We start from the raw sequence: 144,179 nt of genomic DNA on the forward strand, positions 1-144,179 counted from the left end.
TGGGACTAGGGAAAGCAGAGAGAATGGACAAAATGAAATTGGGGGAAACAGGGCAGTGTTTCACCACCCTCCAAGGGAAGATGGCCGAGCATGGGACTTAGAAAGATGGGAACAAGGGAGGACTCTCCTTAACACCCCTGAGCCTAGGCGTAGGACTCGGAGCTGGGATGGGAGAGATATCAATGAACACCCTAAGAAAGACATACTGCGAGCCGAGATAAAAGCAAAGAGACTTGATGTCGCCAGTTTAAGATCAGATCTGGATGACATGGTAGATGGTACCTTGCCTTTGGAGAGAATGGACATGTATGAGCAGGATGAAATACTGTTCATGGCAAAGGACATCACTAGGAAAGCGAGAGCAGCACATGAGAAATTAGTCGAACTGGCAGGAAAATACATGGTAGACTTGTCAAGGACCAAAGCATTACAGGGTAACCACAGGCTACATTATTCAGATCAGGACCTAGATGAGAGGAGAACAATAGGATTAAAAACACACATAAGGGAACTGATCACTGGAATAAGGACATGGAGAGCGCTGGATAAATGGGAAGAAAGATGGTCCAAGAAAGGGACCATCAGGAGAAGCACACTTGGGATGTCCCCAGAGGGAGGGCTGCAGAAGATAGAGGCATACCCTTTGCGTGAGGTTGCAAACGGGAGCTATGTGCATGTGCCCTGGAGTAGGGGGGACTTAGCTGCCTTTACCAATTCCTCTCCTAAATTGAGGGAGAATCCATTGGAATGGTACAAGCAGGTAGAGAGGTTCGTAAAAATCTCCAAAGTACTCTGGATTGACCTGAACACCCTGTTTGACATTGTGGTACCAGGAGACTTGTGGTCAGCATGTAAGGTCAGTGCTGAATGGCCCACATCAGAACCAGAGAGAGATGCACGGACTAATGGACCGTCTGAGACAGTAATGGCAAAATATGAGAGGGTGATGACTTGGCTGAAGGATAAGGTGCCAATGCAGGACATAGATTGGGTCAAAATAGATCGAACTAGGCAGGAACCCAAGGAGACAGTCCACGAATATTATGAGAGGTTGCTGAAGGCGTTTAAACAATATAGCGGGTTGGACGTAATGGATCCTAAAGACATAGGGCAGTTTGTGTCTAAATTCGTTTTGGGCTTAAGACCAGATATTTGTTTAATGATTCAGCAACACTTGATTTGTTGGCAAAACAAACCCTTGGACGAAATTCTGAGATATGCTAGGTACTGCAGCGATGAGATAGATTCAAAAGCCAAGAAGCTAAAGGAAAAACTGATGGTGGTACAGATGCAGTCAGCTGGTAAGGGTGGACAACAGCAACAGGGAACAGGGACTGGGGGCAGGAGACCGAATAACCAGAACAAAGGTAATGAGGAGAACTCCAACTTCAGACCTAGGGTAGATATTGCGACATTGAAAAAGACGACCCGGTGCCACCAATGTAACGAGGTGGGACATTGGAAACGCGAGTGTCCCTATAACGTTGAAATTGGAGAACTAGAGATAGAGGAGGAAGGGGTTCAAAACACTCCAGGGAACGGGGCAACAGCCTACCAAGGAAAGGTGGTCAAAGGGGGGACCCCAGCACCACGAGCCCAGTTCCCTCAAGCACCCCGAATAGCGACAGGGGGAAAGACCTATAGACAGATGCCTCATTTTGTAGGAGGGGAAGAGTGTTACTACGTTGATCCTCTAACAGGACAGAAAGTGGAGAGAGAAGACTGTACCCTCGGGCCGTCTTAGAAGTGGATCAAAGGGGACCATACGTTGAGGCTGAAGTGGCAGGGCGCCCCACGACTTTCTTAGTAGACACAGGGGCCACTCGATCCACGATAAGATCAGCCGTAGTTCCAGGCCTGCCCATGTCCGGAGAAACGATTCAAGTGGTGGGGGTCGCAAACAGGAGAATGACAAGCCCATTGACAGAACCAGTGCTAGTGAAAATAGGGAAATACAGCGATGAACATCAGTTTGTGGTTTGTGATTCTAGTCCTGTATGTCTATTGGGAAGGGATTTATTGTGCAAGTTAAATTGTACAATATACTGCACACCGCAGGGAGTGGAGGTACTGACTAATGATGATGACGCTGACTTTAAGGTCGCGAACTCAAGAACGTGCGTGGAGCTGTATCCCACTTTGACAGTGGATGAGCTCCCTTGGGACCTAAGGGAGACCGTGACACCAGAAGTGTGGGATTTTACTGGGGAAGAGATTGGACTAGTCAAGGGGGTAGACCCAGTGAAAATTATAGTAAAACCGAATGCCGAGTTTCCAAGAACGCCCCAATACAAATTGACCCCAGAGACGATTGCAGGTATAAAACCCGTGATTGAGTCCATGATTAAGCAGGGAATACTGAAAGAAATCGTGGGTAGTCCATGTAACTCCCCGATTATGGGTTTGCAGAAAACAAATGGGAAATTCAGAATAGTGCAGGACCTTCGAAAAATTTATAACATTGTTGTCTCATGTTGTCCAGTGGTACCGAATCCATCAGTGATATTGTTTCAGATACCGTTCCAAGCCGAATGGTTCACAGTGATAGACCTTTGCCAGGCTTTCTTTTCGATCCCTTTGGACGAGGATAGCCACTTTCTTTTCGCTTTTAAGCTGGAAGGTCGCGTATTAACATGGTGTCGTATCCCACAGGGGTATAAAGAGAGCCCATCGATCTTTAACCAGCTTTTGAAGAAAAATCTTGAAAGTCTAGTACTGCCCCAGAATTCGGTTCTGGTCCAGTACATAGACGACCTACTTGTAGCGTCAGAAACAGAGGACGCCTGTAGGGTGGACTCCATTGCTTTGCTAAACCACCTAGCTGCAAATGGGCACAAGGTGTCTCCAAGCAAATTACAGTACTGCCTGACGGAAGTGCAGTATTTGGGGCACAGGATTGAAAAAGGAAAACGGAAGGTGTCACCAGACAGAATAGAGGCGATCATGAAAATGAACGCGCCTAAAACACAGAGAGAGGTCAGGATGTTCCTAGGGATGGTGGGTTGTTGCCGACAGTGGATAGCGAACTTTTCACTGAAATCAAAACCCTTGCAAAAACTGACGCACAAGGAGGTGAGTGATCCGGTACCATGGGACAAAGATTGTTTGATGGCGTTCCTGCAGCTGAGAGAGGACCTGTGTCGTGCTCCTGCTCTGGGAATGCCAGATTATGATAAAACGTTCTTGCTTTACTGTTGTGAAAGAGAGGGTTGTGCTTTGGCAGTCCTAGTCCAAATCCATGGGAATGCCCGTAGACCAGTCGCCTATTTCTCGGCTACCTTAGACCCAGTAGCCGCAGCGTTGCCCGGATGTCTCAAATCCGTTGCTGCAACGGGTGTCAGCATTGAAAAGTGTGAGGGTATCGTAATGGGACACCAGTTAGAGGTGTATGTGCCACATTCTGTTGAACTGTTGATGACCAGGACCAAAACACAGCATCTGACCAATAGCAGGCTCACGCGCTATGAGCAAGTCATTCTTGCTGCAGAGAACGTGACCCTCAGGAGATGCTCTGTTTTGAACCCTGCTACATTGATGCCACTCCCAAGTGACATTGATGATGATGTATGTACAGACCATGATTGCCTCGATGTGACTGAACTATGCACCAAACCGAGACCCGACATCGTGGATGAGCCACTGACGGACCCTGATGAAGTTTTCTTTGTCGATGGCTCATGTGTAAGAGACGATGTCGGTCAGTTGAGAGCAGCTTATGCTGTTTGTACAATTACTGGAGTTGTGGAAGCCGCATGCCTGGAAGGAGTACACTCCACTCAGGTAGCTGAAATTATTGCATTGACGCGTGCCTGTCTGGCAAGCAACCAAATTCGAGTCACCATCTACACTGATAGCCAATATGGTTTCGGGGTAGTTCATGATTACGGGCAACTGTGGTCTCAAAGGGGTTACATGACCTCTTCAGGATCACCCATTCGAAATGGGGAGTTTGTACGTTTACTGTTGGAAGCCTTGCAATGTCCGGCAGCTATTGCCGTTGTGAAATGTGCAGCACATACCAAAAACACAGACTTCGTGTCACAGGGCAATAGATATGCTGACGAAGTGGCACGATACTGTGCCGAGCAAGGATACTCTTTCACGGAGGTGGAAGTGGGTGGTGTGAGAAGGTGGCCTGATATGCAGTGTTCACTATTCTAGTGACCACTATGTATCAGCCCAGCAACCCTTATGGTGATTGGTTGTAAGTCAACCTTATAGACCAGCTATCCTAGTAGCGTGGATACGAGCACTCTAAGGCTAAAGACTCGAGAGGGCGTGTTAAGCCAGCTGTTTACCACACATATACCCCATGAACACCAAGTGAAAGGACACCACACAAGTGTTATGAAAATAAACAAGATATTTATTAAGAATCACAACAGCCCTGTACTCTTTATGAGGACAGGGTACTAAGCACAAAACAAAACTCTTACGAAAATACTTAAGTTAGCACAGTATATACAAATGCCCGAGGGGCACGGAAAACCATATACTCTGAAAGTGGAATGCGAAATTACTAGCAGGTAAGTACAGTACTAATAGGCTTAGGAATCGCTAGGACTTGACTATAGAATCTTCAGATTACTTCTAGGAGGCCTAGGGGACTCGGGTGCAGAGTGTGCACTCTCACGCGTGATGCGGGACAAAGTCTATGGTAGCTAGTAATGACAAAGTTAGTGTTCTCGGGCGAACCCGACCTGGTAGGGAGAAAACGAAGGTGGATCCGGACCCTTGGATAGTGAGGCTATGCTGGGGCACCGAAATGCCGAAGTTACCTAGCCCAGGGGCTGCAGCTGCATAGGTCTCAAAAGACGTCGGGAATCCTCGTTGCCGGACCAGGAGCCTGGAAGAAAGAAGTTGCTGGAAGGCGACCAGTGAAGAAAGTTCGATGGATCCAAGCCTGGATCGAAGGAAGATGACACCTGAAAGCAGAGGGGACCAAGTTCGAGACTACTAGCCAGTAGTCAGTGGGCACCAGGAGGGCACCGGATGGTAGCCACCTCGACTAGGTGAGTGGGTGACGCTGTGTTCGCAGATCTCACGGACCAGGAGGCGTTGTCGGCGACCAGGATGGAGGAGCGAGCTGTCCCACGATGGATGAAGCTGTCGGCGTCGCTGGACCCAGGATTGGGCAACAAAGCTTTGGCAAATTCAAGCCCACGCGGTGGACTCAAAATGGCGTCTGGAGTGGACCAGGAGGGTCCGGGGTGCCTCTCTTGAAGAAGGAAGCAAGGGCCAGTCTGGAGCAACCAGACCAGCAGCAGTGATGTCGTCGGGCGTCGTGAAGAAGGCCACAAGCCAGCCGGCTAGTAGCCACACAGCGCAGTGAGCACGCAAAAGCAGAAGGGCCCCACGCAGATCGTGGAGATGCTGGAGGGCTGATCTTTGGTGCTGGAGCTGCTCAGGGTTGGGGCTTCTCGGTCCCCAAAGCACTCACCAGTGGAGCACACGGTGGGCTTGTTGCAAAGATGTCGTGCAGTCTTGGCGATCGTCGGTCCCTCGAGGTCGCGTCGCACTCACGGTTCTCAGCTTTGCTGTAGAGGTGAGTAGAGGTCAGAGGTGCCAGGGAAGCCGGGTCTCGTCGAGCTGGGTCGTCGGATTCATGAAGAAGGACTTGCAGCAGACCGCAGTGTTCTTAGGATGGTGCCTGCGGATGCAGGGTGACTACTCCTTAGCCACAAGGGAGAATCTTGAAGAAGGAAATCTTGAAGTCCTTTCGCAGAAAGTCGTGTCTTGATTCCAAAGATGATCTAATTTGAACAGGGGGCCCGCTCCCATCTTTATACTAAAAAAGGGGGCTGACCCGGTGACTAGGTCCTGCCTATGGGTGGGACTAGGAGGGGGGTGGTTACACCCCTCTCCCATGCTGGACTTTCCCCAGGCCAGGGGCTGGGGTGCCCCTGGAACTGGTTCTAGCCGGCAGATGCGTAGTGAGCACCGGGGTGCCACTCAGCAGTCACCTTCCTGTAAAGCCCTGCCTACCCAGGATACACAAAACCCTGTCTGGGATGGTGCTAGCACCGCCCCTGACAGGAAACCCTTTGTCCAGGCTCTTCTCGCTGGAAGGACTCCCAGCAGCAGGAGGTCAGACTCGTGTCTGTGGTGGCAGCATCCATTTTGTGGAGCTGAGGCTTCGTTTAACTTTTAACCGGGGTTCACAGTCACATACATGTCGTGTCCCTCTAGAAGGGTGGAATGCTAACCCCGTCGCCAGAATTGGCGAGGGGTTAGTATTCCAATTCGTATGACACCTTACTCGACATGTTTTGATAAAGCAATACCAAAGATAGCATTTAACCGCGAGGATTATAATGCACTTAAGAGTATATGGTATGCGTTATCATGGAACAGCTATTAGGACTTGGTTCCGCAAGCTGCAAACGGGCTCAGCTCATGCCAGAGCACCATTTCACACGATTCCAAGCACTCTACCTTCAGGATTGTCAAGGCCTGCCATAGGAGTGACTGATAGGAATCTGTGTGTCCATTTTAGGGTTAGGTATAGGTATACTACACCTACAACAAAGGGTGATTACACGACTTTGCCCCAGCTGTCATGCAGTAAGTTGTGTCAAATTTAGGAGGCCAGTCAGGGGTGGCATAATACATGCTTCAGCCCCTGGTAGGCCCTGGGTACACCTATGCCCTGAGTTACAGGGTCTGATAAGGTGGCCCAGTACCAATTGGTAAGTGCACCTAGGGTACACGTTGTAATTTAGAGAGAGAACAGCCAGGCTGTGGGTCTGATTGGCAGGCCCACAGCCAGAGAAAGTCGTAAACCAGTGAAACAAAAGCAAAAAATCTGGGTGATCATAGGATTGCAGACCCTACTCTCCTACATGACCCCCCCCCCCCAAAACTTTGGGACAGTAAGCTAACCTTGACCAGGTGAGTCTTCTTGTTCTAAGTGGAAATATCTGGAGAGCCCATCGGCATTCCCATGATCAGTACCAGGTCTATGTTCCACTGTAAAGTCCATCCCCTGTAGGGAAATTGACCACCTAAGTAGTTTGGGGTTTTCACCCTTCATCTGATTTAGCCACAAGAGGGGCTTATGGTCGGTCTGAATCTTGAAGTGAGTGCCAAACAAGTATGGCCTCAGCTTCTTCACGGCCCAGACCACAGCAAAGGCCTCCCTCTCAATAGCTGACCAATTCTTCTCTCTGGGGGTCAGCCTTCTGCTTATAAAAGCAATGGGCTGGTCTTGACCATCAAAATTCAGTTGAGATAGAACAGCTCCCACACCCAACTCAGAAGCATCTGTTTGGACAATGAATGGTTTGGAGTAGTCTGGACTCTTGAGGATAGGTGCTGTGCACATGGCCTGCTTTAGGTCATCGAATGCTTTTTGACAGCTTGCTGTCCACTGAACCTTTTTTTGCATTTTCTTACTTGTCAGTTCATTTAATGGAGTCACAATTGATCCATAGTTCCTGACAAACTTTCTGTAGTAACCAGTCAGGCCCAAGAAAGCTCGAACCTGAGTCTGGGTGGTTGGAGGAGCCCAGTCCCTGATTGACTGTATTTTGCTCTCCAGTGGTTGAACTTGGCCTCTACCTACAAGGTGGCCCAGGTATACAACCTGTGTCTGCCCTATCTGGCACTTGGTAGCCTTGATAGTGAGACCTGCTGCTTGCAGAGCCTCTAACACTTTCCTCAGGTGGACCAGGTGATCCTCCCAGGAGGAGCTAAAGACAGCAATATCATCTAGATATGCTGCACAGAAGTCATCCAGCCCAGTGAGAACATGATTCACCAACCTTTGGAAGGTGGCAGGTGCATTTTTCAGACCAAAGGGCATTACCACAAATTGATAATGCCCACCAGGGGTTGAAAATGCTGTCTTGGGCTTGGCATCCTCAGCTAACCTGATTTGCCAATACCCAGCTGTCAGGTCAAATGTACTTAAGTAGTTGGCAGAAGCCAATCTATCTATAAGCTCATCTGCCCTTGGTACTGGGTGGGCATCAGTCTTAGTGACTGCATTGAGACCCCTGTAGTCTACGCAAAACCTCATCTCTTTCTTACCACCCTGGGTGTGAGGCTTTGGCACTAGAACTACTGGACTAGCCCAATGGCTATCTGAGGGTTCAATGACTCCCAACTCCAACATTTTCTGCACTTCAGTTTTTATGCAGTCTCTAACATGATCAGGCTGCCTGTAGATTTTACTCTTGACTGGCAGGCTGTCACCAGTGTCAACCTCATGGGTACACCAATTGGTCTGACTGGGTGTCAGAGAAAACATATGTCTGAAAGACTGAAGAACCTGTTTACAGTCTTTCTGTTGATGGTCAGAGAGGCTGCCACAAAAGACAACACCATCTACTGATCCATCATCAGGATTCTGAGTGAGCAGGTCTGGGAGAGGGTCATTCTCTTCCTCCTGTCCCTCATCTATGGCCATGAGCAAGCTCATGTCCTTCCTGCCAACATATGCTTTGAGCCTGTTGACATGGAGTACCCTGTGGGGGCTCCTGGGAGTTCCAAGGTCCACCAGATAGGTGACCTCTCCCTTTTGCTCAAGAATTGTGTGGGGCCCAGACCATTTGTCTTTGAGTGCTGCTGGGGCCACTGGCTCCAACACCCACACCTTCTGTCCAGGCTGGTAAACAGTCAGGACAGCCTTTTGGTCATGCCAAGCTTTTTGGAGTTCTTGACTGGCCTTAAGGTTTTCAGATGCCTTCTCCATATACTCAGCCATCCTGGAGCGGAGACCAAGTACATAGTCCACTATGTTGGTTGCAGGCTTTTTGAGAGGTCTCTCCCATCCTTCCTTCACCAAACACAGGGGGCCTCTCACAGGATGCCCATACAAAAGTTCAAAAGGGCTGTAGCCAACCCCCTTTTGTGGGACCTCTCTGTAAGCAAACAGAAGGCAGGGAATCAGGACATCCCATCTACGCCTGAGCTTTTCAGGTAGTCCATGAATGGTGAACTTGTAGTTGACACCACATTCCTTCCACATAGCAGTTAAGTAGCTTGACATGAAGTTTGCACCTCTGTCAGAGACAACCTCCTTAGGGAAGCCCACTCTGGAGAACACTCCAACTAGGGCTCTTGCCACCACAGGGGCTGTGGTGGTCCTAAGGGGAATAGCTTCAGGATACCTGGTGGCATGATCCACTACCACCAGTATAAACTTGTGCCCTGATGCTGTCTGGGGTTCCATTGGACCAACAATGTCAATCCCCACTCTTTCAAAGGGCACCCCCACCACAGGCATTGGTATAAGGGGGGCCTTTGTTGTGCCACCTGACTTACCACTGGCTTGGCAAGTGACACAGGAGCGACAAAACTCCTTGGTATCCTCATTCATATGAGGCCAGTGAAAGTGTGAGACAAGCCTGTCCCAAGTCTTTGTCTGGCCTAAGTGACCTGCTAAGGGAATCTCATGGGCCAAGGTAAGGAGGAAGCTTCTCTGAGACAAGGGTACAACCAGCCTCCTGGTCATGCCAGGCTTGGGGTCTCTTGCCTCAGTGTACAGGAGTCCATCTTCCCAGTATACCTTGTGGGTACCTGTGGCGTTCCCAGCAGCCTCAGCAGCAGCCTGCTGTCTGAGGGGTTCAAGAGAAGGGCAGTCTAACTGGTCCTTCCCCAGGTCTTCCCTTGAGGGTCCCCCTGAACCCAAGAATTCAACTTGATCAAGTTCAAACTCTCTAGGCTCAGTTTCCCTCAATTCCTGTAGGTCAGCCTCCTCAGAGACCTGATCCTCAACCTGGGGCAAGGGGGAAGGCAATGCCTTAACCCTACTGCTCTTCTTCTTGGAAGGTGTCTGGTCCATTGTTCCAGGATCCAGCACCTGTTCAGTGGGGCATCTTCTGGCCTGTGACCTAGTCACAGCAAGCACATGTGCTGGCAAGCCTAACATTTCTATGTGAGTCCTCTGCTCCACTTCTGACCATTGAGATGACTCCAAATCATTGCCCAACAAACAATCCACTGGGAGGTCTGCACTAACTACAACCTTCTTTTGGCCAGTTACCCCTCCCCAGGAGAAAGCTACAATTGCCATACTATGACTGGTAGTGACATTGCTTGCATTGGTCACCAGGAAATCTGTACCTGGCATGATTTGTCCAGGGTCCACAAAGTTAGGTGTCACCATGGTGACACTGGCACAAGTGTCCCTATAGGCCTGAGCCATTTTTCCATTTATTAAAGGTGTCTGTCTGTATTTGCCCAAAGTATTGGGACTTATATCAGGGGACATATCCACATCCCCTGTACAGACAAGGACAGCCTGAGTCAGAGTGCCAACTAAGTTGTCACTCCCCTCAGAACCCAAGGTTAACCCAACTAAACCCTTGGGAGGTGCACTACCACTGCTGACTGTACTAGGGGGCACAGGTGCCTTAGGGGCTGCAGTGGCAGGAGTCTGCCCTCCTCCTTTCTTGGTGCACTCACTAAACCAGTGAGTTTTACTTTTACAGTATTGGCACCACCTTTTAGATTGGCCTTCTTGATTCTTCTTTTTCTGGGGAGGCTGACCCCCACCCTCTTTGGGTTGTTGGGGACCTGTCGAAGACTTCTGGTCATTTTGTTCCCCCTTAGAATCTTTACCCTTCTGGTCTGCTTTCTTCTGACCACCTTGATTCTGGCCCTGGTTCTGCTTAACTCTTGTTCTGACCCATCTGTCTGCCTTCTTTCCCAATTCTTGGGGAGAGGTCAGATCCGAGTCAACAAGATGCTGATGCAACAACTGGTTCTGACAATTGTTTAAAATTTGTTCTCTCATGATCAAATTATACAATCCTGTGTAATCAGTAACCTTACTGCCCAGCAACCAGCCCTCCAAAGCCTTAGTGGCACAATCTACAAAATCAGACCAATCCTGAGACTGAGTTTTCTGGGTATCCCTGAACAGCACCCTGTACTGCTCAGTGGTTAGGCCAAACCCATCAATCAGTGTATTTTTCAGGATTTGGTAATTGTTAGCATCCTCTACTCTAGTAGTGAGGAGCTTGTCTCTAGCTTTACCTTCAAAGGAGAGCCACAAGATAGCTGCCCACTGACTTTGGGGGACACACTGTACAGTGCAGGCCCTCTCCAAAGCAGTAATCCATTTGTGGATGTCATCTCCTTGCTTAAAGGAGGGCACTATCTTACTCAGGTGTTTTGTATCAAAACTCCTTTCCCTATTGCTAGGTACAATGCTGCCACCAGTGGGTTTGGACCTACTCAATTCTTGCTCTCTAGCAAAGGCAAGTCTTTCTTTGGCCAGGGCAAGTTCTTCCCTTTCAATCCTCAGATTGACTTCCCTTTCCTTAGCTTCATAGATTCTCCTCTGAGGGGAGGTCATCCTCCTCAGAGCAGAGTGCTGAGAGCCATTGGTTTGAATGGATCTGTTAGAGCCTCTTGATAGAGATCTAACTCGTCCATTCCCAATGTTAAGCTGGCCTGAGAGGGGCCCTAGGGTAGCCCTAGTACCACTCTCATGCCTGCTTAAGTTGGACCTGGTTAGTCTGCTGACTTCTACCTGTCCCTTGTCTGCCTCATCCCCTGAGAGATCCTCATCCTCCTCCCCCTCATCAGACTCAACTGTGAGGTGGATTAGGTCAGAGTCCCCCAGGGTTCCCTCTAGGGGAGGCATGTTCCCATCTGGCTGAGAAGACTCTGTGCCAGCAGCCTTCTTGGCATCATAAGTCTCTAAGAGACCCAACAGAATGGGAATGGTGGGGTTAGACCCCTGTCTCAGTTTTCTGGAGGTACACAACTGTTTCATCTCCTGGAAACTGAGACCAGCATATCTGGAGGTGACCTGTGGAAGGTCTACTGACAGAAGGGGAGACTCAGTGTTTCCACCTTTGTCTGACATGCTGATTCTAGTGTGGTGTAAGTGATGCACCTACCTACACTATTTGTTTGCCTACTGATCCCTTGCTAAGAGTTGCAGCCAAGGTGTGCTAAGCCTTGATGAGCTACAACAGCTGGTTCAGTAGAACTCAGAGTATTCTAAGCTAAGTTATATGTACCTAACAGTACTTATGTGATCTTTCAACAAGATATTCTTAGGATACGTGTGGTAAAACAACAGCAAGCTCAAATCCCAACCGCTGCTCACCAATGTGAGAAGGTGGCCTGATATGCAGTGTTCACTATTCTAGTGACCACTATGTATCAGTCCAGCAACCCTTATGGTGATTGGTTGTAAGTCAACCTTATAGACCAGCTATCCTAGTAGCGTGGATACGAGCAGTCTAAGGCTAAAGACTCGAGAGGGCGTGTTAAGCCAGCTGTTTACCACACATATACCCCTTGAACACCAAGTGAAAGGACACCACACAAGTGTTATGAAAATAAACAAGATATTTATTAAGAATCACAACAGCCCTGTACTCATTATGAGGACAGGGTACTAAGCACAAAACAAAACTCTTACGAAAATACTTAAGTTAGCACAGTATATACAAATGCCAGAGGGGCACGGAAAACCATATACTCTGAAAGTGGAATGCGAAATTACTAGCAGGTAAGTACAGTACTAATAGGCTTAGGAATCGCTAGGACTTGACTATAGAATCTTCAGATTACTTCTAGGAGGCCTAGGGGACTCGGCTGCAGAGTGTGCACTCTCACGCGTGATGCGGGACAAAGTCTATGGTAGCTAGTAATGACAAAGTTAGTGTTCTCGGGCGAACCCGACCTGGTAGGGAGAAAACGAAGGTGGATCCGGACCCTTAGATAGTGAGGCTATGCTGTGGCACCGAAATGCCGAAGTTACCTAGCCCAGGGGCTGCAGCTGCATAGGTCTCAAAAGACGTCGGGATCCTCGTTGCCAGACCAGGAGCCTGGAAGAAAGAATTTGCTGGCAGGCGACCAGTGAAGAAAGTTCGATGGATCCAAGCCTGGATCGAAGGAAGATGACACCTGAAAGCAGAGGGGACCAAGTTCGAGACTACTAGCCAGTAGTCAGTGGGCACCAGGAGGGCACCGGATGGTAGCCACCTCGACTAGGTGAGTGGGTGACGCTGTGTTCGCAGATCTCACGGACCAGGAGGCGTTGTCGGCGACCAGGATGGAGGAGCGAGCTGTCCCACGATGGATGAAGCTGTCGGCGTCGCTGGACCCAGGATTGGGCAACAAAGCCTTGGCAAATTCAAGCCCACGCGGTGGACTCAAAATGGCGTCTGGAGTGGACCAGGAGGGTCCGGGGTGCCTCTCTTGAAGAAGGAAGCAAGGGCCAGTCTGAAGCAACCAGACCAGCAGCAGTGATGTCGTCGGGCGTCGTGAAGAAGGCCACAAGCCAGCCGGCTAGTAGCCACACAGCGCGGTGAGCACGCAACAGCAGAAGGGCCCCACGCAGATCGTGGAGATGCTGGAGGGCTGATCTTCGGTGCTGGAGCTGCTCAGGGTTGGGGCTTCTCGGTCCCCAAAGCACTCACCAGTGGAGCACACGGTGGGCTTGTTGCAAAGAAGTCGTGCAGTCTTGGCGATCGTCGGTCCCTCGAGGTCTCGTCGCACTCACGGTTCTCAGCTTTGCTGTAGAGGTGAGTAGAGGTCAGAGGTGCCAGGGAAGCCGGGTCTCGTCGAGCTGGGTCGTCGGATTCGTGAAGAAGGACTTGCAGCAGACCGCAGTGTTCTTAGGATGGTGCCTGCGGATGCAGGGTGACTACTCCTTAGCCACAAGGGAGAATCTTGAAGAAGGAAATCTTGAAGTCCTTTCGCAGAAAGTCGTGTCTTGATTCCAAAGATGATCTAATTTGAACAGGGGGCCCGCTCCCATCTTTATACTAAAAAAGGGGGCTGACCCGGTGACTAGGTCCTGCTTATGGGTGGGACTAGGAGAGGGGTGGTTACACCCCTCTCCCATGCCGGACTTTCCCCAGGCCAGGGGCTGGGGTGCCCCTGGAACTGGTTCTAGCCGGCAGATGCGTAGTGAGCACCGGGGTGCCACTCAGCAGTCACCTTCCTGTAAAGCCCTGCCTACCCAGGATACACAAAACCCTGTCTGGGATGGTGCTAGCACCGCCCCTGACAGGAAACCCTTTGTCCAGGCTCTCCTCGCTGGAAGGACTCCCAGCAGCAGGAGGTCAGACTCGTGTCTGTGGTGGCAGCATCCATTTTGTGGAGCTGAGGCTTCGTTTAACTTTTAACCGGGGTTCACAGTCACATACATTTCGTGTCCCTCTAGAAGGGTGGAATGCTAACCCCGTTGCCAGAATTGGCGAGGGTTTAGTATTCCAATTCGTATGACACCTTACTCGACATGTTTTGATAAAGCAATACCAAAGATAGCATTTAACCGCGAGGATTATAATGCACTTAAGAGTATATGGTATGCGTTATCATGGAACAGCTATTAGGACTTGGTTCCGCAAGCTGCAAACGGGCTCGGCTCATGCCAGAGCACCATTTCACACGATTCCAAGCACTCTGCCTTCAGGATTGTCAAGGCCTGCCATAGGAGTGACTGATAGGAATCTGTGTGTCCATTTTAGGGTTAGGTATAGGTATACTACACCTACAACAAAGGGTGATTACACGACTTTGCCCCAGCTGTCATGCAGCCAGTTGTGTCAAATTTAGGAGGCCAGCCAGGGGTGGCATAATACATGCTTCAGCCCCTGGTAGGCCCTGGGTACACCTATGCCCTGAGTTACAGGGTCTGATAAGGTGGCCCAGTACCAATTCGTAGGTGCACCTAGGGTACACGTTGTAATTTAGAGAGAGAACAGCCAGGCCGTGGGTCTGATTGGCAGGCCCACAGCCAGAGAAAGTCGTAAACCAGTGAAACAAAAGCAAAAAATCTGGGTGATCATAGGATTGCAGACCCTACTCTCCTACAGGTGGAATCAGTGTAAGGACTGAATTAGCTATGATATTGGAAACTGTAGATACTTGGGACGAGTTAAAAAGTATGCAAGAAAATGCACCCGATTTTGAGAAAATAACATGGGAAACTGCAGGATGTGTGATAGGCGAGACCGACTTTTGGGTCTCAGCAGATGGAAGGGCAGTGTTGCCAAACAAGTTGGTGAGCCCAATGGCAAGACAAATACATGGTCCAGTACACCTAGGGAGAGACGCTATGCTGAGAGTATTCAGACAAACCTGGTACAACCCCAAGTTCAGAGTAGCAGCAGAAGCAGTGTGCCAGCGTTGTGTGACCTGTCAGCAGCTGAATATAGGGAAAAGAACACCAGTTGCATTGAGTCACATAGGGAGGTCTGGAGGTCCATTCAATCGGATGCAAATTGATTTCATCGAAATGCCAAGGTGCAACCGCCTTCGATACGTGCTGGTGATTGTTTGCATATTTTCCAGATGGGTCGAGGCATACCCTACACGCAGGTGTGACACCCTCACAGTAGCCAAGTTATTGCTTAGGGAGCTCATTTCGCGCTTCGGGGTACCGGCCTCTTTGGAATCAGATAGGGGAACACATTTCAACAGCGAGCTTGTGAAGATGATTTGTGCAGCCCTGAACATAGACCAGAAATTGCATTGTAGCTATCGACCAGAAGCTTCGGGAATTGTGGAGCAGATAAACGGCACCATAAAGTCCCGAATTGCCAAGATGTGTTCATCAACGTCTCAGAGTTGGCTTGATGCCTTGCCACTAGTTCTTATGAGCATCCGTAGTACCCCAGACAGAAGAACAGGACTATCACCACATGAGCTCATCACCTTCAGAGCATTTCATCAACGTGGACCACTGTATCTGCGGAAAAAATTCACCAGATATCGCCCAACTCGAATTCTCCGCTCGTCCAATGCCAATCTTCTGGTAGTTCAACCATTCAGGCTTAAGACTCGTGGAGGCAAGTCCTTTGCGATATTAGGTGCAAAAGCATGGAACACCCTCCCTCCCTGTATAAGAGCGCTGGACAGAGAAACTGAATTCAGGAAGCAACTAAAAACCTGGATCTTCACTCTCCCAGACACTATTGCCAGATCTCTAGTGTAAGATTCCTATCTTATCAGCTACTCAAGTGGGCGCCAAGATGCTCTTTGGAGCGATAGTTGCGCGGTACAAATAAATCCTTACATTACATTACATTACATTACATGTTATTTTAGTTCTCGAGAGAATATGAAGAGAAATAAAACCTCTGCGAGAAGGGTTGTAGGCCTGAAGAGAGAAAAGGGTTTTCTTCTGGTTTGCACGTGCTGATACATGTCGAGATGTGTTGAGAAATAAGTTGCAAACTTCTGTTAGAAGCTTATGAGAATTGGGATCCTAGCTGTGGATGTCTGTCTGCAGGTGCGAGGGGGGTTCCAATCAAAGGTTTAATGAATAGAGCTCTGTTCGAGTAGACTGGTACAGACATGGAGGAGGATTCAGGAATGTTTAGGGGGTATCAGCGGGCCGGAGAAGAGCCTGAGAAGCAAGGTCAACGCTAAACACGAGGCCCAGAGTAAGATCATCATGGAAAAAGCCAGAATCGACACCACGTGAGGGGCGTCTCGTGAGGGGCGTTTCAATTGTAATTGTGTTTTGTATTAGGGACAGCACCCCGGGGAAGAGAGGAGAGCAGACGCCTGTGGACCCTTCAGAGAGTGGATGGGTAGGCAGAGAGGGATCATGACTGGAGATCATAGGTTTTCACCTGAGACTAAGAGTGGGTGAACTTCTTAGGAAGTCATTCACAGCTGACACCTTTTGATAGGTTGGGATTTTGTTAAGTAGGGATACCATCTAGTACAGAGTAGGGACAGCCTAACCTGATTCCTTCCTTCCTTTGTAAATGACAGATAGACTACAAATTGTGTCTATTCTTATAACCCTGATGGGCTTTGAATTAATGCTAGTGATGCTCTTCAGTCGCCTGAGATTCTTTAGAGAAAATATGTTTGTATTAGTGCCTCTATATCTTTTGAATCTCGTTTTGAGATGCCTGTATTTGCAGTTATCTATGACTCTATAATAAATCTTTGAAACTTAGAAGTAGTATGTGTTTTTTTCAGAGTCGAGCCCATTATTGGAAACTAACCTGGTATTGGATGCACTTTCTTTCCTCAATGACAGGCAATAAAGATTCAGTCGACCTGAACGGGGTTTAGATCCTAAGTGGTGAACAGGAGATCAAAAATCCCGCCCTCCCATAACCAAGAAAGGTGATCTGGACAGAGGTTTGTCAGAAAGCCTCTGATACCCTCAAGGAGGCCACAAGTACAGCACCAGTACCCTGGGCTCCTGATTTCCCTAAGGAGTTCATAGTGCAGACAGACACTTCAGAGAATGGCACAGGAGCTGTCTTAACACAGTAAAATGAGGAGGATCTAGAACAACCAGTATCCTTCATTAGCAGAATCAGAGGGAATACAGGTGGAGTGTGATTAAAAGGGAGGCCTTTGCTGTTGTCTGGGCACTGAAGAAGCTGAGACCATGCCTGTGTGGGACTCACTTCCGTGTTCAGACAGACCACAGGTCCCTCAGATTGCTCATGTAAATGAGGGGTGAAAATCCCAAAATGTTGAAGTTGACCATCTCCCTACAGGGAATGGACCTTACGGTGGGACGCCATCCTGGATCAGACCACATTATGTTTGCCTTTGACCCTGTACATAGTCTCTCTGCTTTTGGGCTAGGTTTGTGCTACATAAATACAGCATACATACCTGTAGAGTGCCTCCAGGCCTCTTCTGTCATGATGTGATGCAGTACGCACTCCAAGGCCAGGCGCGGCCAAGGAGATAAATAAATAGGATTTGGATCGCTCGAGAACAACAGGGGTCTCAGCAGTGCTTAATTTGAGCCGGTAGCTTCCTGGTGCTGGGCACCTGCACTTCATTGTTAGCACCAGCACTTAGGACAGCTGCCTCATGGTGGCGCTGTTTGTGTAATCCAGAGATGAGCACAATAACAGTTGTTTATTAATCAAACAGACATTAAAACAACTAATACCTGCCTCAAAAAGCCATTCTTATAGCTTTGGGTGAGGCTCGAACAGTCGGAATTGTCACACTTGTAGCAGTGCGGTGGCTAGTGGTTGTGTTTGTACTGTCATTGACAGTGCTGGCAGTGGCAATTGGTTGTGCAAGCTGGGGTCATCTCCTGACGAGGGCCCTGGCACCTATTGTTTTACAAGTTAAGCACTGGGCCGTGTCAAATATTGTGGCCCACTCATCCAAGTCGCGGTCTGTACCCTGGGTGCAAGTTACCTCATTTAGAATACCTAATAGTGCTCTAATCTTGAAACAGTTAACATTAGAGAAAAGATATCAGTTTTGGAACAACCTTTCTACCGAATAATATTATTATGAGGCATTTCTACTTAAGAGAGTTTTACAATATATTTACTTATTTTATTAGGGTAAATATTTATGTTTTTATAGTTTACTGATAGCTATACTAGGAAATCTGCTTCTGGCTTCAATTATGCCAGAGATTTATTAGTCAATTAATGTCACTTCCTTCCCACAGAGGGCCCTGAATAATGTATCCAGTGATCGGATTAGTAGCCACCTGTTGTAGAATGTATGTGAAAAGGGGATTTAACTAGCTTGTACTACTGCCTCACATCTACAGGAACATTACGTGAGTTTAAAAGGGAGCGAGCCAGGTGTTAGCGATTTCACAAGTAAAGATTACACTTTAAAATTGTACGATTTTACAAGTAAGGGGTTAACATGTCGCGGATTAACTCACTTGAAGAGGTGTGACAAGTAATTAACAGTCTCTTGAGATACAACCATCTCCTAATTGCCCTAGCTAGCAATTTGGTTTTTCATTACTTGGTGTGTTTACAAACATTCACAGATGCTACACACGGTAGATGGAGGTCAATGCGTGCCACTAGGTGGGCTGGACCAGTCCACGCTTCCACCTCGTTTGGTCACGCACAGCGCACGCGGAGCCCAATCTCGCTGGCCCTGCACCCTGCAGGTGTGCCAAGTCCCTGCTGGGACATACCACAGTGACTGCGGCTGAGGGGACGGCTCGCCGCTGAGGCGCTGCCAGGCGCCACAGACGGCATTTCCACATCACGCACGCCCACAGTCGATGCCAAGCTGAAGTAAACTGTGCCCTTCAGAGACTGTCTGTGAACCGAGGAAAGAGCTGGCGGAACACCGCTCCCCCTCCAACCGATTCACCCCGCCCGAGTTTGGTGCGCCCCTCCTCCCCAGAGTTGATATAAAGGCAGACGCGTCGGCTGCTAGGTCAGGGAAGAAGCTGTGCCGGTGGCAACAGAGTCGTACCCTTCTCCTTTGCATGAACAGCCCTACACCGGAGCAGCCAGGGGCTCGCCATGAAGACCCTCATCGCGGCGTACTCGGGAGCCCTGCGAGGTAAGCACTCTAGTCTGCTTGTGTTATGTCGCCATTTCTTTACACTGTTTAAAACCGCAATGTGTAATCCGATTGTAAATTAGCTGTGTCTTTTTTGGGTGTAATCCCATTTTATGGGATTAGATTCCTTTTTTTTCTTTTCCTCTTATTTTATTCAAATGTGATCCAGCCCCTCCTAGCCTTTTTTTGGTCCATCCCTGACTGGCACCCTTGCATCGCCCTGTTTATTTACTGCAAGGTCAGTGAAGCTTTCTGTACAATCACTTGCAAAATTCACAAGTTTAAAGGGTGTTTTGAAAGATATTTTTCATGAGCCTCTGTGGGTACTTTACAACCACTAAATGGAGGGAGAGTGACCAAAGTGGCGGAAGGATGCTCTTGGCTGCTCTCTGTGAATAAGTAACGGAGCTGTTGTTTTGCCGTAGACTTGAGACGGGTGGTGGTGTGCACCTTGAGAGCCCGGGGCCGTGTGGCCAGCTCGGTGTGTCGTTAATAATTTACAAGGGTTAAAAGCTTTGATGGTGGGAGGTGGGGGTCCACCAATGTTCACAACAACTAAGAAAATAGAAGTTTAAATTGCATTTATATAGCGCTTACTACCCCTGACGAGGCGTGGACGTGGAAAAGTATGTCCTCATGTACAGTAGGTGTAACTGACTTGCATTGGGGTAGTTGCCCTGCCCCGGCCTGCCCTTTGGAACTACAAGCTGTCCCTGCTACTCCTTTTTCAGGAGTTAGGGAGCCCGCAGCTGGGACAGAACGGGTTTACAGTGGGCGTGCTTCATTTGGACATGTTGTGCGAGTGATGGGTACCAGCACTCTTTTTTGAGACACTCGACTTATTTTTCATCAGACTTTGACCCTTAGTTGAGAGAGGCAAAAGGGGGAGGGATAGAAAGACCTGGCAACAGAAGAAAGAGTGAGAATGAAAAAGAACCTGCATGAGTGGAGTAAGACTCGGTAAGTGGAGATGATGAGATAAAGCAGCCTGAGGTGGGACCAAGAATTAAGAGCCTTGGCCTTAAATAGCGCCAGCAGGGGGCGCCTAAAAAAACATAGTGGCCATGGAGCTTTTGCTGTTTTTTTTTTTTATCTTATACACTAGCCACGATGGCACTTTACTATTTTGTAGTTTATACTTCTTATTCTCCGGTGGCTTTGCAGCAGCACACAGGAAGTTAGAGGTGGTATAGGGGTCCACATTAGTACTCCAGGAGGCTCAGAAGGGACTCTGGTCCAATTCCTCCACCCCAGGCATTTTGTTGGTTCTGCGCCCATGGACCGTGCTGTGCTGCGGTCTGGCTGGTTACGCCAATGGAGGTCGAGGACTAAGGCTCCCAGTGATGGAGGCCGAGGACGAAGGCTCCCAGGGATGGGGGTTCTAGGGATGTGCAGATGGTGTCTTCCAGCTATGCCAGGCCTGGAACTAGGGACTCAGGGACAGCATAAATGCGCTTCTATTATCAACGTTAAATGAGTTTCTCTTGTCTTTACACTTGCCACGGATTGAGTGGACGGGCTAATGTACCAACTTTGCATTTTTACCTTTTTAAAGATGGGACTCCGGCCCACAGGGCTTATGATATATTTGTGCGGAAGCATTTTTTTTAATTTATTTCATTCACCCGTATATTTTTTGGAGCCTTGTAATGTCCAGTGTTGCCTTCTTACAGTTACGCCTGTATCAGGGCACAAGTCGGGGGTGGGGTGGAGTAGCCCTCCCCTCCCCCACGCTAATCTTAAAAAGTTGGTGCCTTTTGCTCAAGGCTTACCGAGGCTCGCGGGGGAAGGGGGTGTCCTTTTAGTAGGAACTGAAGTCTGATTGTCTCGTCGCTTCCACCCGCCCCCCAGAGGTGCTCTTGCTGTTTGCCGTTGTACACAAACACAATGTGGCCTGAGGAGCAGGGGCGGGGGTGGGGAGGGCTCGGACAGCATCCTCCTTATACTTGAGAATGGCCCAGCAGGAGGTTATCAGGAAAGGGCTGCGACCTTTGACCCTCTCCTTCTTTAAGAATGTGGTAATCTGACCCTTTTGTGCTTTTGGAAACACGGCCAGGGATCAAATGCACGAGTCCTAGTTATTAACTCTTAACCCAAGCGTTTTTATTTATTTGGTAAAAACTTCACTTTTTCAATCCAATTTCTAAGTACCCCGTGTGAGTATATATGTTTGTGTGCGTGCATATGCATGCGTGTATGTCACTCCCAGTCAGTTCTAAACTCCATTATCCCAAAACACGTGCAAGCAGTTTACAAAAGTGAAGCTAAAATGCAACCTGTTCTTGTCACGTGTTTATATGTGAGTGTATTTGTTTTGTGAAGTTCTCCTTCTGTCAAGAGGCCATTTCACAACCCAGATAAAACAGAACTTTTCTTTTTCAGGTATCCCTAGTTAACGCCCTTGATTTCACATCATCAGCTTGAGTTAAACATGTACATAATCACATGAAACGTAGGGCTCCGTAAGCAACCTGTGCATTTCCTGACTAACGTATTCTTAATTCTATTGCAGTATGCACTTTTCTTCGCTGTTTGGTAACGAGTAAATTACTGTTTGCATACATTATTTAAATGTGGGGTTTGTTTCCAAAACATCCTCTCTTTGGAATTAAGACAAAGCGTATGTGATGTAGATGTGAATACATGCATTGTATACATGATCTTAAATTAATATACTTCAACAAGAGAGGTAGGGATAAAGGACACTCCTATTCCCCAATTAATAACACAAGAACAACAAAGTAGTGACAAGAGATATAAAAGAAACCAACCCAAGATCTTGCTCGGATATATAGTTTCAAAATATAAAGAAAAAACGAAAAGTAAGTACACAACATCAGGGTGTATATGGTTCGGGCCGCAGAAGTGCAGTCTGTAGGATGCCTGTGGGGAGCCGCCAATGACACAAACTTCCTTGCCGTGAAGAGATCCCCTTCCGCAGTGCCCATGTAGTACTATAATACAACATTTCAAAACTGTAGGCCTTGGAAATTCTGAGACTACCTACATCGGGTAAAACCGTGAGTTTACCTCTACATGCACAATGCACAGACATCCCCAAGGTTAGGTACGCCTTAGAGTGCGTATACCGCCTGGGGAGTTTTTATTTTTATTCTTAATTCTGGCCCTGATGAAAGCTTTGCTGAGCTAGCGATTAAAAGCTGAAACATGTCGATCTATATATTCCACAGGATACATTTGGCTCAAATTTATAGCCAAAAGTGTCAATCACTTGTTTTTAACAATCTTGGTCTGACTCTTCATTAAAGTTGTTTTGGAGTTCAGTCCGCCATCTTTTAATCCGCTTATTTCTCTGAGCACCTTCCTACACGTCCTCTAGATACCAGCTCTGCTGTAATTCAGGCGTGGCAGCACACCAAGGAGACATTGGTGGAACCCTATGATGAAGCATGTCATCAACTATGCTGATGAGTGAGGGTTCTACTTTTTAATAAAAGTTGCTTTTCATTTAGTCATACACCCTGATGTTGTGTACTTCCTTTTCTCCTTTTCGTTTTTTCTTTATATTTTGAAACCATGTATCCGAGCAAGATAATCTTGGGTTGGTTTCTTTTATATCTCTCGTCACTCCTTTGTTGTTCTTGACTTAAATTAATATATCCATCCTTCACCTATTGAATCTCTTCTCGGACCGGTAAATGACCATTCCTGTTAATGAGTGACTAAAGGTAATGTGACATCACTTCATGTGGTGTTACTCTGTGCAGTTATATAATGCATTGCTTATGCTTTTAACCCCGGCACTGTTTATTTGTGTCCTGGCCCTTCGGGGTGCTTTTGGTGAATGGTGATGGTGAAAATGGCTGTCCACAAACTAAGTTAGTTGCGTTCTTTTCCCGTGCATGCCAGCTCTCACTAGAACAGACCTTTCTTGTCCTGTGCCAGTTCATTAATCATCTACCTTTATTCATCATGGATTCATTTTTAATTTTTTGTTGTTGCTTTTCCTCTTCAAGGAGATGACTGTACAAGTACCAGAGTGCAATAACAGATGGCCTGCAGGCGATCTAGTGCCAGCGGGCAGAGTACACAGATGTCCTGGCGCATGCCAGGGTAGCCACATGTCCCTTGCGGCTGCTTCTGGCCTGTCCGGTGGGTCCTGGCTTCCTGGGTTGGAGCGGAGAGACTTTATCATGTCTCCCAAGTCAGGCACGATGACCTGAGCCAGTCCCTTACATACTCTGACTTTTACCGTTTGGATTTAATAATTTGAGTCCTGACCCAAATTATAAAATCCAAACGGTAAAATGTAAAAAGAGAATAAAACTCCGTGCACACACTGAACCAGCACTGGGGTTGGTAATCTCACCTGGCATGTGCCACCTTGAAAGCAATTTTTGCAATCTGCCTCCTGTGATGCATGTACTTAGCCTGTGGTTACTGGTCCGAGACAGACCATATTAATTTTTGGGATTTATTAACAGGCCATGCTTTAGTCACTTGTATGCTTCAGAGGAGTTGGGTAGGAAAACTGTGGATTTAGGGTTGGATTTGACCCATCAAGCGTTCTGTTCTTTGGACACAGATAAGCATGTATTCAATCACTAGTACTTTGGGGAGCTTAAATCCAGGGTTTCCTCTCCGCTGTGGGTTTTAGAGCATGCAAGCCTGAAGTCTGCCCTTCTCGTCTCCTCCACAATTCTGTGCTAGGAGAGGCTCTGATCTTAGGGGATGGGGCTGTTCTCTGGAAGCTCTGCCAGCCTGTTGTCATGGAAACACTGACTTTAGCTTCTGTTCAAAAATACTTTTAAAGTTACAGCCCTGATAAGTCTTGATCCCCACTATTTTCGGTAGCTGTGTTGACCCATATGCACTGACCGGCGCGGGTGCCAGATTTAATAGACAGTTTTGTTTCACGCGAATTACCTCAGATCCAGGTCAAATCGGCACTGTGGCCTCCTGCCTGGATATGGTTCAGAGCTAACCCCAATCTACAGATTACTTGGTTATTCCTAGGACCCAGAAGGTCTGTCATGACACTTGGGCCATTGTCTCTCTCTATTTATCTTCCAGGGTATGTCTAATCTTCATCCGGTCTACCCACCGTCCTCTCCACCCTTTATCAAGAGTCTTTGCATCCTTTCTCACGAGAAGTGTACCACAGACCATACCATATACTAAAATCACGGTGTAAAGCAAAATCACCCCCCCCCCCCCCCCCCCCGTCTCCCGCATTCATTGACCATAAACAGATTAGGGCTCCCTGAGGGCTTTGCCTTAAGCTCCAGTGCTAAAAGTATCCAGCTGTTTAGTGTCCTCTAACTCCAAGCTTGGATTTTAGCAGTGACTCCTTTGTTTTGCCTCTTCCCTGTGTATTTCATAGTTACTTTTGTTGCAGTGTTTTCTTTCTGCATTTGCGCGTATGCATTCTTGATGTGGTTGTTGTCATGGACTTTTAGAAACTTAACGGTTTTCATTGAAGACCTTGAGATGGTGCAGTTTAGTTCACTTTCTTGGTTCATCTGTGACGGTGCTTTGCTTTTGTTGATATTGAGCCCAACATGTGACTGGCTAAATTCGGTCACACGTTTAGTATTCTAAAGTGGAGGCAGCAATTATTCTGATATTGGAATGTGAAATTTGACTGGTCCTGGGATGCCCCTGTGCATGCTCACCTAAAGCATCTTTATCACTATCTGCTTCCTTTCACCCTCTTGAATCTGCTCTGTGGATTGGGAACCTTTTACATTCTCCACCACAAGGTGCCCTCTGCACTGTGCTGAAGGGTGAGGTTGTATTACAGCATCGAATGCGTGGAAGGGGCATGGTAATGCTCTTCAGTGAAATCAACTTGATCCACAGTGTCATTGGCTGTTTATGGTAGAGTTCCAGAACTGAGGCAAGGCCAGAAGTTGCACAGCTTTACAAAGATGGGGGGGGGGGAGAGAACAGAAGCTGCACAGCTTGGACAGAAGCTGCACAGCTTTACCAAGATGGGGAAGGGATAGAAGCTGCACAGCTTTACCAAGATGGGGGGGGGGGGGCGGAGGAGAGCAGCTGCATAGCTTGGACAGAAGCTGCACAGCTTTACCAAGATGGGGGGAGGGGAGGAGGACAGAAGTTGCACAGCTTGGACAGATGCGACACAGCTTTACCAAGATGGGGGGCGGGGGGGGGGGGAGGAGGGCAAGCTGCACAGCTTGGACAGAAGCTGCATAGATTTAACAAGATGGGGTGGGGGGAGGACAGAAGTTGGACAGAAGCGGCACAGCTTTACCAAGATGGGGGGGGGGGGGGGGGGGCGGAGGACAGAAGCTGCACAGCTTGGACAGAAGCTGCATAGCTTTACCAAGACGAGGGGAAGGGACAGAAGCTGCACAGCTTTACCAAGATGGGGGGGAGGGAACAGAAGTCGCACAGCTTGGACAGAAGCTGCACAGCTTTACCAAGATGGGGGGGGGGGGCGGAGGACAGAAGCTGCACAGCTTGGACAGAAGCTGCACAGCTTTACCAAGATGGGGGGGGGGGGGGAGGACAGAAGCTGCACAGCTTTAACAAGATGGGGGGGAGGGAACAGAAGTTGCACAGCTTGGACAGAAGCTGCACAGCTTTACCAAGATGGGGGGGGGGGGGCGGAGGACAGAAGCTGCACAGCTTGGACAGAAGCTGCACAGCTTTAACAAGAGGGGGCGGGGGGAGGACAGAAGCTGCACAGCTTTACCAGGATGGGGAGGGGGGGGGCAGAAGCGGCACAGCTTTGCCAAGAATGGGGGGGGGGACAGAAGCTGCACAGCTTTCCCAAGATGATGGAAGGTCACAAGCTGTACCAAGATGGGGGCAGTTAATAAGCTGCACAGCTTTACCAAGTTGGAAAATTCTGAGTCCTGTGATTAAGATGAGTAGCGTAAGAACTGTCGGGTGATCCACAGTGTCATTGGCGGTTTATGGTAGAGTTCCAGAACTGAGGCAAGGCCAGAAGTTGCACAGCTTTACAAAGATGGGGGGGAGAGAACAAAAGCTGCACAGCTTGGACAGAAGCTGCACAGCTTTACCAAGATGGGGAAGGGATAGAAGCTGCACAGCTGTACCAAGATGGGGGGGGGGGGGCGGAGGAGAGAAGCTGCATAGCTTGGACAGAAGCTGCACAGCTTTACCAAGATGGGGGGGAGAGAACAGAAGTTGCACAGCTTGGACAGAAGCTGCACAGCTTTACCAAGATGGGGGAGGGGGGTGGAGGACAAGCTGCACAGCTTTACCAAGATGGGGGGGAGAGAGAACAGAAGCTGCACAGCTTTACCAAGATGGGGGGCGGGCGGAGGACTGAAGCTGCACAGCTTTACCAAGACGAGGGGAAGGGACAGAAGCTGCACAGCTTTACCAAGATGGGGGGGATAGAACAGAAGTTGCACAGCTTGGACAGATGCTGCACAGCTTTACCAAGATGGGGGAGGAGGGGTGGAGGACAGAAGCAGCACAGCTTGGACAGAAGCTGCACAGCTTTAACAAGAGGGTGCGGGGGGAGGACAGAAGCTGCACAGCTTTACCAGGATGGGGAGGGGGGGGGGCAGAAGCGGCACAGCTTTGCCAAGAATGGGGGGGGGGGCAGAAGCTGCACAGCTTTACCAAGACGAGGGGAAGGGACAGAAGCTGCACAGCTTTACCAAGATGGGGGGGGATAGAACAGAAGTTGCACAGCTTGGACAGATGCTGCACAGCTTTACCAAGATGGGGGAGGAGGGGTGGAGGACAGAAGCAGCACAGCTTGGACAGGAGCTGCACAGCTTTACCAAGATGAGGAGGGGGGAGGGCAGAAGCGGCACAGCTTTACCAAGAATGGGGGGGGGGGGAGACAGAAGCGGCAAAGCTTTACTAAGAATGGGGGGGGGGGGGGAGGACAGAAGCTGCACAGCTTTACCAAGATGGGGGGCGGGGCGGAGGATAGAAACTGCACAGCTTGGACAGAAGCTGCATAGCATTACCAAGATGAGGAGGGGGGGGACAGAAGCGGCACAGCTTTACCGAGATGAGGGGGGAACAGAAGCTGCACAGTTTTTCCAAGATGGGGGGGGGGGGGGAGACAGAGGCTGCACAGCTTTACCAAGACTGGGGGGGGGGGGAGGACAGAAGCTGCACAGCTTTACCAAGATGGGGGGGGGGGGGACAGAGGCTGCACAGCTTTACCAAGACTGGGGGGGGGGGGGGCAGGACAGTAGCTGCACAACTTTACCAAGATGGGGGGGGGGGGGAGAACAGAAGCTGCACAGCTTTACCAAGAATGAGGGGGGGACAGAAGCTGCACAGCTTTACCAAGATGATGGAAGGTCAGAAGCTGTACCAAGATGGGGGCAGTTAATAAGCTGCACAGCTTTACCAAGTTGGAAAAATCTGAGTCCTGTGATAAAGATGAGTAGCGTAAGAACTGTCAGGTGAGGCTTGTAGAACATTCATTGTGATGTGCAGAGTGAACTCTACAGGGTCTTCCTCTGGATCCTCTGGGCATCTGTCAGTGCCCTATGGACCAATCATGTGTAATGTCCTCAGTATTCTGGATACAGGGGAGGCAGTGATGCTGTTCTCTGTAGACTGGTGAGGACACTAGATTGCTGAAGTAGACTTATTGTAGTCTAGCTTGGGAAGAAGAATGTCAACCACTGGAGACATCATCTCTGCATGTCAGACAGGACAATGTCTTTTACATCTTGCATAGCTAAAAAAGACTACTTGTGAGGGCTGGCTATAGGTCACTTAATGGCTAAGTAGCAGCTCGGTATACTAAATTTGGTCGCCCTTTTAACCATTAAATATTGATGTGCAATGTGAGGTGGCATCGCTCAGTTTTCTTAGGGAGACTAACACCCTTGCCAACCTGACTTGTGATTGAAGGATTTGGCAAAGAGGTTTAAGCAGAAGTACTTGCCTAAGAATTTGAGTTAAGGATTTTTTGATGGTTTCGCCAAGAGACGGAGGATGTAGGATTTATTAGGCCAATCGATGGCTGAACATCTGTACTTATGTCTTGTTTCAGCTGTGTTTTTTTCGCAAACAGTAGAGTGTTTGAGCCTACAGTCCAAAATAAGAGCTAGAGTCTATACTGGCTAAAGATCACAAATGATATGGGGTCCACTAAACTGCTTATCAATGTGAAATGCCATGGAGATCAGGCGGGATGGAGGTGCCAATGCTTTCACTGGACATTAAAAGGCCACCCACCACAGAAGTGGACCAATTGTATGATTCATCTTTAATGTGCATGTTTTCTTTATATAACTGAAGAGAATACATTTTACTTTACTCAGCTTAGGTATGCAGTTAATTGGCTTTTGACTCTTGGTACCAACTATACATTGTCACATGACCTCAGCACTGTGGGTTTAACCACTGGAGCCGGTGTACGCACATGGTACTCTTAATTAAGGTATCCTAATGTCCTGGTTCCCCCTAGTTACTAGTGATTGATGATGGCATCAGCTTTCCTTTGCCAATGCAGGTTTTGAGACTCGGAATGTAAAGGGGGTATTTAATGTAAAGGGGTTATTGAATGTAAAGGGGGTAGCATAGACAAACAGGTGGCAGTTTGTGTGCTAAGAGGTGTTTATATTTTTCCATGCCCTGCCTGTCCCCTGCCCTCAAATGCAAATAAGAACCAGAAGGGTTAAAAAAGGATGGGGGGAAAGGGGGACTTGGAGGGGGGTGGGGTCGGAATTAAGGGCATTTAAAGTGCATGATTTTTAATATACTCCAGGCGTTTTGGTGAATTGAGGTCACTTTGGGTTGGTGCAGAAGTCTTGCAGCAAACTGTAGTTTTTTTAAGCTTATTTTTTAAACTGTTGATGTTAAATGTGCCAGAAAAAGGAACACTTTACACACAGGTAAATCACATTTACCGATTTTGAAATACCGAATATTACCGAATTTTACCGATTCGGTATTTCAAAATCGGTAAATGGGATGTAGGTACCAACATCTGGATTCTTTACCGATTCGGTAAATACCGAATCGGTATTTGCTATTGAATCCTATGGGCCTTGAAGCCCATAGGATTCAATTCAAATACCGATTCGGTATTTACCGAATCGGTAAATACCGAATTTGTCAAGGGTGCAGGGGGTGTCACTTTGACACCCTCTAGCACCCCCAAAACGGGCATCTGCGCAATGTGGCACACAGACATGCCCTAAGGGCACGTCTGTCTGTCACATGGCACATGTGTACATGCACAGATGTGCATGTACACAGGAATCAGTATTTTACCATGGATTTGTATTCCATGGTAAAATACCGATTCTGAAAGCCATGTGCCAATGGAAAATTGGCTACCCACATTTCAATCTTGCATTTTCGGTAAAATTACCGATTCGGTTAAATTACCGAAAATGCAACATTTAAGGGCCCCTACATGTCAATGGCCATTTACCGGTCGGTAACGGCCGAATTCGGCCGTTACCGATCGGTAAATGGCTATTTTCGGCCACCTACATCTGGCCCCTTGTCTTACACAGCTAGCAGGATCCCTGAGCGAGTTAGCACCCTGTTGAGAAGCAGGTGTGAATCCCAGATATTCTGCCTGTCGTCAACCTTTTGAGATTGAAGTGCGCACACTCGGTTTGTGTACTGGCCTCTTAGTTAACTCAAATACTTGGAGCAAGAGTTGTATGCTTACTGTCCGGCTCCGGCCTCCCTGAATCTTTCCGACATTGGCCTGTTTTCAGTGCTATCTGCATTAGCTCCTTGGCTGTAGTTCGTACAGTTGCCAAGCTTGTTTACCAACCAGTGAACAGGGTCAAAGGGCACCATAGCTCGGAGGGGGTCAAGATGGGGTCTGAATGGATGGTACAGAGAAACAGAAGTGGGAGATGTTTGGGACAATGTCTGGCGTGAAGTGTTTTGAGAATTTTGAGAAAGTTATAAAATTGTGAAATTTCGTTGCCAGAGTTGTATTTTGTTTTCAGAAACAGTGACTGTTTCATTCGGGTACTAACACCGCAGTAATGTACTGTCACGTGCATGCTAGCATTACTGGTGAGATCGGGGCTCTCCATTTAGAAAACAAATATTTTAATTTTACATTCTTCAAAAACCAATGATAAAAACAAGGGTATATATTGTAATTAACTTTGTTTTCAATGCCCACATGTATGTTCTCAAATGTCTGCATTTGGGGAAAACACTTTTATGAGCAAACTTGGCAAGTAAAACAGCACTGAAAAAACAAGAGAATGAAACTGTTTACGAATAACAAGTCTAACATTTCTGAAAAGGCCTCACTCTGGTCACACAGTGCAGCCCCGTCTCTTGTTACTGTGTAGCACAATAAGTAGCAGATTCCCATGGTCAGGAAGGGACTGTCTCCCAGGGTCCTCTATGGATGCATCGCTGGCAGAGATTGGCCAGCCCAGCTGGATGTGCCCCACTTCATCACTCTGGGGCTGATAGGGTTGCAGCACAGGTAAAGAAGTACTGCAGTGCAAGCACACTCTGCTGGTTAGTGGCATTTTGGCAGCCATTTCCAACATGGCTGCCCGGAGCTTCAGCTTTGTGGAAACCCTGTGCACAACATCCTAACACGGCCCTCCAAGCCCCACTAAATTATTTGTAAGGGCCAAATGCCAAAATCGGACGATCTGAAGCGTCTGCCGCTGGGGCCGCCGATACTTCCAGCAGCTGCTCTGCCGTGATATCAGCAATATCCACCCTTGGGGATAACACCTCGAGATGGCACCCGAGATAAAACGGAGGTAGAAGTGAGGGGGGCTGCAGTGAAACGGACCCACGTTATGAGGTAACAATGCGGGGGCCGTGACATCAGGAGTGGGCCCCCTGCTGCCCTTTCATCTTCCCCAGCGGGTGCCCGCAGCTGGTGCAGCCTGTGATCGCCGGGTCTGCAGCCTCCATCCGCCTGTGTGGCCCGAACGCAGTGTGTGGATGGGGGCACGTGGCCAAAGCATTTTTGTAAGATTTTAATTAATCAAACAAATAACCTTGACTTTGACTTTGGATGGGGGCACGTGGCCACAGAGGACGGGCGGGACCGGTTACACGACCGGGAGAGGATTTTAATTACAGCGTTCACCCCTACATATGACGAAGCCGCTAACGCCCCCCTGGGAGAGCCAAGATAGACATCCGCTTTTTGTCGAGCATGAAAGCTGGGTGGAGACCTGGGGATTTGTTTTAACACCCCTCCAGATAATGACAAGAGTGGACCACGGTGCCCAGTACAGGAGCATGGGAGCATTTAGTCCAGGGATCTTGTGTGTGCAGCAGTGGTGAAAGGAGGTGCAAATACTGAAGATGCTCCTACTTTTGACTGTCTGGCTCCTTTTCCCCTCTTGTTCTTCCTCCTTTGGGTCGGCTCTCTGGTTTTCTTTGGACTTGGCCTTCGTAACTTTTGGACTGGAACTCGTGTGCGCCCTGCCATTTTGGGACCCTCTCCTGTTGTCGCTTTTGTCCTGGGTTCATCTTGCCATGTTGACATGGTTTACATCGATGCCCACGACCTGTGTCTGCCATTTTGTTGATTCTTGTCCTTTCCTTTGGTCCCTTGGGTTCTATCCTGCTGACCTTCAGACATTTCTCTTATGCTGGACTGCCTTATCTCTTACTCCCTCTCATGTCCCCCTTTCTGCTCTCAGCCTCCAACTCTTCTCCTCCACATACTGCTCTCTACCCCTTTTTATTTTAATGATTATAATTTTTTTTTATTTCTCTTTTCTCTCTGTAAATATGTGATATATACTTGTCCAAGCCGAATCGTTGGTAAAATGGAATCCTGAGAAAATCCACTGTTTGTATATAGAGAACTTTAACCACTAGTATATGTAGTAGACCTTTTTACTCATTACCATTCCTATGTGGTTATTAGAGTTTATCCATTTGTATCTCTTCCTTGAGTGACTTTACAACTTGTACATTTGCAATTTTGTTTCCTGTTTGTATCTTTTATGTAACTCATGTAATCCTAAATCCTTATGTATCGCAACTGGTTCTTTTGTAAAGCGCTCTGACACCTTCGGGTAATGTTCGCGCTATAGAAAATTGCATTAAATAAATAAAAAATAAAAAAAGAAGACTTCTACAGGGCCCTTTGTCCATGCTGCATGCACGCCTTAGCATACATCCGGGAGCACTTACAATTTCTAACAGAAAGAGCAATACTTTTATTAAGCAGTTGACTCCTTCTGAAATTATAGGATTTTTGTGCATTTCGGCACAAAAATGGTAGATGTATTCAAGCACTTTTTCGTGAGCATTAAGGCACAGGGAGATAAAGCGATATTCTCAGAATCCTAGAATGTAGAGTTGAGGCCAGGAATCCAACCTGGTTCCCCAGGCTCAGTCAGCTGCTTTTGCCAATTGGCAAACATAAATAAAAAGCATTGGAAACCCAATAGGTCTCCCATTTGTTGGAGTTGGAGCTATTGCCATTATAATTCCCAATGTTTTTTTTTAACCTATGCAATAGATATGCCCTCTCCACCATAATGAAATAAGTAACTCTGGTGGGTTTTTAAGTAGTAAATCTGTAGTAAAATCGACAATTCTAAACTTTTCAGGTCAGTTCAATGTTGTCCTATTGGGAAAACAATATCGCGGTAAACGTACAAATCCAGTTTTTGGGCCCAAAGGTCAGCCAGGGGCAAGTGTCGGGTGAGAACCAAAACTGCACCAGGGGCGGCTGAGTACAGAGGTTCAAATCAGAATTCAGCCCATGCTTTTCAATGGAGACTGGGGGTGCCTGGAGCCACACTGGGTTCAGGTAGGTAAATCTGTTGCAGGGGCCAAGTTTTGGGGGTTAGGACCAGCACAGGGGGTCAACTCAGCACGAAACATACACCACCGGTAGAAAAGGGGCAATCGGGTGCAGGGTGAAATGGATATTCTTCTTTTGGTAAGCAGGCTGCAGGCATTGCACCGGACGTTGCAGGAGGGAGACAATAGCAGAAGTAAGTAGAGATGGGGGGGGGGGTATCATAAGGGCACCATTGGTTCAGCTCACCAAGGCACAGGGGCTTCAGGTACAGGGGTCCCTACGACGTCCAAGTCTTCCTACCAAAGCTAGCCGCGGTCGGGGAAAGCCTCTAGCATCACACTGCAGGCACTGCCGTGGAGATCAGGAGAAGCCAACCAACTGTGGACTTGAGGTCAATCGCTGGGGAGACTTCACTGCACAGGTGACTTATGCCATGTTTCTTCTTGGACAGGTCCGCTGTCCAGAGGAGACTGGGGCCTTTTTTGAAGGCAGCAGTCCTCCCAGAGTTTTCAGAGGTCGCTGGCTGCAAGACAGGTCGTAGGTTTGCACAAGCTGGAGGCAGGCTAGTAGGGCTTTGGCAAAGGCAGTAGTCTTCTTCAGGCTTCTCTGTGGGGTTGTTTTCTTCCTCATTTGGTCGTCGTGGATTGAGTTTCTAGGTCGGGGGGGGGGAGCAACCTAGATACATGTATGTGCATAAGAGGGAAGGAGAAGGTGGGTCTGATGGGTACCTGACCACACCCTCAATTATGCCACCCTCCTGTGGGAGAGGTGCAAAGACCTTTCCCAGATTGGAGAGGTCCACTCATCTTCAAGATGGAAGGGACTGAAAAGTGTACTTTACTTCACCTCCTCCACCAGATGGGTGGAGTTGGCAAAGGTGGGCACACCCTAGTCTTTCTAAGTTTCCCTGCTGGTTTTCCCACCCAAAGTGGGAGTGTAAACCAGGGGCTGCCATCTGCTGCTAGCAGCAGAGACTGGGGTTTGCATTACAAAGGCGGCAGGCATTTGAAGTTTCCCCTTCGAGCACTGGCCCCATCCTTGGTAGGAGGTTTGACCGCTCTGTCCAGGATGTGCATTGTTTCTGGTCCCAGGGGAAACATGTCTGTGTGTGGCAGACTGCCTAAAGCCAGTCAGTGCCCACACCTGGGTCAGCAGGTTTTTAGGGGGCACCTGTGAGGTGCCCTCTGAGTACATGTTGTAATAAATCTCACACTGACATCAGTGTGGATTTATTACAAGGAGCTATTTGGTACCAAACGCTCCAGGGTTCAGTGAAGCCATAACCGTGCTGTGGAACTAGAAGTTTCAAGTTCCCAGTCGATCTACTCTCTATGGCTTCCCTGGCACTTGCATTTCTAAGGAATAGACGCGAATACTGTACGGGCATTTCTGCTCATGCAGATATACTCACACCTCAGATATAGTGCACCCTGCCTTAGGGCTGGTAAGACCTGCTAGTGGGGTGACTTACCTATATCTTAGGCAGTGCTAACTGGCATGGCACGCAGTGTGCCATGTCGACTTGGTCATTTTTTCACCTCACAAGGGCATGTCGGCTGCAGGGGAAGTGGCATGGTCTTAGTGAGGGGGTCTCAGGGGACCCTCTTCTGCCTCCAGACCCTAGATACCCAGGATACTACTTACTAGGACTTACAGGAGGTAGGGGGCAGAAGTACCAATTGTGTACATGTTTTTAGCGAAAGAACACCAGTACTGGGAACCTGGACAGCAGGAACCCAGTACTCTACAGTCAAAGATGCATCAAAAGCCAACAAAAACAAGCATTTGCAATGCAGTAGGTCTTGCATTTACGCTAGTTTAAGCCATTGACATTGTAAATGACAAAAGCTTAAACTCGCGTAATTGCGAGATCCATTGCAATGCAAACTTTTGATTAACTTTTAAACTGAGCGTGGTGCTTCTTCAAGGACTAGGCTTAGAAGTTTTTTGGTTTTTTTAATTTATTTTTTTACTTTAACAATGAGCGCGGTGTCCTTGAAGCAGGCCCGCGCTGCCTGTTAAAAGTTTAAAAAATAAAGAAACCAAGTGCGGTGTCCTTGAAGCGTTGCCGCGCTCAGTTTTAAATAAAAAAAACAACAAAAAAAGAGTGCAGTGTCCCTGAAGCGGGCACAGCGCTCACTATGAAAGTTAAAAAACTAAAAAATTAAACAGAGCACAGTGTCCCAGAAGTGGACGCAACGCTCAACATGAAAAATAATAACATTAAAATTAAAGTGGGTGACTCGATAATTATGTAAGTTCCCAAAAAGCAGCCGCCATTGTCCCCTTCAATGCCAATAACAACAAGCATTTGCAGTGCGATCGGTCTTGCATTTGCAAGAGTTTGAGCTAATGGCATTGTAAATGACAATGTATTTTGAAAACCTGCAAGCAGTGCCTAAACAGGCACTTTACACGTATACTTCTTTCTTGGGAGAAGCAAGGCTGGCAGTAAGAGGCACAGTTACTGGCAGCCTTGCTTCTCCTAAGCAACAACGCACTGCTTGCAGGTTTTCATAACACATATATAGAAGGCATTGTCATTTACAATGCCAAAATGTCAAACTCTCAGAAATGCGAGACCGATTGCATTGCAAATGCTTGTTTTAAATTATGCTGCCACCGTTTGGCAGCACAGACAGACACAGAAGCTCTACAATAAAGTTTGAAGAGAATAGCCTATGCAGGATTGTAGACTTAACACAGTGATGATGTCAAGAAAAAACATTGATATTTAGTTGGGAAACTAGAGCAAAATGAATGTTTGGGGACATTTACAAATTATTGGATCTTGTGTTAACTCTTGTTTTTCACATATTGCAAAGTAGCCGTTACCTATTTGGAAAGTGTTATTTGGAATAGCACAGCAACAGCCTTACTTACAAAGTTTTAGACAAGCACATAGACGGCAGATGCTGGCACCTTTGTGTCTGTCTAGAGCCTGGTGCACTAGGCTGTAAACAAGATGGTAGATGCAGAGCGCACCGGGTGCGGTGCAATCCCAGCCTCCGTGTAGGATCTGTTCAAAATATTGATGGGCCAGGGACATAACATGGCATTAAATGGAGATTTTCAAGGGACTTTCGAAGGTTCCTATGCTGTGAAATGAATGGCTGATAGCTTCTAAATCAACCTTTGCTCTTCTTTAACCAAGTTTTAAAGTGAATACTCATGAAGTATGGGAAATGGTATAGAGGGTATTGGACAGTTCTTTTTTAGGTCTCACTTTTACCATTCCGCAGGAATGGGAAATGGAGAGAATTTAAGTCGGCAAAATCCTCTTCAAACTAAGGGCTTTCAGCCCCGCGGTTTTCTTGCGGTTCACGTGAATCACGTGAGCAAACATGCACGCGCATTCACGGCCAGGGCTTCTCCTCCCCTAGCAGCACTCCTCCCACACCAGCAACTCCCCCCTCCCATACCAGCACCTCCCCTCTCCCCGCAAACACAGCCTTGCCGTAGCAGCACTCCTCCCACACCAGCACCTCCCCCCTCCCACACCAGCACCTCCCCTCTCTCTCCCCGCAAACACAGCCTTGCCCTAGCAGCACTTCTCCCACACCAGCACCTCCCCCCTCCCACACCAGCACCTCCCCTCTCTCTCCCCGCAAACACAGCCTTGCCCTAGCAGCACTCCTCCCACACCAGCACCTCCCCCCTCCCACACCAGCACCTCCCCTCTCTCTCCCCGCAAACACAGCCTTGTTAAATCTAACAGCCCATGTTTCTTTGCAAATATGCCACCTACAGCTCCACAGAGGGGGAAAACACGTTACTACTCACACTTGTACCATCCGGTCATCTTCTCTCACTGACTTCCAGTGTTCCACCACAAAATCTTTGCACATAATATGTGGCGAGAGGTGGGCGTGATGCTATGCGAATGGCTTTAAAAGCAATGCTCAGGTTTTTGATTCTTGTTTGTTTCTAACAAGCCTGCAATGGGTTGACGTAAAGACCATTTTATTTCCGTGCGTACTTATTTATGTATGTGTTTTATATTTACTTTCCATAATTGACCTTTGTGTAGGGTGTTCTAGAATGTTCCAAGCCTGCTGACTCAGTCTTGGCAGCAGGACAGCACACGCTCATTCACGTACAAGCAGTTCTGTGGTCGATCACTCTCGTACTGTCCAGTGAGTTGAAAATACGTGCTTTCTAAACAAACTTGCTGCGAGGCTGCAGTCGGCAGGCTGAAACACTGGGGGCTTCGCAGGCAGGCACCCACGTGCGGTATTGTCTGCTTGCGAGTTTAGGGGTCAGTTCGGAAATTTCAGGATTAGTAAATTTAATATCCTGTCAAAATTCGCATAATAATGAATGGCGGCGGGCCTCGCCGGCTGAGCTGGCAAGGACCGCCGCCATGCTGCAGCCTGAGAGAGAGCGCGGTTAATTTATGAACACGGAATTATGCTGTGCTGGCGTGAGAAGAACTGGTCACATGAGATCAGCGTCGCCGGTGTGTGAGGCTGTGTGCATTTGTGTGTGTGTGAGACTATAAACAGATATGTGGGTACTGGGAGGGGGTTGTGTGCGGGGTGTTGCTGGTGTGTGGAATTGATTCTTAGAACTGTGCTTACAGTTTTAACTTGATTTTGCTACAAAAAACATTTTTACAGATAGCAAATCAAAAACAAAATGAGGTATTGCTGCAGAACTTGGTGGTTGGTGTGATACAGGAAGCCAATGATAAAAGAAAAACTGTCATTGTAAATAATGTAACTAGTGAACACATTAAATCGACCAGTGGTACAGCCTTGCCCTAGCAGCACTCCTCCCACACCAGCACCTCCCCTCTCTCTCCCTGCAAACACAGCCTTGCCGATTATTCATGGCCGGCCGCAGGCCGGCCGAACCTCCCCAGCCAGCTTCCCCCAGGCCGTATCAGCACTCCTCCCACACCTTTGAAGTGAAGCTTAGCTTCACTTCAAAGGCCCCTGCTGTCGCATTTCTCCTCCCCCTCCCCTTCTCTGCCTTCCCTCCGTCTTCTTTCCACCGTCTTCTTTCCAGGTTGAAAGAAACATCTGCTTAGTTTATGTAGGAACACTTTTACCCCATGAAGGTAACCTTAATCAAAGAGGATAAGGAAAGACACCGCATAGCTTATGCTTATTTTGGATTTTCCCATCTATATTAAATCGGTAGATAGACCATTCGATATCCAGTAACATTTAGAGATATTCAGCTTTTCCTTCGTGGTCAGTAAGCATCCCTCGACTCACTCTCTAGATTCTCTGTAACTCTTCTGGAACTCAGGGCCCCTGCGCGGACGACAGAACTCGGACAGCATCACTGACAAAGCCAACAGGTAAAGCGTTATTGCTGCATATTGTTTTTATCAGCACAACTGCTAGCATGTGATTAGAGCAGTCAGACACAAAAGGTAAGCATTGTGCTTTTAGTATAATGTGCAGTGTGCTTGCTACATGTGTACCGTGCATCGTCATTGTGCTCTGTGTATAATGTGCAGTGTGTTATGTGAAGAACGTGCATCCTCACTGTGCTGTGTGCATGGTGTGCATTGAGATATGTGATGAACGTGCATTGAGCAGCACGTGTAACGTCACTGTGCTGGGTGTACAGTGTGAATCGTGTTATGTGAAGAATGTGCAGTGTCATGTGTATAACCTGCTTCATTGTATATGTATATTGGGCATTGTGCTACATGTATACCATGAATAGTCATTGTGCTCTGTGTGTAATGTGCATTGAGCTATGTATGTAACGTGCATCGCCACTGTGCTAAGTGTATGTGCTATATGTATAACATGGATTGTACTATGTGTATAACTGGCATGTACTATGCGTAGCGTGTGTTTTGTGCTAACACACAAAGACTGTAAACACCGCACTGCTTACATCACTTCCTGGGTGAAGGCAGCGGAATAGACAAACAGTGAGCATGCTTGCAGTGTGACCTGGGCCCTACATGTGAGTTGCCTTCATATGATCAAACTCTTAAGCAAGGCACCTTCTGGCCAGACTCAATCCTTTCACAACATAGGACTTCCGAGTTTCCAAAGTGCGAGTCCATTTAAGAGCAAGCTCAGAAACAACAAGCATTGGCAAAGCCAAAAGGTCTCACCTGTAAAAGACCCTGTCGTCGACTTTACCAATGATTGTTTCCCTTGACATTATGAAAAAGAATAATTACAAAATGGCTGTCACTGCATCACAAAGCTGTGTGTGCGCCATTTTGGCCGTTCTAAAAAAAATCATTTACCATCCAAGATGGCAGGCAGCCATTTTAGAATAGTAAATTTAAAAACAAGTATGCATGATGTTATGCAAAGCAACAGAAGCAAGCACTCCGGTAGCAGTGTGCTATCCCTGGGCCTTTGCAGCAATAATAATAAAAATTAAGCAAGTGTGGGAAGCGGACATGCGGGGATCACGACGAGTGGCGAAGCTAGTGACCCAGTAATAGTCTTTCAGACATGCAACGCCACTATCACCCGCGCAACGCCACTATCACCCGCGCAACGCCACTCACCCGCGCAACGCCACTCACCCGCGCAACGCCACTCACCCGCGCAACGCCACTCACCCGCGCAACGCCACTCACCCGCGCAACGCCACTCACCCGCGCAACGCCACTCACCCACGCAACGCCACTCACAACCACGCAGTGGCATTTTTACCCACACAGCACCACTTTCAGACACACAACGCCACTCACACCCACGCAAGCCCACTCACACACGCAACGCCACTCACCCACGCAAGCCCACTCTCACCCACGCAAGCCCACTCTCACCCACGCAAGCCCACTCTCACCCACGCAACGCCACACTCACCCACGCAACGCCACACTCACCCACGCAACGCCACACTCACCCACGCAACGCCACACTCACCCACGCAACGCCACACTCACCCACGCAACGCCACACACCCACGCAACGCCACTCACCCACGCAACGCCACTTTCACCCACACTGTGCAGTGCACAATAGGTCTTGCAGTAGGAAAGTTGGAGCTATTGGTTTTGTAAATGACAAAGCCCTTTATGTTTTTAAAATGAAAACAAAAATAAAAGGCATTGTTATTTGCAATTGTAATAGCTCCAACTTTCCTACTGCGAGACCTATTGGCAACGCCAGTGCTTGTTCCTTCTTAAGTTCTCGTTTCTTTGAGATAACTGAGCCTTTCATGTCACTGATTGTAGTTATGAACTCATTGGCATCAGTTAATAACCACCAAGTTAACACAGAAATACTGATAGAAGAATGTTCTGAGCAAGTGGGGGAAATTTGTACACAGGCATGTTATATATTTTTAAAGGATCTCCCTCCCCTTTGCGGTGTGATGGCATGGGGATGTGTGGGCTAGTTACATGCCATGGTAGGCATGGTTTCCTTTACAAGTTCTGAGGGGATGCGTGTGAAAGTACTAACTTCTGGGCATGAGCAGTGGCCACACGGGCAAAGCAGTATCTCCCAAGTCAGAAACTGTGTGCATTTCTGTGAGTTTTGTTGGGAGGGTAGTGGTTTGGAGGGGGGAGCAGGGGGCAGAGAGACTTGTATCTGTTGCGTATGCAGGGTGAGGGCATGTTGTAGGTGGCTCTGTGCTGTGGGATGTGGCGGTGTGCCAGGCCAGGGAGCAGGCTCCCAAGCTTGGGAGCTTGTACACTGCAGGGAGTTGTGTGTCAGGTTAGAGGACTGTGTGCCAATACAAAGGCTAAGTGCCATGGCAATTGTCTGAAGAACTTGAGTTCATGGGTTGTGTTCGTGTGCATAGGGTTGCAGTGGCTTAGCAAGGGAGCCATGAGCCTTAGTGCCCGCAAGAGCCACTCCCAGGACTGCAGGCTGGATAGCAACTGACACCTCTTAAATGCACTGGAACCCTCCGACCACTGTGCCCGGGTGCCTCTGCACCTGCTACACCTTAGATAGCTAAGCCCCTGAGGTTGAGCAATCAGGGCAGATGCCAACTCCAGCAGTCTTCAGAGCCACATTGCTTCATAGCTCAGCCGCATGCTTTAACGGTTACTCATTGTAGTAGTCTTTCCAGGTGGAAAACTGCTTTTAGTTTGTATTTGACATATGAGGATTTGGTGCATGGTTAACTACTTTCTAGCATAAAAAGTCTGTCGCCTTGAGCCTTAAAGCAGCTTTTACTTTTAGCAGATGGAGTTTTCATGAAAAATAAGCGTGTTTCTTTCATGGGACTGCTCTGCATTACTCTATCTATCCAGCCCTGTCCCCTAAAGACGAGTCACTTAACAGCACCCATGCACACCTACGTGAGGGAGACAAGAGCGGTTGTCGTATGGTACAGCAGTGTAGGGCAAGGGGTTCTGCTTAATTTCCATGGCAGCTGTGTGTAGATCTGTGTTCCAGGGATTAGGACATGGGTCGTATGTGTAGATGGGTGTGAGGGCGGAGTGGCATGGTAGTTGTGTGCAGGTGTCAAGGACTTGAGATATGCGCATTAAGTTGCCCGTGGGAAACACTGCTCTGGCTCCTTTGTCAGTGTGCCATGGCAGTCAGCTCAATACAGAGACACAGGCTGTTTGCCAAGTGCGTTCTTTGAGACACATTGTACCATGGCAGGCAGCTGTGTGCAGAGACACAGGCTGTTTGCCAAGTGCATTCTTTGAGACCCAGTGTACCATGGCAGGCGGCGTATGCCAGTGCATGAGCTGTGTACCAAAACACAGGTGTTGTCACACGTGTTTGCGTAACCACGCGGTGATAGGCCGGCACTTCTGTGTACGGACATGAGCTGTGTGTCGGGGGCAAGGGCTTGTGCGGGTAGAAGTGAAACAGCAGGAAATGTGTGTGAAGAGCAATATGAAAACCAGGAAGTCAGGCATCCTTGCCCATGACCTGGGCGGGGCCTATGACGCGGCCGTAAGAGGCCAGTGTGGCTCGTTGATGCAGGGCTCCCATGAGGAAGGTAGAGCCCCACGGTAGCGGTCGAAGTCCTGGGTCCCAGGAGGGGGCCCGGGTGAAGTGGAGAGGCGGGGTCTATTTCTGCAGGGCCCCCGTATGCATGGGAACACTGCGCAGGCTGCTGAGAAGAGAGGAAACTGAGTCTCTGCACAGCAGCCCTAGCGAGTGCCTGTCCTGAGCGGTCCCGCCATTGTGGGCCACTCCATCGGGGACATATTTTACTTTAAGTGTGCTGCCACATCTTGGGCATTTTGTGTATTTCACGCAGTGAGGACGGAAGGGGGACAGGAGATGTGCACATTGCGTGTGTGTTCACATTTCCAGTCCGTCCTGCGCGTGCCCATCTCCTGTCTTCCTTCGGAGGCAAGTCGGTGACAATAGATCTCGCTGGCGACAGAGCTTTCACGCTGCAGTCGCCAGGTGAGACCTAAAAAGGGGGGGTTACAGCAACAGAACCCCATTTCCCCCCCCCCCCCCCCCATTTTCTCAATCTTCTTTCAAATACTCTCAGTTTAGGTGCTTTGTTATGTAGGTTTGCCCACTCCATCTTGCGTGTGATGTACAATCGCTGATTTGAATGTTTAACCTTGTTTTTTCACTTGGCCACAATTGGGTAAGCCTCTTCGGACCCACCCCTTTCTTCCAATCCTTGAGCTGTAGTACCTCTACAGGCCACACTTCGTCCTCAGTGGTGATTTGGGTAGAGCAGGACAAGTTGGTTAAATGTTTGGACCTGCTCTATAGGTTTTTTAAAGTATCCTGGAGTTACTCTTTGTCATATAGTACACTTATAATTAAAATCGTCCAGATTTTCATAATGGAAATTGGCCCCATGAAAGTCCTTCTATTCTGCCTTCGTGCTATCATTAACATTAACCTTGCACTCACCCCAAGGCACGCTGCTCTTTAACCAGTCTTTGGATGCGTGCGAGCAGGATGACTATGACTGAGGACATGGCGACGAGGATCCTGTAACGCCCCAGCCAAAGGTTCATGGGAATGGAAAGCTGTTTGTGTAGTGCTTGGATAGATCATATGATTGGATTTTTGGAAGAGGCACTCGGCTGTGTGAAGCATTATAAATGATGAGGCAAGCCAACACCCAGACCCTTCTAAGATGTGAAACAAAGGCGCAAGTGATAAAATAAAATCACAAGAAACTAAGTGTATGCCCAGAGTAAATGCCACGTTGTTTCTAAAGAAGGCAGTCTAACCAGCTGCAACCAACATGTTGGTAGCATGTTTAACGAGTTCATATATTATTTACATATGTATTGATTAGTACAATGCTAAAACTTTTTATTTTTTTTGGAACACTGTCAGCCTTCATAGTACTGACTTATAGACATCCCCTAATTCTAAGCTTTATTTAAAGCCAGGTTTATCTAGTGAAAATATTTTACTGGTATGAATGGCTTCTATTGGGAAAGAATTTGGCATGTGTTGATGACCGCATATAAATGTGCTTTATCGGCCCTTGCACTAGGCAGTATGTAGGAGTTTAGTGTTTTATTTCACAGGTATCACATTTTAAACAGCTGTGATAACGCCTTACAGCACTCTGTACTGGTTTTCCTTTATACTGCACTTGAAGTCTTCATTTAATTTTTAACTGACCTAGTGACCCAACCTGTACCAAAATATAGATTGATTTTTCCCCAATTACTCTACAACAAAGCATTTATGTGATTTTGTCACTCACAGCAGGGTGGTCTCTCCTCTGGAGCACGCACAAAAGTAGGTTTGTTTCTACATTTGGCTGTGATCAAGAAGAACCAAAGACTGGGCCTTACCTGAAGGGTCCTCTTCACCTTGCACAAACAGCCTTTGAAATCCTGACCCCCCTGCCCTCAGTGCTTCAAGAAGTTTCATCAGCAGCCCCTTGCTATCATACCAAGCCCTGTCACCATCCTCCTCAGTGTCTTGATCCCCACCCTCCAGCTACAAGAATGCAAGCAATACTCTTCCGCTGTCTGGCGAAGTGTAAAGAGTGCCAATAAACAATATTCATGCGAAGAAGAGGCGTCTTCAGGTAAGTTCCAAATGAAGGTTTATTCTGGCACTGCGGCTAATCACGGGAGTTCGTCTGTCGGCAATGAAGCATAACTGTTGAGTAGTTGGTTCAACTGTTAAGTGCTTCAACGAAGGACAGTACCACGAGCGATGCCCCTGCAAACATGTTTGGAGGTGCGCGTGCCGGAGAACACCAAGATAAAAGATAAAGAATACAGAATGTTAACATTGGATTAAAAATGAAGTCAGACTATCATTGCAATGAAGGAAGCCCTTTACATCATCTCCTTTTTTTATAAAACGAAGATAAAACCTATGACACAGCACAACGGACCTTTGCAGCGGGAGCCTTCGCTTGAGAGATTAACCAGCATAGCGCCTGCAGCTCGCCGGACCCGCTTCGCGGGTCCCGCAGCGCGCTCACCAAGGAGGGGGTTGTCTTTTGGCCTTCGTCTATCCCAGGAAGGGGCTACCAGAGGCAGGCATATCAGGACCGGCAGGGCTGCGAGCACAGGCAGGGACTCCGTGGACCAGGAGTCCCTGCGCGCCCAATAACCATCAGCTGGGCTGCTCTCCCTGCCGGCCACGCCCGCCTGTCACCCGAGGATAAAGCCTCCCCTTGCCTTCAACTTGGTGGGATTCATTCACAGCACAACGGACCTTTGCAGCGGGAGCCTTCGCTTGAGAGATTAACCAGCATAGCGCCTGCAGCTCGCCGGACCCGCTTCGCGGGTCCCGCAGCGCGCTCACCAAGGAGGGGGTTGTCTTTTGGCCTTCGTCTATCCCAGGAAGGGGCTACCAGAGGCAGGCATATCAGGACCGGCAGGGCTGCGAGCACAGGCAGGGACTCCGTGGACCAGGAGTCCCTGCGCGCCCAATAACCATCAGCTGGGCTGCTCTCCCTGCCGGCCACGCCCGCCTGTCACCCGAGGATAAAGCCTCCCCTTGCCTTCAACTTGGTGGGATTCATTCACAGCACAACGGACCTTTGCAGCGGGAGCCTTCGCTTGAGAGATTAACCAGCATAGCGCCTGCAGCTCGCCGGACCCGCTTCGCGGGTCCCGCAGCGCGCTCACCAAGGAGGGGGTTGTCTTTTGGCCTTCGTCTATCCCAGGAAGGGGCTACCAGAGGCAGGCATATCAGGACCGGCAGGGCTGCGAGCACAGGCAGGGACTCCGTGGACCAGGAGTCCCTGCGCGCCCAATAACCATCAGCTGGGCTGCTCTCCCTGCCGGCCACGCCCGCCTGTCACCCGAGGATAAAGCCTCCCCTTGCCTTCAACTTGGTGGGATTCATTCACAGCACAACGGACCTTTGCAGCGGGAGCCTTCGCTTGAGAGATTAACCAGCATAGCGCCTGCAGCTCGCCGGACCCGCTTCGCGGGTCCCGCAGCGCGCTCACCAAGGAGGGGGTTGTCTTTTGGCCTTCGTCTATCCCAGGAAGGGGCTACCAGAGGCAGGCATATCAGGACCGGCAGGGCTGCGAGCACAGGCAGGGACTCCGTGGACCAGGAGTCCCTGCGCGCCCAATAACCATCAGCTGGGCTGCTCTCCCTGCCGGCCACGCCCACCTGTCTGTGTAGCGACCAGTGAATAAGAGCCAGCAGTAGACCCGCTGCGCGGGAGCGCGCGGGAGGGCGCCGGGAGAAGCCCGGGACAAGGGCGGGACCGTCCAAGGCCGTCACAGGCCGGAGCAGGCCGGGCTGGGCCCACCCTCCTGGCTTCTCATATTGTGCAGGTACTTACAGACTTGATAACTTTGTCACACTCGTTTAGGGTGAAATAATCTGTCTGACCCCCCTGGAGTATAACTATGCCTTCATCAACAAAGGAGAGTACCCCTCTGAAGCCGGGTGGTGTGAAAAATGGGACTCTTGAAAATTACTTTGCACGGGCCGTGGGGGAGGCGGATAAAGAGGGAAATTTGTCTAGGCTAAGGGCGGAACGGAGACGATCAGTGGACAACTTGAAAAACACCCCCTTGGGAGAGCTATCTATCACTTTAAGGGAGGAGTCAACCCGTATCGAGGATGTTCCAGTTTTGTTAAGGGAAGGGATGAACACCTCTCAAATTGATATCACGAGTATTGCTCCACCTAGTAGTATTAGAATTAGCCCTGCTAGGGGGGCTACAGTCCTAACTTCACAACCACCCATAACCCGTAAAGACAAGCATCCCAAATTGAAAGCAGTCACCACACAAGCAATTCCAGGACCCCCCCCAAAAAAACGTAGGAGAAGGGCAAAGGGAGCACAGGGTGGCAGTAAACCCAAGACTCTACACCGAGAATTTGGGAAAGCCTCACAATCCCAGGTACCCACAGCAATACCACCGGTAGAGTTACACTCTAAATCTAATGTGCAGGAAGCTATAGCTCCCGCCCTGAGCACAGATGTAGGAACCAGTAGTGAGAATGTCACCCTCTCTGTTGTGCCACTGGGAAACCTGGAATTCCTCCTAAGGTCTCTGTTACTCCCGATCAGTGAAAGCGTAAAAAAGATCGAGATTAGATTAACCATACTAGAGGCCACATTGGGAAGCCTTAAAAACCGTAGTGTTCGACAGGAAGGTGATCTTACAGCCATCCCTAGCCCCGCAGCTTCGCAAGGGTTAAAACCCAGGGTAGTTAACCCAACGCCAATCCTACCTCAGGCTACAAATGGGGCAGTCCCACAAAATCCACCAATCCCAAAGCCGGTAGTCACCAATCCTCCCCAGGCTACCACAACCAACCCACCCCTAGCATTAGCACCTCAGGCACATAGGATAGAAAATAACATCCAGGACAATCAAAAAATGCCCCCTGTAAGACCCCGTCGTCCTAACTTACCACCTGAGACCAACGACCTCACAGTAGTTATGGCAGGGGTCCCCCAACTAGACGAAGGTGAAATAGAGGATTTTTGCACACTAAAAACTAGGGTCATTAAGTGGCTAAACATAAACAGACCTCTCCCGATACATCTTAATAATGAGATTATAATGGTAAGAAGGGTCCCGTGGGTGGGGAGAAGTCGGAAATCCATTACTGGGGACTGTATATTGGTGAGTTTCAGGGACAAGGGCACGGTGGCACACATCTGTCAAGGGGAAAACATATCAAGGGAATCTACCATCCATACCCTTCGTGTGTCTTTTTTTTTCCCAAATACCCCAGGCCTACAACATCCACCCCAACGACATGATAGATGGGAGAGAGTTGGTAGAAGAGGGCGCCATCAGGCTTCTCATCCCTGGCCACTCTCTGGTAGAATGGCACCATTACTCCCAACCTATAATCGGTTTAACTGTTTAAATGATCTAGAGGGGGTGGATTGACAAATAGACAAGGCCTGTAAGGAAACCGTAGAAGAGGGCGCCCAAGCAGAAACACCAGTGGTACAAAGAAACCCGGCCCTGCAAACCCAATTATGTAGGGCGGAGGACTCTATGCCTGTAATTAGTGAACAACTAACACACACTCAGACAATGCCCGTAGCTGCAGTGGGTGGGGTGGAACGGACCCCATGTCGGTTTCTGAGTTGGAACGTGGCAGGGACTAGAGCCAAAAGGTTGGATCCCACATGGATAGATTTCATAACCAGCAACCACGTAATTGCCCTTCAAGAGACATGGGACACCGCACCAACTTTTTGTCTGGATGGGTTTACAAGTTTTATTATTCCAGCAACTCCTAGTAGTGCTGGAAGAGCTAAGGGTGGTCTAGTTCTCCTCTTCTCGCTAAAATTGGCAGGGACGTTTAAACAACTAGAGTCAGGCTCCCCAAATATTTTAATGGTAGAATGGATTATCTCACCAGGGCGGGTCTTAGTGGTTTTAAATTTTTATAATTCGTGGGCTAGACAAACAGACACAGCCCATTTGGATCAATTAGAAAAAGTTCTTATTGATTATAGTCACAAATCTTGCACTAACTTCGATTTCCTAATCTTAGGTGATTTTAACATCCAAAAATGTGTTTTAAAATGTAATTTAGGCAACCTAGACGGTCAAACAGATAATGGCAATCTGCACTTTGTTCACACCAAAGCGGGGGAGGCGTTGGAATTTCTCCTTGCCAGCCTTAACATGTCTGAACCCCTTAGTATTGGTAGTGACGAATTCTTGCCCACCTACAAAGGGTCTGAAAGTGGGTCTGTGATAGATTTCATTTTCGTTTCTCAGGGCTTAACCTCTAGGATGGGGATTTACGAGGTAATCGCCTCTCCACATAGTGATCACAACCCAGTCTCTGCACAGGTTCATTGGAGTGACTTATGGAGCAAGCACCTGGGTCTTCCCAGGGCTTGCACATCGACGGTGCCCAGTGACCAGGGCAGACAGCTCAAGTGGGGTAAGGTGGTCCAGGAAACCTTTATGGCTTCCCTGCGCCCAAAGATAGAGGAACCCATGCGTATTTGTTTAGACCAAAATGCCTCCAATGATGAGATTGTCTCAGCTTTTAATCTAATTTGCTCACATACGGCTGAAGAACTTACTGTCCCCAACTCTAATTTGCCTCCCAAGCCATTTAAATGGTTTGATAGGAATTGCTCTAAAGCCCATAAAGAACTGAAAAATGCCCTTAAAATAAAGCCAAGGGATAAAACATTAATCTCTAAATTAAGGCGAGAGTATAAATTGGTTGTTAAAAATAGGAAAAATGTAATTAAAAAGAATGCCTGGAATGATTTGCTTGACGTGGACATACTACGGAATAGTAAAAAATTCTGGGACATCATAAACAACCAATTCTTCTCTGGGGAGATCAACACAATCTCTGACTGCATTATCAGTGACGAGAAATGGGTTGATCATTTTAAAAATATATATGGCGGCAATGACCCTGTAAATGATAATGAGACAGGACCGACCAGGGGCTTAGTGGCAGTAGAATTTAATGAGGAGGAGGTATACAAAGCCATAATGGACTCCACGAAAAATAAGGCTCCGGGCCCGGACGGTGTCCCGGTAGACTTTTTTATATATGCCCCAACTACCTGGTCCAAAGTACTTACAAATGTCTTCAGGGCAACAAATGATGGATGTTTTCCAGCAACATGGAACACATCTGTCATAGTACCAATTTTTAAAAAGGGGGACAGGGAGAATCCGGGATGTTACCGCCCAATCTCCTTGATAGACTCTGCCTTTAAGATTCTGGGCAGAGTTTTATTGACAAAGTTGAGAACAAGCCTGGAGACCTGTGGGGATCTCGCAGAGATTCAATATGGCTTCAGGGAAAAACGGGGAACCTTAGAGCAATGCTCAAATTTACACCTCCTAATATCGAAGTACACGGTGGCCGGGGAGGGTTCACTATATTTGGCCTTTATGGACCTCTCCTCGGCCTTCGACTTGGTTAATAGGGCCAAGCTTTGGGCTATATTGCGCGAGCTTGGTATTGAGGAACCCTTGGTAGCCCTTATAGCAGGCTTGCACCAAAGCCTTACTGCGAAGGTCCGGGTGACCAGGGATGGGCGATGTTCTGATAGTTTTAGGTCAAATAAAGGTGTCCGCCAAGGCTGTATTTTAGCCCCACTTTTATTCACCATTTACATTAATGATTTAGGGAAGTCTTTGTTAGCAGGCAACGCTGATGTCCCGCGGGTAGATGGGAAGCAGATACCGGCTCTTTTATATGCAGACGATGCTGTTCTCATCGCCCGCACGGGAATTGGGTTACAGACCCTTTTGGAACTCTTTGGCTCCTTTATGGCCAGATTGGATCTAAAAATCAATGTAACTAAATCGCACACAATGATTGTGGGTCCACAAAAAAACAAATCACATACAAAAACCTTTTTTTGTAACGGCGAGGCTCTCTCCAGGGTCCCGGTTTTTCCTTATCTAGGGGTCCTGTTTGATGAGAAGGGCTCCTGGGTCCCGCAAATCAAGGCCAAATGTATTTCTTTAGCCAGGTCCACAGCAGCCCTGTTGGATTTTACTAAAAGACTAGGGGCTAAACCAATGGAAGCCGTGTTAAAAGTTTACAAAAGTAAATGCATCTCAATAGCCTCATATGGTGCTGCACTGTGGGGTTATACTAATCTGGATAGTATGCAGATAGTAGAGAACAAACTCATTAGACGAATTCTGTCGGTCCCAAACTCCACACCTACATACTCCATACATGAGGAAGTTGGCCTTTCCTATATTATAGATGGACTGAAAATGGCCCCTTTACTTTTTTGGGCCAATACCTGGTTAAATACCGAGTTGTCTTTAAATCACACAATCCTTAAAGACGTGACTGCAAGGGAGGGGGCAATGAAAATAGCTTGGCTGAGATATATAAAGTCATCATTCACCTGATTTATATACAACACCATCTATAATCAGGAAAGCGGACATTGCATGGATCAAGAAGGAATTCCAGGGGAGGACACGCTTAGAGAGAGAGGAATATGAGGTTAATAAACCGTTAGTAAGAGCACATCTGGTTTTGTCCTCTTCCCCCTCGATGGAACCATACCTGCAATATGTCTCTAAACCCTTGCATAGATTTTTGTTAACCAGATTCAGATTGAATTTAATCCACTATTTATTAGGTACCTTCCCTATGTGGGGTAAACCAGAACACGCACCACCCTGTGAGTGCGATCAGTTTTCTAATCAGGACACTTTTCATTTCCTGTTTTTTTGTGCATTTTACGATACTGAGAGGAGAAAATATTTAATTCCCCTCCTGAAAACACTGGGCTTTATACAAGTGAGACCTGCCTTGCTTTACCTCCAAAGATTACCGGACGCACATGTCACTTTTTGTGTAGCGAGTTTTTTAACAGCCGCGCACAGAGGTAGAAATAAAAGAATCCCTAGAACTGCTCTGCTTTAAACTAAAAATGAATACATTAACTGCTACTTTTCGTATGTAAAATGGTGACTAATTCAGTGACTTTTTTATGGACACTATGTATAAACAAAATGAACTGTGGGTATTTTTAAAATGTCTTTTTAAATACATGTATGTTTTGCCTTTTATGATTTTAACAAAAATCGAATAAAGTGTATTTTGACTGACTGACTGACTGACATTGCAATGAAGGAAGCCCTTTACATCATCTCCTTTTTTTATAAAACGAAGATAAAACCTATGAAAAAAACTTTAAATTAAGACTTATAAAAACCCTTAAACCTTATAAGAATTGAACAATTATAAAACGATCTATGGGAGCTTGAAACAGAAGGTAAAGAAGTAGTGGAGGTTGCTTGGTTCGTTGAAGTAACATCAGCAAAGTTGTTAAAACAAACATATCTATTATCACATGATACTGCAGGAGTGGAAAATGTGGAGGAAGTTTGACCCATAGTATTGTGATTAATAGTTTGTGGTATCAGAGAAAGTGCCTATAGGAAAATGTGAACTATCAGAATTGTTCACAAGGCAATGTTTAAAGGTTAGAATTTTGTCAAATGATCCCATCCTCGTCGCCAATTGTAAAGAGTGCCAATAAACAATATTCGTGGAAAGAAGAGGCGTCCCCAGGTAAGTTCCAAATTAAGGTTTATTCTGGCACTGGAGCTAATCACGGGAGTACGTCTGTCTGCAATGAAGCCTGACTTTTGAATGATTGGTTAAACTGTTAAGTGCTTCAACGAAGGACAGTACCACGAGCGATGCACCTTCAGAATGTTAACATTGGATTAAACAATGAAGACTGACTATCATTATAATGAAGTAAGTCCTTTACAGGAAGCTGCCTTCACCCTCCGCTTTGTGCCATGATACAACCGGGGCTTCGAAAGGGATCCAACTTTGCTTTTGCAAAATTAAAACAGAGGCCAACTTAAGGAGGAGACATCATAAGGCTTCACTCCAGCATTTGCCAAGTCTAATAAATGCTTATTTACTTAAATATTTTCTCACATTGCTCTGCTCTTGATGGGTCTGCTTCCTTCAAGCACAGTCTGAAACTCTTATTTCCCAGTATGTTTACTGCCCTTTACTTTATGCTTCAAACCCCTGAGCTGACCCTGCTGGACCGGAAGTCTAGTGGTAGCCTAGCAGTGGACAGACTTCACCTGATTCTAGTGCCTACGCAAAAGTACCTTGTATATCACAATTTTCAAATGCAAACTATGTTTCTCTCAACAGTCTTGAATCCTAAAATGTCTTCCTATCTGAAAAAGCATGCCATATCAAAAATCATACTGGTTTTGTTTTAAGTCCTGCTTGAAAAACTAACCTTTACCTAAAACGTCCAATTGTCTTTTTTTAAAAATGTTCCTTTCAATTGACCCTCTTTTTCCCTTCATCCCTGGTATTCCTCCTCGCTGGGCACAACCTCTCTAAGCCACATGCATCTTTGCCTTAATGTCTAATAATGTATTTCTGCAAATTGCTAACAACTCGTTACAAAGATCGCAACCTCTCCTGTCGTACCACTGCAACACCAGATCTCCTCTAGCACATCTATTAATCCCGCCAATATTCATCTTCAACTCACAACCCCCACTCCCCCCCCCCTCTAATGATCATACCAAACTATTTTATAACTTTAGTCCACCACAAAGTCACTGGCATTGATGCATGGAATGGTTTGCCTGAGTGGACTAGGATCATTTCAGTAACTAACACTGGACTAACCATAGGTTCTGGTGCAACGTTCTGTCCAGCGCAAAACACTTCACAGCTTTGTCAGGATAGCGAGGGCTTTATAAATTAATTCCAATAGTATCCAGGCGGGAGATATCTTTTAGCGATGAGTTTATGAACTTCACATGGGACAATATAAATGAAGCATAGTGGAAGGGCACCTATGAGTACACTCTGGTGAAGTATAGTGAGTTCAGCTGGAGTGATAGTACTTGCCTTTTGGTACCCCCCCCCACACTAAGTAATTAAGGCGCGGGAAACGTCGTTTACAACGTGGTTGTTACATCGCAATGTCATTGCGGTTTTTACAACGCAATTCGTTACAACGACTTGCGCTGGATGGCGCCCTAGGATAAGGAATAGTATAATTTACTATCCAACACCTTCCCTACTGTATGTAGACTGGAGTTGGAATAGTAAATTATACTACTCCTAAGTCCAGCGCCCTCCAACGCAAGTTGTTTTAACGACTTGCGTTGTAAAAACCGCGATGTAATGGCATGCGCTGTATTAGCATGCGTTGTAATGTCATACAACCTTGAGGCGCAGTTATGAAGGCAATTGGAAGAACATAGCAAATGGGACTCTTAAGACCTGTTTACCGTTTAGTTTGTATACTTTACACCTTCCAGATTCATTCAGTAGCATGTAGGAGGCTGTTGGTCTAAGGCTGGGTCGAGGTAATTAACTTGAAGTCATTGGGGTTTCTTTTGATGATTGATTCGATCACCATGGCTATACGGATTTAGGGTTTCGTTCAACACAGAAGTATTGCAATCATTCTTGACCTTATCTTCTAACCATTAGCAACCGCCTCGTATAGCTTCCAACCCATCGTTCATTTGCCCACCGTGCCACCTCTGTTTCGACCCAGCCATACACAAATCAGTCTTGCCCCTGCTGCAATAGGAACAGTCCAGACCAAACTGACAGGCCAGGTCCTCCCTGAACTGGAACACAAGCAATGCAAGGCCAGTCCCACCCTAATGTGGGCTCTTCAGCAAGGTGCAGCTGGGTTCCAGTGGCACAGTGAGCATGGGACCCATGTCTGGGCATACCCATGGCCGCTTCGGATGCTAGATCAAACACAAAAGGTGATAAGGGTGCCGGCACTAAGTTCGGCTGCTCTGTTCCTATTGGAGCAGGGAATTCTACCCCTTTGCGATCGACAGTGGCTAGTTGGACTTATTGCAAGCATTCTTCCCTCCCCTTTTCAGTTTGCTGTACCACCTAAGCGGCTGTGTTTAGATCTCAACAACTGAATGTGCCCCTGTGCTGCAGCCCCGCCCTCCCATCCACCCATAGGCGCCTCTATTACCAATAACTCACAAAGCATTCGGGTTGCCTGTTGTGTGGGGTGGTTAAGAGTCAAGGAACCAAAATGCAGGACAATAGGTGCCCAACGGGGCCTCTGGGCAGCTGGGCACGAGCCACGGTTGCAGCAAAACAATGCGGAACAGTGGCCTCCCTACTTGTCAATAGTCGCCGTGGACTTGGCAGTCTCTTCAGGGCTGTCTTCTGTAGACTGCCCTTTTAACTTGCTTCCGTGCATCCTTCGACTTTGGAGCAAGTCATAAATATTTATCAGCAGTGCGTGTCACGGTAGGATGGTAACAAGATGAAGAAGTAAACAGCAGCTCGTCCCAGCAACACCACAGTTATGTAAAGGGAGTGACTCTGCTTTACAGCAGCCCCAGAGGTCTGACCCTGCTGTGCTCCAGAAACAAACACGGAGGAAGCACATAGGTTTGGTTTGTGTGCTACGTATGAACCAAGGGGTACACACATAGGTGCACGGTCACATATCATGCATGCCAACAGAACCCTACAGAGCCTACAAAAATATAGGGGCACTAATAGTCATGCCACGTGTTCAGTCCTTGTTATTTTTCAGCAACATTTTGCATGCTAGGGTTTTATAGGGTAAAACCAACAAACACCAGAGCTCGAAATGCAAAGTTCTGCTGGCTAAAAATCTGAAACTGTGTGAAGATGCGGCACATGACATTGGGCAGCTACTCAAATGGATGGTATTTAAAAAAATAAGTTTATAGGAATAAGACTACTGCTATGAAGGGTTCTATTATTTTCAGTCCTGGATTATGAACGAAGCCTCTTAAGCAATATTGCATTTTCATTGGCCATGCTCCTCTGAAATATGATAGAAGCCGCCATTGGATATCACTACAGATCAAAAGGGCCACATGCAACAAATAGTAAGGAGGGTGTATGACGCGTCATTCACTCTCCCTGGTTGACATCAAGAATACTGGCTGAATCGAAGTGATTCTGTGTATATCCGTTTTTCCAGCGCCAGCAAATGCCACAGAAAGAACCCAGTAAGTAGGGAAAACTCCATTCCTCATAACTTATGAAATGTACGGGGTAGGAGGTGGGCCAAGCCCCATCACTGGCAACCCCCTCGACCCAGGCAATCTTTTCTTTCATATGCAAAACACCCTTTATGCATGGGTGAAAACGCGATTACTGTAGCCATCTTCTGGCGAACAGACTCGCTTGCCATCTTTGAGCCTACGGTGTTAAGACTGTTTCCCAACAAGCTCAAAATATTCGCTCCCCAGCCAAGCCCATAACCCATTATTGTGTGATCTGCTTGGTAGATGTTGGGCGTGAATGCCCCATGTCTTGTATATTTTTGGTTGAGAAACTGGGGAGTGAGGTTAGAGGTTAATCAACACTCGAGGTAAGGTCAATATGGGCAAAGTGGAGGCCAAGAATTAGTGCCCAAAGGTCAACTGACCTAAATGTAGATATTTGTTAACTGGATTTATACCCTGGGGATAGGCAGTGGCACTTGCAAAGGCCTTGGAAAACTGCCCTATTAAAAGCGGGCGGCACATATGTTAATCCATATTGAACCATGGTCTGGTTTCTTCAACTATAGAGTTGGTACCAGGCATAGCTATCTGAAGTGGCAGTTTCTGTACTAGAGAACCCAGTGAAGAGGGGATGCTGGTCCATACTTTGTCAGTAGGTCATATGAAGAACTGCCAGTTCTCTGATTTTGTGTGGTTCATCTTGGTGGCTTTTCCAAGGGGCTTCCAACTACAATCTCAGTGTAGGTGCACCTTGTGAAAATGGGCAGGCCTGAGAGAAGTTATTTTCCCCAAGTATTTTAAGCTGCATATGTTTTGATTTGTATAGCACTCTAAATACCTGAGAGGGTATCAACACGCCTGGGCAGGTGTGTAGGTCTGGCATCCCCAAGTTGCTTATTCAAAGAGCCGGGTCTTCAGCTTCTAGTGGAACTCAAGAAGTGGGGAGGAGGAGGCTCTGATGTGTTGAGGGTGGTTTATGTTTAGGTATTTGATGTAGTGTCTTTTATTGATTGGAGCAGTGATTGTGATGAGGTTGAATGAGTTTTATTTGTGTGAGGTATTGGGTTGGGCAAATGAAGAATCCATGGACTTCCAGAATATGTGGGAGGGGGATGATACATATTAAAAGAGCTCCAGTAGGAGGACTTGCAGAGGGTCTAGCAAGACCATCACTGGGGTTCTTCAGGATTGTACTTGTGATTTGCTGCTTGAGTGGGTATGCAGGATGAGTAGGGTATGCAGGGTGAGTATTAAACTCCTGCCTCACCCGAGAACAATGCATCCAAAGATGTGTGTGCTGTCAATTGTGTATATACCAACTCCTCTAGTGCTCCACCCAAGCTAAGAACAGAAGCAAGGCGGGTGGTGAAGCCCATGGAAACCACTGAGAAAGGTCTTGTTGATGATTACTGCATGAGCTTAATGTTGACTGCATGCACCGGGTATGATGCATACATAACAAACAGGTGATCTAAAGGATACACTTCTTGGTGCATAGTGTCTTCCAACCCATTGGTTGCTTCCTATTCGGCAGATGTTAGCAAAATGGCCTAGTTAAACTAGAGCCAGATTCAAAGCTTTATAAACTCCAAATAATAGATTTTATTGATGGCCCCGGACATGCAAAGAACTTTCTGCCAGTGTTTGTGGTAGCATAAAGCTTGCTTGAGTATAGCTGAAATTGTTTTCTAAGCGCGTTGGGCTTGGCCAAAGCTTGCGCTGAAGTGAATTAGCTTTGCCTCTTGGCCATAAAGCTGCACACAGAACCTCAAATGCATTTGTTCAAAGTTTTTGGTTAAAAAAAAATGCATTAGTGAACATTGATATTTTTAAAAAAATTGCTTTATTGAAATATCTGGCCGCAAAAACATTAGATGGGGAAGAGAATAAAACCTGTCTCGTCACCTGAGATGGCTTTTTGGTGAATGTTCCTATCCATTGCGTTTTCAGTGATTTGCATTTCTAAAGTTGGCACCATGGAAAAGAGGATTTGGAAATAGTATCTGGTCTCTGAAGACCCACTTCAATCATGTTGGTACGGCATGAAGAGCTCTACCGGGTATTTTGTAGGGAGTAGGGTGGGCCAAAAATGCCATGTGGGGCAGATGCGATATCTGATCCCCAAACGTGTTAGCTACTTTAAAATATTTAGGTCTGCATTTGGCCAGTTTTAAATAGCTTTTGGATTTTTTTGTGTGCATTATTACTGATGGGGACATTCAGGAGGTGTCTTGTAGCAAGATTCTGAAAAATTACTTTGTGTATTAAAACTAACCTTTCTAATTCAAGCAAAGCACATGGGGGGGGGGGGGGGTCAATGTCCACCCAGCTTCCGTGAACGGGCTAAGTGAGCAAACGTGGAGCATCAACTTGAATGTTAACTTTATTTTTAGTTAAACGTGTAGTTAAGAAAATCCTCACTTGGTCTTGAGTATTTTATTGTACTGTATGGTTGGTTCTACTACAGGTCTCAGTACTTAGAGTTAGCTTTTGGTTCTCTCTGCTCCTAGGCAGTTAATACCAACCATACAATGGGAAGAAGGTTTGGCACAGCTTGTGCGGTTAACTGGAAGTCCTATAGGTCTTGAGTTGTGGACTCTCAATGTATTACCAGTGCTAAGAAAGTGCTTTCTCAAAGCTATCCCTGCAAGAAAGAAATCTAATCGAACAGCACCCTGAGTGTGTCTGTGCAAAACAAAATAGCCTTCCATGAATTTCAAGACTTGATGTATAAATATCCAACCCATGCAGGGACCAGGGTTCACGTGGACATGAGTACCTTGCATCTTACATGAGGGAATCCTGTCTGGGTGGATTAGTTGTTCTAAGGCTCCAGACAGCCTTAATCCTAAACATGACCAGAACCATCCATAGATGAGACGTACTTCAGTCTTTGAGGCCTCACTGGGCAAAGCTGCTGACCACTCGCTGGCATCTGGACCACTCGCCGGCGCGCTGGGATTGGAGGTAAGTCAGGGTTGGTGCATTTGGAGGAAAGCCTTGCCAGCACCACCGCTGGGCATGGGGTGCCACCTTGATCAGGAAAAAAAACCTACCACTTGTTTAATTTTTGCCTTCTACTGGAATTCAACTCCAGGGAAAGCAGCCACCCAGGAGGTCTGGAAAAGTCAGCGAGGTTCAGGGCTTGTTGGGAGATTGGAGAGGGGCCACAGAAGCAGGACTCCTAGTCACGGGACCAGAAAGCAAGCCTGATTTCAGATACTAGCCTGAACTTCACACCTAGCTTCAAGTCGCTCACCTCGCGTCGCCCCCAGTTTTAACTACAACAGTGAATGAGCACTCAAGTGTTCAGAGACCTGTCTAGACTTCGCTGTAAAGTTACTTCTAAAGCACAGACAGGCCCCAAAGAGCACTTTACAGAAAACACATTTTATTGCACCAGGAGCGTCGTGTCAGACAGGCGCTGAAGATGGAACTGAAGGGCCATTTGGGACCACATTACTGAATATAGGATGTGATTGACAGCAGAATGCAGCGGGCAAATTAAAAGGCAGAGAGAGATTGATTTACGCCTTTAATCACATGGCTTGTCTGTAAAATGACGGAAGCCAGGATTCAAGGTTACAAGGTTTTTCAGTTTAGCAACTTAAGGGCCTGTTCGCATAGGTATTTTGAAATAAGTAGAACTCCTGTTGTACTCTCTTAGTCACTCCTACATACTTTTGTCGATTGGCCCCAAAGTATCTAAAATACGAATATTCAGGGGATCGGCATGTGGAGTTCTTTCAAACAAAGGTCGCTTCACTTTGTGCACATTTAATAATTGGAAGCTGGACATTTCGGGGCCTATTCAGTCATCTAAATGTCTTACAGCTGTGTCTAAAGGAGTGAAACCTTTTGTTTTTTTCTGGCTCCCCTTCATTTGTTTACTCACTGTTAGAAAACCGTGATCGTGCACCCACCTGAAACATAAAATGTGCACACATGCAAAGTACAGAGTTCAAAACACCATACTCAAAGTTCATGGCCAGGGAGAGCAAAGGGCAGACCATCCTTAACATATACATTGTTTCAAATAACGATGAAAAGAACAATAAATTGTCCCACAATCGTTATCCTTCATGACCTTACATAGGCAGTCCGATCTGTGTGTAGATTGCGTAATCTTTTAGGTGTGGGTGTGGTTGTGTGATCAATATATTTGTAATTGTGATTCTCTCTCACTTTATATCTCTCTGTCTCTCTCTGCCTCTCTGTCTGTCTCTGTCTCTGTCTCTCTCTGTCTCCCTCTACAAAAAAACACTTATGTAAAAAAATGATTGCGGATAGACCTAAAAACGCACCTATAAAACTATTTGGTTTCTTATATATAGGTTTCCAGAACCTCTATGGTAGGAAATAGTTGCAAAGCCAGTAAGCATTTGTAAACACTGACATGTGCTCAGGTATTAACGCACTAAAGCCTTAACCAAAACTAAGTATTTGGTCAAAGTAGTCACAAACTTTTCAGCCAAGACTTTGGTGGGTAAACAACCATGCTCATGTTTTGCAACGGCCATCTTGTAATGGAGATTCTAGTTTATTTTGTAGATAGAAGTTGTGTGAGATATACAAACACATACCATATGCAAACTCATGTAGCTTTCTCAGCATGACTATGTTGTGTCCCTCCTCACTGTTTACCATCGTATATTTAAACCAAGAACAGCTGATGTCCGTTGCTGCATATGACTAAGATCCTGGTGGATCGAAATGCGTAATGCTACATGATTTGAGCTGTCATGCTACATGATTTGAGCTCCCTGCTATGAACAAAACCTCATTTTACCTATTTTCTGAATGGTAGGGCTTTTCGCTGTGCTGAGAAAGCAGCATGAGTTTGCATATGGAATATAAAGGCAGTGACGTCCTCAAAAAAGCCCTGACCCGCCCGGATGGGCGTTTCGTTCATCACAGTTCGTTTGGAGATAGATGTGTATGTGTATTTGTATATGTATGTATATATGAATGTCAGCCCAAAAAAGAACATTGGCAAAGCCAGTATGTTGGCTCCCAGCAGCAAAGGTGAGCCTTTTTGGCTTTGCCAATGCTCGTTTGACATTGTATTTTTGATAAAATGTTCTCTCTCCAAAGGGAAGTTCCATAAATGTCAATGATCTTGCAAATTCCCCACTCAAATGTATTAAGTAGCCAAATTCAGTTTTGCCATACTCATGCACTATTACTTCTCCCTTTACTGCAGGCAACAGCTCCAGCTTCCGGTCTGCTGTACAGGATTTTACCAATTTTTCTTGGCTGTCCAAGTCTAAAGTGGAGAAGCAGCTGCAGACTGTCTCAGTGCTACAATGGGTTATAAGCTTCCTTATGATGGGTACGTTAACATTCTTTTCATTTTTTTGAGTTATTAAACGTGTAAGATTAGCATTGAGGCGCTTCCTGGCTGAAGACGGCTGATAGCCAGAAACTGGTCCTAGGAGGCTTGATTCCGTTCCAGGAAAGACATGTCTTGGCAGTTCGGGCTGGACTGTTCCCATGAGGCACAGGGTCAGACTGATTTGCATATGGCCATGTCTGAACTGGGGTGGCTTGGTGAGCAAAATAACGATGGATTAAACCCAGATCTGTGACTTGGGGTGAATGTTTTGCCATTGTGCAACATTCCGTCCATCATCTTGTGTGTTTAACTTGTAGTACTTTCACTAGTGTGCTTTTGTAAATCATGCATCTTAATCTTAAAAGCCCCTTGCGCTGTCAAAGGTAGTTTTTGTGTTCTGTTAGAATACATTGACACTTGTATCATCATCATCTTTAGAAGTCTCATGACCGAGTCAATCATAAGCTGTGCCATGGGTCAAGTATGGCTTATTTCATGCTTACAGTGACTTGTCATAAGTGCTGTTGCATGTTATTATCTTTTGATGTTAAGGCAGTATGCGTTTTGTGGGATGAGGACAAGTGGACATGTCCTGGAGGTAGCAGTGGAGTTCAAGAGCAGACTTTGTCCTGACAGATACCTCATTTGGTGAATGTAGTCATCACCCACCAAGTCGTGGAATTGAACTATTTGCATGATGTGCTGTCGGGTTGGGGGAGGTCAGCAGGTTGTGGGAAGGCTTTACTGCATTTCTGTCATATTAGTTTCTATTACCATTTGTGGTAGACCCCACTCAGACCTATTGTGCACCAGGAGCACGATCAAAGGGATCATAACTTTGTGACTACACATTGGCAGTCACATTTGTCACTGGTATTTTTCCAGCTACTTTTCTGAATTCATGCCACTCATTTTGGCACAATGTTGATTCAGCAGTTTTTTGATGACTTTAGATCATGGGCAGCTGGTGTATTGAAGTTGACAGAGGGGACTAATGTCAAATACCCCTTGAAGCAACACCATACGTATGCCCCACTGGGTTAGTTTGGGTTGGACATTAGCATGTATTTGTATTTCAGCTTTTGGTTATGGTCGGGTGTGTTACTAACCTAAGCATGATGAGTGCAAAAGTATCTGATATATTTGTACATCTATCTGTTGTGGTAAGGAATTGCATGTGCTAATGTAAAGATACTGTGCAATGCCCTGCCACCAAATCATTAAGGCAAGTTCTAATGGAACAATCTTTCCCTTCAGGTGTTGCATGTACAGTAATAATGATCTATATCTCCTGCACCGATTGCTGGCTGATCGCTGCCCTATATCTGGCCTGGCTGGTTTTTGACTGGAATACACCAAATAAAGGTTTGTATGCCTAGAATAGCTGTATTGGAAACTGGAGTGGGTTGGGTGAGTCTTTTATTCCATTATATACAGTAATCCGTTGTACCCTCTTTTGCAAACAGGCATGTTCCTTGTTGCAACCGTACTGTATTCTCCCACAATACCTCATGCACGTCTGCTATTCTCTCACCAACTTGATTTTAATGAGCCCGTTAGACCTGCTCAATATACTGCTTTCTCCATCAGTACCCATGTGTCTTGATGATCACATTCACACTGCCATCTGGCAATTCTGTCTCCTACTATATGGTTTCTTAATGTTGGCGGGTCCTGTACAGTTTAGGAATCCTTCGTTTTCTACAGTTGGTTCTGAAATAAAGCCGGTATTCTATTAATTAGCCGTTATCACCTGCTTGACCTGGCTAAACGTCTCGAGGTGCCTGGGAGGCGAACATCCACATGCATCAAAGGAAATTGCATTCGCAAACGGTGCGAATCGCAAAATTCGGCCGTTTGTGAATGCAATTCCCATTTTGGGGATGCATTAACATTTTTGTTATTTTCGCAATTTAAGAAATCGCGAAATTGCGATTTCTTAAATTGCAATTGCATTTAAGGAATCTCAAATTGAGATTCCTTAAATGCAATGCACCAAACTTTAAAAATTTGCGAATCTCAAATAAGGGGAGCAAATTACCATGAAGTTGACCTTCATGGTAATTTCCGAAAACTGTGAGTGTGCAAAATGTACTCCTAAGCAGATTTCAGGGGTGCAACAGGGTGTCCTTTGGACACCCCTGCACCCTTGAAATTGCATTCTTAATTTGCAAATTTTTAATGGTGAAATGCAAATTAAGAAAATTTCCATTCATTCCTATGGGCCTAGAGAGGCCCATAGGAATGGATGGGGAAGTATTCCTTAATTGCGATTCTCAATTAGAGAATCGCAATTAAGGAATTTTAAGGAATCGCTATTTTTTTTAATCGATTTTCTTGCTGCATTGCAGTTTGCAATTCCTTAATTGCGATTCCTTATTTTTCGCAATTAAGGAATCGCAAAATGCAATATTCATGCATGTGCCTGTTGGTGTCCATCGGTCTTGTCTAAATATTTTACTTCTTTTGCAGGTGGAAGAAGGTCGAAATGGGTCAGAAATTGGACTGTTTGGAAATACTTCCGGGACTACTTCCCAGTCAGAGTAAGTTTTTTTTTTCTTTGTTTCTAGAATGTATCTCCAGAGGGTTTGTGTGAGGCAAGCTTTCAGATTCTAGTCAAGCCAAGCATACAAATGAATTTGAAATTCCTGCCACCAGCACTGGAGGGAAGTGTGGTAGACTGACTGGTTTGACAGCTGTAGGCTCTCTTTGGCTCTTGTATTTGTCCCCACCTGGTTATCATATTGCTACCTGTGATGTGGTCAGTTTTGCCTCAAGCCAAACATTCTGCATTGGGCTGATGGATCATATTTTATTTCAGCTTCTCCATTCTGTCCTTGTTGCTGCCGTCATTTATTTACAATATTGTTTTTAGGTTACTGAACTACCATTTAAAAAAACTCGCAATAGAATGCTTTAATCCACGTATTCGTAAATTACCCTGGTTGAGAAGGTGTTAACCCCTTGGGTGCTCATGACGAGGTCAGCTCGTCATGAGCTACGGCACTCCGGTGCTTATGAAGATCTGAGCTCGTCATGACCTCGCCCGTTCTGTGGAACGCTCGCATGCTGGGCTGATTCCCCTGCTGTGCTGAACGTTCCATTGGAACGGGTGTGGCCATGACGAGCTCAGCTCGTCATGAGCACCGTAGCGCCGTAGCTCATGACGAGCTGACCTCGTCATGAGCACCGGGGCGCTGTACGCGCCCCCGCCCCCCCAGCACAGCGGGGGAAACAGCCCCGCACGGAAGGGGTTAAAGGGCTGACTAAGCTTGCACAACTCCGACTTTGCTGCCTGTTTTCCAAAGTAAAAATACTCGCTGATATGGCTTGTCACCGGGTGAAGTTGCCCAATCTGCAACCGCATCATGGACGGAATGCTGGCGTAACACTACAGTCAACATAGCCCTGTAGAAAAGCAAAACTGAGCTGCTGAGCACATTAAATTGAGAAGACTAAATGGTTCTGCAATTGACAAGCCAAAGTTGAACTCACCCTTGACTGTGCATTACATGGTTCTGTTTTTCAACCACTGTTGTAGCACTATCCTCTTCGTGCCTATTGGCCTGGCCTTGGATATTGACCAGGCTTGCGTTGTGAAGAGCAAGTTGAAAGTGCAAGTGGTCAAATAAGCATTTTGTATTCTGGGAAACCTGATCAGAGATGATTTATTGAATTATCTGTTAAATGGTCTCAAGTCGGGATTCCTTCAAAATGGTTTTAACTTGCCTCTGTTATACACCCATGTCATGATGTATGGAATGCCGTTTACGTGGTGCAGTTGAAGCGCCTGTAAGCACTTGGACACCTCTGCTCGCATTTCTCATAATGGCTCAATCTACATGAAATTGTGGTTGTGTAAGATTAAAGAAACCATTCCCCTTATACTTCTTATGGCCTTTACCAATAATCACCCTCAATCCTCAATAACCCCATTTCAGTATACGCTTTATGCGCAGTAGCAGTAGTCAATAGCATTGAGGTTGTACAAATTATGTTGCTTAAGGGTCCTTGAAGTGTTTTTAAATATGAAATATCACCCCTGCCTGTACATCAGAATTATTTTGACCACCTTTTCACAATGCTGAAACCATTAGATTCTGCTTTATGTTGTACCCTTATTATAATTACAGTATTCTAATCATTTATCGCTTAAATGGAAATATTCCATCTGCCATTGATGAGCAACCACCTGAAACAAAAATGTTCACGTGGTTACTTGAGGAATTAATTCTTACATTCATCTGGCGTGCAGAATAAGCCTGGGTGGAGTTCCGCTATGTGGAACTCCGCGAAGTGACAAATATTCTGCCAAGCTATGCGGAGTTTCGCCAAGCTATGCGGAGTTTCACCAGCGGCGGAGTGGGTTAACTCACGCTGGTCATTTTTAGTGACAGGTGTTTGTCCCGTGCAGTAAAATCAGCACGAATGGCATCTCTTCCTGTGCCAAATGGTGCTGCTTCTTTTTGCCACTTGTGTTGAAGTTCTACTCGAGCTCCAGCTTCCTCAACTCGAGCGATAGAGATAATCTGCAACTGCTCACATTGAGGAATCTCGCTGGGAAGTGGTCTAGCACTGGATTTTCCTTGCTTGCCAACTTACTGTTAGCGAGCGAGGAGAAAACTCAGCTCCCCGGAACTCTGAGCTGTGCAGGGGGCGAAAAAATTTGTGAGCGGAGATGAGTTCACCGCTCAGGCTTAGTGAAGAACTAACAACTAGATTGACTTGAAATGAAAAAAATCTTTGTGATGGCGCAAGTCAATTAAATCTCAAAAAGCACCTAGTGCATAAACATTGCATCTTCTCTATCTAGAATCACTGCAGAAATTACTGTGTGTGATCACACTCTTTATGTCAAGTGTGATCTAGAAAAATGGTCCTCCAGTGGCGACTTCCATCCTTCAAAATTTGCAATGGAATGAAAATGGTGGAAAGAGTGCTCCTAAATTTACATACATTGAAACATGTGCCAGTGCTGGTAGAACAAGTAAAAAGCTCACTATAATGCTCTGCTTTCATGCCTTTCTGCATCATCCAAAGGACCAGGATGAAGGCCTATTTACTCGAGCTTCAACAACACTCCTAGTACACTCCTTTCTAGTCTAGCCCCTCAACTGAACATCTTAGAAGAAGATCCTCGGTGGAACTTCCTTCTCCATACTAGCTGCATAGTTGTGGAACTCCCGCTCAGCAAAGACAAGTGTTTAAGATCACCTGAAATTTGGGATGGCTGTACAGACCTCTTTAATTTTAATGATACAGATTTACTCTAACCATTTCTGTTGCCGACAAACACTAGTCAGAGTTGTGACAAATGTCTCTTAACCAATAGATGATGGGGATCGACACACAGTTATGTGTTGGTCTGCACTGAAAGCATCAATGCAACTACCCAATTGCATCAACATGAGGTGCACGCCTTTAATCATCGTTCAGGACACCAAAGTACTGCACTCTTAGGGCACCATAACCCACCCCAAAAATACATTACACTATAATAGATGTGTTATACATCTCATGTGTTCTGTTCTCCTCTTCTGCTACCTGTCCAACTATAGCAACCTGTATCTGGAAAAGAGCATCAGTCACTCTCTACACCAATTCTTCCCACAAATCCCCACACTGTACTTCAGCTTTGGTCCAACCAAGCACTCTTCATCAAAGTATGAAGCATTAAAAGAGTGGAGTAAGGCACTTTACTACCATCGACTAGAGCGGGTGTATCTCCGTCTCTGTGCTTGGTTCATGCTTGGAAATGTATGTATAGGCATTTATATAGCGCACTACTTACCCGTAGGGTCCCAAGGCGCTTCGACCGCTGCGAAACCCTTCCTGGCTTCCCTGAGAGATGGTCCCTTAATGGGTATCTCCAGGGTGAGACCAGGCATCCCCGGCAGTCTGGTGGGGCCGTTAGTGAAGATGAGGCAAGCTAATGCCCAGAGTTGCCGAGTGTGATCGCTGATCAGAGTGGGCACCGAGGCGAGAGAATTATCGAGTCCGCTGACCCTGGTCCAGAAACCTGCCGCGCCGGGAATCGAACCCTGGTCCCGGGCCGTCCTCTGCTCTCGGGTCTGCCGCCTCTAACCAGTGAGCCACACTACTTCACTGCTTAGAAATGAGACCAGAATTTCCTTATGTTTTTCATTGTTGAATTGTTTTTAAAGTTTCATGCTCTGTCAGCTCTTCATCATTGCCCTCTTCCTCCTGTCACTCGAGCAATGTTCTGGACTGGATTCTTTAGCGTATATCAAATCCCTGAAGTGCAGTGTCACTAGTCTCTTTTTTGAGGCAGTGTCTGCCATTCGGTGTCTGACAATATTCATCTTTTGGGATTGAGTGTCAGGTTTCCTCCCTTTCGAAAATGCTTTTAGTGTCTTTTCCAAGGTAACTTTACTATTCCTTTGCTTCCTACGGCTTGTTAGTTCCATGTTAAATAAACTGTTTGTTTAGGTGTAACTCCTTAATTATTTTTTTTCGTGGGGTGTGGAGGTTGGGGTGGGGTATTGATCAAGTGTTTGGTTACTCCCTTGAGTTCCTTCTGTAATACCATATTTGGCTCGATCGTCCATGATTGTACAGCTTTTTTTTTTCTTCATTTTTCTTCAGTGAGCTCACGGTTTGTTGTGTTCTAAAGTTGTAACACTTTTGCCAATGAGTTACTTAGTCCTGGCTGTCCACTAAGCTTTCGACCTTTGTTGCACTCCTGTTCTTTTCTGCTTGTACATGAACTTTCCTCACATGCCTTCGCTTGATTTCATTGAACTGTGCCTGGGTTCGGAATCACGACCCTCTTCGATAGTGGCCGGAAGGAAGACACCGGTCTGGGGAATCCATGCGAGGCCGGACTCATCTGCTTATCTATTTGTTTTGTGAAACCCTCTGTCAACATCCAAAGTCCGAAACGGATTCGACTCTGTCCGGGCCCTGGGGGTGTGTAGGCACAGGCATGCGCAGTGCCGATCTGGTGTCTTGTCAACACTGCTGGAAAACCGGAAGTACTACCGTTCCCAATCAAGCAAACTCTGAGCCTAGGTGAACCGTGCTGTTGACGTGTCTTCCAAAATGAGGTACTTTAAATTTCAAATGCTCAGTGTAAAACCAGGAAATTTTGCAAACCCCACCCAACTGAAATGACTCTCTAAATGCAGAGGTGTGGTTGCACATTGTGACTGCACCTGACTTTATGGTGCAGCCCGGGGGAGGGAGCGGAGCAGGAGTATAGGAATATCATGCCCCCTCCGAAGGGCTAAATACTAGGGTCGGCGTACAGCCTGCCCCACTTCATCTGAGGCTCATAATTACTGTGCCTCTTGGCCTGTTTGAGCCGTCCTGTAATACAGCGCTGGTACAGGAGTAAAGGTGTTCCATCACATGCATGTAAACGAAGGGTCACTTCCCCTGGGATGGCCTAGGCACAGAGTGTGCCAATGTAATCTGTATTACAGAAGGGACTGAACCGGAGTCTGCAGCCCTTTCTGTTGTCGCGAAGTGCCCAGAGTGCAAAAGCCTGTTGCGCTTTGGGCCACTTCCTTAACTCAGCCTGATGAGACCATGTCCTGCTCAGCTTGGGATTCTAGACAGCCACTTGCGTCCAAATACCTAGCGTACTGTTTTACCACGAAAGCATCCTCCAATATTAAAATTTGAGAACTGAGGCTCTTAACCTGTGGTCCCGGGGCCCCTCTGGGTTTGAAAAACCTACTGGGGGGGGGGCGGGGGCGGGAGGGGGGGGGCTAGGGGGGGGGAAGAGATCCACAAGTGCATAGAAAAATATAATATGAACAAATGAATAAAGTGTCTTTTAAATAAGGACCACAAAAGTACCATCGAAAATTTGAAAACTTTCTTTAAATGTGATGGAATTTGAAACTGAAAGCTGAATTACGGTCGTATCCATAAACTGATATAAGGGAGCAGTGCGAGTGCATCAAGCAAAATATATTATGGACAGTGATTGGCCTCAATTGTATTTAGAGAAAGTCCCACCTTCCCATTGAAATTTAGATTTTTCATATTTGTGCGTGAAGGGAAGAAAATATTTTATCATTTGTATATTTATTTCAGTAATGCTTGTTTCAGAATTTCTATATTGTTTTGAGGTTCGAATTATTGAAAATGCTTAAGCCGGGGGTCCCTGGGTTCCAGCAATGATTCTGTGGGGGTCCCTGGGTTCCAGCAATGATTCTGTGGGGGTCCCGGGGTTCCAGGAATGTTTCTGTGGAGGTCCCGGGGGTTTCAGGAACGTTTCTGTGGGGGTCCCTGGGTTCCAGTAATGATTCTGTGGGGTCCCTGGATTCCATTAATGCTTCTGTGGCAGTCCAAGTTTCAGTAATGATTCCGCTAGTCCACAGAAGTCAAAAAGATATGAATCCCTGTTCTAGGACAACATAGAAGAGAAGCAAATGTGTCCTTGGTCAAATGCGACTACTGGATTGATGGCTGAATGCCTGACCGGGAGGTAGCTGCAGAGAAGATACTATTTTCTTGAGGCTCGCCAATTAACTTGGTCTTCCTGCACTGATACCGAGGGACAGGGTAGTTTCATCTGACGTGTGTAGTCCCCTTTTGGGCACACTCCGTACAAATTGCTGCAATTGTGGTCCTCATTCAGTCTTTTGGGTATAAACGTTGGCAAGTTTCAATTAATGAACTTGCTTGTATGCTTGTGGTGTTGTACCACCTCTTGGGACAGTGTCATATCTTCTGCACTGTTATGTGCTGACCACAATGGGAGTTGGTAAAAAAAAGATGTAGGGCCTAGTTGGAGATGGCTGGATGGAGGCTATTCCATGTAAGTACATTTTTGAACTGCATTGCTTAAAAGCGTTCCAAACAAGTTATTTTTCCATGTGGTTGGAAACTCGCTGTTATTTACCCTTTTAAATTTTCTCTTATAAGAAAGCTGTAGCATGAAGCCATATTCGCAGAATAGTTTCTTCTGGATTCGAAACCTTCAGAGTTTGGTAACCAGAGTGTGTTCATATTGCCTAGTTAACTTCACAAGACCCTATTACATAGTGTCTAAAATTTAAGATCTTCATTTAGCAAGTAGTATCCCTAGCAACTTAATAAACACAATCTGGTTAGGTCAATCTGCACTGTGAAAACAAGGAAATAAATAACTTGTATCAGGAAGTCCCTTCAAAACCCGACTGTAGTTCTGAAAGTGCTGTAACCTTTAGAGATGGTTAGATACCTGTTGTGAGTTCTAGCTGTGCCATCAATGAAACTGCTGCTTTTTGGGCTTCCTTGTCCAATAATTAATTTTCTGGACGAAAGTTCAGCGGGAAGAGCTCAGACTAGTTATCCCCCTCATTAACCAGAAGTTTGAATTCTGCTCCATGACCTGCATGTCACTTTCGATTGACACTGTTTCAGGCATTATTATCACAACTGGACTGTAGTAACACCTCGAGTATTGTGATATGTTCTCAGTGCAGGGGAATAGTGACATTGCACGACTGATATCCATTTATTACAGCATTTAGTGTAATATAACTAGATTACATTGGCGTCACAAAAATGTATCTGTACTATGATAAATTAGTTATTACAGGTGAGAAAAGCTGCACTGACCCTTCAATATTACATTAAAGATTTTTCATACATTTATTACAGCCTTAATTGTATTGTAACCATATTAGTTTACTGTCTGTACTTGCTGTTTCTTTTTGGGCTTTGTAACAGCAAATGTGATTGTCTATCAGAACTGTAATGCGGAGATTGAGGTCTGGGGAGTACGTTTTGTCAACTTCAGTGGATCAGCAGCTTTGGGGTGCAGTAATTGTTCATGTACCTTAACTTTTTCAAAACTAATACTTTATGCATTTTCTTGTTTCAGCTGGTTAAAACTCACAACTTGCTACCAAGCAGAAATTACATATTTGGCTATCATCCTCACGGGATCATGGGTTTGGGTGCATTCTGCAACTTTGGTACTGAAGCCACCGGTTTCTCTGTGAAGTTTCCTGGTATCAAATCGTACCTTGCTACTTTGGCTGGAAACTTCAGATTACCTCTGCTGAGAGAGTACTTGATGTCTGGAGGTAAGGATGAAGGACCACTCTCCTCAACCTGCAGATGTAGCAAATAGTTTCATGTGCTGGAGTCAAATTTGAGGTGGAGTTGTAAGTTTACGCAACAGGAGAAAGGTGCAAAGTTGCATTCCTCTTTGCGATCTGCTTCTCATGGCCTTTTGGGTACCTGGATACCTGCCCATTTACCTGCATGTGTCTGGGGATTTTTTTTATACTAGCCGAACAATTTAAAGGTACAAGCATCTCTTCCTGCCTTAACATCCCCCGCCCCCCCCCCCCCCCCAGGGACAGTCCCCTAAATAGGCAAATACTGTTCCAGTGCCTTTCCAGCAAGAGATTCACCCATGCGATTTAGGCTATACCCATCTTCCTTTTGCTCATCCTATGCTGACAATGCCTGTGTTCCCTCTCTGCACAGAATTCACTTCCGTTTTCTTGGCCTGTGCTTCACCCTTTAGTAACAAATAGTCTTTCATGGATCATGCATTCCGCTGCTGATTAAAACCCTTCATGTACATGACTTACTGGGATTATGCAGCAATGTTTGTAATCAACTTAAATTTTAGACACGTTCATTTCACTGCTGTTTAGCTGTAAATATGAAGTTAGCCATACAACAAAAGCCTACGATGCCCAAGGGAACTGTTTGTTTGAGCATAATGTGGTGGGAAGAGGCTCTGTAAAACAAACCCCTTTTAAACGAAAACTATGAGGCGCACTCACTGAACTTGGCCTTTCTTAATGCTGGAACAGCAGATTTTGGGGTAACTATTCCCCTGAATGAATGTTCTATAGCATCTGCTGTTTGTGTGGAAGACAAAGGCTTGTATGGAGAATTCAGATACTAGATTAAACACTGTGATACCTGTCAGCCTTAGGGTGGTCTTCTCTCAAACGTTTTGCCTGCACCCTATTTTTCAAAATTTGTTTTTGACTTAAGGACTCCAGCACTGGTTAGCAGAGATAAAGTGCACAAAGTGCTCACTGCCCAAAACCTGGTAGATTTAGCTTACTCATGATTGGCATATTTAATTTACTAATAAGTCCCTCGCTACTAGTGGTCTTGCAGCTCTTATTGGGCCACCCACTTAAGTAGCCCTTTAAAACCTATACCGGGTCTTTTATTGGAACCTGAATGCAGATGGAAACCCCTATCCAAGCCTTAAACTCCCCTCCTGTGACAAGTCACCCCCGGGTAGGCCCTTGTTAGCCCATAGGGCAGGGTGCATTTTAATTGAATGGCTTAAGTTCTACATGTACTGGTAGTGAAAAGCTCACAAATTCATTTCTCACTATGAGGCCTACCTCTCTCAAAGGATAATATTAAGTTGCCTTATTACAATTAAGTGCTAAGTTTTCATTAGAAGTAGGTAGGCATTTAATGTTTGGTGTCTGAGAAATCATAATTTTACATCCAATTCGAAGAATGCCACTTTTAGAAAGTTGACATTTTCCTGCCCTAGCTATTTTATGTCTGCAGCCTGTTTCCGGGTCACATTACTGGGTGTAGTTGGCAGTTGGACTTTGTATATTCCTCTCAGACAGCCACATAATAGAGGGATTAGGTGTGCCTGGATGGGCAATCACTGGCAAGCTGGGGGGGGGGGGGGGGGGCAGGCGGAGCTGGGCACAGCCTCACTTGCAAATCAATAGGCTGTGTCCTGCCTTCACAGAAGAACTTCACACTAGTGCATTGTGCCTGCAGCCATGCTAGAGCCAGGGGAGGAAGGATATTTCAAGCATTTCAAAGAGATTCTCTAAAAACTTCTCCTTTCTTCAAAGAATTCACCAGACCCACTTTTCAGTACACGCCTGGACCTGCAGAAGAACTGCCTGCTGTTGTGACCAGCCGTGTACTTCAGAAGACTGCTTTGCTGCACCTGGGACTGCTTTGCTGCCTGAAGCTTGAGTTGAACCCTCAGAGCCCTGCCCTGCTCCTGGAGTCCTGTTTCACTGCTTGAACATAGGACTACCAGAGTGCCGCCAAGGGCTAGTTGGCTGGGCACATGGATAGAAAAGGCTAAATCTACTTGAGCGGTAGAAAAGGAAAGTAGGGACCGCTTGTGCTGTGCATTGTGCCATTCAAGATAGTGCAACTCTGCAAACTCCGCCCAGGGTTACTTTGCACCCTATGTCCCAACTTGCTTACTCTTCCCAGTTTTAAAAGGGCCTATCTTGGTAGTCAGTCCTCCTTTATTTATTTTTTACAGCCAAACACTGGATCTCTTTTGGCTCACATCTTTCGATTTAGTAACATCTAAAGTATTGGTCTTTTCAATTTTGGGAAGCTTTACTCTAGCCTGTTTTGCCAATGTCAGGGCACCCTTATGAGTAGCATTTAGATATTTGTTAGATGTGCACAAAATAGGTTCTTTTATAGGTGTGGGGATTGTAGGAACCACCATTGTTGGTCTGAGAACAGGTATTTAGATGTTTAGTTGCAGTATGGAGTACAGGGGGCAAGAGGCTCCTAGACTGCATTCAAGAACAATTAGGCTCTGATTACCTGTTTTCCTTAAAGGAAATAAAACAGCACTTTTCATCAGGAGTGCCCTTTCATGAATAGAACTCAATATTTTAATAGAAAGGCAATTCTTGTCTAGTGTGGACTGCCCTCTACTCTTGAATTTGAGCGCCGGTCATGGTCATCTTTTGTGGTAGATGGATTATTAGATAAAGTATCATTAATGCAAATGAGCACAATACAGGGTCAGCCTTGACATTGTGCTACAGTTTATAGGTGGGGTTTTTGATGTAAATTGAGTGTGCCCCAGAAAATGTATGATTTGGCAATTTTATGGTGTGCTTGTCTGTAATGTTTGTATGTGGATGTGTAACTGGCCTTGTTGTGTGAGCCCTATTTGATTCACTGTCTGTTTTTTATTCCCATTTGACTCATTTACTGAACTGTTACCTTCCTATCCCTCAAATTGTAAAGTGCTCTGATATCCCTCGGGATCAAGGTTGATCTATATAAAACTTTATAAATAAATAAAATGTGTGCCTTCATGTATCTACAATGTTCCCGAACTATTGGCAGTGTTAATTCTGATATAGTCTAACCTTGTGGGAGGAGCTGAATAATATGCACATTCGCCTTTGCCTCTTCATAAAAGGAGCACTTCTGCTCCAACTGCTGACTACATTTTATCTGCTTGGGCTGACTAGCATCTGCTCTGCTGGGGTGTACTCTATCTGTGCGAGTAGACTAGAATCTCCTCTTGTGGGCAGCATGCTGTTGACACTGATATATTAGTGATCAGTAATGTGACTTAGGGCCTGATTATGACTTTTGGCGGTGCGGGCGGCACACCACCACCAAGTGTCGCCGTCGCCCAATTCAAGTAATTTTGTAGTCTGGCGGGCAGGCGGTCCCACAGAGGTGCTTTTTAAAGGAGCATTGCGTGCCTTAAACGGCATCACTGTGGGACTGCCAGTTCACGTTCCTGCACAGGACGGTATGCACCATGTTGTGCATTCCTCCCCAAGCAGTAACTGGGGTGTGAAACTACTGCGAGGGGCACCTGTGTCCCCCTCCATGCACCCCATACACGGGGGCGAGAGGGGGCCCTGTAGGGCTCCTTTCTCTCCACACTGCCAGCAGTTATAGGGAAGGAGAACCTCCATAACGCCACTGGCTGTGAGGAAAGTCTTAATATACTTGACAGTGCCTCAGGGCACAACCAAGCATAATGTGGCCCGCAGACCACCACCAGGGAATGCGGTTCCTTGGTGGATGCTGCGGTGCAATGGTGGGCCGACTGCCAAAGTTCTAATAAGTCAGTTGGACTGCTGGTGCATCGGTGGCTGGAATGCCACCGCTTTGCCCATGCAAGTCTGGCAGTTCTCAGGCTCTTTAAGTAGGAAATAATCTTGACTGCAACCCCCTGGCTCACAGCAATCTAGCATATACTAGGGGGCCTTTGCATCCATTGACATTTTCCCACTCTCTCAAAAGCCAAAAGGATGCTGTGATGCCTGTGGAGGGACTTGCATGATTTACTTGTTATGGCAAAGTGTACAGAGCCAGCATTCTCTCAGCCACATTTTTAAACTAAAGTGTTGTTGGTTGCAGACCACCATGCATGTCTTCATAGAACATGCTGTGAGCACCAAGCGAGTGGTGCACACGCACAATTCTGTATTGATTGCTTGATATTTTTAGTGCTTAATATAAAAATAAGTACATGGTTCAATGTTTTAAGTGCCAGCTGCTACTGAATACCAATACTGCCTATTTTTGATTCCACCTTTTATCCATCTTTCACGAACCTACACTTCTGTTTTTGTGTGTCTTACAGGTTGTTTTTATTCCTGCTTTTTCACAGTATCCCTACCTTTTTCTCTTCTATGTTCTTTCTCTCTTGCCTTTGTCTTGCTTTGAGTCAAAGTCTGGTCAAAACTATGTTTCATGCCCACCACCTTCAGAATGTAAGTACTGTTTGCTGCTGGCCACTCCTAAAAATGAAACTGACCTCTATTTTACATTCTACGCTGCTCTTATCTGTGCTTCTTCCAGTCCGACCTAAAATATAGGAATATATTGCAACAAATGCACTTGTGCATTGAGCATAAGCCGGTTAAAGCACATGATTATTCTTTATCGTGTTCTAGGCATATGTCCTGTGAGTCGTGATACAATTGACTACATCCTCTCCAAGAATGGCACTGGAAACGCAGTGGTCATTGTGGTTGGAGGAGCTGCGGAGTCGTTGGATTGCAGACCAGGAAAGCACCGTGTCACCCTGAAGGAGCGGAAGGGGTTTGTGAAACTAGCCCTCCGGCACGGGTAAGAGTTCAGCTCTGCAGGATAAGGGGCGATCCTCAGAGGGTTCACATAACCTGTGATCTGCTTTGTACTTGCTGATTTGGGGTGGTAAAGTGATGGGCAAGCGATGATCTGAAGCTTCAGTATTGGCAGGAAAACGTGTCTACAGTCTTGGGCCTGAGCCATGATTGCATGACAGACCACAATGCAGTCTGTTGGCCATGCATGGCCCACCCCTGTGCCAAGAGTGATGGTGTAATGAAATAAGCTTATAAAGTGCAAACAATTGCCCAAAGGCATCAAGGCGCTGATAGTGGTCGGGCTTAGGCAGGAGGAGAGGCATTTAATAACATGTTTTTCCAAGTATCATTTAATAGTGCACCATTGACGTTCTTTAGCTCTGCAAGTAATGGTGTTGCTATTTAATGATAAGCAAGTTGTCTACTTTGAAGGGATGAGCCTGCCATGCCCACATTGAAACTCTTGACACGCACAATACAGCATATATCACCAGCGAGTGTTTAACTCCACCCTGCACCCGAAGTTCAAGAGCAGCGGGTTCCTTTTCATAAAGGAATCCCTGCTTTTGTGTCAGTAGTGACTCCCCTTGGGAAAGTTTCAGGCTCAGCACAAGAGACATCCATTCTAAAAAGTTTCTGTAGCCTTAAGAGGCTTTAAGGCTCAGTCAGGACAGCAGGGTCAGGGCAGACATGTTTCTAGCACTGTGGCTTTAGACCGACTACTAGCTGCAGCTGGTAGTCGGTCTAAATGACGTCTGTTCTAGATGGCATGGACCCCTTTTTCAGCCTTAAAGGCCAATCAGTAAGCAAGCTGCAGCTTTTGATGTCTTTTCTAGTATCGGCCCAACTGGACTAGTCCGCAAAGGTGAGTCTGCTGACTTGCATCAAGACAAACATCTTTGACTTCGTCAGCTCCACTTGCAACAGCATCACCTATAAAACATGTGCAGACACTGCCTACCTATTTTCACTTCGCTAACCAACGCATTTGGGGCTAGATTTACTAAACCTGTGTGTTGCTTTTCTGTCACGCAAGAGCTAAAGTGAGATTTACTAAGCCACAAAAAGCCACCTTTTGTGGCTGCATGGTTTAGTAAATCCACAGTAGTGCATGGCAGCACAAATCACTGCCTTGCTTTACTCTGATTTGAGAAGGCATTACATGGGTGGAGAATGGGCGTTCCCATGCAGCCACCCATGAATTTCTGCACAATCCCAGATTTACTTCGGTCAATAAAGCAGGGGTTGTGTCAAAATGATACTTCTTCCCAAAAGAGGTGTAACAAGGAGAAATATCTTTGTTTCTCCTTGTTGTTTCCTCTTTGGACTGTTTTTGTACTGGAAGGTGTCCCTTTTTTGCAAAAAACAATCCTGCCTGTAATGCAGGCGCCCTTGCACCTTGGCTCAAGGGTACGCGTGTTGGTGCTAGGCAGCACTTAGTGTGCCAGTGCAGGGAGAGAGCAGGAGTGAGTTTTCTTAGTAGATATGGTACATACCTGGTCACTGTCTCTCAGTTCAGCAAGTTGTCTCGTTATGTTGCTTGGTAATTCGATAAATCTAGACCTTGGTCTTTAAAGAACCTTATCACCTCTAGTCCAAAAACACAAACTCTCTAACAGCTGAAACTCACAAGACCCTGGACAACAAACAATCCTTCAAAAACCACAGGCGACATTATACCCACCTACAAAAATTCATGACTGAAGAACCTGTTCCTATTGCAAAAGCAACTTATTGGAAGCCACATAGCCCTTTCAAACTAAGAATGCCACCAAAAGGTTGTAATGCCCCTGATTTGCCACTGAACACTGCGTGGAAATATGCACCACTCTCAGCCAGTTCAATGAGATCGATCAACTCGACCACACTGACCCTGCAGTTAAAGCACCCATCTCCTCCAAATTGAAATGTATCTCTAGTGTCCTTCTTTGACACACCACTCTTCACTGAAGGCTACTCCAAGGATGTTTACCCATATCCACAGGGAAGACTGTGCTCACAATGCTTGTGGTTGTTGTGCAAAATAGCTCGTGGGTAGACCCCACCAGCCTCTCTCATGATCAGACAGATTCTGCCAACCTAGACCCTTTCTTGTAAACTGAATGCTCACCCACTTGCGTGTTCTGAGCAAAATCAATGCACTCAGACTAACAAATGGGGGTAGGGTCGCACACTACTCACACACCGGCGGTGTCGTCCCTAAGGACTCTGGTTAATGTAGTAACGTGTTCACGATGCATCATCTTTCGATCTTCTGCTATCTTTGCCATCCCTGGACACGTGTTTCGGGGTATCACCCTCGTCAGCAGGGATAGGCCGTGTTCTGGGGTTGCGGATGGCGTGTTCTGAGCAAGATCAATGCACTCAGACTAACAAGGCTGCCTAAAGCGAAGGAATGCTCCCACAGATACAGTTGCACTCCAGATCACTGATGCCAGCAATCCCAGTTGCCTTATTGTGCAGTACTAGAAACAGTCATTCAAGCTTGCTTCCCTACATAATGGGCTTTGGCGCTGTAGTGGACTGGTGTTCTACCAGAACAGATTCTGCTCATTCAGGTGACTTCCAGGTTCCAAATTCATCCATTGAACTTGCATTAATCCCAAAAACTCCACCCTGTTGCCAGTGGTTCAAAATATTTACTTGGATTCTTCCTGGGTGATGTTGCATTCATCAGTGTGAGGATGTTGTCCAGCTTTACCCTAAGTTGTTACATTGCTGCATCACAGTTCAGTCCTATGTGATGTGGTATCATACCCTTGAAGAAAAATAACTACCAACAAGTGCATCGCTAGCGCAGTAACGTACATAAATGATTTCACACTCACAAATCCAACAGTGCCCAATTCCTGAGGTTGCACTCCGATGTCATGCTTAAAACCCACATTGCAAACAAAGCAAACCTTACAGCAACTGTTGTTGCTGGATTCAGACTTGGAAGTTCAGTTGCTGTAAGTAGAGCCCTGCTTCCGGGCATCAGAATCCCATCAATCCTCTTCAATGCCCTATGCGCTGCAACAATTAATCAAGGGATTGTGGTGTGACAAGCTGTGGCTACTTCTACCTACCCACTTTACCTAAATGCACTCTTCTCTTCAATACCTGATGTGTAACTGTGGCTTTCTCCATTCTGTATCTAACTGTAAAATCTGTTTGTACCATTATCTTTATGTAGTGTTCTGTTGGTTTGGGCTGCCTTTGAAACCCTGCACACATTAGACTTTACTTTGTGAGAGAGTACCTCGAATTTTGTTTCCCATGTGATCTAAATGCCCTGTTTACAGAATGTTTTGCTTAGTAAAGTACATCGGCCTTGGCTGGTACACTAGAATAATTGGACTTTTCTTTTGTTTCATTAGGGCAGACCTTGTTCCTCTGTACTCGTTTGGAGAAAACGATACTTACAAGCAGATTATCTTTGAAGAAGAGTCCTGGGGGCGATGGGTACAGAAGAAATTTCAGAAATATGTTGGTTTTGCCCCTTGCATCTTCCATGGCTGTGGTCTATTCTCACCCAGTAGCTGGGGCTTGGTACCCTATGCCAGTCCCATCACCACTGTTGGTAAGTCTCCATTTTGTCGTCTCCTGAATCTGCAACTGACTTTGGCTGCATTAGACGCTTGACCTAGTAAATTTAAGAGGTTTGAAGGCCAAAGCAGTAAGTTGTGTAGTCAGGTTAGGATGCAATGATGGGTTCCTCTATTAATGGGTGTTTTGTAGTTATGAGAGTCTGGAGGAAGCAAAGAAAAAGTAAGGCTGTCAACTTGTTCCTAGTCCATGTCACATTTGTAGTCCCTGGATTTTCTTTGACAAAATATTCACTCTGGTGTGCCTTGAAGTCTGGTCCTCAGCGGACTAGTTCAGTTTCCGTTATACAAGTGTGGAGTACATCTATGTCCTTGTTTCACCTTAACTTAATTCTTACTCCCACTGCACTCTGTCTGCTTGTGGTGATTTAGTTTTCTCCGTAAAGAACCATTTGCCACCCTTGTTCTCAAAACTAAGCCCTGTGACGTGCTTGGAAGTGGGATTTTCCATTCTAGTGCAGCTATTATACAATGTTTTGCATGTCTGTAATGTCTTCTATGGTCACCAACTCTTAAAGACTTTTCTGTGGCATGGTAAGGTTGCCATTGGCTGCAGCACTAGAATGGAAAATCCCACTTCCATGCACGTCACAGGGCTCAATTTTGAGAACAAGGGTGGCAAATGGTTCTTTCAAAGGTTTCCATGAGAAAGTGCCCAAGATCCAGAGGTGTAATAGTCCTAAGGGTGGGACTTGGGAGGTCAGGCTCTGTCTGTTCCCGCTTTAGAGCACCATTGGAGGAGTGGAATACGTTGGTTACTGCCTATTCATGTTGCCCCATCTGCACTTTGTAAACGCCTTTAAAAAAAAAAGCTAGACTCGCTCACATTTAGAAGGTGGCAGATGGCCTCCAGGCCAGCAGAGGATAGGGACCTGGCTCCATAGCAATGGACCAGCTGCCTGATCGCAAAACCTTCAAAGCAACCGCTTCTGTGGCTGCTGAAAAAGCAGAATAGTTCACCTAACAAGTGTCATGGTTGTTGCATCTGCCTGGTAACATTTAGTTGTTTTTCCAAAAGCTGATGTTTGTTACTGAAACCAAAAATGAATGCCCTTGGCACACAGGGAGTTTTTCTTCCTGCAGCAGGGAGTCAGTGAGTAATCTCCCTGTTGCACCACCCTAAATACGTCAGGGTGCAGTCACTATGACCCCATGGCCCAAGGATGGGGTATTCCATCATTTTAAGGGTTCCTGATACTTTGCTCAAACTGTGAGGAGGGAACTTCAAAGTTCCTGAGTAGGACAACTGCCAACTCTAAATGGGCAGGAGGCTCAGTCCACCCTCCTCTATTGTAGAGTCTCAGTACCACTGTACTGTGTGTCCTGAATACATCCTGACTGGTAAATAGTAATTGTGGTATCCTCAAACCTGATCCCACAAACACCAGGTAGAGTTGACTGTCCCCATATGATTATTCACCACTCCCCCGCCCCGCCACCCCCTCATCTACCTTCTCTCTACCTTTCCTCTGAATCCCCCCTCGAACTCCAGAGGTCCTTCTTGTTCCCCAAAGGCATATTCACTTCCAGTCAGGGTCTTAGTGCCCGATATTACATCTTCTGCCTCCTTTTTAAACACCATCTCAGTCTTTGCTCAAGTACTTACATTTTTTTCAATCAGTCTCCTCTGTCGGCTCACCTGTTGACCCGACTGAGTGGTCGACAGGTTGTGAGCTAACTGGAATCTCCTTCTGTATTGATTGTCATCAAGTGATTCCCGTCTGGCATTGGACTCAGTAAGTCTGCTCTCTTTTCAGGACGGAGTCACGTTCTGCTTGAAATGAGACACATTCTGGGTGATGGATTTTCCGCTACAAGTCGCGATGACCATGCTTCCTTTTCGTTGAGTCGCCTGAAATGGCTTGAGGCCGCATGTAATGTTTGCCTTCTATTGTTTTTGTTGTCTACCCACCACCCAGTCTCCCGGTCTAGTCACAGCCTCCTGGACCCAACGCTTGGCCTCGGCGTACCACTTCATCATCTCCTCCTTCTTTGTCAGTGGATTGAAGCCAGAGGGCATCCACTTCTCCCTTGAGAGTCCACTGAGGGAGTCTTGTTCTGAGTGCACGTCCAAACATTGGAATTGCAGGTTTTCTCCCATGGTCAAGTAAGGTGTGGTTCAATAAGCACGCAGGACTTGACACAGGGGCTGGTCATTTATTATCCCTTCGCCTGTGACCATCTGAACCGTTCTTTTCAGTGTGCCCATGAAACGTTCAATGACTCTATTGGCTTGGGGCCACAACTGGGTGATCTGAATGTGTGAAGTCTAAGTGTTTTTGAAAGTCTTAGAATTCTTTGCTGGTGAATGGTGAGCTGTTTGATTTCAGTGTTTTAGGGAACCCCCCATGTTACAAATATATTATCCAGTGCACAGATTACTTTCTCAGCCCCATTGGAGGACAGTATGTTGACCAAAAGAAAAGGGAATGTTCATCCATCAGTACTAAAAGATATTTCCCAGTGGCGAGGGGACCAAATAAAATCGACAACTTGAATGAATGAATACCTTCTTCTATAGCGCATGGCTACTCTTGAGCATCCCAGCGCTGTAAGACCAAGGGACCAGGAAGACGCTATTGAAACAGGTGTGTCTTTAAACGCTTCCTGAAAGCGAGATGATTAGACTCGTGCCTGATGTCATCTGGGAGTGCGTTCCATTCTTTAGCTGCATGCACAGAGAGCCGGCGGCCACCCATCCGGGCCAGCTTTATCCTGGGGACTACCAACAAGTTCCGCTGGTTGGATCTCAGAGATCTCACTGATCGATGGCGACAAAAGAGGGGATCCAAAATCGGCGGGCCAGCGCCATGGATGGACTTATGCGCCAAGCACATTGTTTTGAAAATAATCCTTCCCTTGATGGGTAGCCAGTGGAGATATTGAAGTGCGGCTTTCGCTGAGCATCTTTTGGGGACTTTCATGAGCAGCCGAGCAGCACAGTTCTGCACAGATTGCAGAACTTCTATGGTGCCGACTGGAGCTCCCATATAGACGGCGTTTGCATAATCCAGCCGCGACAAAATCAGCGACTGGACCAGCAATCGTCTGGCTTCGAATGGCAGGAGGTCTAGCACTTTTTTTAAGACTCTCAGCAGCCCGTAGCAGGTTGCAGCTACCTTTTTAGCCTGATAGTGAAAACCAAGGGAGGAATCTAGCCAGATCCCCAGGCTTTTTATGTGAGTCTTAGGTGCTGGGGGGGGTCCTAGGCAATGAGGCCACCAAGGGTCCAAGTTAATTGGGGCTTTGTAGCCCATAAGCATAATGTCAGTTTTAGTCCCATTTCGCTTCAAACAGGAGGAGGTCATCCATTCCAGAACCTTGGTGAGACACGGGGTCAGATTATTGATCCCCTGTGTCCACTTCATGCTCTCACACGTTCTCAGGTAGATCTGACCTTATTAGAGGATATTGTTTGGTTGTTGAGGACTGGCACATGCAGATGTGACATGTTTTAACTATTTTACTTTGTCATCAAATTTTGGAAACCAGAGTCTCTCGTGCAGCGCACGTTTTGGTGGCTACGATTCCTATGTGCCAGCTCAATTGCCTGTTTTTATAATACTCTTGGGTATTACTATGTGTGATCCTCTCAATATAATTCCTCCTTGGGTCACTGCTAACTGTTTATGTATGTCACAGAACACTCTTATTTTCTCTGTATCATCTTCATCTTGTTTGCTGTGTTTCCACTTTTGCATGTCAATGAGTCATTTGATCGGTGTCTGACTAGTGTCCTCCCGTCTGGCAGCTGCAATATTTGGGATTGACAGCGCAGGGGGAAGACTTGTGTGTACGATGGAACAGAGATATTCCACAGCCATTGACCGGCTAGTTCGGGTTGATTGCAATGCAATGGGTGTCGTGAAAAATAATCTGCTGGATTTTGTTCTTTCCCGGGCTTGTGGAAAATGGTGTAGTCATACTCCTGCAATGGCTTCACCCACCGTTCCATTTGTGGGGGCATTTTCGCCTTGGAGTTGGTGAATATTGTTAGTAGAGCCTGGTGGTCCGTGACTATGGGAAATAACTTTCTATAGAGGAAAAGGTGAAAATGTTCACAGGCCCAGACAAAAGTCCTATTGAGTAATCCGCAGGAACTGTACATTTTATGTATAAGACCAACACCACCTTTAGCGATACAAATGGTGGCGATGGACCTAATGTGAGAACAGAAAATGAGAACATAAGCACGTTCAAAGAATGTTCTGGTGCACATACCATCTGATTCTATAGCAAGGAAACCTGATCATGCGCAACAGTAAATATCAAAATTACTTCTTTTTTGATCCTAGTTTCTTCTTTAAAAGATGACCTAGACTTGTCTCATGATGATGTTCCAACAATCTGGGGTAGTCCTGCTTTGTCAGGTTACCTTCGAATCATTCCAGCCTGTTTGGTTGAATTTCTTCAATTATTGTTAGAGAGTTGTTGAGCAACATGTAATTGCTCTCAGTGTTGCTTGTTGGTACTTCTATCTATTGAGGTGGAGATGGAATCCAGCAAGTCCTAAATAATCTTCCAATTCATCAGGTTCCATCTATTGGGGCGCTCGTCTTGTTGTTTATTAACATGTGTTTTGGTAAGGATAACTGCCACTTAATGTCTCATTGGCACCAAGTGGACCAGCATGACACAAACTTCATCCTCTTAATTATTGGATATGCCTTTGAGCAGAAAGGTCTGGTTTCTTACCAGATGCAAGGACTGCCCAGACGTGTTGATGTTCAGGAAGCATATGGTTATCCATCATGTCTGGTCTTCCCTGACTGATTACTGGGGACTTTGGAATCTACGGTTCTACAAATTATATGTCAAGCAGTGAGGTATTAGTTCCTGAGAGAGAGTCAATCATGTTTTTCTTCTCAGATATGCAATAAAAAGTGATTTTGTGGCAGTGGTCCTCAGATTCTAACTCCACGCCTAAGGTGCCATGTCATGGTCCCAGTCTAGGTACATTTCCAGATCAGATGGCTTTTCACTTTATTTTCTGTAACATTCAGGTGTTTCCTGAAGGATTCAGTGTTAGCACAGATTGTTAGATGTGATCTGATGACAACTGGGGATGCAGGATATTTTCTGTCATGGGATATCAGTTTTCTATACCTTTTTATGGAAAATCCCACTTGATTAGCTCGAGTGGCTTAATTAGATAGTGGCCATTTTGACCATTTCCTAATTGGGCCTTCTTGCACTGGTATTCTGAGTCACCAGAGTGATTTTCTGTCTTGCACCTTTTCCACATCATCACCACCATTACTTCCGTGACAAACAGATTTTGGAATTTAGTTGCTACATAAATCTGTAAGCTTTCCTTTTATGCACCTTCAACTCTGCTAAGGGAAAGTATTCTTCAAGGGCATTCAGATACATTTACAGTGGGAGGGGAGGTTGGCAGGTGCCCTTTCACATGAACTGAACAGGGTGCTAGGCAATTTCCCGTAATGTAGACACATGAGCATGTCTCCCTTCAAGTGGGTTACACTCAATCACTAGACATTAGAACAAACAAAATGCATAAACCACTCACACAGTATCAGTTTAAAGTGCAGCCCAATAATTAAATTTTTAAAACCTCATTGCTGACTCCGTTCATGCAAAATACTGGGTGCCCCACTTGTACGTGAGACTGCATTACAGTACTGAATGCTCACAGCCAATGCATAAGTTTCTCAAATATTCCAATGTGTTCCTTTTTCTATTCTTAACCACAATAAGTCTTAATGCTGCTACCTCCTGTCAATCTAGAAAAGGGTAGGCTTCACTCATTTGACCCCTCAAAGTAGGGTCAGATTCTGCAAGTCCTCATTTGTATCTATACTTGGGACTTTGATACCCAGCCTATACTAACAAGTTTCATCTTCCACAAAGCCATCTTTTCTCTTAGGGAGTGGAAATGAGATAGATGTAAATTGGTAGAATTTATTTTTTTGAGTTCTGATACTCTGGTCCCAGAATCTTCTATTATCGAGGCATTTTCACATTTTATCACTGAAGAAATGATATACTAAGTGCTAGGTACTGCAACTAATGCCTGAATATGCATAGCAGGCCTCCATTGGGCATGCTGGGTTACAAGCATGCCCAATTTAGCCCATGGAGGTGCTTCAACTATCATAGTGGCATATACTTCATTAACAAAGAAATGCAAGGTTTGTCTAATGATTCTCCCATCTTACTAAAGTACCACTCTTATAAATGTGAATATTTATTTTAAATTTGCAGTTGGTGAACCAATCACTATTCCTAAAATTGAATGTCCAACTGAAAAAGATGTGGATCTCTACCACAGCATGTACCTGAACTCCTTGATCAAGCTCTTCGACAAATACAAGACTAAGTGTGGCGTCCCGGAGACTGAAGACCTCGAAGTGAACTAAAGGGCCGGCTGCAACCATTTAGACTGGCAGTTCTTCCAGAAAGTTGTCCCATGATATGCATCCCACCTCCAGACTTACAGTAGACAAAGCATACTACTTGGATTTTGAGAAACACATTTAGATAGTTTTGTGATTTTTATCCTACAGGAATTGCTTTGTAAATGCCTTTGATGCCAATGTGTTATTTTCCCATTGAGGAGGGATGTTCTGTGTTGGGACGTTTTAACCATTTGAGGAGGCTTTGCGCTAAAAACAGTGTTCTGGCAGAAAGAGCTGAGCCCTAGTAACTTTGGAATTTTAAGGCTTTCTTCTGACATTGGGGGCTTACAACTTGCGTCCACTTTCAGTTTCAGTGTTTGAAGCCTTTAGTATTCCTCTGTGGTCACTTTAACATAAACGTTGAGCCACTGTTCTGCGACTCTCCAGAAGACGCTTGCATTTTGTCAATGCATTCTGGTTGTCGCTTTGTGACTGAGAAACAGGCCACCAATCTAGGTGAGCTGTGTAGTTTGAAGCATCTCCAGATTCATGTTGCACAAAAGGTCACCTTGGTTTCTGGAAATGTAATAAGAGCTGCACTCGATGACTTCTCTCTGGAGTATGATTTCTGTAAGTCTAGCACAGGAGCACCTTACTTGAAGATATATATTTCACTGTTGTCATTGGTCTTTTTGAGTTGATCTTAAAAGCTTGATTTATTTTTCCTGATTATGTACAACTGAGAGGACCTAAGATGCAATATGAAGTTCATGTAATCACATATTTGCCAATTGTACTAACTGTTTTAACTTCATTAGTGTTCTTTTACGGATTTCTGTCATATACAACAACCAATCTTACAGGACCTCTAGGATCTAGCCTGCAGCCTCTTTATAGTCATGGGCTTGCAGAACCAAATGTCTACAGAAGCATCTGTCTTCATTAGAATTGACTTCTTGAATGCTATGTCCACAAGAAAGACTTATTGAATGTAAAATGGTATTGGGAAGTGTCCTTTCGACCTTAGGTTGACTCTCGCACAAGGGAAGGGGTTTTATGGGTCACATTGATCCAATTTGTAGGCAGGGGGGTGTTCTATATTAAAACACTGCACGGTAACCAAAGAAGGAAAAGCTAAAAAGCAAAGTGAGGTTGTTTTCTTTCCCTAAGTCATGTTGTCTCTCTTGAGTGCCTTTTAATGATTATGCTGGTGCATAAAGGTTAAAGGGAAGGTGTTGGCAGTATTAAGGACAGGAGACTCATCAGCAGCATGGACCAGGGAGAAAAATATGCATTCTACTGATTGATAGAAAATGTAATGCCTCCATTGAATGTATAAAGAAAATATAGAATTTGTACTCACCATTTGACATTTTTGTATTAAAAATGTTTGTTTACAGGAATGTTAACGGATGTAATGATGCTGTAAGAGAACTTAGGGTAGTTTTTAATATTTTGCACAGGCTTCATGGGTAATTCAGCCTTTGATTCTAAGCGTGTCCTAGTTATAAAATGTGCCTTCTGCAATGAAGGAATGTTTTACTTTCCAGTCACTGCATCTTTCAACTCTATTTACCAAGCTATTGATATTTTTTTGTACAGTGTACACAAATAAAACTCATAAATAGGTGTCTCTTTCATGTTGTTGGGAATGTTCCTGCTAAAGCTGTAACTAGGTCATAACTACAAAACAAAGGTGACTAAGTAGAGGGCAAATATGAAATGAGTGGCAAGATCTTCATCTAGCTTTCAGTGCTGTAGACTGAACTACGACATGTATACATTGGCACAGCAGGCAGATTTTCAGTAACCCTGGGCAAAGCACTATGCTACGCTTGCATAGTTTGCGCAACTTCGCACTACGTGAACTGCACGTAGCACAGTGCAAACACGCGTAGCGGTCATGTTTTGCTTGCTCTCGGTCCTCAACGTCAAGTTGGCGACCACGAGCAAGCAAAATGACATCCCGGCGAGACTTTTTCCTCGTTCGCGATCAGCAACATCAAGTTGCCGATCGCGAGCGTGGAAAATAAACCTCCTGGCAAGATTCTGAACGCGGGGAGGTCAGGTTGCTAATTGCGAGTGGTTGCGTATGCTCGTGACTGCTCGTGATGAGAAACTACCAGTCCGCGTTGTGAAAGAGGCTGCTCGAGTAAAAATCTACTCGCGCAGCAGAAAACTACAGCTCGCATCGTACAAGATGCCGTTTTAAAAGATTGCACACTCCCGGATGCTTGTCTGCACTGTGCAGCCATTGAAAACGGCACCTTGCACATTGCGAACAGGGTACTACGCAGTTCACGAAGTAGCTCGCATAGTGCGAAGTGAACTTTGCGTAGCGCTACTTCGCGAACTACGCCCAGGGTTAATTTTCAGCTGGAGCGTGTTTATAGTTTGCCCAAAAGACTAATGCTGAAAGTGCACAATCTAGCTGTACTGAACTATGATTTTTCTGCCCAGCCATCAGTTGATGGGTTTAAGGATAGAGGCCATATGTAGCATTAGAAAGTTTGGATTACCCAGAATACTAGGTGGTTCAGAGATCATTAATTTATTCTCCGCTGTGCTTAATTCACTGCTGGTTGCTGCCAAAACCTGTTCTGTATAATAGTGAAGAGTTGTCTGCACTTTTGTTACTGCATCTTGCTTTCTGGCGGGTATCTGAATTACACATTTCAGACCTGAGAAGTAGGACTCCTCTTTCCTGACAATTGTTAGAAAGTTCAGAGCAGTATTGAAACTGCAAAACACTAATTAGAAAAATGAGTTTGTTCCAATACTACTTGGCACAAACCCCTACTCTTGTTTACTTGACTAGTTGTGGACTGAAACTTTCAAGGGCTCGATATTAAAAAAAAATCAAAGCTGTGCCTAGTACAAGACAAGTGGTGGATTGTTGATATAGGTACTGCCACAATCTATTATGATAAATATTAATAATTCTTGATTAGCGGCATCTCCTCCAATCCTAGTGCACTGTACACAGTTCTGAATGCTCATTGGAGCAAGAGCTTTCACCTGCCTGTGGGTGAATAAACAGTGACCGAGTTGGTGGCTGGAGTCTGGAACAGAAGAATATTCATCTGCCAAAAACAAACCACAGTCGAAAACTACCTGATGAAGTCCACCCTGTTAAACTGTAGCTGCTGCTTTCAGTAAGTACATCACTGGCCAGCTCATGCTGGATAGTCTTGGCAAACAGATGCACTGAATGCCTGGCTACTTTGTCTACCAATGAAGAAGCCATATCAACCCAGACAGACTAAAGTTGCAAGTCTGCATTGCATTGCATTGCATTGCAAGGAATCTGAATGTCGGACAGAGCTGGTGTCATTGGAATTGGGGTATCCGGTTCGAGTCTGTTGGCTCAAAATCCTGGGATTCTGGGCAAATCACTTAATCTCCTGGTTCCCACCAAAAAACTGAAAGTTTCCTCCTTGTGTGATGGTACTGGTGCTCATGTAAAGTGCTCCAATACCTTCGGGCCGAGTTTGTGCTATGTAAAACTGCAAAAAAATTTAATAAAACAATAAATTGAGAGTTTGTCTTGCTCTCAGTTGATTAACAACTAAGGGCCAGATGTAGGTGGCCAAATAGCGAGCGCTAACGCTGAAAGTAGCAGAATTTCATAGTTTACGATCGCTATTTGGCTGCGAGCAATGTATTTTGCTATTGCATTTAAGGAATCGGTAATTGCGGTTCCATAAATGCAATGTAAGTAGGAATCGCTAATTACCACCAACTTCAAGTTGGTGGTAATTAGCGATTTTCTTTAAAAAAGCACTTTTTTGCTTTTTTTAAAGTGCCATTTGGCACACATGCATTCCCTTAGGGCATGTATGTGTGCCACATGTGCACACATGCACATTTCAGGGGTGCAACAGGATGTCCTTTTGACACCCTAGCACCCTTGAAATAGCGCCCGCTATTTGCAATTCTCTAATAGCGAATCGCAATTGGAGAATATCTTCTCATTCATTCCTATGGGCATCCAAGCCCATAGCAATGAATAGGTAGGTATTCCTTATTAGCGAATCTCAATTAGCGATTAGTGTAAGGATTCGCTAATATTTTTTTTGCGATTCCTACCTACATACAATTTTGCGAGTCCTTAATAGCGAATCGGTAAAATTCGCTATTAAGGATTCGCAAATTTGATTTTATCTACATCTGGCTCCTAATCCGATAGGCCATAATCACCTTAAACTGTTGCGTAGCCTTTATAACCAGAAGGTTAGATTATGAACTGTGATAACCAATCTTTCCAAGTCAACCAGCTCAAAATCTACATTTCAAAATGGACTCTTAACCCCTTCGATGCTGATGACGAGCTGAGCTCGTCATCAGCTACGGCGCTCGTATGCTGATGACGAGCTGAGCTCGTCATGTATACGAGGGATTTTGAAAATAGCCGCACACAGCGGGAAAAGCCGCCGCAGCGATGCGGTTAAGGGGCGTGGGCATAACAGAATGTGCCTCTCTTAACTTCGGGACACAGGCATGCGCTGGGAGAAAAATTTACTCTTCGACCATTACGCAGAAAATGTAATGCAATTGCTTAGCAAATGATTGGGAATGCAACCTTGCAATGGGGAGAAGATGAAGGCTGGCGATCTATGATCTGAGGTGTATCTGCTGGCACCACCTGTGCTCAAAAGTAAAACTTCATCCCAAGATGGCGGCAGCTGCTTTGGGGCAGTCACTGGTTTTGCACTGTTGACTGCATTGTTGAGACTCTTCAAGGTATGGTGGCTCTGGCTCATTCGTGAGTTGTAATCTTGGCCTCTCCTACTACTAGGACAAAGATGAGAAGAGGAAGCTTGCATGGTGGTGGTCACACTGAGTTGGAGGCCTCCGCTAGAGGTGGACAGTGATTGGGCAGAGTAAACGGGGGAGCCGAGGTCACAAATTGAGATTTATAGGGGACCAATGATCAAAGGCATATTCTGATCCCTTCTTCAACTACAAGGATAGCTGCATTCACTGTGGGAGGATCATGAGAAGGACAAACCAACATCTGTGACCTGCCACATTGTGTCCTTATTCACTATGCATGAGAATGTAGTATTGGCTCTGTAAAGTAGCGATTGCCAGGTATACGGCCCAAGCGCACTCTTGCACATGCCTAAACGGTAGGTCTCTACTTGGTGCTACTGGTTTTTTCCATCTATATTCATACATTTCTGCAATAATGTTATCACTATGGTGGCAGCAAAAACAAAAGCAACTGGACAATATCTATGCCTTTAGTGTCAAGCCATTTTAATACTGCTCTTCAATTCATGGGGAAATTAAGCACATAGACATTCCAGCTGAAAATGTAAGCAATGGTCTTTTTGAAGAGTTATCAGGGATGCCTATGTGAAATCTATGGGCATGACCACGTTTAGAACATCTAAAGAATTAACCTTCTGCTAAGGATCACTTAATAAATACGAGTTGATTGACAAACAATGGTTGCTATGTGAATTAATTCTATATGACTCGATTCAGACTAAATATGCTGCATCATCTACTTGCTGTTCCCTCTGGGTTCACTCTCACAGTGGAAGCAAAGGGTACCTGCGGCTGCGGCTCTAGGTCTCCGCAGGATACCCTTCACTTTGTTCTGTTATGCCCCTTTTATTCTGTCCCAAGACGCAAATTTTTAGTAGGGATCTTGAAAGAAACCAAATGTAGACAAGCAAAAATGGCCCTGAGGTTTCTTCAGGAAGCCTCGGATGCTCATACTTTGTTTTGTACTGTAAGTTTTATCAGGGTTGCAATGCGGTTAAGGAACACGAGAGAAATAATTGACTCTAATGGTATTTAAATAGAGCCCCATGTAAGGAAATTTCCTCTAACCCCTTCGTTCATGAAATGCATTTTTAGCCCATTTTTTTAACTCACTTTGTAAATCTGTTTTTAATATGTGTATATATTGTGTATGTACTTTTATGCTGTCTTTTTAAGTGCCGAATAAAGATTTATAATTGAATTGAATTAATTCAAAGAGTTTTAAAGCAGCATTATATGTAAGGTCTGGGTTACATAAAGTAATAATATATTTGTCTGGTGAGACTCTGGGAGAACATAACAATATTTTGCTGTTTAAATTAGAGGGGGAATAAAGAAAATGCTGCAGAGAAAAGATAGGAACTGACTAAAATGTAAAATAAAACACAAGTTAAACGGCTTTTGATCCCTGTCCTTTAGAAATGGTTCACATGAGAACCAACGGGGACAAAAATAACAACGTTTTATGTTCAATAAATGTTATTGATTGTCTTTTGAATATAAAGAAACAAACAATAAAACCGTACGTTGGGCTATACCCCCAAGGGTGTACACAGGGTAAATATAATATAGTAGCGTGAAATAAACTCTACATACAGTGCAGGTCTCTAGCTATTAAGGTACAGTTTGCTATACAGAATATGACAAGGTCGCCTATAGTTAAAGTACTCCCCGTTAAGAGTCTGTATGCAAACAACCCCAGCATAAAAAGGGAAGTGCAAAAAACACATCAAGTACAACCACAATGAATCCGCTTCTAGAACTAATGTAAAAACTAAAACAAGAGGAGGGGGAAAGAAAGGAAGAGTGGGGAGGGGAAGGAAAGGAAGAGCGGAGGAAGTAAAGGAAAAGCTGGGAGGGGAAGCAAAGGAAGAGAGGGATAGTAAAAGAACAGGAAGAGGAAGTAAAAGAAGAACAGGAAGAGGAAGTAAAAGAAGAGTGGAAGGGAAGTAAGGGAAGAGCAGGGAGGGGAAAGAAAGGCAGAGGTGGAAAGGGGTAGGGGAGGAAGAGCGGGAGTGGAAGCAAAGGAAGAGAGGGATAATAAAAATAACAGGAAGAGTAAGTAAAAGAAGAACAGGAAGAGGGAGTAAAAGAACAGTGGGGAAGGAAAGTAAGGTAAGAGCAGGGAGGGGAAAGAAAGGGAGAGGTGGGAGGGGAAGTAAAGGAAGAGCCGGGAGGGGAAAGAAAGGAAGAGGTGGGAGGGGAAGCAAAGGAAGAGGTGGGAGGGGAAGGAAAGGAAGAGCGGGGAGTGGAAGCAGAGGAATAGAGGGATAGTAAAAGAAGGACAGGGAGAGGAAGTAAAAGAAGAGTGGAGAAGGGAAGTAACAGAAGACTGGGAAAGGAAAAGAAGGGAGGGGAAGGAAAGAAAGAGCAGGGAAGGGGAAGCAAAGGAAGAGGTTAAGTAAAGGAAGAGCGGGAAGGGGAAATAAAGGAAGAGCAGGGAAGGGAAGTAAAGGAAGAGTAGGGGGAAGGAAAGGAAGAGCTAGGAGGGGAAGCAAATGAAGAGCGGGAGGGGAAGGAAAGAAAAGAGCAGGCAGGTGAAGGAAATGAGTGGAGAGGGGAAGGGAAGTAAAGGAAGAGTGGGGAAAGGAAAGAAAGAATGGGGAAAAGAAGTAAAGTACAAGTGGAGAGAGGAAGGAATGGAAGAAGCGGAGGAGAAGGAAAGGAAGAGTGGGCAGTGGAAGCAAAAGAGCAGGGAGAGGAAGGAAAAGAAGTGCAGGAAGGGTAAGAAAAGGAAGGGAGGGGAAGGAAAGGAAGAGTGGAGAATGGAAGTAAAGGAAGAGCAGGGAAGGGAGGGGAGAGGAAGGAAAGGAAGAGTGGAGAGGGGCAGTATGGAAGACCATGGAAGGGAGGGGAGAGGAAGGAAAGGAAGAATGGTGAGGGGATGTAAAGTACAAGTGGAGAGAGGAAGGAATGGAAGAGCAGGGAGGGGAAAGAAATGAAGAGCATAGAGGAAAATAAAAGACGAGCATTGGCGGTTAAGGAAAGGAAGAGCGGGGAGTCGAAGGAAAGGAACAGTGGAGAGGGACGTGAGGACAAGTGGAGAAGGGAAGGAAAGGAAGAGCGGGGAGGGGAAGGAAAGGAAGAGTGGGGAGTGGAAAGGAAGAGTTGGGAGGGATGTAATGGACAGTAAGGTAAATGATGGAACAGTGGCCAGCTAAACGTGTTAAGTTAATGTCTGCTGAAGTCAAATACATCTGCTTCTCTCTGCTCAACGACAGCTGGGAAAAACAAATAAGACTAAAATAAGTACACATGCACAGCTCTGTGAAAACTGAATAGGACACATTTGTATAGGATTCATAGTGTTAAAAAAAGGCTTTCATGTTCCACAAGTGAACTCACCAGGGAAGTAGTTATATGGGAGTGGAGTCTTTAGGTGGGAGCTACAAAAACAAACTTTCTTTGACCTCATGTAATACTCCATTGAAAACATGCTTTAAAAGATTTTGGGAGCCTTACGTGGTATTGGAAATTGAACCCAAATAAGTAGTATGGCATTGAGCTCCCAAATCAATATAAAACCAGTTTAGCAGCTGGCACCCACAACTTGCCCTTTGGTACATCTGTCACTGTCCTTGCTACTCCTTAGGGGTCTTGAAGGCAGGGGAAGAAACAGTAAAGAGAGTTCTTTATTTTTTAATCATCTTTATTGGCATTTACATCAAGTTGCAACTAGTCAATACCATAATGATTAAGTTACGGTCAATTAATATATGTCCTTTCTGATATATGCAGCTTAGATGGACGATTATACCAGGCCAGCTTTGTGTATACATTGTTCAGCAAGGCTAAACCAGGTATCGGTTATGCCTACGTAATATTTGTGAATCTCAAGATAAGGTTAGTTCCTCGATAGCCAAAGGCGATCACCAAGGGTTGACGCTTAAGGCTTAGCCTCATGATAGGGGGAATTGAAACTAGGCTAATCCAGGCACTACTAAAATTAAGTAATGGTTTGTATGATTCAAGCTCTGATCAGTTGTGGTGCTTAAGAGGAGGGGAATCACCCTAAACCTCTCCGAATTAGTCCCAAAGGTCTAGACTAAATCACACAACAGTCTTTAGCACATGCATACAAAAAATAACATGTGTATTCAATAATTGTACAAGAGAAAATGGTCCATAGTTTTCAGTTCTTTTCGCCCAGCCAACATGTGGTTCGTAAATAGAGGGTTACCCCGGGACTTCTTCAGGGCTGTATGGTTCTCCAAATCACTCTCACCTCTCCGTCGGTTCTACTTCCAACCCGGCTGGTCCAATGTTTTTAAAAAATAAGGTCTGATTACACGTAAGTACGTATCTCCAAAGCAGTTTATGTCCTATACTCAAGGTTAGAATAGCAATGACTTTAGTCCATTCAAATAGGTGGTCTATATTATTATCCAATAATCACTGTCCTCTCCTCAAAGAGAGTACACTTCCTCCTCCAAATTTTCCTGCAATCCTTCCATCTAGTGTGAACCAGAAGCATACCATACAGCCCTGAAGAAGTCCTGTCGTAACCCCCCATCGACAAACACGTGTTGGCTGGACGAAAGGATTTAAAGACCAAGAACTGAAAACTACGCACCATTTTCTCTTCTACAATTATTGAAAATCCATGTTACTTTTTGTATGCGTGTGCTAATGACTTGTGTGTGAGTACACCCTTAAGGCTGTTCGTCCTGTCGTAGGAAGACCTGAAAGTCGGATCTTGGTGCCCTCACATACCCACTAGGGTATCATGCTTCATCATTGGGCGCTCCTCGTCAGGCTGGCGCTGCAATGCCTGACGGGCCTGGGGGCTCTTTATCGGAGATCTTTTAGAAGTCACCGTCAAGATGAGTGCAAGTCAGGGGGCTACCTAACTGTGTAACTAATAAAATGTGTCTGCAGTGATTAAAATAGGCTCTGGTATCCTAAGGGCAAAACTTTATAGGGGCGGAGACTTAGCCACGGCTGAAATCTCCACAACCGGGCTGGAATCTCCACCTCCGGGCCAGAATCTCCGCCACCCGGCCGCAATATTGAGTGCGGACGTAAAGTTAGTAGTCGTAAATCCATTCTGTGAATGCCAAAAGTAGTAAGTTTAGGATTTTGTCTTAAGTTAGTTCTGTGAATCAGGCCCAATATTTCCAGTAAACATAGTAAAGACAAATGCATCTATGTCAACATTTTAGCGTAGCAATTAATACATCTTGCACCTAGTTTTTTCCTCCCTCCCCCCTACAAATTCTCAACTGTAAACCATGAGTGAGTGTACCAAAACTGTATAACAAATGAAATGTGTGAGCGATCCGGTGGGCATGGATTGTCGTATTCGTGATCACTTGTCGCTGGAAGGGGGATCTTGGTTCTCTCAAAATGGTCAGTACTGGATGAGGTGGAGTGCTCTCATACGAGTGGGACTGGCAGTAAGTGGAAGATCCTTCAAAAGGAAGAGGAGAAATGGACCCCATTGATACTCAACGTTTTTGTAGTTATCCATTAAAATATCTGCAATTAATTCCATTGAGAACCCTTCATTCCTCCTGTATGGTGCACACGTTTTTCAATGTGGGATAGATCTCTGGTAGCTGCAAGGCGCATGTCGGGATAAAGGACCCAGTGTTTTAGTTAAATGTAATGGTACCTCTCAGAAGCCAAATTCCAGCTGGCAGTGCTCAAAAGTAAGTCTGTCCCGTCCATGGAACAGCTCTGAAATTGTCAAGTATCTGCCCTCCCTCCTCAGATCAAAGGGGCTGGTGGAAAGGCAGGATTGAAGTGAATGGGAGTATAATGTGAAGGGAAAGTAGCCTACCCTGACATCCAAGTCACAGAGTCCCATACCAGAAGAGTATGGGACTCTGAGGGATGAGTGGGCTGAGGTATGCATTAGGGGGGTCTAACTGATTTGGGTTTCCATAGTATGTCCTAGACATATCTTCCAACCACCTTTCTATCCATATGGAGCCAATGTTTGTCTGATTCCCTCATTGCCCATTCTGATATTACTTGCAGGTGTGTTGCCTTGTAGTATACAGAAAAGTCAGGCCTTGTCAACCCCCTCCTTTTTCGGCAACCACAGTTGTTTAAAGGGCAGACGTGCTCTACGATCTTGTCATACGAAACGTATCACCAGGGATCAGAGCTCTGACAAAAAGTCCATCGGAAGCTCAATTGGGAGACCCTGGAAGAGACATAAAATCCAGGGTAAGACCGTCATTTTAATTGCATTGATACATCATAACCATGAAATATACATGGGAGACCATTGTTTAAGTTCCGCCTTGAGCTTTCGGAGCAGTAGGGGAAAGTTAGCTCAGCATAGGTTAGAGATTTTGGGGGTGATGTTGTTCCCTAGATAAGTAATATCTTTCTGGCCCATTGGAAAGGAGTTGATTTTACCAATGCCTCCATTTCCGGTGTGGGCAGAGTCAAATTCAGAAGGAAAGATTTATGGAGAGTTATGTGGTAACCTGCCACAGCTTAGTAGCGGGTTAGTTCTCTTTGCAAGGTTATTACTGATGTGGTGGGGGAGATAAAGGAGAGAAACACATCATCCGCAAAAAGCGAATTCTTTAAACAAATATATTTTTATTAAGATTTTGTGTTTACAGCACAGCAAAAATCATATTACCATACATTATATATATTACTTCCGTACACTTAGACATCCCAAAGTACACTATTGAGAAATATCCAAATAGGAAGGGCATCTTATAGAAAACGAGAAACAGAGAAAAAATATATACAAGAAGAAAACACATCTGCCCTAAAGTGTATTTTTAAGGCCCTCTTTCCACTGCTCAATGGGTCTCCAAATTCTCCTCCCAAGTAGTTTGCCTTTTTTCCCTTTCCTTGCATAAATTCCATTCTCTAGATTATAGACCGCAAGCAGCCTGGCTAACCACTGATGTAGCGTAGGGGGCACTTTGTCAAGCCATACCGTAGCACTACACATTCGCAGGACAGACATGCCATAAATAAAAAATAAATCCTCATGGGACCCCTCAGAGCCTAGATTAACCCCAAGTATGATCAAAACTGATGAGAGGGTAATTTTTATCCTCAAGGACCTATCAAGAAACAACTCAACTGCTCTATGAAGTGTGTACAACTGCGGGCAAGTAGCACAAATATGGATTATGTCTGCCTACGTGGTATCACAGCGAGGGGAAGTAATACCTGAGGTACCCCCCCACTGAGCTATCCATGCAGGTGTATGATATAGAGAATATATTGTCTTATAGTGCTGGGCCTGCATTGCGGCTGAACAAAGTATTGTCCGTCCCAGGACGAGTGAATCCTGAAAACAATCCTGGTCAGTACCTAGTTTCTCTGCCCATTTTGTGCCAAATTTCCCTAGATCATCAGGCTTCGCTACGGCAAGTTCTGCAAAACAATTTACGAATAGTACAATTTCCCCTGCTTTCAATAATATCCAAGATTTTATTATTACTGAACCCTAATGTTCCACCGTGTTTATTGGAGATGAAAATCCGCACCCGCAAATATTAAAAAATAACTCCTCCTATTAATTCCATAGATTCCTGTAGATCAGAGAACGGAAGTACCCTGCTGGGGCCCATCAGGTCGCCTAATTTCTGGATTCCATGTTCCCCCCAATCCCCCATCACTGGATCCATAAATATCTCCCCTGGAAGGGATGCATTCTTAAGCATACAAGTATATCTATTAAATCTTCTGAGGCCGAACTTTTTTTGGGAAGGCTGGCCATATCTTATACGCCGCCTGCATTGTCTTGAACCTTGCTCTTTTATAATAACTAAAATCTGTGCAATTAAGAAAACAATTCCCCGCTTCTGCCCCAAACACTGTAGCATATACATTAGTGAAGCTAGATCTATCTTCCGACTCTCTCTCTGCTCCGCCCAATAGCCCCTGCATGTACTGAAGTGCCGCTTCCCAGTAATACATTCTAAAATCCGGGGCCCCCATCCCCCTCTTTCCCTGGGAAGGGTAATGTATTTATATGCCCTCCTTGTTTTGCCGTGAGCCCATATAAATCTGTTCAGAATATGTTCTAGTGCCCGAAACCATTTGGCCTCAAAGAAAAAAAGAATCGCCCTGAACAAATAAAGAAATTTAGGCAAGATGATCATCTTGATCACATTTGTATGGCCCACTAATGACAACTGAAGATTATGTATCCTGTTAAGATCCGCTTTCACTTTATTTATCAATGGCTCAATATTATGGTCTACTGAACTGCTCAAGTCTGCTGAGACCATAATCCCTAAATAGACGGACGACCTAACCACCCTATCATCGTTGCAAACCGTGATAGCATTTTTATTTATCTGGGTTTTAGCCCTGTTGAGCGCATACCTTGAAACCTGCCCGAATACCCAGGCTTCTGACTCTGCCCCTTCTATAGCAATGACTGGTGCTGATGTGACTATTGCAACGTCATCTGAGTAAGTGAAGGTTTTAAACTCCTGCCCATGCATAACTAAAGGGAAGATCCTATTATTATATTCCAGTCAGTGTAGCAGTGGATCCGTATACAGAGCGAATAGGAGAGGTGAGGATGGGCACCCTTGTCTAGTCCCTCGCTTGATCTGCAGCAGGGCGGTGTATCCTTTGTTGATTCTCAGTCGGGCTGAAGGATCCCTATAAAGAGCTTGCATAGCTTTTATATATCCTTCCCCTATACAGCTCCACCTCATGGCCATCCAGAGGTAGTCCCAGGAGACCCTATTGAATGCCTTCTCTGTGTCAAGTAACAAGACGCCATAGGATCCCCTGTGACCTCTGCTGCATTAAAGAGGGTAAACATTTGCCTAATATGTTGTGTGGTTCCCTTCCCTGGTATGAAGCCTTGCTGCGTGGGGCTAACCATGCCCTCGATCACCCTGCCTAATCTCATAGCAAGTGTTTTGGAGAAAGTCTTCGCATCAGCGCTCATAAGTGTTATGTGCCTATAAGATCCTGGTTCTGATGGTGGTTTGTCCTTTTTCAGGATTACTACTATATCGCCCCCCCCCCCCCAAGAGCTTGGTATGGTGGCTCCTTGTTGCGCTTGTGCCATTTTAACCTGCATATCCCTACTTAACACACCTTAAAAAACTTTGTAAAATTTGTCCGGTATCTGATCCAGACCTGCCGCCTTACCCGAGGGAAGGTTGTTTAGTGCAGTAACCATCTCATCTAGAGTTATAGGGAGATCCAGAGCCGCCTTCTCCTCCTCAGGGAGGACCAGGTGTAGACTGTCCTTTAAGTATTCCTGAATAGGTGCTACATCGCTTATCTGAGTTTGATTATACAATGCCGCATAAAAAAGTCTAAAGACCTCACGTATTGCCCCGGAGTCTGTAACTACATCTCCTCTATCATCTAAAATGTCCTTTATTTCTCTTGCTGCCATTTTCAGCCTCGTACGTATTGCCAGAATTTGCCCTACTCTCTCACTTAATTCATAGCACCTTTCCCAAAAAACTGGCTGCCGCTTTGCTCATGATAATCTTGCTTGCTTCAGCTTTACCGACTGCAATTTTAAGAAGGATTTGCTCCAGGGGCGCCTTCTGCTGTATAGCTACATTCAGCTCCTCCTCTGCCTCTGCCAACATTTTAATAAGCTTTTCAACTCTTCCCTTTTCTTGTTTTTTCTTATATAGTGTGTAGCTCAAAGTCTCCCCTCGTACCCCTGCTTTGAAAGCGTCCCAAGCAATACCGAAGGAGGTATTTCCTCTGTTAATCTCTCAGTATGTTCTAATCCACTCCTTCATATGATTAACATATTCCTCATCTTTTAATAATGCCCTGTCAAAAGTCCAATTGTTCTCCCTGTTAGCGACCCTCCCTAGTTTAAGAGTGATTATTAGAGGATTATGATCGGAGATTATTTGTGGTTGCTTTTCTATCAGGGTTCTTGCAATTAGGGAGTTAGATACTAAAAAATAATTCAATCTCACGAAGATCCTGTGTGATGCTGAATAAAATGTACTGCCAGTGCCTACCGGAATAAGCCGAGCCCAGAGATCTGTTAATGAGTTATGATATGCCAAGTTAACTATTGCGCGGCATGTCTTTTTCCTACGGCCGGTATATATCTGCCCCACCTCTGTGCCCAAACCAGTCAGTCCATTGATGTTGAAGTCCCCACAGCAAATGATAGGTTCTGGCCATAAGGGTAATTCCAAATCCAAAAACTCAAAAATATCTGGGTCATATTCAGTAGACCCATAGATTGATCCTAAGGAGTATATCTCCCCTCTAGTAGTACATTCGAGTAGGACCCACCTACCCCATTGATTCTCCTTCTTTCTCTTAACTATTGTGTCCCCTCTTTTAGCAAGTACAGCCACTCCCCGAGTTTTTGACCCGTGCTTAGTCTGTGCCAGCACCGAGAATCCCAGCTGCTCCAAGAGGGAGCCTTTCGTCCCTTCTATGTTTGTCTCCTGTAGACAAGCAAGATCTAAATGCATTGACCTAAGGAGCGCTGCCACCCGCTGCCTTTTAGTGCCATCATTGAGACCACAGGCGTTTATTGATGCAATCCGGATACTCATTAGAATATGTCATATTGCTGTCCTGCCTTTCACAGCCGTACCTTGAAAGAACTAAAAACGTGAACTGGGCTGTGCTGAATGTGCTGTATGCTCCCCCCTTAAGCCCCCACCCTCCCCCAACCCCCCTCCCCTCCTGCCCCTACCAGCATCCCTCCCTCTAGAGCCACCCTCCCCCCCTTACAGGCAAATAGGTCAAGCATTACCTATGAGTGACCGCTTTTGGATTGCAGCCATCGCATCCCCCTCCCTCCCAAATGCCAATCAAGCCTCATTGTGGACCCTTGAAAAAACCAGCATCGACTTATGACCTGGCCTCATAATCCCCTGTGTAGCCCTGAGTCCCTTGCTCTATGCCTTAACTTAAGCAATTCAACCACCCTTCTGTTCCTTTAACTCCTCCATGTACTGTTGCGCTTTAACTTCTGAAAAAAACATTTTAACCTGCCCCTTTGTAATCACCTTGAGCCTGGCTGGATATAGTAGGTAAACCTCCGACCCTAGGGCCTGTAAGGGAGCTATTAACTGCCCTAGCCTCCATCTTCTCCCAACAGTAGCATGGCAGAAGTCGGGTCTGGCAAAAAAAGTGATGTCTTTAAATGAGCGCTTAGACTCCGGCTTTCCCTTGTCCATAATTCCTTGTCTAAGCAGGTAATTACCCACATAGACCAAGATTGCCCTGGGCCTATCCTGTGACCCCCCATGCCCTTTCCTCAGTGTGAATGGAAACTAATGCGCTCTCTGAACTTCACTCTCCCACTGCCAGGATTGTGACTCTGGAAAAGCGCCCTTCAGTAAATTGACAACCAACAACCTGACATCTTGCCCCTCCACCCCCTCGGCCACACCCAGTAGTGTTATATTGTTCAGCCGCTGCCGATTCTCAGAATCCTCCAGCTTCCACTGAACGTCCTCGGCCATCTTTTCTTGTGTTTGTTTAAAAGTCTGCCAACTGCTGACGTCATCCTCCAACTTTCCTGTTCTTTCCTCAACATGTGTCACTCTGTCCGCCACTTCTTCATACAATTTGTTCATGTTCCTGAGTGAATTTTGTATCTTTTTTGTTGCCTGCCTAGCCCTGCGGCTCTCCATCCTTGCTTCCCCCTGCATCTGCTTTAAAGTGCTAAACAGTAGCTCCAATGAGGGGGGCTGAGGCTGGGGGGTGGTGTTAGATGAAAGCTCCCCTTCTAGGCTGAGTGAATTAGTACCATCCTGTAGTTCCAAACTAATTTCCTAGCGGTGTCCGAGGGGCTCCCAGGCGGGTTGACTCTTATTTTAGACCTTCGCTTCCCCTACGTGCTCTTTCTAGCAGAAGCACTGGTCCCTGAGTCTGAGTCCTCAACTGAGCTTGCTCCGCTAGATAACATAGACTCAGAGTCCTTATTCAGAGAAAAAAACCAGTCCCCCTCGGGTGAGCCACCCCCCCCTCTTTCCAGTAACCCTTGCTGTTGCAGACCCTTCGCATCATCCTGACTTGCCAGGAGGGAATCACTTCCCCACGTACTCACAGTTTGGAAAGGAGTGTTAAATCCGGCTCCCACCACGGTCTGCTCTCTCAGTTCATCCTTATTGCCCGCAAAAGATATGGCCAGGATTCCATTGTTGTCAGGGAGCACCTTCTGGGCTCCTCCATTCTTTCTAGTGCCTGCCTTGCCGCTCCTCTGCTCCAGGTGGAGTTTGCACTGCTGAGTCAGGGCGTTGCTTGGCAACCGTGCTTCCAGCATCCTCGAGAACGGCGCTGCTTTCGCTTTTCCCTTTCCCCACGTCAGGATCTGACAGCACCGGCACTTTGGCGGTGAAGGCTTCAACCACGGTAGGCTGTCGCATTGAGGTGTCCTTGGGTTTGCCACTATCTTTTGGGAGCTTCTGTAGCGAGGTGTTTCGAATATTATCAACAGTTGGGGGCTCGCTGACGTTTCCGTGCTGTTCCCCATTCAAGTTGTAATCGGAGCCCTCTGAGCTGTGCCTGAAGAGCGCTGACCCGCACCCGGGGCTGGTGTGTCTTTGCTTGTCATTTTCTCGTTGAGGTTCCCCGGTTTCTTTTGCTCCTTCACATGCTTGGGAGCTCGCGGGGGCATTATGCTTGCTGCTCTTGTTCGTGAAATAAATGCGGCAATCCTTATAAAGCTGATGATTGTGATTGATGAGGCTGTTGGGTATGATAGCCAGCTTGCCACCAGAAATTCAGAGTCTCCAGGGGTCCACAGCATCCTAATCAAAGTTCCTGTCAGGTCTTTCGTTGTTGATCCTCAGGATTGGATTGATGCTATAAAGGGGGCCCACCTCTAGATCATCCCAAGTCTGGCTATCAGTAACGCAGACTATTAAGGAGATCAAGCGGGGGAAAATAGATAGGTCCGGAGGGGAACAGCTGGGCGGCTGGAACTGGAAACCTGAAATATATAAAGCATGGGATAAGTGGAATAGTAACCCTAGACCTATAACCTCTCTACCCAATATGCTATACTTTTCCTCACCTGAAATATATTACAGGTATGCTGAAACGAAGAGTAATAGAATGGGCGTCTTCTCAATTCCCAGATTTTCCTGCTTGAATACACAAAGAAGAACATAAATATGCCCCTTCCTGCCCACCTCTAGTGATAGGGTTCAAAAGAACAGGTTATATGTATACATATATGTACACCTACCCAAATGGGAAATGAGGAGGACCAGAAAGCCCCAGGAGAAACAATATCACCTATCACTCTGTCCAGATAACGAGTTAAAGTCCCCTCCGAGGTGGACTTATGAACAGCACAGTTAAGGGGTCAGAACCGTAGGCTCAAATGTGACTAACACCCTTTGCGTTTCACAACCACCTAAATTAGAAGTCAGTAATGTACTTTTCTGAGAACAAATAACAAAAGAAAACAGCCCAGCACAAATCAAATGGCGAAGAACTCAACTTCCATGCAGATACGTCTCTGCAAGAGAAAGCAGGGACAAAACTTCCCCACAAGTTTAAGGACACTAGCCTAAGTGTCCGACAGGGATTAAAGCACCCCCCTGATCGGAGGAAACCTGAATACGAAGCTCTCAACACGCGATGTGGGCGCTTCCTAAGCCCCTCCCAAGTAATCCAAGATACAGTGTCACACCGGCAGAGGTGACACGGAGTTCCAAGAATCGGGATCACAGATACCAAACAATACGGGCGCTTCCTAAGCCCCACCTAGAAATCCAACGGGTCCCAAGAACAAACAGCGTGAGCTTACCTCAGCCCACCGCAAAACAGTACCGAACAAAAACTGGTCACTCGAGCAATCACTCTTTGTCGCCGGGAGGAATAATCGGCAGTGTGTCTCTCTGCAAGTGCCGTGATATCCTATTTCCGGTCGCATAGCGTCATTCCTATGCGCAACGCTAGGAATCATGGGTAATGTAGTTTTACAAGCCCGTTTCAGACTCGGGTTGCAGGCAGAGATCTACCAGCGGCCGGGGAACCCTGACAGGACACCCCCCCCCCCTTCACAAAACTCACTGACTGCCACCAGGTTTGCCCAGATGAGACAGGTGGAACTTCCGCACCAGTCTAGGGGCATGCACAGCACCAGCAGGCTCCCAGGAGTCTTCCTCAGGTCCATATCCTTTCCATGACACCAAGTACTGGAGTTTGCCCCGCACTCTGCGTGCATCCAAGATACCCCTCACTTCGTACTCCACATCCTGTTGTACTCTCACAGGCGCAGGGATTTGAGAACGGGGACACTTCGCCGGTTTAAGCAGCGATACATGGAACACCGGATGTATTCTGAAATGTGCAGGATGACTCAGTTTCACAGCCACAGGGTTGATGTGGCGAATCACTTGGAATGGGCCAATAAACCTAGGGTTGAAGACACTATACTTGCGGAAACGGATATTCCGAGTGGACAACCATACCCAATCTCCTTTGCTATACTCAGGACAAGACCTGCGAACTTTATCAGCCTGTGCCTTATATTTCTGTGTCGCTTTATCAAGGTTCTTTCTTGCTAACAGTACGGTTTTCCGTAATTGCACCAGTCGAGACTGTAACTGAGGAATCTGAACTTCTGTGGATGGGACACTCAAAGGGGCAAATCTAGGGTGGAGCCCGTAGGTGCAGAAAAATGGGGTGTATGAAGTAGAGGAATGCGTAGCATCGTTATAAGATACTTCCGCAGTCCATAACCAGTCAACCCATGCCTCAGTAGTGGTATCGACAAAACATCTCAAGTATTGTTTGAGAGTTTGATTCAACCTTTCGGTTTGACCGTCTGTTTGGGGATGAAAGCTGGTGGATAAGGAAGAAGCAATGCCTAACCTGTCACACCAGACCTTCCAAAACTTAGCGGTGAACTGGGCTCCCCTGTCTGAAACAATGACCATTGGAAGTCCATGTAACCTGACTACATGAAGGAGCAATAAATGGGCAAGTTGGCTAGCTGTTGGAACCCCTTTACAAGCTATGAAGTGTCCCATTTTAGTTAAGTAGTCCACTACTACTACAATATCTGTCATGCCTTGATCTTTAGGGAGACCCACTACGAAGTCCACAGAAAAGCTCTCCCAAGGACTCACAGGAGTGGGCATACTTTGCAGAAGCCCTTGGGCAGGACGATGATCGCTCTTGGCCTGAGAACAAGTGACACACCGTTGTACCCATGCAAACACATCAGGGCGGATAGTGGGCCACCAGTAAGTGCGTAGCATCTTCTCTAGAGTCTTCTTTCCTCCAGTGTGTCCAGCACACGGCAGATTGTGACACCATTTGAAAGCCTGTTGTCTCAAGGCTAGCGTAGGAAGGAGCAACTGTGGGCCTTTTCTTGGTAACCCTTGTCGGATTCTCCACTCTGGATGTAGACGGATCCATGTTTTCCAAGCAAAGGTTTGTATACCTCTCTTGACCTTGTACAGAAACTCCTCTGTGTGTATCACTCCCACCACTTTCTTGGGTTCAATGATGCTTTTCTCAGGTGTTACCGATACCACTGGGTTATTTTCCTGGCGCGTGAGAGCATCCGCCTTCCGGTTATCACATCCTGGCCGAAATGTAACCATGAAATGGAATTCAGCAAAAAACAGCATCCATCGTAATTGTCTAGGGGTGAGGTGACGAGCTGCTCGCATAAACTGCAGGTTACGATGGTCGGTGTACACCGTGATTTGCTGAGAGGCGCCCATCAGCCAATGTCTCCATTCAGAGAAGGCGTCCTTGATTGCTAACAGTTCTTTTTCCGCAATGGTGTAGTTGCGTTCTGCGATGTTCAATTTGCGAGACATGAAGGCAATGGGATGAAGATGACCTGTACTCTCGTTCCTTTGGGAGAGGACCGCCCCGACTGCCAGCTCTGAAGCATCAGCTTCCACCACAAAGGGGAGTTTCGGATCGGCATGGGTTAATACCGGTGCAGAAGTGAATGCGGTTTTCAATCGGTCAAATGCGGTCTGTTCGGCCAAGCCCCACACAAAGGGAGTGTTCTTCCTGGTCAACTTAGTGAGTGGAGTTACCATGTCCGAGAAGTGTGCAATGAATCTCCTATAGAAGTTTGCGAATCCAAGGAGTTTTTGAATGTCTTTGACGCTGTGGGGTCTAGGCCACTCCACGATTGCACGTATTTTTTGTTCTGCCATCACTTGACCTGATGGAGTGAGTATGACTCCTAAGATCTCAACAGTGGTAACATGGAATTCGCACTTTGTTAATTTGCAGTACAGATGGTTCTGTTGCAAGGCGTGGAGCACTTGACATACATGTCCTTGATGTTCTAGTTCATCGTTGGAATAGATCAGTATATCATCTATGTAGACTACTACAAAGATGTCTAAAAAGTCTCGTAACACTTCATTCAAGAAGAATTGGAAAGAGGCGGGGGCATTACAGAGCCCAAAGGGCATCACCAGGTACTCGAAGAGCCCATACCGCGTCTTAAAGGCGGTCTTCCACTCGTCGCCACTTCGCATACGCACTAAATGATAGGCCCCTCTAAGGTCCAGTTTGGTGTAGATGTTAGCTGATCTCACTTGCTCCAATAACACTGGTATTAATGGAAGCGGGTACTGGTTCTTTATAGTTATGGCATTTGATGCCCTGTAGTCAGTGCAACAGCGTAATTCCCCATTGGCTTTAGGGATAAAGAAAAGCGGAGAAGCCGCCGGAGACCTGGAAGGTCGAATGAATCCCAATTTAAGGAGGTTGTCCAAGTATTCCCGGAGATGTTCAGTTTCAGGTTGTGATAGAGCGTATATCCTGCCACAGGGAATCACAGACCCTGGCGTTAACTCGATACGGCAGTCGTATTCACGATGTGGAGGGAGCACCTCAGCTTTTAGTTGACTGAAAACCTCCCCATATTCCTGGTAACAACATGGTAATGCTACATCCTTTTCTGCTGCCGTGGAAATGAAATGTGTAGTGGCCAGAACCATGGAAGGCCGGGGATTCTCTCTGAAGCAGTGTTCTTGACAATAAGGGGAGATGAAATCCAAAGACTGATCCGTCCACCTAATGGTGGGTTCATGTTTCTTCAACCATGGGAGTCCCAGTATCACACCGTAATTAGGGGCATGAATAAGGTTGAATGAAAGACTTTCTGTATGGTAACCCCCATACCACAGCTCGTATTCAGGCGTATGTTGGTTGATAGGGCCAGATTCCAGTTCATGTCCGTCTACAGCAAAGACAGCCTCAGGGACAGGTTTTGTGACAGGAGTCACCCCCAAGCGACGTGCTTCCGCTAAATCCATAAAACAGCCTGTGGCTCCTGAGTCTACCATAGCTCTGATGTTCTTTGGAGTTTGGTCTATCCATAATTCCATGTCCAGAAAGAATAGGTGGTTTCCAACGTAGTATTCTTCTGTCACTGAAGGGATAACATGTGTGCTCGAGTTCCTCCCTTCCAGGAAACTCAAGCGGTGGAGTTTTCCGACCCCTTTTCAACTGCGGACACTGCTACTTGTCCTGAACGGTAGCGACCACCCTTAGGCTTTACTGGGCATTCACGTAAGAAGTGTCCTTTTTTCCCATAATAAAGGCAGAGCCCAAATTTACGGCGATGATCTCTTTCACTCGGGGTTAGGGATGCTCGTACAACTCCGATTTCCATCGGTTCTGTCTTTCCCTCATGCTTTTCCCTACTGGCCGGTTTTTCACCCAAGAGTAGCGGTCTGTCTTTTCTTCCTTGCTCTCCTTTTCTTTCACGTAATCTGTGGTCCAAACGTAAGGCCAAATCAATAAATGCAGCACACGTCGTAGGTTGGGGTTCAACCTGGGCTATAACATCTTTTAGATTTTCTGTGAGTCCCTGGTAGAACAGGACCATTTGCTTTGCCTCAGGCCAATCAGTTTCCACTATCAACCTCCTAAAATGATTCAAGTATGTGACTAAATCGGAAGTGCCCTGTTTGAGGACAAGCAATTCCTTATCGGCGGAAAAAGTTTCCGCCCTCCGGTCAAAGGTTTTTTCGAATTCTGTTCGAAACAGATCCCAATCGTAAAGGATTGCGTCATTGCTCTTGACTATAGGGACCGCCCACTGAGCTGCCTCTCCACCCAGGTATGAAATCAGAAAAGAAACCCGGGCTTGGTTGGTTAAGAAACACTTGGGTTTACATGTGAAGTGTAACATTACCTGGGTCATAAATACTTGCACCTTTTTTCTATCTCCCAGAAATCATTCAGGAGGGGCCAATGGAACAGGGGAAGGCATTTCCACCACTACTGAGGCAGGTTGAGGGGCACCTACATCGAAAGGGTTTCGCTGTAAGGCGTCAAACCGTGCTTGCAGCGCGGCGGTTTCCTGACGAGAGGTGGCTAATTCCGTTTGTACTAAGCTTAACGCTGCGAGGACGTCATCTAAGGTGGCCATCCCTTTAATCAATACAACCAGGAGGATAAGAACTCGTGGGCCGATTATTCTGTCAGGTCTTTCGTTGTTGATCCTCAGGATTGGATTGATGCTATAAAGGGGGCCCACCTCTAGATCATCCCAAGTCTGGCTATCAGTAACGCAGACTATTAAGGAGATCAAGCACGGGAAAATAGATAGGTCCGGAGGGGAACAGCTGGGCGGCTGGAACTGGAAACCTGAAATATATAAAGCATGGGATAAGTGGAACAGTAACCCTAGACCTATAACCTCTCTACCCAATATGCTATACTTTTCCTCACCTGAAATATATTACAGGTATGCTGGAACTAAGAGTAATAGAATGGGCGTCTTCTCAATTCCCAGATTTTCCTGCTTGAATACACAAAGAAGAACATAAATATGCCCCTTCCTGCCCACCTCTAGTGATAGGGTTCAAAAGAACAGGTTATATGTATACATATATGTACACCTACCCAAATGGGAAATGAGGAAGACCAGAAAGCCCCAGGAGAAACAATATCACCTATCACTCTGTCCAGATAATGAGTTAAAGTCCCCTCCGAGGTGGACTTATGAACAGCACAGTTAAGGGGTCAGAACCGTAGGCTCAAATGTGACTAACACCCTTTGCGTTTCACAACCACCTAAATTAGAAGTCAGTAATGTACTTTTCTGAGAACAAATAACAAAAGAAAACAGCCCAGCAAAAATCAAATGGCGAAGAACTCGACTTCCATGCAGATACGTCTCTGCAAGAGAAAGCAGGGACAAAACTTCCCCACAAGTTTAAGGACACTAGCCTAAGTGTCCGACAGGGATTAAAGCACCCCCCTGATCGGAGGAAACCTGAATACGAAGCTCTCAACACGTGATGTGGGCGCTTCCTAAGCCCCTCCCAAGTAATCCAAGATACAGTGTCACACCGGCAGAGGTGACACGGAGTTCCAAGAATCGGGATCACAGATACCAAACAATACGGGCGCTTCCTAAGCCCCACCTAGAAATCCAACGGGTCCCAAGAACAAACGGCGTGAGCTTACCTCAGCCCACCGCAAAACAGTACCGAACAAAAACTGGTCACTCGAGCAATCACTCTTGCTCGCCGGGAGGAATAATCGGCAGTGTGTCTCTCTGCAAGTGCCGTGATATCCTATCTCCGGTCGCATAGCGTCATTCCTATGCGCAACGCTAGGAATCATGGGTAATGTAGTTTTACAAGCCCGTTTCAGACTCGGGTTGCAGGCAGTGATCTACCAGCGGCCGGGGAACCCTGACAGTTCCATCCTAGGTCAAGGAGGGAGACGGGGAGATTTTGACTGAACACTAGGATCTAGCAGCGGCCATCTTGCCCCCGTAACGAATGCCCAGCAAAAAGCAAAATGTTATGATCCGCAGAGCTAAAGGAACTGTCACTGGTCATTGGCGTAGCTCTTATGTTGGCAGCTAAGGGTTTCTATGCTGAGTGCAAATAAAAGGGGTGACAATGGACACCCCTGGCGTGCGCCTCATTTTAATTTAAAGAAATATGAGCCCACCCCATTAACTACCATCTGCAAGAGTGAATTTATGTAGTTTGCCTGGGCCATGGCTATAAAACATTCCTTAAAGCCAAAGTTTCGTAGAATGTGGAATAGAAAGGACCAAGCCACCCGGTAGAAGGTAGGATAGGAGATCATCCTTAGTTAATGTCATTTTGCCACCTGGGGTTGCTGGTGGATGTCTCTTGTTTGGGCTGGTTGAAAGTAGCATGACACCCTATTCGTTTGCGGTTTCTTCGGAGGTACAGTACTCCACTGTACAGGGGTGGCATTGAATCAATACCCATCAATGGTAGAAATGAGCTTGTCCAAGTAATAACAAATAACCTGATATTTGTAAAGCGCAAACCAATCACCTCTAAGGATCTCAAGGCACCAGGGGCCTTCGGAAAGATTAAGCAAGTTATTGCTCAGAGTTACATGGTGCTGGGCTGAGCTGCTGCCGGGGATTGAACTGTGAACCCCGTGCTCTGGAGTCAGCCGCCATGGCCACTGTGCCACACTTCTGGGAAGTAAGTGCGTAGCGCACTAACGTCTCACCACTTAGCTTTTTGATGCACCTCGATCGGTCTGGCTCTGCCTGCTTCAGGGCCTACATGTTGTGTGTGTAGCATAAACAGGTGGTATTTGATATCGCGCTATGGGTCAGCTCTAGCCTAACACTCAGTGCAGGAATCACTCAGGCCTTCAGGAAAGGAACCCCCAGTGCCCAGCTATTGTTTTATTACCTTTGCCCTATTTCTTGGAGGGTGAGTCAAACGGTTTCAGGCCCCAGGCTTGTTGAGAGGCTCCTAATTATCAGTGCTGCCAAGTTCAGTTGTAGACATGGAGCAACTGGGGATACATTGCTTGGCAGCAGCGTGGTGCATCTAGGGCTGGCTTCACCACTGATTTCCTCTCTCCTACCATCGTCCCAGGCGAGTTTTTTTGTGAAAATGTAGTAATGACACCAGACAGAGAGCTTTGGGTTGAGTGCTTTATTCATGAAAGCCTCACAATGGCAGCAACGGAGCGTGATCCACCATCGCCAGCCACAAACCAACTGCCGCTGATGGACCCACTCGATGGTAACGTTCCATAAGAATAGAACTCTGGGGCTGGACACAGCCAAGCCCAGACAATGCAAGTAGCCCATTACAATCCCCACCCCCTCCCTTCTAACCAAAAGACCAAACAAGGAATACAAAACAAAACAAGAAACAGAGAAGTACATCAATAAAAGTAAATACACAAAGGGAAGAAAAAATCAAACATTTAATTTTGTACATAATCCGCTAAATAGCGAGGCGGTGTGCAAGACCGGCAAGGGCGGGTAGACTCAGGTCCCAAAGGAGGAGAAGAACTACAGTGAAGCGAACTAGGAACACACCCAGAGGCACCCCAGAGCCAGCCTCGCTACCCCCTCCCAAGTAATTGCCCCTGAGATCCACATCACTCATGTTATGTTATGTTATGTTATTTATTTTTTGTATAGCGCACGGATGCCGCAGCTAAGAGGCGTCCCGGCGCTTGGAGAACTGAATAACACAACACATATGAGAAGGCGAAGGCAAGAAGACAGACTAAACTGTGGAAAAGAGGAAGGTCTTCAAGGTCTTCCTAAAAAGAAGCAGGTCTGGGATTGCACGGAGTGGAGCTGGCAGAGAGTTCCAGAGGGCAGCCGCCAGCACAGAGAACGAGCGTCCACCCATTCTGGCTCGTTTAAAACGGGGCACCGTGACGAGGTTCAATCCAGCAGAGCGAAGAGCTCTAGCAGGGACATAGTGCAGGATAGTCTGTGAAAGAATAGGAGGGGAAGCTAGTTTAAGAATTTTAAAAGTTAAGCAGAGGGCTTTGAACTTAACTCTTTGCTCAATCGGTAGCCAGTGAAGATTCCGGATAGTTTGGCGAGCTGAGATAAATTTCGGGAGGCCGACAAGCATCCTAGCCGCCGCATTCTGGACCCTCTGAAGGCGGGATAGTTCGGCCTGATTTAAGCCCAAAAACAGAGAGTTGGCATAGTCCAGTCTGGTAAGAACCAGAGCCTGGATCATAATCTGTCTTGTCTCGGCATCAAAAAATTTAAAAATGGGTCTCAGACATTGCAGAGTACCTAGACATGCGCCGGCCACGCGTTTAGTGTGGGAGGTAAATGAAAGCTTATCATCAAACCATACCCCGAGGTTTCTGACTTCACTCACGGGGGTGGGTGCAGGGCCAAGATCAGTAGGCCACCATTGATCTCCCCATAGGCCACTTTCCTTGCCAAAAATAATGACCTCGGTCTTAGAGGCATTAAGTTGAAGTCGATTGTTCGCCATCCAGCCAGAAACAGCTTTTAACGCTGACTGGAAGGTGGGGGCATCCATGTTGGAGTCACCATTAAGTGCCACCGCCAGCTGCGTGTCATCGGCGTATGACACTATGGAGAGACCAAAACTGTGAACTACCTCCGCCAAAGGCTGAACATATAAATTAAATAAAGTGGGGCTGAGAGCCGATCCTTGGGGAACGCCCTGAAGAATAGGGCGTGAAGCAGAAACAAAAGGAGGTGTAGACACTTTGAAACCTCGATCCTCAAGAAAAGAGCGGAACCACTCAAGTGCCATCTCTCCAACTCCAGCCTCCGTCAGACGATGTAATAAAATCTGATGGGACACCGTGTCAAAGGCGGCACTAAGATCCAAAAGGATCAGTGCCGCCGTCTGACCCTGATCCACCATCTTCCTGATATGTTCCACCACAGCCAAAAGAGCAGTTTCGGTGCTATGACCTGCACGGAATCCGTTCTGGGAAATGTCCAGTAGATTCGTTTCTTGCAGGTGAGCAGAGAGAATACGGTTAGCATGTGCTTCCGCTAGCTTGGCTGGCCAAGGAAGAAGGGAAATGGGCCGATAGTGTTCTGGCTTAGTCGGATCGAGGGCAGGTTTTTTAAGGATTGGAATGACCATCGCCTGTTTCCAGGCCTTGGGAACACTGCCTGTACTAAAGGACAGATTGATGAGATCGTGTAGGGCAGGATAGCAACATTCAGCAAATTCCCGGAACTGAGCGGGTCGCATGGGATCGTCCGGAGAGCCGGATTTGACTTTTGTTGTCAAAGCTAGAAACTCATCCCGGGTCGGACTAGGGATGGTTAGCAGTGGTTTGAGAGCCGAAGATGTAGACATTTTCTCCCTGATGGGAAGCTGAGAAAATGATCTATAAATAGCCTCCACCTTTTCAACAAAAAACGAGGCTAAATCCTCGCAATGTGCAATGGAGGGTTCATAAGCAAGAAGTCACTGGCGCTGTTGCCAGAACTGCTGTCAAGGGGCCCAGCTCTTTTGGCTCCCAATTCTTCTCCTTCGCGAAACAACGCAACCTTGCACTTGTTCCACTTGTTACCATTGTCAAGCAGAACATAGCTACTGAAAACTTGCCTCACTCTAAAGGGCCCCCAGAACTTGGAAAACCCTCTGCCAGGCCTTCAATGTTTGATTTTGACCCAGTCACGGGTGCAGAAACCATGTGCGTCGGAAGTGACTCCAACCCCTTTTGCAGATACAGACTTGGGAGAGGCAAGCCAAGAGGGGAAGAATTTGGTGCCAGGCTTCCTCCCACGCATTTTCTCGAAGGGAGAAATACCAGTCACACTATGAGCAGTCTTGGGATGTGTCCATACCATTTAATCAACCAATTCTCTGACATTTTTCCCACTCTGAATGGCCATGAAAATGGTGCCCTTAACCAGGCGATTGGCTCGTTCCACCAAGCCATTTGCCTGAGGGTTGTAAAGGGCCGTGCGGTGATGCGGAATACCACACTTAACAAGAAAATCCCTCATTTCATGCGAATCAAGTTGAGTGCCAAAATCCATGACAAGGATACGGGGAAGACCCTCCTCTTGAAACACAACCTTCAGCTGCTCAATAGTCCTGCGAGTCATAACAACAGACATAAAATGAACAATCAACCATTTAGAGTGAACATCAACCAGCACAAACGCATTTCTCAACCTCTTCTCCACACCATACATTGACCCAATGAAGTCTAAACAAACGGTACTCCAGGGCAGCCCAGGATCCTCAATGTGACCAGGTGTAGTCTGACAGCAAGTCTGGAGCTTTTTTCACTCTCCAAGCACACCTCACAATTGACAATCCAAGAAGTGATCTGCTCATCCATGGAGGGCCACCAGACATTTTCACGCACCCGCTTCTTAATCCCGGTTAGCCAGAGATGTCAGCAAGCCCATTAATCTTAGGCCTTAACGATAAGGAGGTACTAAGTTGTCATTCCTTATCAAAACTTTAAATTCACGAACACTCAATTCATCCAAGATCTTCACAAAAGGTCCTCTGAGGGGGGCACAGTGGTTTCCCTTCTACCACCCGAGACCAACATGCGTTCAACAGCCTTAAGTGTGGAGTCTTCATCCATGCATATGTACCACTCATCCACCAACAAGGCCCCGCCAACGCACTCCTCCACATCACCCAAAGTGGCCACTGCACCGTCTTGTTTCCAAGAAGATCCTATGCTTTGACTTCCCTTTAATACTCAAAGACAAGCTTGAAAAGCAGTCGGCTTGAGCATTTTTCCTGCCCAGAATGTGAGACATCCTGTACCTGTATTCTTGGAGATGAGAGGCACCTCTGGCCAATCTTGCTGAGCCTTTACACTGCACCACCTGGACTTAACAACTTAACCAAGGGTTTGTGGTCAGTGTGAATGCAAAAATCGAGATTCCGCAAGAAGGTCCTGAAATGCTCGACAGACCATGCAGCTGCCAGCGCTTCATGCTCGATGACCGAGTAGTCAGTCTCACACCTGGACAAAGAGCGGGAGGCAAACGCCACTGTCCTCTCACACCCTGCATGCACTTGACACAACACAGCCCCAGCCGATAAGCACTGGCATCGACAGTAAGTAAGGTGGTGAGGTGAGTGTCAAAGGGTGCAAGAACCCCAGCTTCACAAATATCCCTCCACATAAGATCAACAGCACTCTGTTGAGCACCCCCACACAAAAGAACACCCTATCTTTAACAAAGACCTGAAAGCCTCAGTCTTGGTAGTAAAGCAGTTGACACATTTGGCATAATACTCTATTAAGCCCATGTACGACCGTAACAGGTCCTTGTCGTGAGGAACAGGAGCATCTCGAATAGTTTCAATCAGGTTGACCTTAGGGACGAACACCCTGCCCAGAGATGGTATGGCCAAGGTACTCGATCTCCTCCGCTAGAAACTCAGTGTAAGACCAGCCTCACTCAATCTGCCCAGGACTTCGCTCAAAATCTTGTTATGCCCCTGAACCGACTCCTCAAACACGAGGATGGCGTCCTGAAAAATATTTAAATTCTCAACACCCCTTAACACCTCAGACATGATACGCTGAAAAACACTGGCAGTGGATGACAATCCGAAAGGCAGCCTTTTGAACCTGAAGGTGCCCTCCATGGTAATAAACGTTGTGAGATGTGTGGACTTTTCATGTAACTAAATTTCACGATAAGCACTTTTCAAATCTAGTTTTGAAAAGTACTTACCACCCTAAGGGAAAGCAACAGCTCATTAATGTTGTGAAAGGGAAAAGTGTCAGTAACTACATGCTGGTTCAGACTGTGAAGGTCCACACAGAACCTGAACTTACCATCACTTTTCTTGGTGATCACCACCGGAGAGAACCACTCAGATGCCTCAATCAGTTCAATGATTCCATCTTTGAGCATGTCGTCAGACAATTTCTTGACTTCATCTCTCGCAATGACTGGGACCCTCCTCAATTTATGCTTGACAGGGATTGTACCCTCTTTTAAAATAATCCTATGAGTATACCCCTTCAACTCGCCAAGAACCTCTCCAAAAACGTTATCCATCTCCCTCAAAACATCTTCAGTGAATGCATCAGCTAAGGACAATACTTGACCCTCAGCATGGGGATGGATAACAATGTGAAGGTCAAATTGATGGCCCCAACCCAGGATAGGGGGCCCATCCTCTGCAATGTAAACTTTACCCACCACTTGTCTAGACTTAAAAACAATGGGAGTAATAAAGTAACCTAATACATCAATAGACAGGCCCTGTTACCCCCATGGATCGATGTCCCTTGGCAGGAGTGGTACATGCGGCCACTCCTTCCACATCCACTTAGGCACGATGGTGTACGGAGAACCACAGTCCACCATCAGTTCCACTTGTTTACCCACGATTCCGAAGAAAGCCTTGTGACAAGGCCTTTTTCCTTCATCACCGCTGCCGGGAAGGACCATCAACACCCGTTCATCGCTGTTCCAATCCGTACTCAATTCCTCAGCGACAGCAACTCTAGACCTGTCGGAAGTTTTGCACATCAGGGCGTAGTGGCCCCTGCGACAACACTTCCTGTAGTCTTGTTTGGACACAAAACATCACTTTGAATGACTTGCATGGAATGAACTGCCATGCCTAAGACTCCCCTTAGACTTTGCACCTCTCAGGAGCCTTGGATTATATTTGTAGGCTGAACTCTTTGTGACTAAAGCTTTCCTCCTAACAGCAGCTACGTCTTCTACTGCGCAGTCTTTTTTGCTCATGACCAACATGCACCGCTCAGATTCTTCAACCACTTTGGCAATTGAGATTGCATCCTTCAAAGTGGGGTGAATCCAGCACAAAGCCATTCTTGAGTCTTCTTACTATGGCAAAGAACAATCAACTGATCTCGAATGAGTTCATCTGCCATTTGAACAAATATACACTTGTTTGACAACTCTCGTAGAGCAGAGACAAACTCATCCATAGATTCGCCAGCCCTTTGCAGTCTGGTATAGAACTTATAACGTGACAACACAATGTTCTCCTCTTTGGAAAACATCTTCTCTAGGCATTGCCTGGCCTCCAAAAACATGTCCTCAACAGGCTGGTTTTCACTTCCAAGCATCTGAGGTAAATACTTAAAAATACGATCGTACTCAGCAGTAGTGCCTTTTTTCCTTTCAGGTGAAAACTCAAGGCCATCCAGCGCAGCAATGTAGTTCTCAAAAAGGTCAATCCACTCCTCCCACGACATGGATGGTTGCCCAAGCTGAGTAAGAAAAGAAGGAGGAATTACAATGGATGAGACTGCCATGCTGAAGGAGAACGCACAACTAAAGGCAAAGTAGCTTGGAAAAAAACCACCAAAGAAGTCCCAAAAAGGATGAAGAACTGTTCAATTACAAATTACGCCAGCAGGGGCTAATACAGGAACACAACAGCCTTAGTTCTGCACAGACACATCCTTCTGAAGTGTAATAGTGACTGCAGCCAGCAGGAGGCTCACTAACCACTGCAAGAGTCTTTCCTCTAATGAGCCACATGACAGCCACCGGAAATGTAGGAACCACCGCTGAGACAGTGGAGAGCTGCTGTGAGGTGCGCAACTTGGCTAGCCTTCCGAAGCTGTCGGTCAACAAATGCCCAGTTGAGCACCGCTCAAACAAAGTACTAGAAGAGCAAATAGCCCTTGTAGCTAGAATCAGGCAGAAGACTTTGCAACCATAGAAAATTAAGTGTGCTTACCCCCTCCACACCTCACCTCAATATAGCATAGTGTGAGTGGATTCTGTTGACACAGGAGGCAAACCTCTATGAAGAAACCACGCTCAACACCTTCCATTTCTTTATACGCGTACCAGTACTTCGGTGAGGGCCCAAGTTAGTTGAAGACCCCTCACAGCGAGACTCAACGGGGCAGCCTCGCTCCACACACACCCACACTTTCGTGCTGCCCGGGTGTCACTACATATGGCTGGCGATCGTCGCCAAGAAAATGTAGTAATGACACCAGCCAGAGAGCTTTGGGTTGGTTGAGTGTTTTAGTCATTAAAGCCTCACAACGGGAGCAACGAAGCGTGATCCACCATCGCCAGCCACAAACCAACTGCCGCTGGTGGAACCACGCGAGGGTAACGTGCCATAGGAATTGAAATCTGGGGCTGGACACAGCCAAGCCCAGAAATTGCAAGAAGCCCATTACAATAAGTAGCAATGCAGCAAGTTTGGCTCTGAATCATCTGCATCTGCAACACTATGGCAGCAGGGTTGAACGTCGGTGCAGCTGATCTCCTCGCAGTGCATCTGCGATTTTAAAGTCAGGCATTGTAATGTCATGGAACACGGCCTCCCCCAGTGCCATGAGGCCACAGCCCGATATAGAGCAGGCCTTCCTCTACTGTAACCAACAGTGTCCCCACAGCTCTGGCACACAGTAAGGGGGGTTTAGACTTGTCTCCCCGGGGGCCCCCGAGTCCTTGTACCTGGTGTGGGTGATGCAATTTACATTACCTCCTCATGGCCAGGTGTCCTCTCACTATATTACGGGTGGGGGGAATCTCACAGGGGCTGGACATTTGTTTGTGTGCTCTTTGTCCGTTTCACCACCAACACCTGAACGAGGAGTGAGGTTGAGCACTCTGGTCATTTCTGGTCGATTGCTGCTCCTCCTGTTAGTTCCTGCTCCTGCCTGCCCCCTCTATCCGAGAGACTGTGGGGAGTCTCTTTCTGCACTTCTGATTCTCCACTTCTTCATGGGCATGGTGGGGGTAGATTTGTTCCTTATGGGTGCTTGGAAACTTGAGTTTGCAGGCAAATGCAGTGGAGTGCTCACAAATCGTGCCATGCGGGCCATGATTGTTGGCCACAGTTGGCTTAATAGTTTGATGAAACTCAGGTTTGTTTAATTGGACAGCACAAACATTTTCAGTAAGATGCTTATTGTTTTCCTTTGCATTCTCTTCCATAGATGGATTTTTGCAGACATGAGCAGTTCCTCCTACATAAATGTGTTAAATCATCTATTTATTAATTGATCCCTGATTACTTGCTCTGTGAAATTCTGAAATACACATTTGGCGGCCAATACCCTAAAAGAAGAACCATCCATATCAATTGTTTGACTAGGTTGTTGTTCTCCCAAGAAAAATCGGTGACATCTCACTACCAGATTTGACGGTTTGAATAAATATTTCTCTAATCTTTTTACTGTTTCTTCATCTAGTTGTTTTTCTTTCTCTGGTATGAAAAGTGGTAAATGTTCAAAAATGTATTGTCGTTTAAGACCCAAGGTTTGGTCTTTCAACCAATGTTTTCTGTCTGGTTTGAACTTGAAATCATCATCCACGGCATGTGGATACACATAAAACTCTCTGTACTACTCCTTCCACCTTATGGGTCGGTCACCAGGAAGTTGCAAAAATGGTGGAGGAGTGTTGATTGACTGCATGAAGTAACATGTACACAATATATGATGATATAAAATGGGTATTTATTAAAAAAAAAAGAACACAGGCACTGATTGATGGTAATGTATTCACCAAAACACAATGGTAAACAGTGTGTTTAACATATAAAATCAAAAATCAAAAAATTCTAATGAATGAAAGCTGTGGAACCATTACAAAAACACTTGAATTATAAACAAGTATCCAATGTGATACTAAGTGAATTAATAATTCTCAGATTCAAATGAAATTATCGCATGGATTGCAGGTAGTTTATTTGTATGTTAGACTGCACAGCAACGCTTTTCGACTTTACGTCTTGATCACGCTAAGGAAGCTTCACAGTTAGCACATTCAAATACATTTCAGTGAGTAAACACAAACAAAGGACTTAAACCACAGTGATAAAATAAAACAGTGATGTACGGTGGTGCCGCCATTTTAGCCTAGTCAATGTCATCTGTAAGTTCAATATGGGGAAATACCAAATACATTCCATAGTATATCTCCAAGTGTCAGCTTAAACTATATACAACAATTCTTTGCATATACAGGATTTTTTGCATGCTTAGTATTCAAAAAGAGCAGTGCATCTCGCCCAAGTGGGCAAACACATAGTTCGTCATCATAACGATCGCGTAGTAAGCTGTATCAACAGGAAAAACGGAAGGTCTCGCCCCAGTGGGCATGTTTTAGCAACGGTATTTCTCGATGTAAATACACAGATAATTTCGTTTAAGGCAATGTCCAAAAGCGAAAACCACCTTCACCATAAAGTGTGCCACAACCTAAAATAAAGCAAAATAATACAATCAGCTAATTGTATCAAAATGCACTAGGAAATTTAAAATTCAAACGGCAGCAGATATAAAAACACAACATATGTTCTCCAAAATTCTATTTACATTACATGATTGCACTGTTATATCAAAACTTCTCTATATACACAACAAGGAAGAATATTCAGTGCAGGTGGATAGCTAGCTCCTCACTGGAATTAAGTCCATGTGGAATCATAGTTTCCAGATCAATTATATATTTGGACTCTAGTTTCCGCAGAGCAAGTTTGCAATTGCCCCCCGTATGTTATTAGGGACATCATCGATGACCACCATTCTCAACAGTTTTTCATTTTGAAAATGTTGTTCATAGAAATGTCTGGCAACGGGATACTGTCTGTTATTGTGCCGGATAGCCCTAATATGTTCAAGGACACGTTTTTTGGCACAATGAATCGTGCTGCCAATGTATGCCTTATTGCATGGACATAGCAAGGCATACACTCAATACATAGTATTGCAGTTCAGTTTCTTTTTGATGGTCATCTCTTTTTTAGTGCCTGCAATGGATAAAATTCTACAGTCCACACTATTACCTCAAGCTTTGCATTTCCTGCACCTAGTAAATCCACCTAGCACTGTTTTGTTGGTCTTCCCCTTGGTAGTGATTAAGCTAGGACTCAATTCATCTCTGAGTGAATTACATTTTGGAATGTAATCTGGGGTTTAACATTCAGATGTTTCTCAAGGTTGGTGTCAGTAAGTAAAACATGCCAATATTTCTGAAGTATCTTACGTAGTTGTGTCGCCTGCGCTGAAAATTTGGGTATAAATCGTAGGGTGTTCTTTTCTGGGACCTCAACATAGGGGTAAAGTAATTTGGTTCGGGTCACCGCATCCACCTTAGGACAGGCTTCACTAATGGTCTTACTGTTATATCCCCTTTCTTGAAAGCGGCCAATCATAGTTTGCTTTTCTAGTTGGTAGCTTTCATCAGAGCTACAATTCCGTCTGGCTCGTAATAATTCTCCATAAAGGATACTATATACCAACTGTCTTGGGTGGGAGCTGGAGGCATTAAGGATACTGTTACCCGATGTGCTCTTGCGGAATAGTTTAGTCTGTATAGTATTGTCTACAATCTCCACTAGGACATCCAGAAATTCAATTTTAGTATGACTCGTGTTCAGTGAAACGTAAGTTGTATTTATTGTCATTAAGGAGTTTCACAAAGTTTTTAGCAGATTCCATGTCACCATTCCAAATCAAAAAAATGTCGTCTATGTCCCGCACCCACTGGACACAACGATCGTGATGTTCCAACTGGGCGGCCACCCGCTCCTCCCACCAGCCCCTCACCAAATTGGCATAGCTGGGGGCGAAAAAGGTGCCCATCACTGTGCCCTGGGATTGGCGGTAGACAACGTCATCAAACAGAAAAAAATTATTTTCTAAACAAAATTTCATCATACTCAAAATCATATTGGAATGGGACAAAAAGGCGATAGAACGTCTCTTTAGAAAGTGTTCCACCGCTTTTAGACCTAGATTGTGTCTTATAGACGTATACAAACTGCATACGTCCAAGGTAATCATGATGTAGTTGGATTCCCAGTGGATACCTTCGATGATAGTAAGGAAATGAGTGGTATCTTTGAGATAGGCATGGAGACTGACAACATAGGGTCTTAAATAGTGGTCAATAAATCTGGATGTCATTTCCAGTAAAGACCCAATAGATGACACAATGGGTCTCCCTGGTGGGTTCATGGGGTCCTTGTGTACTTTCGGTAACAAATAGAGGACAGGAATGCGAGGGTGTAAGCATTTCAGATAGTTAAGCTCCTCCCACTCCAGGAGTCCCTGTTCCTGCCATTCACTCAACATTTCACCATACCTCTTATTGGATAGCATGATACATGATCTATCGGATTTGGCATAACATGTACCATCTGATAGTTGCCTGAGCCCCTCGTTCAAATATGCATCTTTATCGAGGACCACTACGTTACCTCCCTTATCGGAGGGGCGTATCACAATGGATGTGTCTGATTTTAGGTTCTCCAAAGCCTCCCATTGTCCTGGCGTGAGGTTCCTATCACCTCTCGGTATTCTACAATACCTCATCTTTTTTAGATCCTTCAGTACTCCTCTTTCAAAAACATCAATAGCATCACATTCCACCAAAGGCAAAAATACTGACTTAGGTTTAAATCCACTCCGTGGATTACTATTTCCACTCAGATTATACTGCATCAAGTCAACATCATCATCATTATTTAGATCATCTTGTGATGTCAATATATTTAACAGTTCAACATCATTTCTATTCAGGTTACTATGTGTCTCAGTCTCTTTAACCACATTAGATTGATGCTTGGTATCAAACCACTTTTTTAGTTTCAATTTACGGGATATAACAATGCAATCATGGAATGTAAATAGAATTTTGGAGAACATATGATGTGTTTTTATATCTGCTGCTGTTTGAATTTTAAATTTCCTAGTGTATTTTGATACATTTAGCTGATTGTATTATTTTGCTTTATCTTTGGACTGGGGTGAGTGTGTGACATTGATCCACATTCGGTCCATCACCTGTTGTGTTTGCATATTCCGCCCTAAGTGCGCTGGGGATGCCCAGACGTGGGTCCCAGGCACTCCACACCACTTGGAGTCAAGCTAGCCGGGCTGATGAGAGGTGTTACCTCGAAACCGGTCCGGTCCTCGGATGCTTGATTCCGTTCTGGGAAGGACATGGCTTTTGTAGTTCGGACTGGACTGTTCCCATGGGGCACAGGGTCAGAGCTGATTTGCATATCGCCATTGTCTAACCCAGGGTGGTGTGGAGTGCAAAAAAACGATGGATTTGGGCCCAGATCTTTGGACTGGGGTGAGTGTGGGACATTGATCCACATTCGGTCCATCACCTGTTGTGTTTGCATATTCCGCCCTAAGTGCGCTGGGGATGCCCAGACGTGGGTCCCAGGCACTCCACACAACTTGGAGTCAAGCTAGCCGGGCTGATGAGAGGTGTTACCTCGAAACCGGTCCGGTCCTCGGATGCTTGATTCCGTTCTGGGAAGGACATGGCTTTTGTAGTTCGGACTGGACTGTTCCCATGGGGCACAGGGTCAGAGCTGATTTGCATATCGCTATTGTCTAACCCAGGGTGGTGTGGAGTGCAAAAAAACGATGGATTTGGGCCCAGATCTTTGGACTGGGGTGAGTGTGTGACATTGATCCACATTCGGTCCATCACCTGTTGTGTTTGCATATTCCGCCCTAAGTGCGCTGGGGATGCCCAGACGTGGGTCCCAGGCACTCCACACCACTTGGAGTCAAGCTAGCCGGGCTGATGAGAGGTGTTACCTCGAAACCGGTCCGGTCCTCGGATGCTTGATTCCGTTCTGGGAAGGACATGGCTTTTGTAGTTCGGACTGGACTGTTCCCATGGGGCACAGGGTCAGAGCTGATTTGCATATCGCCATTGTCTAACCCACGGTGGTGTGGAGTGCAAAAAAACGATGGATTTGGGCCCAGATCTTTGGACTGGGGTGAGTGTGTGACATTGATCCACATTCGGTCCATCACCTGTTGTGTTTGCATATTCCGCCCTAAGTGCGCTGGGGATGCCCAGACGTGGGTCCCAGGCACTCCACACCACTTGGAGTCAAGCTATCCGGGCTGATGAGAGGTGTTACCTCGAAACCGGTCCAGTCCTCGGATGCTTGATTCCGTTCTGGGAAGGACATGGCTTTTGTAGTTCGGACTGGAATGTTCCCATGGGGCACAGGGTCAGAGCTGATTTGCATATCGCCATTGTCTAACCCAGGGTGGTGTGGAGTGCAAAAAAACGATGGATTTGGGCCCAGATCTTTGGACTGGGGTGAGTGTGTGACATTGATCCACATTCGGTCCATCACCTGTTGTGTTTGCATATTCCGCCCTAAGTGCGCTGGGGATGCCCAGACGTGGGTCCCAGGCACTCCACACCACTTGGAGTCAAGCTAGCCGGGCTGATGAGAGGTGTTACCTCGAAACCGGTCCGGTCCTCGGATGCTTGATTCCGTTCTGGGAAGGACATGGCTTTTGTAGTTCGGACTGGACTGTTCCCATGGGGCACAGGGTCAGAGCTGATTTGCATATCGCCATTGTCTAACCCAGGGTGGTGTGGAGTGCAAAAAAACTATGGATTTGGGCCCAGATCTTTGGACTGGGGTGAGTGTGTGACATTGATCCACATTCGGTCCATCACCTGTTGTGTTTGCATATTCCGCCCTAAGTGCGCTGGGGATGCCCAGACGTGGGTCCCAGGCACTCCACACCACTTGGAGTCAAGCTAGCCGGGCTGATGAGAGGTGTTACCTCGAAACCGGTCCGGTCCTCGGATGCTTGATTCCGTTCTGGGAAGGACATGGCTTTTGTAGTTCGGACTGGACTGTTCCCATGGGGCACAGGGTCAGAGCTGATTTGCATATCGCCATTGTCTAACCCAGGGTGGTGTGGAGTGCAAAAAAACGATGGATTTGGGCCCAGATCTTTGGACTGGGGTGAGTGTGTGACATTGATCCACATTCGGTCCATCACCTGTTGTGTTTGCATATTCCGCCCTAAGTGCGCTGGGGATGCCCAGACGTGGGTCCCAGGCACTCCACACCACTTGGAGTCAAGCTAGCCGGGCTGATGAGAGGTGTTACCTCGAAACCGGTCCGGTCCTCGGATGCTTGATTCCGTTCTGGGAAGGACATGGCTTTTGTAGTTCGGACTGGACTGTTCCCATGGGGCACAGGGTCAGAGCTGATTTGCATATCGCCATTTTCTAACCCAGGGTGGTGTGGAGTGCAAAAAAACGATGGATTTGGGTCCAGATCTTTGGACTGGGGTGAGTGTGTGACATTGATCCACATTCGGTCCATCACCTGTTGTGTTTGCATATTCCGCCCTAAGTGCGCTGGGGATGCCCAGACATGGGTCCCAGGCACTCCACACCACTTGGAGTCAAGCTAGCCGGGCTGATGAGAGGTGTTACCTCGAAACCGGTCCGGTCCTCGGATGCTTGATTCCGTTCTGGGAAGGACATGGCTTTTGTAGTTCGGACTGGACTGTTCCCATGGGGCACAGGGTCAGAGCTGATTTGCATATCGCCATTGTCTAACCCACGGTGGTGTGGAGTGCAAAAAAACGATGGATTTGGGCCCAGATCTTTGGACTGGGGTGAGTGTGTGACATTGATCCACATTCGGTCCATCACCTGTTGTGTTTGCATATTCCGCCCTAAGTGCGCTGGGGATGCCCAGACGTGGGCCCCAGGCACTCCACACCACTTGGAGTCAAGCTAGCCGGGCTGATGAGAGGTGTTACCTCGAAACCGGTCCGGTCCTCGGATGCTTGATTCCGTTCTGGGAAGGACATGGCTTTTGTAGTTCGGACTGGACTGTTCCCATGGGGCACAGGGTCAGAGCTGATTTGCATATCGCCATTGTCTAACCCAGGGTGGTGTGGAGTGCAAAAAAACGATGGATTTGGGCCCAGATCTTTGGACTGGGGTGAGTGTGTGACATTGATCCACATTCGGTCCATCACCTGTTGTGTTTGCATATTCCGCCCTAAGTGCACTGGGGATGCCCAGACGTGGGTCCCAGGCACTCCACACCACTTGGAGTCAAGCTAGCCGGGCTGATGAGAGGTGTTACCTCGAAACCGGTCCGGTCCTCGGATGCTTGATTCCGTTCTGGGAAGGACATGGCTTTTGTAGTTCGGACTGGACTGTTCCCATGGGGCACAGGGTCAGAGCTGATTTGCATATCGCCATTGTCTAACCCAGGGTGGTGTGGAGTGCAAAAAAACGATGGATTTGGGCCCAGATCTTTGGACTGGGGTGAGTGTGTGACATTGATCCACATTCGGTCCATCACCTGTTGTGTTTGCATATTCCGCCCTAAGTGCGCTGGGGATGCCCAGACGTGGGTCCCAGGCACTCCACACCACTTGGAGTCAAGCTAGCCGGGCTGATGAGAGGTGTTACCTCGAAACCGGTCCGGTCCTCGGATGCTTGATTCCGTTCTGGGAAGGACATGGCTTTTGTAGTTCGGACTGGACTGTTCCCATGGGGCACAGGGTCAGAGCTGATTTGCATATCGCCATTGTCTAACCCAGGGTGGTGTGGAGTGCAAAAAAATGATGGATTTGGGCCCAGATCTTTGGACTGGGGTGAGTGTGTGACATTGATCCACATTCGGTCCATCACCTGTTGTGTTTGCATATTCCGCCCTAAGTGCACTGGGGATGCCCAGACGTGGGTCCCAGGCACTCCACACCACTTGGAGTCAAGCTAGCCGGGCTGATGAGAGGTGTTACCTCGAAACCGGTCCGGTCCTCGGATGCTTGATTCCGTTCTGGGAAGGACATGGCTTTTGTAGTTCGGACTGGACTGTTCCCATGGGGCACAGGGTCAGAGCTGATTTGCATATCGCCATTGTCTAACCCAGGGTGGTGTGGAGTGCAAAAAAACGATGGATTTGGGCCCAGATCTTTGGACTGGGGTGAGTGTGTGACATTGATCCACATTCGGTCCATCACCTGTTGTGTTTGCATATTCCGCCCTAAGTGCGCTGGGGATGCCCAGACGTGGGTCCCAGGCACTCCACACCACTTGGAGTCAAGCTAGCCGGGCTGATGAGAGGTGTTACCTCGAAACCGGTCCGGTCCTCGGATGCTTGATTCCGTTCTGGGAAGGACATGGCTTTTGTAGTTCGGACTGGACTGTTCCCATGGGGCACAGGGTCAGAGCTGATTTGCATATCGCCATTGTCTAACCCAGGGTGGTGTGGAGTGCAAAAAAACGATGGATTTGGGCCCAGATCTTTGGACTGGGGTGAGTGTGTGACATTGATCCACATTCGGTCCATCACCTGTTGTGTTTGCTTATTTTAGATTGTGGCACACTTTATGGTGAAGGTGGTTTTCGCTTTTGGACATTGCCTTAAATGAAATTATCTGTGTATTTACATCAAGAAATACCGTTTCTAATACATGCCCACTGGAGCGAGACCTTCCGTTTTTCCTGTTGATACAGCTTACTACGAGATCGTTATGATGACAAACTATGTGTTTGCCCACTTGGGCGAGATGCACTGCTCTTTTTGAATACTAATCATGCAAAAAATCCTGTATATGCAAAGAATTGTTGTATATAGTTTAAGCTGACACTTGGAGATATACTATGGAATGTATTTGGTATTTCCCCATATTGAACTTACTGACGACATTGACTAGGCTAAAATGGCGGCACCACCGTACATCACTGTTTTACTTTATCACTGTGGTTTAAGTCCTTTGTTTGTGTTTACTCACTGAAATGTATTTGAATGTGCTAACTGTGAAGCTTCCTTAGCGTGATCAAGACGTAAAGTCGAAACGCGTTGCTGTGCAGTCTAACATACGAATAAACTACCTGCAATCCATGCGAGGCGTCCGTGGTAATTCTTCCTAAGTGGGGGAGTGCTGTGGTGCAATATTGTACAGGGCTGCCGGTGACCTGATCACGGACCGCCCTGTGAGACGGCTTCTTTCATTACCGGAGCCTTTGCTGTTCATATATATATATATATATATATATATATATATATATATATATATATATATATATATATATATATATATATATATATATATATATATATATATATATATATATATATATATATATATATTGCCGCTCCATTTGCACCTCCTCACAGCGCACTTCAAGAACGGGTGCATCAGTCGCGGCGGTGGAGCCGCGAACATATCCCGCTCGTTTGTCGCCGTCTGGAAACAAAAAGGCACTCGCAGGGCTTACTGCAAAATGGGTTTTATTATTCAAAGTTCATGGACGCGAAACAAGAAAGACGCGTTTCGCCTATGGCTTAGTCTAATTTCATGAAAACCACCATTACAACTTACACATTTAAACCATTGGTGCTTGCAATGTCACATGATGCGAGTAAGTTAACACAATAAAGGAGGGACTATGGCGTGTATTATTGGCCGCCATCTTTACACTGTAAAAACCTCATGAACGACTTATAGTTCAACAGGAAAACATTAATCAGTGCAACTTTGACAATTACTAGATTTCATAGTCAAGTGAAAATTATACAGCCGTGTATCGGCAAATTTATAGTTAAAAACTTGCAGTTAAAAACTGACATTAAGCCGTGTATCGGCATTGCCCTCCTAGTTGTGACAATATCGTTTTTTTCTCTGTTGTGGCCTCAATAGTTCAAAAAACCTGCAGCTTAGGTTTGTGTTTTTTAATCGCCCAAATGGATCAGCATCTCCTCACACATGTTGAGACCATTCGGTGTTTTTGTTCCCATGTCAATTATGTATCTAGATTCCAGTCTTCTGAGCTTCCTGACTCTATCTCCACCTCTGACAAGTGCTGGCACGCAATCTAGAGCAAAGTAACGCAACAGGTCCCTGTTGCTGTTATGCTTTTCAGAAAAATGCCTTGCTACTGGGTAATTAACATCACCCTTAGCAATTGCTCGCATATGCTCCAATATTCTCAATTTGACAGCATTAATTGTGCTGCCTATATAATACAGGCCACACGGCATTCTAGGCAGTATACAACATAGTTCGTCTGCCATGTGAGATATTTGGAGATAAGTCTTGTTCTAGATAGGCCAGCTACCTTGTAAGTAAGTGTTCTTCTGCTGTTTGTACATGCTTTGCATTTACTGCAAGGATAAAAACCCTTAAGCTCCCTTAGGGTTCCAGATTTCTTTTTTTCTGCATGTAAATGACTCTGTACCAATTGATCTTTTATCGAACGTGCCCTTCTAAAAGTGATAAGAGGAGCAGATGGAATATCACCTCCAATTACACTGTCAGTTTTAAGGATATGCCTGTTGCGTTTCAGTATGCTTCTTAGGTCTTTTGCATTATCAGAATAAGTAGTTATCATCCTGAAATTATTCTCACTCTTATTGGACTTTTGTTGTCTTTTTTGATTTGTAAGAATGTTCTTCCTCTCTATTTTTCTCACTCTGTTCAAAGTATCTAACAGAAATTTCTCACTATATCCTCTTTTCAGGAATCTGTTGATACTCTCATTTGCTGCCCTTTCAAAATCCTCTACAGTTGTACTATTGCGTTTCATTCTGAGCAATTCCCCATAGGGGATGCTTCTCACCAGGCCTGGTGGATGATTGCTAGAGGCGTGAAGGGTTGAGTTGCCTGCAGTAGGTTTGCGATAAAGTGACCCATTTATGGAATTATTAGCTATTGTAATTTGCAGATCCAAATAATTAACCGTGTCTTTGCTTATATCTCCACTAAATTCCAAATTGATAACATTCATATTCATGCATCTAATGAAGTTGGATGCCTCCTCAGTGGAGCCATCCCAAACAATATATAAATCGTCGATATACCTATACCAGGCAATCACTTTGTCCATTTGCATATCACCTGGCAACCTGGACACCTGCTCCTCCCACCAGCCTACGAATAAATTCGCATAGCTGGGGGCAAAGCAGGTGCCCATCGCCGTGCCAGATACCTGGTGGTAATAGTCGTTATCAAACAAAAAAATGTTGTTTGTTAAGCAAAATTCTGTGAATTGTAACAACATTTGATTATGTGCAGTAAATTTCAACGGTTTCTTTTTCAAAAAATGTGACACTGCCTCCAACCCATGTTCATGTTGTATTACTGTATACAGGCTGGTAATATCTAATACTATCAGTCTGTATTGGGGTTGCCACAAAAGTTTCTCAATCCGCATCATAAAGTCTTGGGAGTCTCTTACATATGCAGGTAAGTTTTTCACCAGAGGAGAGAGGAAAGAGTCTATAAAAGTCGAGAGATTTTCTGTGAGACTTCCTTTAGAAGAAACAATGGGTCTTCCCGGTGGGGCTTCCCTATTTTTGTGCACTTTGGGGATATGATAAAAAGTCGGTACTACTGGATTCAAACATCTGAGGAATGAGTATTCATTCATGTCTAGCATTGATTTATCCAACCACGTTTTTATCATCGTATGGTACCTTTCAATGCTGTCCAAGTATATATCCCTTGAAACTTTTCGATAGCAGTTAGGATCTGAGAGCTGTCTTAATGCCTCTGTTCTATAGTTAGTTCTTGTTTGTAGCACAATGTTGCCGCCTTTATCTGACGGTTTGCAGAATAAGGTTTCATCACAACTCAAAGTTTTCAGAGCCTCACTTTGTTCTTTAGTAAGGTTTGATGTAGTTCTTTTGATTTGTGTCCTTAACTTTAATAAGTCTTTATTGACAGCCTCTGCAAAAACATCAATGGCATCAAACGGCATTTGAGGTAGAAATTATGACTTCGGTTTAAAACTGCTTTCTTCCTTGCCTTGACTTAAACCCAGTCTTCGCGTTCTTTCCACTACATCTGTTGAAATGTTCCCAGAAGTTTGAATGTCATGGTCGGCTTGTAATGCATGCATAAGTTCTAAGGCTGCCAGATCCTCACCCACTAAAGCATCGGTCACTTGTGCTATTGATGCATGTTTCTTGGGTCTCTGTGAAGATGGTTTTGTTTTAAAGAACTTGTAAAGTTTAAACTTCCTTGTCAGTTTAAACAAGTAAATTTTCGTTTGTGTGTATTCCAGCATGTTTGAAGGACAAAAAGTTAACCCTAATTTAAGCACCTTCTCCTCCGTTGGTGTTAGGGATCTTGTTGTAAGATTGATAATCGTTAGACTATCTAATTCCACTTCTTGCCGCGATTGTTGCGAGTAATTCTGCTTGGAGCTTTTGTTCCTCTGCTTGTACCCGCCCCTCCTTGTTTTCCCAGTGCTTTCTCGGGTGGACGGCTTTTTCCACCTCGTAACCATGTCTGCCTCATGATTTGAAATTCCTCCTGAAAAGGGGTTTTCTTTGTTCTTTGTGGGGCACCTTCATCAGCTGAGGAATCGTCTGGGGTAACTTCAGATTCAGACGTTTCCACTCGTGCTTGCGCGGGCTCTGCAGCTTGGGCACGAAATGCTTTCCGTGTTCCTTCAAATTTCTTGGCAAATGTAAGCACTCTGCCCTGCGCATAGTCGCGCTCATCGCGTTCAAACTTTTCTTGTTTCCTCGTTCTTATTTTGGCTTCATATTTTACAAGTCTTTTTTGCATTTGTTCTTTCAATTCGTCATTCCTCTTTTTGTCAGGTTCCAGGTTAATTTCTGCTTCCAGTTTCGCAATTTCTTGTAGAGCTTTCTCTCGATCGCTCCATGCGAATTTAACTAGGATAAACAGCATTCCTTTACTTGATTCCGCGGTATGTGCAGCCCACTCATCAAGTAGTTGCGGGTCAGGATTTTCATAAGTCGGAATCGTGTAGATTCTTAGACCTCTAGGTACACGATCTACATCAATATAGTTTTGCAGGGATGTGGCTTCGCACCATTTTCTCAATTCACGTTCGTACAATCTCTCCAGAGCTGTGAATTTGGCTGTGAGGTTACTTGTGGTGGGTGGCGTTCCTGTCCCCTCCTGCATATTTGTTGTTGATGATTTACTTTTAAACATTCCCAGCACTGCTTGTTGGCGTTCATTTACATTCATCATGTTGAGCGTCCTTATTTTATCCCTATGCAGTGCCCCTCGTTCTGTCGTTTTTAAAGGTCAGTGCGAGTTGAATTACGATGGAAAAAACACTCGCTTGCCGGCTGTGCCCGTTCCAGCTACGGTCTCACCGACTCCAATGCTGTGCTGTAGCATAGCCGTTACTGATCCTTATCTCGACCGTGCCGCTGTGCTTTTAATTGCCGCTCCATTTTCACCTCCTCACACCGCACTTCAAGAACGGGTGACTCAGTCGCGGCGGTGCAGTCGCGAACATATCCCGCTCGTTTGTCGCCGTCTGTAAACAAAAAGGCACTCGCAGGGCTTACTGCAAAATGGGTTTTATTATTCAAAGTTCATGTACGCGAAACAAGAAAGACGCGTTTCGCCTATGGCTTAGTCTAATTTCATGAAAACCGCCATTACAACTTACACATTCAAACCATTGGTGCTTGCAATGTCACATGATGCGAGTAAGTTAACACAATAAAGGAGGGACTATGGCGTGTATTATTGGCTGTATAATTTTCACTTGACTATGAAATCTAGTAATTGTCAAAGTTGCACTGATTAATGTTTTCCTGTTGAACTATAAGTCGTTCATGAGGTTTTTACAGTGTAAAGATGGCGGCCAATAATACACGCCATAGTCCCTCCTTTATTGTGTTAACTTACTCGCATCATGTGACATTGCAAGCACCAATGGTTTAAATGTGTAAGTTGAAATGGCGGTTTTCATGAAATTAGACTAAGCCATAGGCGAAACGCGTCTTTCTTGTTTCGCGTCCATGAACTTTGAATAATAAAACTCATTTTGCAGTAAGCCCTGCAAGTGCCTTTTTGTTTCCAGACGGCGACAAACGAGCGGGATATGTTCGCGGCTGCACCGCCGCGACTGAGGCACCCGTTCTTGAAGTGCGCTGTGAGGAGGTGCAAATGGAGCGGCAATTAAAAGCACAGCGGCACGGTCGAGATAAGGATCAGTAACGGCTACGCTACAGCACAGCATTGAAGTCGGTGAGACCGCAGCTGGAACGGGCACAGCCGGTAAGCGAGTGTTTTTTCCATCGTAATTCAACTCGCACTGACCTTTAAAAACGACAGAACGAGGGGCACTGCATAGGGATAAAATAAGGACGCTCAACATGATGAATGTAAATGAACGCCAACAAGCAGCGCTGGGAATGTTTAAAAGTAAATCATCAACAACAAATATGCAGGAGGGGACAAGAACGCCACCCACCACAAGTAACCTCACAGCCAAATTCACAGCTCTGGAGAGATTGTACGAACGTGAATTGAGAAAATGGTGGGAAGCCACATCCCTGCAACACTATATTGATGTAGATCGTGTACCTAGAGGTCTAAGAATCTACACGATTCCGGCTTATGAAAATCCTGACCCGCAACTACTTGATGAGTGGGCTGCACATACCGCGGAATCAAGTAAAGGAATGCTGTTTATCCTAGTTAAATTTGCATGGAGCGATCGAGAGAAAGCTCTACAAGAAATTGCGAAACTGGAAGCAGAAATTGACCTGGAACCTGACAAAAAGAGGAATGACGAATTGAATGAACAAATGCAAAAAAGACTTGTAAAATATGAAGCCAAAATAAGAACGAGGAAACAAGAAAAGTTTGAACGGCGTGAGCGCGACTACACGCAGGGCAGAGTGCTTACATTTGCCAAGAAATTTGAAGGAACACGGAAAGCATTTCGTGCCCAAGCTGCAGAGCCCGCGCAAGCACGAGTGGAAACGTCTGAATCTGAAGTTACCCCAGACGATTCCTCAGCTGATGAAGGTGCCCCACAAAGAACAAAGAAAACCCCTTTTCAGGAGGAATTTCAAATCATGAGGCAGATATGGTTACGATGTGGAAAAAGCCGTCCACCCGAGGAAGCACCAGGAAAACAAGGAGGGGTTGGTACAAGCAGAGGAACAAAAGCTCCAAGCAAAATTACTCGCAACAATCGCGGCAAGAAGTGGAATTAGATAGTCTTACGATTATCAATCTTACAACAAGATCCCTAACACCAACGGAGGAGGAGGTGCTTAAATTAGGGTTAACTTTTTGTCCTTCAAACATGCTGGAATACACACAAACGAAAATTGACTTGTTTAAACTGGCAAGGAAGTTTAAACTTTACAAGTTCTTTAAAACAAAACCATCTTCACAGAGACCCAAGAAACATGCATCAATAGCACAAGTGACCGATGCTTTAGTGGGTGAGAATCTGGCAGCCTTAGAACTTATGCATGCATTACAAGCCGACCATGACATTCAAACTTCTGGGAACATTTCAACAGATGCAGTGGAAAGAACGCGAAGACTGGGTTTAAGTCAAGACAAGGAAGAAAGCAGTTTTAAACCGAAGTCACAATTTCTACCTCAAATGCCGTTTGATGCCATTGATGTTTTTGCAGAGGCTGTCAATAAAGACTTATTAAAGTTAAGGACACAAATCAAAAGAACTACATCAAACCTTACTAAAGAACAAAGTGAGGCTCTGAAAACTTTGAGTTGTGATGAAACCTTAATCTGCAAACCGTCAGATAAAGGCGGCAACATTGTGCTACAAACAAGAACTAACTATAGAACAGAGGCATTAAGACAGCTCTCAGATCCTAACTGCTATCGAAAAGTTTCAAGGGATATATACTTGGACAGCATTGAAAGGTACCATACGATGATAAAAACGTGGTTGGATAAATCAATGCTAGACATGAATGAATACTTATTCCTCAGATGTTTGAATCCAGTAGTACCGACTTTTTATCATATCCCCAAAGTGCACAAAAATAGGGAAGCCCCACCGGGAAGACCCATTGTTTCTTCTAAAGGAAGTCTCACAGAAAATCTCTCGACTTTTATAGACTCTTTCCTCTCTCCTCTGGTGAAAAACTTTCCTGCATATGTAAGAGACTCCCAAGACTTTATGATGCGGATTGAGAAACTTTTGTGGCAACCCCAATACAGACTGATAGTATTAGATATTACCAGCCTGTATACAGTAATACAACATGAACATGGGTTGGAGGCAGTGTCACATTTTTTGAAAAAGAAACCGTTGAAATTTACTGCACATAATCAAATGTTGTTACAATTCACAGAATTTTGCTTAAAAAGCAACATTTTTTTGTTTGATAACGACTATTACCACCAGGTATCTGGCACGGCGATGGGCACCTGCTTTGCCCCCAGCTATGCGAATTTATTCGTAGGCTGGTGGGAGGAGCAGGTGTCCAGGTCGCCAGGTGATATGCAAATGGACAAAGTCATTGCCTGGTATAGGTATATCGACGATTTATGTATTGTTTGGGATGGCTCGACTGAGGAGGCATCCAACTTCATTAGATGCATGAATATGAATGTTATCAATTTGGAATTTAGTGGAGATATAAGCAAAGACACGGTTAATTATTTGGATCTGCAAATTACAATAGCTAATAATTCCATAAATGTGTCACTTTATCGCAAACCTACTGCAGGCAACTCAACCCTTCACGCCTCTAGCAATCATCCACCAGGCCTGGTGAGAAGCTTCCCCTATGGGGAATTGCTCAGAATGAAACGCAATAGTATAACTGTAGAGGATTTTGAAAGGGCAGCAAATGAGAGTATCAACAGATTCCTGAAAAGAGGATATAGTGAGAAATTTCTGTTAGATACTTTGAACAGAGTGAGAAAAATAGAGAGGAAGAACATTCTTACCAATCAAAAAAGACAACAAAAGTCCAATAAGAGTGAGAATAATTTCAGGATGATAACTACTTATTCTGATAATGCAAAAGACCTAAGAAGCATACTGAAACGCAACTGGCATATCCTTAAAACTGACAGTGTAATTGGAGGTGATATTCCATCTGCTCCTCTTATCACTTTTAGAAGGCCCCGTTTGATAAAAGATCAATTGGTACAGAGTCATTTACATGCAGAAAAAAGAAATCTGGAACCCTAAGGGAGCTTAAGGGTTTTTATCCTTGCAGTAAATGCAAGGCATGTACAAACAGCAGAAGAACACTTACTTACAAGGTAGCTGGCCTATCTAGAACAAGACTTATCTCCAAATATCTCACATGTCAGACGAACTATGTTGATACTGCCTAGAATGCCCGTGTGGCCTGTATTATATAGGCAGCACAATTAATGCTGTCAAATTGAGAATATTGGAGCATATGCGAGCAATTGCTAAGGGTGATGTTAATTACCCAGTACTAAGGCATTTTTCTGAAAAGCATAACAGCAACAGGGACCTGTTGCGTTACTTTGCTCTATATTGCGTGCCAGCACTTGTCAGAGGTGGAGATAGAGTCAGGAAGCTCAGAAGACTGGAATCTAGATACATAATTGACATGGGAACAAAAACTCCGAATGGTCTCAATATGTGTGAGGAGATGCTGATCCATTTGGGCGATTAAAAAACACAAACCTAAGCTGCAGGTTTTTTGAACTATTGAGGCCACAACAGAGAAAAAAAACCGATATTGTCACAACTAGGAGGGCAATGCCGATACACGGCTTAATGTCAGTTTTTAACTACAAGTTAGTTTTTAACTATAAATTTGCCAATACACGGCTGTATAATTTTCACTTGACTATGAAATCTAGTAATTGTCAAAGTTGCACTGATTAATGTTTTCCTGTTGAACTATAAGTCGTTCATGAGGTTTTTACAGTGTAAAGATGGCGGCCAATAATACACGCCATAGTCCCTCCTTTATTGTGTTAACTTACTCGCATCATGTGACATTGCAAGCACCAATGGTTTAAATGAGTAAGTTGCAATGGCGGTTTTCCTGAAATTAGACTAAGCCATAGGCGAAACGCGTCTTTCTTGTTTCGCGTCCATGAACTTTGAATAATAAAACCCATTTTGCAGTAAGCCCTGCGAGTGCCTTTTTATTTCCAGACGGCGACAAACGAGCGGGATATATATATATATATATATATATATATATATATATATATATATATATATATATATATATATATATATATATATATATACAATGACTTGTATTACACATGTAGTAAAGGCATACATGGTAAAGGCATGTGTTGTAGTGTCTGATATTCCTTTGTATGGCCTTGCTTTCGGCCTCTGCCCACTCTAAGATGGCCAAATGCTTCCAGGCACGCCAAATCCTTATTTAGTTCCCTAAACTCCTTATCTCACTGCCTCTGGGTATAAGCTACAAAGATGATCATCTCGCCTCTCACACCTGCCTTAAATGAATCCCATACTGCACCTCTAGATGTGCTATGCCTAATAATTTCCATAAACTCTTCTATCCATTTTTCACATGATCTACAGTCCGCATTTAAGAGCAGTTTTCTGTCAAACGTCCTCTTTCCAGGAAGATTACAAATGCCCAGTCCTGTAAATTCCAGAAATTAAAGGGCTAGAATAAGAGAACATTTTTGACAATCTTTTAACAGCAGAACTGGCCCTCCTACCCTGGAGAAACCAGGAGAAACCAATCAAGCAGGCATACTTTTGATGTGGATGCGAGAAATATGTATTACCGGGGTCTTAGGCATTCTTTCTTTCCCAGATGTCAAATATCCCATGGCTTTTAAAAAAATTGAATTAGTGGTCTTAAAATCATTGGCTTTGTCCCCACATACAGATTTGCTTTGCTGCCACTCATAACAACTTCCAAATGTATATTAAAATCTCCTAAGCGTATCAGGGGTGTTGGCCACATGCCTAGCTCTACATCAACTCTTCCCAGGCTACTGTCTCATCCAAATTAGAGCCATTAACAGAGTTCACGGTGAATCTAGTACCTGCCACTGGGTTTTCAATAACCGCCCAGTGAACATATTTGTCCACCAACTCATGTTTGGACACGATAAGGCCTCTTTTTACCAATATTGCCAGCCCCTAGTAGAGACATTTGGTGATGTGCAAGCTGCCAGAAAATACTCAATAGTCTGTAATAGATCCATCTTTGACCAGGGGATGTGAGTCTCCTGCTCATAGATGATAGCTGGCCCCCTTATTCATATCATTCAGCCTGAAAACATTTATTGAGCATATTCACAATGTATCCCCATGCATTGAAAAATACCTGAGTATAGTTCACACTGAATGATCTCAAATAGCCCAAGCGATGATTATCACCCAAAACTCCAAAGTTGGATCACCTCCAAATTCCACATGATTATGCTCTTTTTTATTCCTTTATGTGCCTCCGCCCACAATTCTCTCTGTCCCCCTTCCTGTCCCTCCTCCACACCCGCCCAAGGACCCTCTCCCACCAACGCCCATTCAGGTGAAGTACCAAGCCTTGTCATGGTCTGCTAGAGATGATTGAGCTCCCCCAGTCCAGCCCCCAAAACCAGCAAAGCAATAGCCAGCCCATTATCACAAATATATCACTGTCGGCAGCTGCCCCACTGCCATTGATCATACCATACATTTAATATGGCTTGACATAAACGTGTATCCACCACCAAATTTAATGTCTGCACTAAATCAATCCTCTTATTTAAATAACCAGTACATTTCTCCATTGCGCCATCACACATCTAGCTGCCGCAGGCCATATCCACTTCTATGAATCAAATTAATATTGGCCCATTACAGATTATTGCCTTACAAACATTCAGCGGCCTTCATCTTGGATGTGAACACCTATGTCTTATTATTCCAAATAATTTTTAATGTTGCCGGGTTTATCAGGAAAGCTTGCGAACTCTTGCCTTTATTAACTGTCTGAAGCATCACCTCTGTCCCACTGTTGCATGACAAAAGTAAGGCAAATCAAAAAATAAGCAGTTGTCCAAGGTGCGTTTTAACTCTGGGCACACTTTCTCAAAAATTACCAGGCGCAGCAGAAAATGGCCAATATAAACCAGTATTGCTCTAGGTTTCCCCGGGTCCTAGATTGCCTGTTTTTGCACCAATGGGGTTTGATGGGCCATCCCTGAAGCTCTGGAAAGGACTTCTGAAATAGATCAATCAGAAGAGCTTTTGCATCTTTTCCCTTCTTCCCATCGGGTACCCAGAGAACCAGTAGATTATTCCTCCTTTGATGGTTTTCCTGTTCCTCCAGCTTCCACTGGATATCCATTAACTGTACTTCATGCGGTTCTGTGAGTCCCTGAGCAGCTCTCACATCTGTTTCAAGAGCAGCGGTCCTCAATTCCAAACTGCTCATTCTGTCAGCAGTTGTAGAACACACTTTAGCTAATTTGCACACTGTTCTCTGCAATTTATGAGTAGCTAGTCAGGTTCTGCGGTAATCAGCTCACATTACTTCCCTGTAGATCATGATACCTTGATAGTTTTCATAACTAAGTTCCTAAGTCAGTGGGTTCATGCTGGGGGGGAGGGGCATTCAGGGTCTTGATGCAGAAGCATTCCTAGTTAAGGCAGGATTGTCATTGAACCACTATCCTTTCACCTTAACTGCTGTCATAGACATTTTCTCTCTCCCCGGGAGTACCAAACTTAGACTTTCCTTTCAACATGGCCAGGGCACTCACTCATACACAATTTCCCACTGCAAACTACTTTGCCCAATATTTCTTACCATTTCAATACCATTTATTTAGTGGCCTGCTTAGTCACCAACATTTCCTTCACCCCTGACACTGACCTAAATTACCAGCATTACTCCTGAAAAGAAAGAAGGGTGAATATCCTGTAACAGAGGGTGGAGTATCTGTATAGGCCCAAAGCACTGACTTCTCAGATTGTACCATAGGCTTCCTACAAACCACAACCCAATGTAAACAGTCTGAAGCCATCTGGTGGGCTCTCTCCACAAGCCCATTTGATTGAGGGTGACAGGGGTATGTCCATTTAAGTTTAATCTCATAACTTGCAATAAACACCATGATTTTGCCGAAGGTATCCCTTCCAGAGAAATATGCATCACTGCATCAGTACTAGTGTTTATGGTGTGCACTACTTCCATCCCCTTTGAAAAACAGTCCACAAGGACAAAGTATGACAATACTGCCTGGGTAAAGTGGGAAATGGTCCAATAAAATCTATGGTCAACTTGCAGCATAGCTTGTCAGGCATTTCCACTGATGTAACCGAGGAAACTCTACCGTTTGTCACTACACTTACATTGTATACGCTTTCAACTTTCATATCCTTGTCATGTTTCATTGCAGGCCCCTGATACAAAAAAATGTGGCTATTTGAGGAACCCTTGCCCCCAAAATCTTCTTGCAACTGGCAAATATTATTTTGGAATCTTTGCAGGCCTTAATTAACTTGTCTCTTGAACAAAGCAGATTACCCAGGGCTTTCAAAGGAGTTATTGGACTCTCTTGAATAAGCCAGGGTGCAGATTTTAAAATATATTACGCAATATTTTTGCTTCCTTACGAGGACAAAGTTATGGAACATCGTGTGGCAGAGTAGCTTTTGGATCATCTTCGGACATCAGGGATCTTAGGGGTGCAAGGTGGCTTCCACCCAGATCATAACATTGATGAGCTTCTTCTTGTCCTAATGGAAGGTCTCTGCATGGATAGTGATCTGGGTGTCAGTAATGCTTTGGTCCTGCTGGACTTGTCGGCTGCATTTGATATGGTGGGTCACACTATCCTCTTCAATCGAATTGCATCAATGGGTCTGGAGGATACTGCGCTTGTGTGGGTTTGGTCCTTTTTGTCTGAAAGCAGACTGGGCCCGTGATGAAGGAGTAGGCTTACTCCGAAACGCGTCGGACGGTGTATCAGCATTAAACTGCACCACTAATTGAGGCCACGGCTCCTGTGTCGTTCTTTCCTAACTGGGAGTAAGAGGACGCGGGTGAAGCGTGTCGATATATATATATATATATATATATATTATATATATATATATATATATATATATATATATATATATATATATATATATATATATATATATATATGCATATATATATACATATATATACTAATGATTTTCAGTCTACCAATAATGTGTTTTTATTTTCACTAGGGTGCACTTTCACTATATTTTTAATATAGATCACAATAAGATTTATCACCAGTGGGTAATCTAATATCAGCGTTGATATACTATCAGCACATGTATATATTGATGCTATTCATTTTCCTGAATTACACTCGGATATGTGTCCATTTGTCCAATGTAATGCCATGTAAGTTGGAAAAGATATAGATTTTGTAAATAAGAAAATAGTGTGTATTTTTGTAAGATATAAATATGTATATATGTACAGGAGTAGGCATATGTATATATATATTTTTTGTATAACTTTGTATTATTGTACATAGATAATATATATATATATTTTTCTAATTGTATATAGTTGGATTCGAGTTCAATGGGCACATTTGTGTGTAGGATTGATATATGCATATTTAGTATGTTTTATACATGGCTATGGTTTAACATGACACTGTAAATGCATTCATGCAGATATAATTTTCTAAAGATCATCAACTCTGATATGTTTTTTGATTGTATATAGAGGTGTGCACGTATTCTCATAATGAAATACGTGTTTTTTCTATGTCTACACCTTTGTAACTCACGTCAATGGGTGGAGCATCACTGATAGAAAAAACTGTATAAATTTGTAGCTGACCAGGTGCGCGGTGTGTGACCAAGAGCACTAGTTGCTCGAAACGCGTAACCAGAGAGGTTTTAAATAAAATCTCCTTGACTGCAACCCTTGGGTCCGTGTCTTCGTTTCCACAGAAGTGTGGTTTTTTTTGAAGATTGTTCTGTACATATATATATATATATATATATATATATATATATATATATATATATATATATATATATATATATCCCACACAAAGAATGAATACTCTTGGCACTCCGCTTGGTAGTTTCAATTAGTTTATTTCACAACTGTAGAAGCCTACGAGTTTCGAACCTGTAGTTCCTTCTCACGGCAGTATCATACATTTTGTCCATTTTCACTTTCCATATTCATGGCATTTTTGTCTTATCAAGGCATTCTGGGATATGTAGTTTCTGATATCAAGTTTGAAACTTTATTGTTTTTGTCAGCATACAACCACAAGTGATTTATATACTCTATGTGATGTTGCATTACCATTGTATGTGATGCCATTGTATGCGATTTAATGCATATGACCTTCATATGAATTGGGGGGGAGTCCGCTGTTTGGATTACATCGCGGTTGTGTCCCCAGGTTGGAATCGAATGGCAATGCTTTTGGGTGTGTCGGGCTAAGTGCCCTTTGTTATCAGTTTTTACTACATATCTAAAATAGTGAGTGTGATGTTGCCTGGTTTCCATTGTTTAATTGGAAAAATTAATCATCCTATATTAGCAGCAGATTCATACATATGTGTTATGGGTAATCTCGCTGTGCGGTGTGTCACTATACACTATCTGAAAATATCTGATATTAGTTTGGTTTTTGATAAATGTTTTGTATTACATTTAAAAATTAGTGATGTATAGTGTAAGGTTCGTTACTCTGGCTGAGTGCCCTTGCCACCACCAATTTATTAGCCTGTGGTTCAATCCTGTTAAACCAAATCTGTTACCTAGTTAGCTGTTATTTACATCAATTTGAGTCAATACTGCCTGCATATAAATCACATTGTTTCAATGTCATAATTTTCAATGTCCAGTGTTCTACTGGCATGGAGTTCGTGTTTCAGTTTCCGTTTTTTTGTACTCTGTTCCGATCACAAATTAACATATAATTCTTCATCCCCGTTCAGGCCTGCCGGTTGTCTGGTTTTGAATCTCATGATAAATTTGGATTCCAATCTCCTTAGCTTAAGTTTCCTGTTTCCCCCTCGTTCATGGTGTGGTATTGTTGCCAATCCAAAGTATTTGATGTCCGACTAGGTTTTCTTTGCATGGCAGATGATGTGTTTCCATGAACCACAGAAACCTGTGTTATGGGGTGCACCGTCAACTGGCCCACTATTGCTTAGTGCTAACTTATTAAACTGTGCTCTCAATTATATGACCAATTCTTATAACGAAATGTTTCAAAAAAATTTTTTTTCAAAGATTAAACAAATAATGGTTAAACATCACATTACATGATCATTGTAAAATGATAGCATCGAAAGCTAAACAAAACAAAAATGCCATGAATCAGTTTCTTAGTTTTCCTTCTTCAGAAAGGCTATAATTCTTCTTTTTTTGTCATCAATTTCGTTCATTTGAAATCTTCAAACAACTCTCCAAATATCAACACATGAAGACATATCCCAATGCATTTCGGCATGCACCTTCGTCAGGGGAATGCTCTACAAATAACATAAAAGTCTATCACTATATGTGAAATGCTGATAAGTCGTTAACACTTTCTGATGGAATTAATCCATTATACATCATTTGATCCACAAAATATTAAAACAGAAACCAGAGAATAACCAGCTAGGTTCTCACATGTGGGGTATTACTAATTATCATGCTCACAAAAAATTCAGAAGTGACTGAAAGAACCAAAAGTGTGCAACAAGAAACGAAAAAGTGCGAAACTAAACCATGCACTGACAGTGCCCAAAATAATATTCACCAAAAAATTGTGTGTATGCCCAAGTGTCTCAAATCATGCCTCCGCTTTATTCGCACTCCTACCTTCACTGACCAAACTCATACCAATACTGATGTTCGCTTTCTTACGAGCTTCTGCAAAGGGAACAATATTGTCCGTAAAGCTTAAAAATATCCCTTCTATTAATAGGTTTGTCCTGTATGCGTAACTTCGTATAATCACTCACTTATCTCTGGAACAGCGTCCAAAATTAATGTCCACAATACTTTTTACCGTTTTCTCTCTGCCCCTTTTCTGAAATTCAATAATGATGGCGCAAAATAAGCTTACAATTCATGCTGTCAACGAAACTCAAAAAAGTTAAAAGGTTTACTGCCTCGCTACAGCGCCCAGTTCTTACCAATTTTGCCGTATAATCGTCCAAAGAGTGTACCAAACGCTATCCGTGTAACTCCAAACAGTCTCCGTGTGCCTATACTTGGCGTCTGACGTCACTGGTGGTACGAACATGAAAGACGGACTACAAACCTACTAACCCTATCCAAGATGGCACGTGTGTACTCACACCTGTTCTGAACTAAACACAGATTGAATCCCATAATGTAAATTCTCTTGTATTCACTCAAATTCTAATTGGTACACTAGACTGTTGTCTGCAAATAAAAATGTTTTGAAGCCATAACTATGTTTGTGGTGCATCTATACATATAAGCCATTCTCGTAGGTAATCCTATAAGAATCCCCTTGTATGAAATAAGATGTATGATTGTGAAGTTTTATGAGCATGAGATCTAATAATACACAAATGTAATAGTGAACCCGTACAGATAAAATCAATTGATTGATTCAGTACATCTTCAGTATATTTACAAAAAGCAAATCATCTCTATCTTGTCGTTAAGTCCATAGGGAATCAGTGTCCTAAGGGACTTTATCCAGTATGTTTCTCTTTGTGCCAAAAGTCTCATTATATCAACATGTGGTGAATCCACCAATCTCTCTAATACAGTAAATCTTAGCTGAGGTATTGTATGGCCATGTTCTTTCCAATGTGCAGCAAAACAAGATTTCATATTCATAGTACGTATCATACTTTTGTGCTCGGTCATCCGTACCTTCACCTTCCTTGAAGTTCGCCCAACATAAACAAGTCCACATGGACATTTAATTTGAATATACCAAAACACTAGACCAGGACCACCTCGCCTTCAGGAAGCAACTCAACACCTGGCTGTTTGAGCAGTAGCGGACCTCCCTCCCGAGTGCCTTGAGACCCTCTGGGTGAGTAGTGTGCTATATAATTGCTTTGATTGATTGATTGATTGATTGATTTTGTGCCAACTTACCAAAGTAATGAATTTGAGACTGAAGTTTTTTTTTTTTAAGTTCATGAGAAAGTTGAGACTCAGGTGTTTTTTTCATCAAACAACTCTAGAGAGCTCTGAGCTTACAGCAGATACTTTAAGATCCAGAAAAATCTTTAAACCGAAAAGTTTATTTATGTCACCCGCGTCACACAAGACTTTAGACCTTTTCGAGACATTGGTTAAAAAAGACCTTGCAGAACTGAGACATCATGGCAATACAAGAAGAAATCTTACGAAGCAAGACACT

General features: G+C 45.5%; 1 protein-coding gene across 1 annotated transcript; it reads left to right on the forward strand.

Annotated features, from left to right (window-relative positions):
- The first annotated feature begins 18,833 nt into the window (after positions 1-18,833).
- DGAT2 (diacylglycerol O-acyltransferase 2) lies at positions 18,834-86,513 on the forward strand. Its single transcript, XM_086933864.1, has 8 exons — positions 18,834-19,239; positions 59,982-60,110; positions 61,371-61,478; positions 62,586-62,656; positions 69,955-70,159; positions 74,765-74,939; positions 78,298-78,500; positions 84,751-86,513. The coding sequence occupies exons 1-8, from the start codon at positions 19,200-19,202 to the stop codon at positions 84,903-84,905; spliced, it is 1,086 nt and encodes a 361-aa protein (XP_086789990.1). The 5' UTR covers positions 18,834-19,199; the 3' UTR covers positions 84,906-86,513.
- The last annotated feature ends 57,666 nt before the right edge of the window (positions 86,514-144,179 follow it).

The sequence above is a fragment of the Lissotriton vulgaris genome, chromosome 8 (assembly GCF_964263255.1).
Source record: "Lissotriton vulgaris chromosome 8, aLisVul1.2, whole genome shotgun sequence".
Taxonomy (NCBI): Eukaryota; Metazoa; Chordata; class Amphibia; order Caudata; family Salamandridae; genus Lissotriton; species Lissotriton vulgaris.

Excerpts from the sequence above, each read along its gene's own strand:
- DGAT2 (XM_086933864.1), top strand. The coding sequence starts at position 19,200 with ATGAAGACCCTCATCGCGGCGTACTCGGGAGCCCTGCGAG. Across the intron at positions 74,940-78,297 it reads AAACTAGCCCTCCGGCACGG|GGCAGACCTTGTTCCTCTGT; the intron begins GTAAGAGTTCAG and ends TTGTTTCATTAG. Across the intron at positions 78,501-84,750 it reads CAGTCCCATCACCACTGTTG|TTGGTGAACCAATCACTATT; the intron begins GTAAGTCTCCAT and ends TTAAATTTGCAG.